This window comes from Phasianus colchicus, chromosome 8 (genome assembly GCF_987193195.1).
Source record: "Phasianus colchicus chromosome 8, bPhaCol1.hap1.1, whole genome shotgun sequence".
Lineage (NCBI taxonomy): Eukaryota > Metazoa > Chordata > Aves > Galliformes > Phasianidae > Phasianus > Phasianus colchicus.
In genome coordinates, this window is record NC_143443.1 from 31401873 (window position 1) to 31509933 (window position 108061).

General features: G+C 43.4%; 1 protein-coding gene and 2 long non-coding RNA genes across 12 annotated transcripts; 1 reads left to right on the plus strand and 2 right to left on the minus strand.

Moving 5' to 3' along the window:
• Positions 1 to 1523: 1523 nt before the first annotated feature.
• FGFR2 (fibroblast growth factor receptor 2) lies at positions 1524 to 76434 on the minus strand. Of its 10 annotated transcripts, none has more exons than XM_031597376.2 (18): positions 76278 to 76434; positions 72315 to 72568; positions 57912 to 58178; positions 57170 to 57244; positions 49808 to 49977; positions 43888 to 44011; positions 29374 to 29564; positions 27121 to 27265; positions 24910 to 25106; positions 17096 to 17247; positions 14344 to 14465; positions 13702 to 13812; positions 12760 to 12950; positions 9299 to 9421; positions 7999 to 8069; positions 6205 to 6342; positions 5259 to 5364; positions 1524 to 1832 (listed from the first exon to the last, which is right to left on the minus strand). In XM_031597376.2, exons 2-18 carry the CDS (start codon positions 72487 to 72489, stop codon positions 1668 to 1670), a joined length of 2523 nt encoding a protein of 840 aa, XP_031453236.1. In that variant the 5' UTR covers positions 72490 to 72568; positions 76278 to 76434; the 3' UTR covers positions 1524 to 1667. The 10 variants fall into 10 exon arrangements, with proteins under 10 accessions (XP_031453236.1, XP_090001712.1, XP_090001721.1 ...); XM_090145586.1 differs by having other exon boundaries at positions 17096 to 17246; positions 24903 to 25106; XM_090145595.1 differs by lacking the exon at positions 27121 to 27265 and adding an exon at positions 28587 to 28734.
• LOC149917117 (uncharacterized) lies at positions 68834 to 72308 on the plus strand. Its single transcript, XR_016468878.1, has 3 exons — positions 68834 to 69825; positions 70419 to 70473; positions 71136 to 72308. It is a non-coding gene; the product is annotated as an uncharacterized LOC149917117 (long non-coding RNA).
• A 3426-nt stretch (positions 76435 to 79860) lies between the features above and the next one.
• Positions 79861 to 98810, minus strand: LOC149917118 (uncharacterized). The gene is made up of 3 exons (XR_016468592.1): positions 98720 to 98810; positions 80151 to 80318; positions 79861 to 79989 (listed from the first exon to the last, which is right to left on the minus strand). It is a non-coding gene; the product is annotated as an uncharacterized LOC149917118 (long non-coding RNA).
• Between the last annotated feature and the right edge of the window lie 9251 nt (positions 98811 to 108061).

Consider the following 108061-nt stretch of genomic DNA (forward strand, 5'->3'; position numbering starts at 1 on the left):
ATGATAAGGGCAGAAGGAAGTGCTTCTGGATGCGTTCCATCACTTGATGTTCAGGAAACCATTTTGTATGACACAAAGGATTAGGAAAAATAAGCTGCATGACATTTATTTTGTAATTTTAACATTAATATCTGTAGAAACATTTTATTGTCAGTACAAAAGTTAACAGATTTTAATACTTCTTTTACCCAATTAAAAAAAACACACACATAGAACAGTGTAATTTGCATTCATATTGCATGGCCGTATCAGTGTGAGGGTTCTGAAAGTACAAACACAAGACTTCCGTACAAAGATACAAACAACAGTGATATTTTAGCAGAGGCCAGTGCTATACCTACTGTTATGGAATGAATCAGAAGGAAATACTGGAGTCAGCATGAATTAATCCTTTAAAAAGATGCTGATATTCCTATGGCAAACTGTCATTATAAACAACCTCTCTCTTTTTAAACTTAAGTTACAATAGAGGGATAGTCTAAAAGGCAAAAGATTCAGGCCAAAAGATCTGGAACCTATTACCCAACCCAGTGAAGAGAAATCTATTTAATCTGTTGCATGTGCAACCCGGGGTAGAAGCTCAGCTCCTTTTAGAGCAGTACGTCCTGCTATGGTTAGAGACAAGTTAATAACTTGCCTTGCATTAGGAACCCATTCTAATTTTTTCTTTCTTTCTTTCTTGGTGGAATGATTGGTTTTTCACCATGGGAAACATTGCCTAAAGAGTTCAGTTGTTAAAGTGACAAGTATTGAGAATAAAAGACATTCTTGTTAAAGGATTTGGTTTCAATAAGAATAATCATCTGACACTGCAGTTTTTAAACACAAATAAATCAAAAGTTTAATTCCCCCAAATTAGTTATATACTGTAAATATTTATTTTTTTTTTAAAAAAAGATCTGAAAACTAGTAAAGTCTGAGCAATATATCTACTAGTTCTCTGTGCTGCCTGCATAGAAATGCCATTTAAATTACAAAAACACAACAACCCTATAAACGATTAATTGTTTTGTACATTACCAATTAGTTAATAAATTAATGATATACCATTTTCCCTGAAAGCAAAGTATTTTCCACCCTTGGATGGTGAAAATTAAGAAATTCTGTGTAAGAACAGCATTTAGCAAATAGCTGTTAAAAAAGAGACTAATTTGCTAGGTGGATTGGGACATCCATTTTTAAAATCAATACAAAAAATAATTCATTGTAAATATATATAATATATATTTATACATATTTTGAATATATTTACATACATCCAGCACCTATATACTGCATTTGTGCTCTGTAAGTGTGTGCCAACATATATTTTCTCCAAATATTACAAAATAAACAAGAAAGGCAGACCCAGAGTTTGCCTCAAGTCCAACTGGTCCATTGTACAAACAAAGTCTGTCGCAGCTGAGGGTAAGCCAGAAAACTGATAGTGATGGGTATCTAGACACAGCTCACAAACATTCTTCTTCGTTGGAACATTTAATAAAAGTTGCACATTATGAGATCTTTAACGTACGATCTGACTGCTTTCCTCCAAGTTTTCTTTTTTTTTTTTTTTTTCCTTTTTTTTTTTCTCTCCCATATTTCATATGTACAAGCAGAATCTTTAGGGTCCTGGAGAAACGATGTTGTTTTGTATGTGGTAGGTAGCCTGATGTTCTTGCTTCTTTTCATGTTTTAACGCTTCCATTCATGTGTTGGTACTTGGGAAGACAAGGTTCATAAGGCATTGGATCAGGAGAAAAAACAGAGTCATCACCTGAAGAACACGAACTCCTGGTGTCAGGGTAGCTAGGTGAATACTGCTCCAGAGGTCCGCTGAGGTCCAGATACTCCTGACAAAAGAAATAAATGGAGTTTGTAACCAGCGAGTAAAGCTGGCAATAGCATGTTCCAACTGCTCTGATTTGGCTCGATCACACAGTGGGTAAAAGAACAGTTTAAAAACAACACTCATTTCCCTAATGCAATTGCATTCTAAACTGCCTGTAGCTCAAATATCTCATAAAACAAGGAGCCTGAATAAAGAAAGGAAAGCCAAGCCAATAACACAGTACTTTTGTGAAGTCCAATAGCATCCACATTAGCCGCGTCAGTGGAAATAAACATGCCAACCACATCAAAAGAGGACTTTTCACTTACAATGATAAAAACGAAATTTCATCCTAAATAGAACCATTTTTCTTCAGCACGTGGTAATGATTTGGAGAGGGAAAGATACTTCCAACTTTGTATTCCTTCGGTCAATTTAAATGTCTGTTTTATATTCTGTGATATTAACTTTGCTTTTAAACATGCAGTGGCAGACATACGTTCAAAAAAAAGAACTGAAAGAAAATTAAATTCACTCGATTGGGTTCTTTATACTGCATTTTCTTCTCTGTGTGTCTGTGCGCATGCCTGCATGCCCCAAAGTAGCCATGACCAAAGCAGTCATTAAAAAAGGAAATAATATCTGCTGAATCCAAGTTTTGGGTTAAGGCTCTTTTGCTAGAAACAACAGTTTTGGCAGGAGAAGAAAGTTATTTTCTCCCTTGAAATGTTCCTTCTCTTTCAACTTCTAAAGGCAGCTGCATTCATTTAAATGCAATCTCTTCATTTGCTAAACCACAAGTTATGATCACACTGACGAGACGAGTCCTCCACCTCAGTCAGTGCTTTATGCTTCTGTGCTTTGGGTTGGGGTAATTTTGTTCTTTGGTTGACTTTTTTTTTTTTTCCCTAAGTCAGAAATCTGATCATTACCACGTTATTGCTTAAAAAATGGTCACCATTTTAAAAAGGAGGAAAATATAAGCTTTTAAATGCTGACAAATGTAATAGGCAGCAAGGGAATGCAGTCTGGATCAATGATTACTTCCTATCTTGCTCCCTAGGTGTTCAGAAGATCCACAAGGACAATCTTGGCATGTATTTATGTATAACCAATACAGCCCTATGTGACCAGAAATGATCGAGCACTTTCTAGACAGATGAGGAAAGTCTTCCAGCATTTGAAGCTTTGTTGTGGAATTGCAGACACAGCTTGTCATATTGAAAGCTTGATATAATTCAGCTATGAGCTCAGAACTGAAGGTGGGATTCTTATCTCCTCTCCAGCCTCTTTGTTCAGCATAAAGGGCCACAGTCATGTAGGGGCATAAAGTCTCCAGCACTGGGATTTCAATGAGGAAAAAAAAAGAGGGAGACTTAGGCAAAATAATCTCTGATACAAATGCAGAACATATTATTGGCTAATCAATTTTGGAGCTGCTGGGCAAGCCAGGTTGACCCTCTATCAACAGTGGCATGTGTGGGAAAGACAAGGTACCATGGTGGAGTGGGTGAGCAAAAGTGTGGTCAGACTGAAGCATGGAGGAGCTGTGCTTCAGCAAAACTGCACAGCTTACTTGAAATCAGGTCTTGAAACCACAAGGAGTGGCAGAAGATGGGACACACTGGAGCTCATAGACAAAAAAAGTAATCTACTTTCTTAAGATACTGCTTTTGCCCTGGATTAAGCTGAAGGCTTAGATATTAGGAAAAGCCTTCAGGAGGTAAAGCTAATGAAAAAGGGCAATGGGCAATGCAGAATGCAGCAGTGGAGAGCTTCAAGGACAAAGTTACACAAACACATCAGGCATGATAAATGTACAGTGGATCCTGCTGCAGGCTGATCAGATGGACTGGATGTGTTCCTGAGGTTTTTCCAGACTTTTTTCCCTACAATTTGAGCCTAAAGTCATTTACATAACCCTAAAGGCCTTTTCAGGTTACCTTTGAGATCCTTCCAGGCCCACGAGTGCTACACAACTGGAAGGCAACATGCTTAAACATACAAGAAGAGGAAGAAATATCCTCTTCCAAGCTTAGAATTACAGCCCAGAGCTTCCATCTTGACTTTGCAAATGCATATGCAATCCAAGCCACCAAGCACTCTGTGATGGCAGCCAGCCCATTGCCAACCACTCTTGTGAAATCGTGTGTAAATGATGCAGGAAAGGATTCAGTTAGTGTTGGATGGAGGGGAAAACTGTAATGGTACACAGAGCTATGCTGCTGGTTTAGTTGGGAGCACATATTCCTGCCCCATTCCCAAACCATTCCTGAAGGTGCCATGTTTTGGAGAAGAATAATCCAGATAAATTTATAGCTGCTACTGAAGCCAAAGAATCTTCTCAAATAGAAATGTAAACCTACTCTACCAGACAAGTGATGTCAATAAAAAAAACAGCATTTGCTTACTCGAGGTCTCCTGCCATCTTTATAGCATATATGCTTTTCTAAAACCTATTAATATCTTCACTAATATCTTCTCTAAGAAAAATAAATCTGAGAATTCTGGAAAATGAGAGAGTAATGGTGACACATATAACATGATCCAAACCTTTTTTTCTACTTCCCTCCCCCCCAATATATAGAAATGTTATAATAATATATACCAAAAAGTGTTGCAGTGTTTTCATCTCCCTCAGCCCCCATCCGTATAACTTACCCAAAATGATAGAAATTTGCAACATGTTTTTGAGGTACCAAACATTTTCTCTCAAAGTTTCCACCAGAAGAATCAATATTTCCATTACTCGTGATCTTCCTCTAAAGTACACGTGATAAGTAAGAGAACTGATTCCTGTGTGGATACACTAATCACTGTGTGTCTTGCCAGAACTAATCATATTTCAATCCTCTGAAAGAATGCTGTTCAAATGAAACCCTTTTGCATTCATATAGCCCAACCTGAAGCAGTGGTAGGCAGGACCTTTGGATAATTGGATGGATGCTCACGTGCTCCCAGTGGGCCCTTCTTCCCTCCACTGAGAGCTGCTTCAGTGAACCTAATTCACTCTCAGACACAATCTGAAATCTACTATTGACAGTTTCTCCTTTTCTGACCTAGATATCATGGCTGGGAATCAAACTGAGCTGATAAATGAAAAACATCATGAACTCTCCTACACTCCTCCACACGAAACTCATGCTGAAATATAAACATTGCTTCTCAGTCTGCCACGTGTATTTTCTCAGTAACACTAGGCTAAAAACATAAAAAATACAGAGAAATTAACAAAAACATTTTAAAGATGTGTTTGCTTTTTTACATAAACCAAGACATAATGAAACCGAGGATTTCATAGGATACATAGTTAAGCTGCTTCTAACTTCAGAGGATGGTGACAAACAGAATGAGAACTTGAACAGGATTTCATAACTGTATAATTTCCATCTGCTTCCTGAACCATTCATCCTGACTGGTAGCTTAAGGAAGGAAACAATCTACCTACCTCATTAGTTGTGAGAATAAGGATCCGATCCAAGTCTTCTACCAACTGTTTAAAAGTTGGTCTTTGTGAAGGCACAGCCTGCCAGCAATCTCTCATCATCATATAGCTGTAAGAAATGCACATTTTCCTGGGTTAATTAAAATCACACATCCTTCTGATAAGCCTTTTCATACGCAGCCAATATTTTTCATCACAAATAAAGCAGTGAGCACTCCAAAGCTTTATACGTGGACTAATGTTGTTGCCCAAACCATACAATGCTGTCACTTCCCTCAAAGGTGCACTTCTATTTCTGTATCTCTGCTTGCCCAGCATCTGAATTTCCTCTTTGTGGACCTGAGTCTGCATTCTTCAGTGGCATTTCAGTTGTATTAAATCACACGTGCTTAAATATCTTATCATGTAAGGGACTGCAGCCTTTGTGAAGAAATTAAAATGGAGGATAAAAGCAAAAACTATCAAGAGCAATACTGAAGCATCAGAAAGGGAAAGCGCTCTTCCACTATCACTGGTAGATAATGCTGTGTTAATGCAAAAGTTCCCAAATACACTTTTTTTGTGTACAAAACCAGCTGGATGTAGCTTATACAGGATAAGAGTCTGTGTGTGGTATGGCTATGTGTGCCATTTATGAATTTTCATGTTTAATGAACCAAAACTGAGAAAATAAGGGTGTAAAAGCACTGACAAAGCCTGGCCTACAGATGATCTCATCCATTTTCAAAGGAATCACAGCAGGGTGTGTAAAATGTCCTCCACCAAACATTTCCTGGAGACCTTTCCATAGCTTTTCTATACGCATCTATATGCACACACAGCTACTATTTTAGAGCCAACATTTCTGAAAATGCTACATTCTGCTGGGGTAGCATTAACCGTGTGATGGGCCTCTTCCAAGTTGGGATATTCTATGATTTCAGTGCAGTTTGCAGCCCTTGGTCCTTACAGTTCATTGGTGCAGTTGGCAGGTTTATCCATTCGGTGCCCTTCTTTAAGCAGCTTAAAAAGTTCCTCCACTGGGATTCCTGGGTAGGGCGATCCTCCTAAGGTGAAGATCTCCCACATTAACACACCAAACGACCATCTGCAAAACAAAGAGAAAACTGCATTAGTAAAATTGCCTTACTGCTGTAAACAGAGATGTTTTTGCAGTGGATGCACACCAGAGCTACTACAAAATAAAACCTGCATTTTCACAGTTCAATTATTTACAGAAAATCCACACCACTGAGCTGGCTTGCAAGTATATGGAGGGATATTTTGGAAGAAAAAAAAAAAAAGGCTGTTCAAAACAAAAATAGTTTGCGTCATTCTGCTCCTTTTAATTTTTATTATTATTATTATTATTATTATTTTATTTTTTTTTGTAAGGAAATGAAGGAGGGAAAACTTCAGCCAGTTTTCCTCCTGCTCCCCACCTCCAGAGCTGCCTTGCCACGTCCTGCTGGCAGCCACAGGCCCACTGCCAGGCTGCTCTGCCAGGTGAGCAACAGCACACAGCCTGCCCTGGCCCCGAGCTGCTCTGCAGTTCTGCTAGCTTTGCAGCAGTGTATTTTAGTAAACTGTTTGCACAAACTTACAATAATATTATCCAAAGGCACCACGGGGCCAAAAAGCCTCCCGGTTCCAAGACTGAAATGCCTGTGCTCCGTGCTTTTTGGGAGCTCACAATGACTTCCAGCTCTAAACCAGCCAAGCCGTTTACTTCGCATTCACTTAAATATTTTGTCAAGATGTTATTTTAAAGCAAAAGTTGGCTCCACCCTTGACCTGTGTATATAATCTCCTTCATAAATAACGTAAAGATGGCAAGAAAGGCCTCAGTAAATGCTTTTCTTAAGGAGAGAACAACTTGAGAAGAGCATCCAAGTTAAAGGAGGAGGAGGCACCTCTTTATTTTCTCCACCCTGCTCCTTTCTATTTTAACTCTGCACTGTCATGCATAAGCTTTTACACCTGTGCTGGGAAGCATCCAGCCTTTTAAGGCTAACATCTTTTCTTGGAGAAATAAAAAACATAAGATCTTCATCTGCACTGAGTAAAGAATACACGTCTACTTTGAGCTCAATGCATGCGAGCACTGAGGATGGGCCCAGGGAACTTTAATAGGAAGCAGAATTATGGGAGCTGTTGCATCAGCCAGCTACACCACGCACATTACAAGATCCTGAAGTGCCAGAGTCCAATGATTTCCTTCTGTATGTGAAGCACTGCTGGGAAGCAACAACAGGGAAAACAACTCTGTTATATCCAGGCTATGTTTTACTGTACATAACCACAGCACAAATTTTGACAAGGCTCTTTTTTTTTTTTTTTTCCTTCTTTTTCTTCTTTCCTTCTTTCTTTTCACTCTTCTTTTTTTTGTTTTTTTTTTTAACCTGAAGGAAGTGCAGAGTATGTGGAAAGCCAAGCAAATTAGATAGACTCTTTGTAGCTGCACATCCGTAAATAAGTTCAAGGGGGGAAACTTCCGCACTGACAGAAGGAGGTTCGCATTTTCCACCTTTCATGTGCTTTGAAGCCAGGCAGATTAGTAACAGAGCGCTGGTTAGCAGTCTACCATAAAATCCTCACTTTCTAAGGGCAAGTCCTGTTCCATCTATTAATACGTGAAACAAAATGAAAACGCTTAAAGGGAAAGGACAGCAGGAAAATACATTTCAAAATATCCCAAAATTTAAGGAACGTGAACCAGTTTTCCCTGCTGCCCCTTCCAGACTACAGGAATAAAGTCACTTACACGTCGCTTTGGTGCGTGTAAACTCTGTCAAACAGAGCTTCTGGAGCCATCCACTTTACTGGAAGCCGTCCCTGTATATTTGGAGGGGAAGGAAAGAGAAATGAAAATGGAAGCCATCGGCTGGATGATTTTAACACTGATTTTTGCTTCAAATAAATCAGTTCTCAGAGATCAGCCCTATAATGCAAACACATAGTTTATTTTGGAAAACTTTCATTAAAAAAATATTAATAAAACGGATGAAAGGAGGAAGGTTATTAAGAAAAAATAGATATGAACACTGAAGATAAAATTTTAAATGTATAGAGCTCCAAAAAAGAAGTTCCCATGCTGCTTGTAAGTACACATAGCAAATCAAAGCAGAAAAAGATCATTTCACTACAGCTTTTTAAAGAGTAGAAATAAGAAAAGATCTCTTAAAATCAGGTCTGCTTGCACAAAGTTCATCACTGAGCCCAAGAGTTTTGTTTTCCTTTTCCCAAAGCTTGCAGCCACAACTGCCTGTAGCTTTGCATAAAAGCTCTGCTTTGCTTCGAGCCAAGGAGTTGTACCAAATTTGATATGAAATGTGTTCAGATCCCCTCCAGTGCCAACAAATCCCCACCTGGCTGCTCTGCCTTTTGGAACTATGCAGACTCTGATAATTACTGTTCAAATGCCATTCATCACTCAGTGCTTTATTTTTGTAAATGAGTCAGGCGATGTGATTAATTAATATTTTGGATTAATCTATTTAGTATTAACAGAGTCTGAAGAACTGAAAGAATTCTGCAAAGTTCCCATCTTGATTTGGGACAGCTTTAACAGCAGAACAACAACAGGTACTGAAAATCCATTTTCTCAAGCTCTAGACCAACTTTTAATACTACAGTTATTTACATCCAAGCAAAGGCAAAATGCATAGTCCTGTATTGTGGCACTGCCACACAAACAGGATTTTTATTATGGTTACTGCTATCGCTGTTTATGCAGTGTTTTTTGAGATCCTAGGACTGGTTCAAAATGAGCTAGAATCAGATTTCCACCTATTTCAAATGATTGGAGTCAAGGACACACAACATGGATAGTTCTATTCTAGCAGTTATAATAAATCATAAAAAATGGAGCCTATTTGTTTATCTTTTTAAACTAAACGTCAGTGTAAGAAGGGGAAAGAATTGCTTATGTCCTTGATGTCTGTTTTCTGTCTGATTAAAAGCAGTCTCCTGGACAAGAAGCCCATTAAGATTATAACCATAGTTTTGAAGTGAAACATTGAAAGAAACACTTGTTTCCAGAGATAAGAAAACCATCCACTTACATTAGTAGTCTTTTTATAATAATCTATATTGTTGATGTCTCTGGCTAAACCGAAGTCTGCTATTTTCATGACATTATTTTCAGTTACCAAAACATTTCTTGCAGCTAGGTCTCGGTGGATACACTGGAGAGAAAGACAAGACAAAAACACCCACTGAAATACACCGTAGCAAAAAAAAAAAAAAAGGAATTATTTCTAGCCACATAAAATCTTTAAAAGAGACTTAATTAACCCAAATCCTTAGATTGTAAAGCCTCCGGTTTACTTTGCCAAGGATGAGATTCTGGGTGGTGAACCCAAACGTTCCAAGATGTTTGTGACCCACTCTTTATTACACAATCCCCAGATACAGGTAATGCAGCATTTTCATTGCAAATGTCTGCTAATGAGAGTGTCACTGTGTGGCTTCTCTTGGATCAACCCAACTAAAACCTGACAGTCCGGATCAGTGTAACCTCCTTTAATTTTAATATAAAAGATCTTCTTAAGAGATGCATCTCTAGTAAATCATTTTTAGCCAGATATCCAGGGTGTGTATGTTTACTTCAACCATGAGACTACAGCAATTTCACTTTGGAAAAAAAAAATAAAGGCAATTTGGGCTCGGCTGTTTGCTTTTCAAACAGCTCTTATACTGAAATTCCAACCAGTATTTCCTCAGATTTTTTCTTTCTTCATGCCAGCATTATCATGAAAAGTTGGAGCTGATATTCCTGACACTGAAAGGAAGTGTGGCAGCTCTGGGTATTACTCCTACCTTTAAGGAACTCTTTTGGGGTTTATACAGAGTGGCAGTAGGGTCATAGTAATCAGTGTTGCATTTAGAGTCCTCTCAGGATATTCTACTACTTTTTAAGTCAAACAGTTGTGTTTCTTCTTCTTTTCCTGCTCAATTTCAGTTTACTTTATGTTTTCCCCCTTATTTCAGCCTCTGCGTGGACATGCTGGACAGAACCACTATAAAACAATTAGTAAGGGCCCACATCTTTTCTTGCATTATAATTTGTCCCAGCGGTTTTCTGCAATCTCTCACCCTGCACGTGTAAAATGAGTCTACAAAGTTTCTGCTCCCTCACTGGGTGAGCCATGGGGAGCTGCCAGGAAAAATTGCACCAGTAGTGCTTTCACACAGATGAGACAAGAGTACACCTTCATAGTCAAATCAGGCTTCTAACTCAGCATCAGCAATGCCACGGTAGAAGAAATAACACAGGCAGCCTTCCCACCCTGTCCTTGTCCTCAAACCCTACAAGAACCTGCTATGAGACAGAAGGAACTCCTCAAGGCAACTTGCCCAAGTACACATAGCTAATGTCCACTGCTAAGGCAAGGTGCCTTGATGAGTATGGCACATGATGTCCCTGAGCAGCTTCTGCCATTCTAGAACAGCAGGCAGCACCTCCAGGTGAATCCAGCAAGTGAATAAAATCCCACTACCTTCTCTCAGGGTATTTCTGCTCTCTCATACCCTGCAATTTTGCCATTTCAAAATGGTACCATGACTCACAGCCATGTCTGCCAGGCTTCACAGCCAGCTCCTGGCCCCAGTGATTTGCTGACTCTTTGCAGTGACTGGGGCTACCCCCTGCAGCTCTTGTGCTATACTGGCATGTCAGAGAGGACAAATCAACAGAATTTTTAAAAGTGTTTATCCAGCTTGGAACCAACGTACAATTGCTTGTAAGGCAAAAACTGGAATTGACACCCGAGTACCTTCTTTACTTATTAAAACCATATTCTATATATATTCTATTAAGTCTCTGTGAGCCATTTATTAGACTGAAATAACAAGAACACTGGCTCTCTCACAGCGCCTGCATGGTGAAAATACCATGAGAAGACTAGATCTCTTATTATTCCAGCTCAGTAAAGGGATCCCAAAGGGGAAAAGAATTAGAGAAATACAAACAGAAATGGGGGGGATGTGTGAAGAATGGGAATGCACAGTTTTACTAGGTGCTGCCTTTGTTTTTCTTCTTCCCTGTGCCTCATGCAATGCTTTGCATTCAGTCAAGCTCAGCACAGCACCGATAAGTGTTTTTGCAAAGGAACTGGACCACAGAAGAAATGATGCTGCTGTGTAGATCTGTGTGAGCACACACTTTCTTGCAGTATCCTGCAGCAGCATATCAGAGCTTTTCAAGATTTGCCAACCAAAAGATTTATTTTTTCCTTTCACAATGGTCCTTTTCTTCTTGGGATGTGGCTCATTGCCAGGCAAATGTTTCATTAATCTTACAAAAGGGATATTCTAAGGTGCTTTACCTAATACAATACTCAACTCGCTCTATAGATTTTGTCCTACTGTCATGCATGTCTCCCTGCCTACTCTACTGAATTAAGAATTACTATTTCCAAACAAAAGAATAAATGCAAAATTAGACTTCGATTCCTGCTCCCTTTCCTATCTCTACAATTGCAGAGAAGCAATAAAATCCCACAACTCTACACAATGGGACTGGAGGTTCAAACTCAGCTCTAAACTTTGGTTAAAACCAGCTCCATAGTTGGGAGTGGTCTGAACTGGAAATTGGTATAAATCCCACTAAGCACTCCATGCTTTCCTGGGGGTACTTAGCATCAGTATCTGGTGCTCTGGTTTAGACACTGGGTCCAAACAGTGCCCAGAATACCCATGATTGCCTTCATTTTAAGGGACAACATGTTTAAGGAGTTCACTATACACGGCTAGTTAAGGTTCCATAACTGTAATTTAACTGAGGTGCGACCTGAGAAAATCTGTCCAAAGCAAAGTTGAAGAAATAAGAGTCTAGAGACATCCCATGATGCGTAACTTATTTCAACAAACTTGTTAGCCTAACAAAGGCCAGTTTCAAGCACAGTACTTAATTTACAGTGACTAGTGCACTCCATTTACCTTTATTTTTAATTATTTTGTTCACAATTTTTGCCCATACACCTTGTGATCTTCTCCACTCTGCATGTTATCATACTGTAAACCCTTTTAGAAACTGAATTCATTTATTTTACATCACTGGCATAAAATCATTAAGGTTGGGAATGACCTCTAAGATCATTTAGTTCAACCATCCACCTACCACCAATACTGTCCACTAAACCATATCCCTAAGTGCATCTGCTCTTTCCTTAAACACCTCCGGGGACAGTGACTCCATCACATCCCTGCACAACCTGTTCCTAACCACTCTTTCCAAGAAGAAATTCTCCCTAATATCCAATATCCGAACCAATCTTGGTAAGACTGACTAGAAACAGAAGGCAAATGATGCCTTGCTGTTTTGTGGATGGAACAATGAGACTTGTATAATCATGTGATCTCCTGTCCTTACGTACTCAAAGTGCACAGGGAAGACTCAAAGTATACAGAAAAGTCATTCTCCCAGCACATTACTGACCATAAATAACACGAGAACAACAACTTAACCTACAACCAAATATGTACCGAGTGCTTCGTGCAGTATTTGCTGAGTTCTACCTACTTTTTGCGAAGCCAAGTATTCCATGCCTCTTGCCAACTGGTACGTGCAGGATACCAAGTCCTTGAATGTCATCTGCTCCTCTGGGACCCTGTTAATATCAAAGGAGTACTCCATCCCAGGAGGCCGGCGCGCTCGCAGGTACTCACGCAGGTTTCCTTTGGAAGCATATTCTACAATCACATACAGTGGACCTATGGGTAAACAGAAGCGTGTCAAAACTGGAGTAAGGTCAAAAGGTAAAACGGTTTTCTGTAGAGAATCTTCTGGTGCTCTATAATAAACAAACTGGATTAATAAATGTTTAATTGTGAATCCAGTAAGCACAACTTGAACAAAAAGGAGGACTGGGCTTTGCTAAGTGGCGGCCAAGGCTGCTTTAGAAGAATAATGGCAAAGCTGCATTAGCAACTGAAAGTACCTAAATCCCATTCCTTCCAGACCATGCCACGTACTGAAACACAGACATTTTCAGACCCAAAACATCACAAGATCTAACAAAATACTTTCGCTGTGTTTGATAGATTTTTCTAATTTCCAGATTTTGTACGTCTTTCTGCATGACTTTTTATATATAATTATCACTTAACAAAAACATCGTGGTCTTTAAAGAATAAAATTACTCATTTCAAATTCAAAGGACAAGAGTTTTACTGAAACAAGACTGACCATACAGGATGACAGATGTGGGTAAAGTCACTATAAAATGTCATTTTTCCCTACAGCAAGGGATTTGAGTTTTCACATGATATAGTACCCTTTCTCATATTAAAGCTGCAAATATAATGAGACACAGGAGTTAAAATATCGCTGCTAAGCTAGGGAAATATCTAAAAATCCCATCACAGCATGACAGTTTCCTTAAAAACTCCTGAAAAATGATGATTGATGAGAGTTCTGAAGACCCGTGTGAAAGTCCTGGCTTAGTTTCTTTTCTCTACTCACCATCCTGGGTACAGGCTCCAAGAAGATTGATGATATTTTTATGTTTCCCAATCATCTTCATCATCTCCATCTCTGACACCAGGTCGGATAGATCCTTTTCTGTAGCATCATCTGCACAAGACACAAGTTCAGTTCCTACTTTCTGTTGTCTCTATGGCTCACCAGCATGTGCTTCAGAATGTAGAACATGGGATTGGTTTTCTGCACACTGTACAAAGCCACGTGTTATGTCCTAATAAAAACTAGCCTCAGCCTCTTTGACAGACTGATTGCTTCTTCAATCACATGTTAAGCAATACAAAACATTAAAATCCTGTCCTTAACTATCAACCTTTAAAAACCACGTCTTTCCTAAAAGCTGGCTTCATAATAAAATTCAAAACGACTAGGCACTAACCAGCTGGGCTAGGATCTGCATGCAGACAGCTGCTGCTATGAACTCGCACAACGCCAATACGTCCAAATACTCGCGGCTGAAGATAAACAGGCTGTCAAGAGCCCAGATTTACACCACAAACCACCGAAGGCTGAGGTCAGCTATGTGCACTCTGACCCCCCCCACAACGACAGAGCTCAGACACTGCAAGGGAAACTTTTCATGGCTGAAAGCAGGCTGAAACCTTGCTTGGCCTGTTTTCTTACCTTTCAGCATCTTCACTGCCACAGTCACTGCTTCTTTGGGCCGGTCTTTGTCAATCCCCACCGCTTCGGCCATCACCACTTGCCCAAAGCAACCTTCCCCCAGGGGTTTACCCAGCGTCAGCCTGGAGGTGTAAACAGGGGATTAACACACAGCATCTGGGGCAGGGGCACAGCCAGCAAAATTCCAGAGCTAAATATAAAAGGCTTTCAACAACTTGCTGCAGCACTAAGCAATTATCATATGGAACTAATGAGATGCACAGCGTGTGTCAGTTTTCACGCACCCCACAGTCTGTTTTCTTAGTGACACTATAGTGAGCATCTAATACCAGCAGATCAGTTGCTAAACACAGCATTTAAGCTGCCCTTCTGCCTCTAACAGAACAGAACTTGCATGGGCAGAACTTGCAGAGCATCCAGGTGCAACCAAAGCTCGGGGTGCAGGAATGGAAGGCACAGCCTGGCTTCTCATGGTGGTTGGTGTGGCACGTTTTCTGCTTCTTCATGCAGACTGTGAGGAGATGGAAGAAAGGTTTCTTTGTGCACATCATCATCTGTTCAACGTCAGGCAGCTGATGGTTTGTGTGGTTAAGGGTGGTATCAAAACTAGGTGGGTGTTTTCAGGATCACTAACCCTGGGATATACCGGCATAGAGAGGGAACAGTCAAACATACTGTCAGCCTAACTTTTGCTCAGAATTCCTATTTTTGCTTTCTGCCTGTGGACGTGGGTCATGAATGTTTGCCTAATGATCTCTTGCACCAAAGGGATCGGCCAGGACAGAGAGCAGCCCAGCAGTGGCTGTGCTTGAGCTCAGCTGTGGGTGGTTATCAGCCCCCGTTATCACCCCAGTCCTCCTCCCTGCAGCTAAGGAAGCAGCCAGACAGACGTCTTCTTGCAGGAAAGGGGCAGGAGGACAAAGATGAGGGGCAGCCAGGGGGATGCTCGTGTGTCTTGAGCCACTGCCAGCTTTGCTCTTGCAGTCCCGCTGCCCCATGCTGCACTCAGAGTGGGAAGCAGAGACTGGGGAAACTGAAGCTCCATTCACATCACAGCAGCAGTGTAAAGAACCTTGTGAGAAGAACCGTCGCTATCTGGATCAGCTGCATATGCCAGTCTATAATGGTTGCTAAACCTGCTCAGCTGTAATAGGCACAGAGGCTTCCATCTCAACTTGAGGAGGATAAAAAAATAAAATACAACAAACTTCAAAGCCTCTGAGCCAAATCTTTTGGGTTCCAGCACAGTGCTCATGAGCCAGATTCTGTCTCCTTCACCCACAGATAATGCTGTTGAACTGCAGAGCGATGCTGCAGATGTCATAAAGGATGTTTGATGAACTTGTAGTAGTTGACATTATCCAACACAGCGGCCAGATTTGGGCAAACATTTCCATAACCAAACTGCTATAGTCATGGCTTTCCATGGCCACAAGCAGGACTCACAGGTATGATGTAGGTAAAGCTGGTTGTGAAAATCATGGACTTATATTTTCCCACACTGGCATGCACCAACAGAAGGCTCTTAGACTGGGGCAAGTGGCTTGCAAACCCTTCTTGCTTATCTGCTCAGGCACAAAGGAGAGGTGAAGGGCAGTTCCTCCCCAGAGCAACTCGTGGACGCTGTGTCAAGTGCAGTCTTAGCCGTGGTGAGAACTCCTCAATCTGTTTTGGATTGGTTTCTAAAGCAAACGCTGGCTTAAAAAGGTGCAAAGACTGAAGGGCAGCAAATGCTATGCTGAGGTCATCCTGCACTTTATCCAGAACTGAATTTGAATTTAGGATCTTGGCAGAGAACAAACATTTGCATTGGAAACTGATTAATTTATGTGCTATTGCCCTGCTAGGACTAATGTAACAAACCCCTCATTGTGTGCCTGCTGCCCCCCAACTTAATAAACTGCCTCTAAATAGCTTCCTTTCATTGGAAATCCGCTCCACCTACATTTGTGCTGAATGCCAGTTTTAAATGTTTAGCACACTAAAATTTTCCACATTTAGTGTATCCCCCAAGGGTATGGGGTATGTATACAGGCCCCCCTGTTGACTAGAATACTGCAGGTGGCAATTACTGTGTTTTCTACTAGTTTTCAGCTACATAATTAAAAGTAATTTCCAGAACAGTTGTCAGAATGTTCAAAATTACAGCTCTACTATCCAAAAGGCACAGCACTGAGCTTTCAAAGAACACTGCTCAGGACAGAAGGTGTCAGTTCCTCAAAGCCTCCTGAAAACTTCTTAAAATTAGTATCAACTTCAGTGTAACATCATGGCCCTTACCTGTGTTAATACCATCTCTTTTACATGTCCATTTCACATTAAGAAATGTGGTTATGCCTCTGCTCATTCAGCAGCTCATTTTGCATGTTTGCCTAACACCATTTTCTAGACTTTTCCATCTCCTATTTTATACCGTATTACATCTTTCATAAACATTGATCAATTATGCACTAAACTACTGGGAAATACGGTTTAGCATACAGAGGTATTGCTTGGGCTTATCTCAACCGCTCTTTTGAAGTGAAAATAAACCCCAACAACAAGCAGAGAAAATTCCATTTCTACTGAAAAATCAAAATAGATTCAATAGATAATTGAATACATCTTGATCTTCAGGGAAGGTTCAAGTAATCGAGATTTTCTTTTAACAAAAGCAGCTGAATGGTAGACATTCAGCAAGAAGCTTCCTCTCATACCATGTCATGTTTTACAGATGCACGCGAGGCGGTGGTAAGGAAAAAAGGCAACTTACTTATCTCTTGGAAACTCCCATTTCGGATCCTCTGGTAGTTCATATTCTGAGACCCCTGCCAGCATTGGAGCATCAGCAGTGGAGGACAGGCGAGTAGTTATCCTCACCAGAGGCGTGTTGGAGTTCATGGAGGAGCTCGAGTCAGCCGACACCTGTTATTGCAATGCAAGGTGCAAAAAACAGAAAGGCAGAGATGTAATCTTGGCCCAATATCTGAAAAGCAGTGACATATAAGAACCAAGCCAGCTTAGAACAGTGGTGCTAGGGAGAAGAGTGGCTGAATCTGAACTCATGTGTAGAGCACTATCCTACATTTACCCTCCCACGTTAGCACAACACTGACTCCAATTGCTGCCCCACATATAGGTCTGTCTCACAGTTTCAAACCCACAGATGTAGAGTTCTAAAAGCATTCACCCAGAAGGGAATTTAAATAAATGTTTCTCCCAATTTACTGGATTAATTCTTGTTTTGTTTTGTTTTTTTTTAATCAAGTGAGTATTTACATTACCAACTTAGATACCTAAGTGGGCAGCCTATACCATGAGCAGAAATTACCAATCAGCATCTTCCATTCACTTCTTGTTTCCCTTGTCACCACTTGTTTTCTGAAATCGGTACACAATTTAGTGTTTCTAAGTGTTGCTATTAAACCAAAATTTTCATTTTTTAATTGACAAATTTTCATTTTTAATTGACAGATTTTCACAAAAGTTCCCCTATTTAATCCACTAGCATCAATGACCAAGGTCACATGCATGTGTAAGAAATGTAAGCTCCTCTCCTATGTTTCCTAAATGTTGAATATTGAAACTATCAAAAAGCTATCACAATAGTAAGGGAGTACTTAAGAATTTAGTTCATTTAAAACTGAAGTAAAGATTCTGCAGGCAAGGCAGAGAAGAATTGGTTAAAAAACAAAATGTTTCACATTCAATGCTTCAAAATACAATTCACTTTGGAATTCATCATTGGCCTCAAAAAAGCCCACATTTTTCTCAGAGCACCACTTAATTGTAAAGTACTCTGAAAATGCTCCATCCACGTTAACAAAAATTGTGTTGGTGAAAATGGCACATCTTCCATAAGGTGCAACTTCCCTTACACCAGCAAACAACCTGCGGTCTTAAAAATGGCAGAAATACATCCAAAATTGCTTGCATGACCACTCTGTCCTCTCCTTGAAACATGAATCCTCCACCTCTCTTCAGGCCAAGCCGAAAGCTGATGGCCATGATGGGACGAAGGCTGTGTTGCAATGCCATCTCTGGGACCCATCCTCACATCAGGTGGTAGAAGACACGTATTGGGCAGCATCATCAGGGCCTCTCCCAAGCTGGAAGCTCAGAGCTATAACCATTACTCTTGGCCTTTCTCCTTATCATCTGGAATCAACTCTAGCACCAGGTTTGCTTATGTAAAATGTCACCAGGCCAGTTTTGTGCCAGAGGTCTTATAGCTAGATAAAAAAAAGCTCTTATAAGCAAACAGATCCTGTCAGCGATACACAGTGATACGAACACAAAATCCTCTTGTTTCTATGACACCTGATAAGTGCTCAATTATATTAAGTCCAACTAACAATCACAGTGTCACAGCCCACTGAATGACTCAAGCTCCTCAGAGCATGGCTGAAAGGCTTCTGCGACCATGACACACTCTTGCACAATGTATTTTGACAAGACAAGGCTAAAGCGCTCAAATTTCTCATGATGACCTTGTTACATCTTTGGTTTAGATGCCTTTTTGCAGGTAGACAACTTCAAGACCATCCCATCAAACAGGTTTGGGTTCTTGACGAGGTTTTTTCCGCAGATCAAAGACTAAGCCTGGAAAAGGGCTTCGTAAGGAAGAATGCATTGAGGGCTGCTTTCAAAAGATTAACTTTGGTAACTGGTTTTGAAGCTGACTGATAGACCTTCCTTGAGATCAGAAACTCCAACTTCTGCTCCTGACATATGCCCAGGAACAAGAAGTACAGCTGCACAAATAAAGCTGCCATTCAGCTAGGGAAGGTGGACCTCCTCCCCCCATCCATCCCACCATCATTAGCCTTAGTATTTACTCTCAGCAAATAAAAGTACCTGGCACATTCCTCTAGAATAATAAATACAGTGACCACTTGGGATCCAAACAGAAAACTGCTATTAATGCGGACTGCGGGGCTGTAAATAAATCAGTAAATGAATACTGAACAGAGCCCTTGGAGAAGGATGCTGCCATGCCCAGCCCACAGCAGGAACACACCTGCTGAAGCTGAACTGCTCATTCAGATCTGCATGGCAAGTCACTAGGAGAACCAGGACCAGAAATAGACTTCTACTCATTTTCATGATTTCACTACAGTTTAAAAGTGATGCTTCATGAAATCAATCAGCTCAGCACTAAGAAATGTGCAAATCTCCATCAACAGCAAGTCTACCCCTGCACTTCAGTTTTCTCCTGTTTCATTCATCTTTTCATCTCTCTCACTGGAAACCTACTACTAAATTCCCTATGACCACTTCCTCCATACTTTCAAAATGCACCCACTGTTCTCCGGCCATTCTACCATTATACTTATTCAAGTCCTGACATTTATATATATCCAATGTCTTTCCATGGGACAACATAAAGGCAAATTTAGATGATGCTCCTTGTGTAACAGAAATTGGCCAAAAACGTTCTGGGGTCATTTTCCTCATAAAAGTGTATTTTTTACTGACACTGTTTAGATCTCTGCAAAAGCTCCATCTTTTCTCTAATTCACTCACAATTCAGCAGCCTTACAGTAGTAAAAACTGGGAAATGTAAACTTGCAATAAACTGAAATACCCTGGTTAGACATTCCGAACACAGACATTAAATAATAACAATAATACTACAGAAAAACAGATAAATGACAGACGATTTCCCATTCAACAAAACTCAACGTGTTTACTTTGCACAATAAATAAAAGATTGACTGGTGATGCTGCAGATAAACAAAGTACACTCACTTGGATAGGAATGATGAGAAATCCAGAGGAACTCTTCAAGTGTTTGGGATAAGAAAAATGGACTGCACTCCCAGGGAACATTCTCCTGATTGACTGGCTGGAGCAGAGCAAGACTTATAGGAGCCAAAGGGCTATAAAGCCTGCTCCAGAAAAGGCTCAGCCAACCTAGGCTTCAGTTAAAAGAGATTTTCTGTTTTAAAACGGCCCTTTCCCTTTCACGCAATAGTAAATAATTAACCTTTGAACACATCTCTTAGCATCTCTTCTCACTGCTTCAGAGCGCGCTATAAAACGATGAGGAAAGTCTTACATACTCGTAGCTCAGTATGCATGGTCAATTTTAGTCTACGTGGGTATGCTTAAGTAAGAGGATGTAGGAAGCCTTTTTCCAGCCTGCTGCTTCCCCCTCTTCACACAGGTTTGAGAAACAGTGGTGATCCTGCCACGATCCCCACACCTCAGGGTGCAGAGCTGCTTTCTCCTTAGTTCCATGTGCTCTTTTTGCTTTCAGTTATGCAACAATTCAAGGCAACAAAAGGGGTAACATAGGCCACGTTGAGTTTTCCCAACAAGCTTGCAATTATATTTGGTTACAGACCCAAAGCCACCTCTGGGTCCACTGGGTGCCACAAAGCAGAAGGCAGACATCCATCCAAAATGCTCAACCTTCTTGGCCAACCACCCAGCCCACCAAGAGGTGCTTCTCTCTTAGCACATTGCTAGTCAGGAGGAAGGAAGCAAGGAGGGGCACTTGATGGAGGTGAATGAGACATCTCCAGTGCCTACTCACCACACTCATAGTGCCTGTTTTACGTGGTTACGTTATCCTGAAGAGTCATTTGGGTGCTTGATTAAAGAGAGGAAGGCAAAAGTCCACTTGACACAAGCAGAACACTGGAAGGACTACTGTGCTATATGTTAATCTCAAGAGGAAGGCAGTCCTCCACTATAACGTGCTTCCTGTGTGCCTTCTGCTTTTAGGAGGCCATAACCAAGCAGAATATCAGCCTCAGACACATCCCAAACCCCATTCCTGCACTTCAGAAGGAGAAAAGCCCACTGTCTCCAAACCTCATGTACTTAGCATCATTATATCCCCATTTTAACTAAGTATTTGTCCCTCAGCCAACGTGCTGCATTTAATCAGCTTTGAGATAAATACTTCACAAGCATTTCTAAGCAGAGCAGCATTTAAAACTTAAAATGAATCTTTAGATGCTATGTGGAAAAATCAGCTGCGGAGCAGTGTGTAATTGTCTGTAATTGATTATGAAGGGTGTTTTCCTCCACTGATGATTTATGCTATATCCTGAAGCTCTGGCACTCACACTGTGAGATTTTAGCAGCCATGTGGAGACTTCCTATAATCGTCAGTCTTTTTTGAAGGCTCTGCTATAGAAGTTAATTTGAAGTCATCTGCATATACATATATAACTGGTAAGCAGTGCAATTAAAAACGGTCCCTCTAAGTGCCTGGATTTAGCAAAATAAGGTAAATTTGCTACAGGAGCCTGAGGATTCCTAAGGTAAGCTCTGGCACAGCACAACTCCTTCAGGAACAGATTTCTTTTCAAAACACACAGCAACAAACTAAGGATACAACTAGGCAATAGTTTCCATATAGAGAAACCAAAGGATAAAGCAAGAAACTAAAGAACGTAAGGCAGTAAATTTCTTGGAACGTGTCTTAGTACAAGTTATGTATCTATCTTTGAATTTCAAAGTCTATTCCGTGAAGTGAATTAAACTTCCACAGCTCGATCCTACATGCAATACTGTGTTAGTTTACTTGATCCAGATTTCTCTTTCTCAGGCTCCAGCTGCCATCATCGTTCTGAACGCAGCCATTTTGCCTGGTGAGCTGCAGCCTTGCTCTAGATCAGCCTTTGCTCATCACAAATGTATGCACTATATCTTTATATAGAATTAGAACAACCAACCCCTGTCCGTGTAAATTAACATTAACGTAATTAAGATACAGTAAAAGAAATCATTCTTCCCTCCTAAGGCGTGCACACACACAAACACACAACTGAGCAGCCCCAAGGCTTTACAGAATAACTGCACCTCCTACCAGTGCCTGCCCTTGGCCCATCAGTTCAGAGAATCTATTGGCTGCAGCCTGTGCTGCAGGTCGGTGTGTGAGCTCTGCAGTGCTTCTTCCCACTGCCTGGGGAGCTGGCACTCCCATGCAGAGCACGGCCAATACCAGTGGAGTGCTGCAGCTCTCTGTAACTGCTTGTTACGTTTCCCTGTAAGCAGTTTCTATCTCGAAAAGCAAGAACCAGAGCTGAGTGAGGGGCAGGGCTGCAGAGGGAGGGAACCGATAATTCCCAACTTCATCGTGATCCTTCCTATGAAGAGAACCGTGTTTTGGCAGGAAAAGAATGCCTGCATGTGAGAAGTGATAAAATCCCGTAGTAGCTCAGACTAACTAGCCAATGTATGAGAGTCCAGGCCTGCAAATCAAACCACATGTTACCAAACAAGACTCCTAAACGAGATGGCATCACAGCCACTTGAACCAGTATTCTTTTCATACCCACATCCTTAGGGAGCCTGACCTCACAGAAGAGAGCTTCCAAGACAATATCATGAATTCCCCAAACCATGGCCTCATTTCCCTGGAATCCCACCAAATCATCCACTGGCCAGGCTCTCTGCTGCGCTCACACCATCTACCTGTCACAAGCACTTCCCCCTGCTCACTCACACTTATCCTCTCAGCTTTTTGGCCATTCCTCTGTCCCTCTCCTGCAGAGCACAGCACACAGGCAAAGGAAAGCCTGCTGCACCCACGTCTAAGGAATCTTCATGGCACACAAGCAAACCAGGGACTGCTACCTCGTCCTGCTCTCTTAACCTGATACAATTAGTGAGCTGATCAGTGAAATCATCAGAACAAAGATGCAGATTTCTTCTCAACAGCTCTTTTCCTCTGTGAAGATGTGCCTGCAGAGAGCCCTTGAATGAGAAACTCCTGTTAATGAGGGAGTAATCCGGAGAATTGAGAGCAGTGGAATTTCTGCAGGAGGTTTGCTTAGGGGTTCTCACTTTCAAACATGTACTGTTTTTCAAATATATACTCCCACTTTTAAAAGCAAAATGCCTTTTTTTTTTTTTTTTTTGCTATGGCTGAGGAAAAGCAAGTGAAACGACAGACTTGACAAGCATGTTTTATGACAAGGATGTTGTCCTCTGTGAGAACAATAGCTTTGGAGAAGTTCCATATTGCATCATTTAATGATAAACAGCAAAGCTGAGGGCAGTGATAGGCACCAGTGTCACACAGAAATAACATTCTCCCATCGAGGAACCATTTGCAACTGACACAACTGAGCTCACACCAAACCTCAAGCAGTTTTTATGCCATCTATTCATCTCTGGGTAATTACGATACTCTTATATTCAAGCAGAAGTCTAATAAATGTTTTTCCTCTAAGCTGAATATTTATCATTCTCTGCCTAGTTAAGTGTACAGATTCTGAAAAGCCCTCATTATCCAGAAAACTACACTGAGTTTTAACTACAGAGACATATAAATTGAGCTGAGGGCTTCTCATCTCTTTTTGGGATATACTCACAGGCCAATGTACCTCTCCTCTCTGGTGATTTTCAAGCAAATGACTAAAACCACAATTTTTTTTATTATTATTTTTTTTTAAGTGGCAAAGCAAGCCAGAGAAAGTAAGAATTATCATTTTTGCTTATAAAACAAACCAAATATTTTTCAGATTGGATAACAGTCACGTCCCTCACACCAAGACTGTTAGACACCACAGCTTAGGGGACAACCTTCAACACAATAATGCAGGGATTTCTCTGCCATATTTCTAGCCAAGCATTTGAAATCCCAAGACCAAGATCCCCCCTGAGTGTGCATCCAAACTTTCAAACACCTACAATGAAGAGGGAAGGGGTATTACTATGATACTGAAAAAAAACCAAAACAGGTTGGCTACAAGAGCCACACGCAGAAATTCAACCCAACCCATGAGGTTGCAGATGGACCTGAACTCATCAGATTCACACTGCCCTGACCAGACCTGGATCCAAAGTCTTTAGGAGGCCATACGTTGTAGAATAGAGGCTGTTCTGGCGGGTGATGGCCTGTGACAAAGCCAAAGGCATATTACCTGCTCAGCTGTGTTGCTGCTCACAGTGTTGCCCTTTCCAGCAATGCTCACTGCCAGCAACAAGCAATTGCAAATTATGCTTTGTGCAATCCTGTTGTGTGCATTTCGCATCTGACTCCCACTTTTGTTTCTCACTCAGAAACATCAGCAGCTTAATCAACTGCCCGAGATCTGATTTAATATTGCCCCTGTTTTTACTTTATTGCAGCTTTTCCATTTTGAGGTGTTCTCCGGGTGCTTGGCCATGAAATTTCCCCCTCTTCCTGAAAAATACCTCTCTGTATCTGATACCTAGTTACTACAATAGAAGTCACCTTAGAAACATCATAAATACACAATAAAACAGGATTCTGTTCCAAAGTCAGCAAAAAAATTTTCCATTGACTTCAACAAGCTGTGGGGTCAGGCCCCAAATTACTTGCAATACATTTTTTTTTTCCATCTGTAGGACTGCTAATACAGAATATATTCCATCTTTCACATTTTTGCTCCAACATCCCTGACTTTCTTGCCTTGAGACTGCTGCAGCAAGATGCACTTTCTTCCCATGCCAGTCTCCTTGGCTTCAGACTAAAGCCAACCCTCATTACAATTTGCTTTCATGCTCCCTTATTCCTCCTTCCAACGTTCCTATCAGAAGGATGTGCTGGCTTTGGGTATTGGTAAAAGTTCTTCAAACTCTTTATCTACTTTCTGTTACCTGTCTGCGCAGAGGGATTCGCTTTGTCAGCTTGTGGACAGCGGGCTGGCTGCTGAAGTCAGGCTTCTTGGTGGTGTTCTTCATGCGGCACAGGATGACCGTCAGCACCATGCAGGCGATCAGGAAGACCCCTATGCAGTAAATTGCTATTTCCAGGTAGTCTGGAGATGTTGGATATTCCTTTTCCTTTTCAGGAGCTGGATTGCAGGATTTCGGGAGGGAATAATCATGCCGCAGAGTTAGCACACAGAACAAGCACAGCTCAGCACAGTGCATGGAACAACATAAAACATCAGCAGTTCTAGCAGTGACTTTGTGACACATCGATCACTGTGGATAGTTAGGCCTGAAATCTGAGAGCTGTTCCTCTCTAAAGATCACCATTTTAACATCTCAGCCATAGTGTGTGTGTTCATGAATAGACCTATATAGGCATACACTTGTGTCTGCCTGCTGAGGAGACACATTCACCAAAATATCAAATAATCCCCTATTATTTTAGGGGAGAAGAAGGAATTGAAGTGCTCAAACTAGGCACATGTTCATTTTATTGCTCAAGTCAACCTTCAGAAGCACTGTTCTTCCTTTTAACCACATAAGGCATATTTAAAGATTAAAAAAAAAAAGAAGAATTTGCTAGTCTAAAAGTATTATATCACAACGTGCAAACAGAAGTTGGGGCTTGAGTCTGCATTGCTTGTTTATCCAAAATTCTCACTGGGCTCTTATAATACAGAAGGATAAATTGGTCCCTCACCATACTTTTAAATTCAATTGAACTGCTAGCAATTTGCCTTTGTGAGTCCTCCTTTGTCAGCCACACTAAAGCTGCATATTTAAGGAATGTGGTTGCTAGTCTACGAGACTGGTTGCAGAGGGAGTGGTTCTACCTAGATGTTACTCTGACAAACAACTTTGAAACCATCTTCAGGATACTTATATGTACAAACACAGTCCCTAATCCCTTATCTGGGGTTCATCCCCCAGATAGGCAGCATTCCACAGCAGTCAGCAGTCACTCCACAAGCAATGCACGTTCAAGCCAAAATTTTCTTGTGCCTTATTCTAGGCCAACAAAATATTTCATTCAAGAAAATTGCTTAAAAAATGCTGTTCAAGCACTTGCAAAATGCAAACACTGCTAGCAGAAGCAAGATTTACACAGGCACTGCCTGCCTGCTTGGTGGCAGACCACGCAGGCTTGGTGTTCATGTAAGAGTGAGATGTAATAACATTGTGCCATTCAGTATATTTTGATAACGGTTAATGTCTGCAGAAAATTTCACTCGTGTACCACGAATCTCAGCATTATGTACATGCGGATTTTGTACCTCTTACTCAGGATTAACAATTAATAAATGGTAAGCACAAGATGACCCAGCAAACCTCAGGTGGTTCACATTTTTTCAAAGGAACTCCTAAGGCAGCTGCCAACAGCTATAAACAAGAACATTTGACTAACGTCAAAACCAACTATGGTTACATCTTCTAACAGCTGATAACAATTTTCAGGCAATAAAGCACGTTGATGTTTGTTTCTTTTCAGGACAGAAACATCATCAACCCCAGAACAGCAAGACATGCTTTGCAGTAAAAGCAAATGACTACTTGTTTTCTTAGAGCATGCGATGTTCAAAGATGCACGGAGCTGATTCCCAAGAGATGAAGGGCACTGCTTCTGTACACAATCCATGGGCATCAAAATTAGAATCTTCATAAAAGGTTTGGATGATAAGTAACAGTGAATTAAGCATCCTGAATAGCTTGTGTATTCAGATGAACCGTTACATGATTATGGCCAAATCAGTCCCCAAGTTTCTTGGGATAACTTTGAATTTCTTCCTTTTGAAGTTTACAATGATTTATGTGCTGATTTTCAGTTATCTCACTGAAGTGAGAAGGAAATGCAGTTCCTCAACATTTCTGATGAACGTTTAACAGATGTAAACATAATTTAAGTGCAACAGAAGTTGTCAATTTTGGCTTGTTTTGTTTTTTTTTTAAGGGGATTTGGACTTGTAGACTAGAATGTGTCACAAGACAATCCACTGGCTTGCGACAAGTGTGACTGTACATATAATTATTATACAATCATCATAAAAATGTTGAGGAAGCCCAAAGTCATTTTCTGAGACAGAAGCTGTGCTAATTTTGCAGCACTCAACAAGGGGAAAAAAAGAGGAAAAACCACTGAAAGAAAGCAGTGTATACCTGGCAGAACTGTCAACCATGCAGTGTGAAAGGATATCCCAATAGAATTACCCGCCAAGCATGTATACTCCCCAGCATCCTCAAAAGTTACATTCCGTATATAGAGAACCTCAATTTCTTTGTCCGTAGTGTTAACACCGGCAGCCTAGAAAAAAAAAAAGAGGGAAGCAAGAGAAAAAGCTAGACACTGAGAGAACTCTTGTGGATAGGGAGATGGAGCCACAGGGCTTTGCGCTTCAGAAAGGCAGAGGTGGAGAGATGCAAAGCTCCTTCCCCATCCACAATCCCTCTTCCAAAAGGCGTTTACCAACAGGTCCCAGCTCACCTCAGAAAGTAATCAACACCCTTCACCAGACCAAAACTCACCACCTAGACATGCATGCAATCATACGACATGGAAAAATTAACCCACAAATCTTTTTTTTTTTTTTTTTCTTTCCCTTCTCCCTTGTTTTCAATAAAAGAGTGGTGGAAGAAAAACAAAGAGAAAACAGACACAGAATGTGGTATCCTTTATATGTAGTTACCTGCATCAGAAGAATTAATTTACAAATATATATATATATATTTATTGGGTAAAGGCAAAAGAGGGCAAATTCTGCTCCAAATGACAGCACTTGGCAGAAGTCTCAAGCAGCCGATGGTCCCTGCATCATCTGCTGCACTGAAGTTAAATCAAGAAGCACTGTTAGGTCATTATGCACCAAACCTATCATGGATTCAGTGCTTCTCCAATCTTTTACAAATAGACAGAATCCAAAACCCAGAGACTCTTAGACATGGAAGTCTCTAGATGTCCCAGAATGAGTACAACAAGAATCCATGCCAATGCTTCTGTTCTGGAGATTTAGAGAAATTATTTTAAATAGAGACAGTTGTTGTTTGTTATCTTTATTCCATCCAAAAACATTACTTTGAAGTATGTGATGATAGAATAAAAATATTTTCACAAGACCATTTCTGAGTAAATTTAGTTGTGAGTTGCAGTCACACTGTTGCCAATCTTTATTGCTCATGATGGGTTGTTACCCCACCAGGAATGGATGAATGGAGGCCAGAAGTGCTTCAATGGGCACTTATGTGAACATTTCACATATACATATACATCACATACATATGCATGTGATACACTAATTAGACTGTAATCGCATTATTCATCAAGTACCGTAGATGAGAACTGCAAAGTATGCAGGATTAACAACAAAACTGAACACAAACGAACACACAGACACCAGACACAAGAAAGAATAAAGACCAACATCAGAAACCATTGAGTATAGCACACAGAATATTGTGGGAATTTTTCCATGGCTGCTGGTGTAATACCAGTTGCAACACCAAAGGAGGATTACAAATATACCACAAGGCCAAGGAGTTATCCTACAAGCTGCCTGCAGTCTCCCAAAGCACCATTTTTTTTTTTTTTCCAGCTTCTACATCCAGCTTTCTTTAAAAAACATTGTTACCTTGTAAACTCGGCAGAACAGAGAGCCAGGCAGACTGGTTGGCCTCCCCTATATAATTGGAGACCTTACAAATATATTCTCCAGCGTCCGCCTCTGTCACATTGTACAGTGTCAGCACTTCAGCATTGGAACTATTTATCCCCGAATGCTAGAATAGACCAATAACACAGGAGAACAATGTAACTGCTGTCCAAATAGGACACAAATCTGTCTAAGGTCCCACCACCAACACCTCATATGAATATGACTTCCACTTCATGCAAGCATCAGGGGCAAAACATTTAGGGTCTGAGTTTTGTTCGCTTGTTTTTTTTAATCCGAAGCATCGCCAACCAGCTTGGAAAACTCCACGGTGCAGAACAACCTGGTGCCACATCACACTGGGGACAAATGGACATCCTCACAGGCTCAGCATCCAGAAAACCCAACCCTCCGACAAACTTTTGGCAACAGGTGTCATGTGTCTAAACAGTCTTTGAAACAAACAGGGTGAGGGAACATCAGTGAAGTTATTTAAGAGGGTTTTCGTTCTTTTCTGAACGAGCCATGCCTGAAATGTTCAGAGATAAAGGACTTCAAGGAAGTTTAAAAAAAAAAAAAATCAAAAGCATCTATAAGCTGCATAATTAGCATTCAGGCTACCGAATGTTTATCTAACTTTTCATTTGTAACAAACACTTCCAATTTCAAAAGAAGTTCCGATCTCAAAATCCTTGGATTTACATCAAATAAATGTAACTCTTTAAAGAAGCTGTCACCAGCAGTAGCAGCATCTGCAACGCCTCACCTTTAAAACCTGAAGGTAAGGCAGTCCATCTGGTCCGTATCTACTGCCATTCTTCTCTACGTGTTTTATCCACTGAATGTGGGGTTGAGCATCACTGTAGACTTTGCAGACAAACTCGACATCACCTCCGACTACAGCTGAGGCATTTGCTGGAAGGCCAGCTTGGAGGATGGGCCGGTGCGGTGATCGCTCTGTTCCAGTGGGGAGGGTGAGGAGCAAGAGAAAGAGAGAGAAATAAAGATGCATAAATAAGCAGAGCTGCCAAGAAAACTGTAAGTGAACTCGAGCCAAAAAGCCCTGTAAGTCTGTTGGCTGACTCCTCCGAAATAACACTGCAGCCAAAACGTATAACGAAAACTACAGTTCAAAGGAGATGACTCGAGCACTACACTTGTAATGTAAAGAATAGTTATTTGGGGGGAGGGGAGAAACCTTGACTAAAAGCTTTGTGCGTTTTTTGCAGCGCAGACAAGTAAAATATCTTCTTTTTCAAGAGTTACTCTAAGGAAGTACGTCTGAGTTTTGAAACGCTGTAACTGGACTAAACCTCCACCAATGAGGGGCAAACAATCAGTTGTTTTGTTTTTTGTTGTTGTTGTTGTTTGTTTGTTTTTTTTTAACTGAACCAATAAGGTGTTACAGAAAACCAAAAGATATTTCTCAAATGCAGCAGCAAAGCTCTCAGCAGCAGGATGCAGCATACACGGCACATCCCAGACAGCTCCGCTTTTTAGAACACTCTGATCAATACTACAGCAACACTCAGACACAGCAGCACAAATACCAATTTGTTATCCTGAGCAGGACTCAAACCAATACTGAGCTATTTAGAATAAGTAAACAAACAAACAAACAAACAAATAAAAACAGTATATTTAATGTGAGCTCTAATGGAGTTTATTATTTATTTGCTATCCTAAGCATTTCATAAATGCTGTTCATTGAGCTGGCATCACCGAATACATTCTTCATCCGGGTATCCAGAGAGGCATCGCAGCCAGCATTCCAAGCCTGGTTTTGTGGATGTTTCTTAGCAAAGCATCGATTGGAGCCTTCTCCTCAGTTATGAGGTGAGGCAATTTCCCACCACTGTCACCAAGCCCAACCTGAATGCTACTCAAATCTCCCTGGTGATGAGCTGGGCACGAGCCTGGACACAGCAACCCTTCAGACAACCTCCGCTCTCATCCTTCTGTAAGTGGGAACTCATTTCCTCTTCGCAGAATCATAAAACCACCAAGGTTGGAAAAAACCTATAAGATCATCCAGTCCAACCATCTGTTCATCACCAATAGTTCTCACTAAACCATGTCCCTCTACACAACATCTAACCATTCCTTGAACACCTCCAGGGTTGGTGACTCCACCGCCTCCCTGGACAGCCATACGAAAGCTTAACTCAATGCATATCTTTTCATGGGAATATAAAGTTAATACTGACCCATACACAGGTTCAGTCTATGAATCAGAAGAGAAGAGCCCATTACTTGTCACTGCCTGAGGTTCAGTACTCCAGGAATTTTTTTTGAAGATCAGGAAAATAGAAGCAAATCTAAATATTTATTTTTAGAGGCTGTGCGCTGCGAAAGCTTTCGCCTTAAGAGCCAAATCAACTGAATTTCAAATCAAGTGCTCCTTCTTAAGCACACTAGTTTCCAATAAACTGTTTCACAAGCAAACATTGCGAGTGTAACAGCAAATAATGATGCCCATGGAACAATGGGATCTTTCATACCGTCCAATATATTTGGCATGCGGCAAACATCTACTGGGAATTTATTCACTGAGGCTATGCTGGCAGCACACTACAAAGCAGCAGTCTTATTTGACTTGTGGCAAAAGTGCATTTGTATTGCAGTTATTAAATTATTCCATGGCCATGTACGTCGTTTTCAGAAGACCTAGGAACGGTTTAACTTTGTGTTTTTACTTGTAAATTACAGTAGATTGTACAAATTACTATTCTACCCGTTCTAGAGAAAACTTTTGAAGTTTCTCACCTTATCCCAAATAAGCTCTAATTCCATCTCCCTCGCCCCTTCATTTGGGTACAAAAACAGCAAGCAAGATCTCTCTTTAATAGAAACCTTACACCATCTTCCAAAACTTATTACAGCTGCCTTCGGTATAAAATGAAACCTTAGAGAATGTTATTTAAAATGTTTTTTAGAAGTCAGTAGGCCTCATGTTTCATTTCTCCACATCAGGGTTTGATTTCCTTTGTGACCTTACTCGCTGCCCTTAAACAAACCAGAGAACGAGGCCTGAAACATCTTGGAAAAGTTCCCACTATGGCAGCACCAACACACGAAATGTGTTTAGTTTATCCCGATAGCCATCAACGATTTAATCTTTTATCGATGACTGTCAAACGTCTCCTCTACCAAAATAGAAAAGGCCAAGCAAAGAAGCAAAAGTTCTTACATTCTCATCCCAAATTCCTTAAAAAATTAAAGAGGGAATGCATATGCATAGGTAAAACGTTTGTGAAATTTCTGCTCTGAGGGTATGTGTGCTAAAAAAACAAACTTCAGTTGCCCTCCAACATGCAGAGCCATGTCTAGTATTCATTCAGCTCCCCTGCCTCAGTAGAAGGGAGTGCTCCTGTCTGCGCACAAGAAACACAGAGGACCATAAATATCACGATGCTCATTCAGAGGGCTTTCATGTCAATCCTGGAATCCATGGGCCACACGAAATGATATGCGTGTTGGGGAAAGTAACAAAATGCAGACAGAAATTCCACTAATGACTAAATTCTGTACAGTATCACTGCTTGGAAACTGTCACTCCAGGATGTTATCCAGTCTTTGCTATTTCTCAGCAAACTACACACATTTAGGGATTTAGCTTAGGTACTGTCACAAACCGGATTCATAAATCTCACATCACTTTTTCACATTTAAAATACAAGCCTTACATTTGTAAGCAGTTATCACCACTCAAACAACTGGCTATGCTAGTATTATATGGAATATCATATTTTCTTTTTTATTAAATACTAGTATAAGAGTTAAAGATGCTTTCTCAAATATCTTACAAGCTGCTGAAACTGATGTTACATAATGTACTAATTACAGTTAGGACCATCACTAAGCTATAGTGACTCTGTATATCCCTAGTTATTTCACTCAAACAACATTTTCATATTGAATAAGCTGGCAATCAAGCTTGCAACTCTGATACCCTACTGGTCTCAATACGGCCCTTCGTTCATTGTTGTTGAATTGAACCTCATGGAATAAATCTTTGCCATCTGGCTACTTAAAATTTAGTGCTCCATTCTCACCGCTATCACAACCTTTCAAAAACAAGTCAACAGTTTATGCTATAGTACAGAAGATTGCCCCCAAATATTAGCTGTCTTCAAGTATACTAAACACTACATTATGAAGACCATAAGAAGTAGTAGATACAATTTTGGCTACCATAAATATTAGTTACTTAGTCAACTACATATAGATCTACAAGTTTTTTCATAGATTTGCCCTGCTTGCTTGAGTAGACTTTTCTGGTTATACTAAAACACGATGGATGTTTAAAAATGAAGAATATTTTTTGTATGTTGATCTGAAAGCAAGCCAAACTAAATTACTGTGTATAAATCTCTGTAGGTTATCCGTCATATACTCATAGAATGCCTTGGGCTGGAAGGGACCTAGAGAGAAAGATTGCTTAATTCTGGATCCCACCTTAAAAAGACGACACCAGTTTGTTTTCCCCAATTTGCAGTTTATCTTCAAAACAAGAATGACTCCATTTGGGGAGACAGTTATCTACAGACAGCAGTGAAACTGGCTGATCGTGTAAGGAATGTCAAATTCAAGGCTGCAAGCATCTAACTGAAGTCTACACCACCATAAAAGCATCCATGGCTTAAACATTTCTGCTCAAAATTGCTTGAACAGTTCTGATAGCTTATCAATCAGCAAACAGAGTTGCTATCGGAAAAGACAACGGACAAAGAGAGCTGCCCAATGGCTCAGAAGAAACTCTCATTTAGTCTGTTAATGTTAAAACTTTAGAATGCCTTTCTCCAAGACAGGAAACTGAAAGGAATGCAAGGCAGCTGGAAAATTCCAAGTTTCCTAAAAATGGGCACAAATGGACACCTGGAGATGGGTGGCAAGGAGCAAATCCTGCCACCAGCAGTGCAGGGAAGCCAGCCTGGAAGTGACTACTGGAGCCTGCACACTTCCCACAGAGCTCCTGAGAACTGGCCTTTGGGCAGGTGGTTCCTACAGAAGGTTACCTTTCTGCAGTGTTTGGCTTCATCTCCTCCAGTATTTTTGCTGACCCACAGCAACTAACAGAGAGGGAAATCTGAGAGGTGAGAGGCAGGAATATCATGATGCAAGGACATGAGATGAAGATGCCAAGAGATGGAGGCGGTCGACAGGGGCCAGAAGACAAATTTTACAGCCAACAGTGACCAGAAGATCTGATCTCACCACTGGTCTTGGCATCTTGGAGGTGCAGGAATGAAAAAACACAGAAGAGAGGCTGCTTGCTGAGCACGCCAGCTGAAGAAAGATGTAGGACAGGGCTTGTTGCTGCCAGAGGCCAGAGAGAGCCTATTGTGACTGAAAAAGTGCCACTGCCGCTCCTGGAGTGTGCTGGCAGGGAAAGGAGACAATAACCCCGGAAGCAATGAGCTCCAGGTCCCATCTAAAGGCCAAGTCTCCTTAGCAACCTGGCTGTATCGAGGGCTGAGAAGAGCTCTGGCAATTGTCTATCCAAGCCTCCCTGCCATCCCAGGACAGACAGTTCAGGACCTTTCATGGGAGCTAAAAGCCAGAACCAAAGCCCATTGAAGTCAGGGGAAGAGCTCACATGGAATTCAATGGGCTTTGGATAAGGCATTTGATTCATTTCAGAAAAAAAAAAAAAAAGGAAAAATGGAAACTATTTATTTTTTCCTTTTGAATGTGCTTGTTTCCTCTCCTTGCAAGCGTGTGATTTAAGTGCAAGCTAAGAAAATAAAAGCTGAATAGCAAATGCAAGAGTTCTGGGGACAATGGAGAGATCCTCAATTAAAAGGGGAAAATAAAACTAGAAGTAAGCTTTTCATTAGACAAACACATTTACCAAAGCCTTTATCATCAATCTTGAAATGCTACCAACTCCTAAGGAATCATCTTGACAGTTGATGCTGTGAAGCAACAGAGAGCTCCAAGGATGCCTCTAAGCGTGGCATCAGTAACCATTCTGGATCCAGACTTAGAGATTCTGTATACTCAATCACTGTGCAACATCTGTTGCTTTGAAAAGTGTTCATGATCTGCGAATTACAGATCTCTAAAAGCATCCTAAAGTCTTTTAGGCCAGGCATGGCTTTCACTTAGCACCTCAAACTTGCAGGACTGACTCTTTAGCCTTTAAAAAGCAAAAAACACAAGCACAGCTTTTTCCATCACATACTTGGACTGAAATATTTCAGTGTGTAAGGACATTTACTGGGCTGACCACAGTCTGCAATCACTACCAGTTTGGGCTAAATGTCAACCATTGAGAGATGAACGCCTAATCCCTCACATTAAATGAGGAAAGCTCTACCAGTAGAACAGCCTACTCTGGCTGACAGTCAATGAACTGGTTTGGAAGGAGAGACACAACAGTCAGTGTCCTTCATGAAAGATCCCACCTACACAAACTGCTAATCTGGCCCCAGTCCACAAGCACTCAGAGGCTGGATTAATTATTGCTCTCTGAATTAGAGAGTCCCATTGAGGAGAGTTCCAGAGGCAGCCAAGGCATGAGGAACTGCTACTCAGGTTTCCCTATAAATACGGTCTTAACCAAGTTCATACAAAGGATCTGCCTTGAAATTACACTTGCTTTCCATACCCCTAGGTGGAGTGGCATAGGAGGGGTCTAACCAGACAGATGTCAGAGTCCCCAGAGGAATTTTCTCCTTCAAGGTAGCTTTCTACACATTGGCCAAGCCAAACCTTCACTTCCCTTCTTCAGAAATAAGCAATTGCTTATGGGGGCTGTACTCTGTGAAAGACTTGAGGGCAAACACTGCTAAGCCCACTATTTGTTCAGCAGTGTGTAGGAGTAAGGCTGGGTGCTGGCTGCTCTTGCAGAAGATCAGAAGCAACTGAGCAGGTGCAGGCAAAATGCCTTTGCTAATTAATGTTATACACAGTATATACGTGAGCCAGGAGCTGAGCAGCTTCTACCAGCTGCATGTCACTTTGGTTTCCCTTCTGCCTAATATGAAGCACTGCGTGTTGTTTATAGCCAATTCAGAAGTGCTGCTGAACTGTCATGTTCCATTTACACGTACATACATACACACCCCTCAAACCACCACCTCTGAGGCAATTTATGCACACCAAGGTATCATCCACAGCACGTCAGGGACAACGCTCCCTCCTCAAGCTCTCTGCAAAACCATGAGAAGCTTTAAGGTTATAAGGAGTAACAGATCACTGTCATTAAATGTTGAGAGATAACGACCATCCCTGGCAAGAGTGCTTGATAAAGAGCAGGAGCCTTCAGACCGACAAGCAGATCAGACAGCATTACCAGTGCTGATGAAATCATGCCGTGCAAATTTTGGCACTTTTTACCAATAGGTACAAGCCAAGAAGTTCTCGTGCTGTCCAACACTCCTGTGCAGCATGAGTCTCCATATATCAGCATTTTCTATGCTCCGGAGAGGTGGTCTCGGTGGCCAGGAGCCCTGAGGGGTGTCAGGGCTCCCAGCCATCACGTTGGAACCTGCAAGGCCTAGAGCAGCTCTGGGCCACAGGGAGGGCAGTGAGGTGGCTGACATCCACAACTACATTCTAATCTCTCCTCTAATTCAGGAGTCTTTCATATAAATGTGAGGTATTTCTTTCTGCAGACATTTTGTCACAAGCATCAAAAGCAGGCAGCCTCCTACTCAAAGCATTTACCACTCTGTCCAACCTCCCCGTACCATCAAAACCCTCCTGCTAACCGAGATCAGTGGAGTACAAGGCAGTGCCTTTTTAAATCTTTGCAGAAATGAATCATATGTATTCAAACTCTTTGCCCTTGGCTTCATCACCTTCACCTCCAATTGGAAGTAATGGCACTGTTATTACAGCAGGCAAAGTTCCCACTTATGTTCTCCCATCTGTCTCTTTGGACTGCTCTACAGTAGAGCGTTAGCTTGTGGTCTTAAACACATCCTAGCTAAAATTCATCTTTGCCTAACACCTTTATAGCATCAGTTCATCTGCACACCTCCTCTCACATGGCAGCAAGCCGAGGAAGAAAAAGCTGCAACAAGATTGAATGAGTTGCTCAACACAAAGCCTGTTCTTGTCAATGAGAACAGCTGAAAAATCACAATGAGAACAATAGCTAAAACTATTCACTAAGCCAACTTGTATAAATGCTGTAAAACACAAAACCACCAAGAGGGCTTTAGGACCAGTTTGTCCTTAAAGCAAAACTATCACGATCACATCACATGTGTTTCACTGGCATCATGGAGCAAAAGCAGCCATAACAGAGTTGTTCAGCTCTAACCCTGAAGCTTGCAATACCTCTGACACAGCACATGCATAAGCAAAATCTTCATGCGTGTCTAAACAAAGAGAAAAGAGGTCTTACTTTGGTGTGAGAAAAACATGAACAGAACAAAGAAGAGCTGAAATTTTCATTGAAATCCTTTCCACTGTGCCCTAAAAAAGAGGCTACAAGAGATAAGGAAAACCAACTTGCAGCTCCTCATCTTATTGCTCTGTCCGTTTCCAGAGACTGCATTAATTTTTACATGCAGAGACATCATTCTTTCTACTGTCCACAGCTCCCAGCACTCAGCTGCTTCACCAAACCACAGAGATAACACTGGGGTCCAGCACAACTAGGCTTCCCACCAAGCTCTACCCGAGGTTTGCCATCCAAATACCATCTCTCTCACATAAGACCTTGATTATATGTGCGCCATTATATTCCTAGTAATTCAGGTTAATGCAGGTAAAGTTTTCCAGACACGTGCAACAGCTTTAACGAGAAACACTTTGTCTGGCCATGCATGGACACAAAGATTGTGCTCCAAAACCAGAAAGCTTTTATCTCTCATTTTCTACAGTTATTAGTCACACTTCTATGACTGTTTTTCTGATTGGGATTATATATACCCTAATGGAGAGCTTCCTTCAAACCTAAAATCAGCACAGCTATTTCCTCCCACTTGACCATCTATCAGATTTTTACAGTGAACAAATAGACACGCATTAACTTGTTAATACAGAATACATGAACAAATTACAACCAATTGCTTTGATCACCTACTTTGCAGTGGTGATTTTAAACTAAAAAAAAAATACACATTTTAAACTTTCATAAGCATCTTGTAAAAATGGTAAAAACTGGACAACGTTGAGTTTGTTATTCCAACTCTGACAGTATCTATGTTTTTCCTTCCACGAACACAGTCAAATTTCAACATATTCATGAAACCTTTTAAATAGTAATATGAAATAATAATCATAACCTTTTACATTTATAGAGCAGTTCAACATCCAAAAGTGCTTAACAAACTACTATTTTTAATGTGGCTTTTACATCATAATTAAATTATACATCACTTTGTTTTTATATTTAAATGGAGCAACTGCTGCTGAAGCTGCACCATGGGAACGGGAGTAATCCAACAATGACCAAATTAATTTAAATCCAGAAAACTCATAAAATACAGCCATCTCTGGATTCCAAGTTACACAGCGGTTGGCACAGCAGTTAGAAGACACCCACATCAAAGCTGTCAGGATAACCTTTCCTCTAATAGCCACAGAATGCCACATCTCACTGATTTTATCAGTACTCCTAGATGTCTCACCCTCTTACCTGTCCCTCAAGGTTTTTATTTTCCTGCACTGTAAGCCTCTCAAAAGACCCCACACCTTTACAGTGCAACATCTTCCCAGCCCTACTGCCCTCAACCTCACCTTGCTACAGCCACAAACAAACCCTGACATCTAACCACTCCAACCTGCTGTTCAGCTCCATCCCTGTTCACTTCCACCAACTCTACATCTCTTTTAATCCTACTCTGACCCCCAAAACCTATGATGCTTGTGTCCCTGAAAAACACTCACTCCCAAAGGTGAGCATCCCAGCTAAAATCTGCGGCTGTGGGATTACCTGCAGGCTCAGACATGGCTCTCAACACGTGCCAACTGCAGGCTGAACAACACAACAGTTTGCTTAGCATCTTCGGGCAACTCCTGCAAATTCCTGCTTGTATTTCCACAAGTGTGATACTGCATGAATTAGGAGGCATGATTAAAAATGATAATAAAAGGGCTGAAACAATATCCTGTTCATCATTCATCTAAAGGAAGAGAAATGCCTGCCTTGGGGCTGTAATAAGACAGAAAGTGGGACAGGGAGGCCAGTCCTCCCCCAGCAGGCTCTGCAGGAAGCACTCCAAACATGACAAATGCAGCGTTCACCCAGCAGATGAAGTAATGACACCAGTATTTGTTCATAAAATGTAATTTAGCCAGACTACCCCAATGAAATCAGAAGCTTTAGTGCTATAAAACTAGGGTTTGGGAATATCTTTGCCTTATTAAGAAAGAAGAGAGGGACCCCTAAGCCTTCCTTTTCCTTCAGCTAAACCATCACACTGCGGCCTTTGTTTTTGGGAGTGAACTGCACAGCCTCCAGCACTGAACAATCTGTGTAATTTCTTCTCAGGTGTGCACACCTTGCCAAAAGCCAAGTGCCAGGTGTAAAGTCCACGCTCAGCCTTATCAGTACATGAAATAAAGTCTTCTTCCCTCTCGGTCTAACCAAACACCTGAGGGCAGGCATCAGCAGGGATACCTGCATGCTTGCAGCCCGTCTCATCATGCCACAGGCCGCAGGCACCTGGGTGAGGACGTCAAGCCAAAGCTTGTCCCCACGAGGAGCATCAACAACTACAAATCCAGCTGCCAGAAGCACAAGTTTGGGCTTGGTTGCAATACCTACATTTAACTCCTGCCAGGCAAGAGTGATGCAAGGCACGAGGCACGCGTTCAGTTCAGCTGCTGTCAGTTCTTTTCGTATGTAACCTGGCTGCTAAAAATAATTCTTAGGAAATTAAGGAACATTTTGTTGTTATGTCAGACTAATCCTGAATTTCGTTTTGACAAAACAAGCCTTGGTGAAAACAAATAACAATGCATGTGTTTTTACGAATTCAGGAATGGCAAAGTGGAAACATGTCGCTAAAAAAAACACATCCATTCCATGCTCACAGCCAGAGACAGTAACAGCACAGGAAAACCCAAAAATAAAGCTGACTAGAAACAAAAGCGGAGTGTTTTTTTATTTTTCTTGTGCCTAAACAAAAGGAAATATAAACAATGAACAAGCATCAAGAGCAAAAAGAAGATTCCATTTTAATGAGATTTTGTTTGTTTAATAACACGCTGTAAAAAGCATGAGTAAAATTCACCCCAACGCCCTCTAAACCTCCAAGGGTTCAGAATACAAGCGCTTTTCTGCACAGCCATCAGTAACAGCACTCATATGCAGAATTTCTGGGGCACGAGGTTTAAGCTGAGAACCATCTGAAATGCCTCTAGACCTCATTCCTTAATGATGTGAGCTAAAGGCGTGGCTTGCATGCAACCTAGAAGTTCAAGGTAAAGTTAAACTTGTTGCAAAAGGACTTTTAAATATATATATGCACATTTGTGACAAGTTACGTTCACTTTTATAGTAAACAGCAGGGTCTTCTTACTCCACATTCTTGGGAGATGCGTCGTGCCATGGCAGCTGCTTGTAAGACCCCGTAAATGAGGTAATGTGCAGAACTTCATCTGAAACCAAAACGAGGTTTGTTTCCCTGGATGATGACATTAAATAGGACAGAAATGGCTACCTACACTATGCACGGTACAGACTAAGCCTTTTTTTGCTGTTAAAATATAAATTCAATTAGTTACTTCCACGCTTAAGCAGAACTGCCGCTGCTGAAATTGTACTCCAACGATAATTGCAATCCAACAGTGATCTAATTATGTACAAGTCTCAGTGGCTGCATTCCCACGTTGCTTTCTACAACCCGGATTCACTACAATACAACTCGTAAGTGCAAACCACAGTTTTCAAGCGCTCTCCCTTAAGACCGTATGACTTTATATATGTTTAATGAGAACGGAGTCAGTCTATTAGCAAGCTTACTATAAAACTGTGAGTTTCTACCTGCTATTAAACACAAAAGAATAGAAAGGCACTCGAGTTTCATGTAGAAAGCGGCTGATGGGCTGAACTGTGTAAGGGAAAGTACATTCTTTTAATTAAGGTGTTGGAGGAGGATTCGAGTACCAGCCTTCATTTTTTGTTCTGCCACCAGCTTCCTGTGTGACCCAGGGCAAGAAATTTCATTGCTCCACAGCTGGTTTTCACATCTATAAAACAGACAGTGACATTCCCTTCTCCCAGTCTCTGCGTTTAGGTTGTAAGCAATTACTACATGCTGGCACGCTGCTTTGGGCAACAAATAGCTGATATTAATTGAAGCCTCTGGGTTGCACTCCAATAAATAGCTGGAGAATGCTCCTCTTCCTTTCCAACAGCATTTTGCACGGTCACCATTAGCCACTGATGCCATCAGCACAGCTGCAGCCCTGAGACCCTGCCTGGAGACAGGAAGGGCGAGGAGCAGGGGCCCTTGAGGGCGTCCCAAACACTTCAAGAATGACCTCGTTCAACACAGAACATTCTGCCCAGCTTCACTGCATGGTTTCCCCCTAACGTTGTCAATGTGGACGAGTATTTGGTGTTGCACAGAGAGGCTGCTGACAATTCGCTGCTTTCTTTGTCAGTATTTTCTAACTCGCATTGTAAAAAATCCAGTACAAGTGCTTTGCCAAGTTTGTAAATTTGAACAAGACCATCTGAGCAGAGTTGACTGTTTTAAAAGGGTTCTTGCAAGTAATTACAAGGTAAAAACGAGAATAATTCACACCTACATCTGCACTGAAAAACTTCTCAGCCCTGCTGGCTCCAGGCTTTTAATTGTCGAAAGAGTTCAAGGTTTGGAAAATTATTGGCATCAAGTCATACTGGATATTCCTAACTAGCATTGTGTCATTACTTGGCAGGATTTTTGCTGGGATACTTCCCAAATCTGTGACATAATCAGAGGGTTCTCCACATTACTCCATATAGTCAGACTCTTGTGTTCATATAATACAATACCATGTTTAATACCATTTGCTATTACTTACACTTAATCAACTCTGGAATCAGTTATACCACGTAGGAAAAGCAATTTCAGAGGCTTTCAACTGACAGTTTTCCACACACAACCTGGCCTAAAATTATGACCTGAAGCTTGTAAGATGTTGTCTACATGTGCAATAGCCTCTAAACAAACACCCATAACTCTCCACAGCTCTATGGGAATGGAAAACTCATATAAAGGAAAAAAAGAGAGAAAAAAAAGGAAAAATAATAATAATAATCCAGAAAATTAACTTCTGTGTAACTATCTTAACTAGAAAACTGTCAAAGTTTCCCCTTCTGGCCTGTTGTAATTTACTGCTTCAATGGTTTCTTGCCCAACCTCCACAATTATCACAAGCTTTCAGCAACACAGAAATGGCTGAGCTCTCCAGCATCAATGCCCCTTTCTACTTAAAGCCTCAGTGCAGAATCTCTTGAGAGACTCTCAGTAAACTCAACACACAATATTAGTTATCTTAGGGTATACAATCCTATAAGCATGCTTTCAAATTAAACTAACAACGATACCCTTTCACACAGCAAAACAAATGCAAAAAGGGACTGAAAAGATGAAGTGTGCTGAGTTCCACAACGCTGACAGTGACCTGCAGAAGTGGCTTTGGCTTTCCCATCTCCTAGGGCCCAAATATCACAAAAAGGTAAATTTAACCCCAGGGAAAATCAAGTGTCCTTTGGGTGCCATGAGCTGCGTACCCAGCACCCCAGGTCAGCAGTCACTTTTGAAGAACTTGACCTCACTATTTACCTTTCTGCCTCTCTATAGCAAAGGAATAGACATTTCACTAAGTGACATCACCTTTATTGCCATTCCACTCATTCATACAAGTCACTGTAATTTATTGCCAGGAAAAATAAACGTCTGCACAATATTCCTCAATATAAGCCATTCAAAAAGCTCAAAGGGAGAGAGGAGGTGAAAGGACTTCTGACAAATATTTGCTCAAGTGACCGCATCATCCATGAACACATTTGCTAGAAAGAAATGGGTGAAGAAATCTATAGTCACCTTGAAGCATGCCAGGCTGGGACTGGGGCAGCAACGAGGAAAAGGAACAGGGGAAAGAAGGGGAATTTTTGATCAGTTTCTCCTGAGCAAAGAAAAATTCCACTATTGCAAAAGAACAATATTTCCTCTTATGCAGCTTTAAGCAAAAACAAAGTTGAACCAATTTAGATTCCCCAAACGATTAAGAAAATAGCTAAATAATTTCTACAGAACTTCCAAAAGTCCCCAGGTGCTCATCCCACCCCCTGTAAGGCCAGGCAGGATAAGCAGCAAGCAGGGCACCATGCACTGCCTGCACCAGCAGCCACCACTGCTGCACCCTCAGCAAATGCTGTCTAAACAAACATTCAGGCAAAAATGGCTTTGTCAGCCACTTGGTTCACTGTACAGAGGTTGTGCTGTGGCTTCAGACTGACAGAATCCTCATCACAAAATTCCCTTCTTCCTCGCCTACTGCATGAAGGCTAAACCTTCAAATTTGGGGGTTTCTGCAGATTTAAGTGGTCCTAAACAATGCAAGGGATGCACTTCTATTCATAATCAACAGACAGGGAAATGAAAACTTTGCCCTGCTCTGACCAAATACACTGAAACTTACATTAAGATTCACTCTAGAAAACAAGTTGGGCTGCCAGTCCCCAGCCCAAAATGGCTTACAATAATAATGCTCATTTTTAATTTCAGTCTGTACTGAAATTAGTTTATTCCCAGAGCTTACAACACTCAGATGGCCCCACGAGCTGAGGAGAGCAAAGCCCACTCAGACATATTTCAGAAACAGCAGTTCAGACCTCAAAAGGTACCACTACCAAGTCCTGTTATAACAGCCAAACTGATTATTTTGAATAGCAACCTCTGCAGATTTAATACAACTATTCCACACCCATCCAAGGCTGATCACCAAGGGTATATCGGGACAAAATGTGTGCCAATATTAGTTGTACCAGCAAAAATTAAGTTGTAACACTAATACTTAAAACTGCATTAGTATTTATTATTTGATCTTTGTGTATTGCAGCAACATGCAATTACAAAGAGCTTCCTTGCACAGACACTACAGCTTGGCCAAGATACAGGTAGATTAGTTTTGTAGACACAGTAAGATAATATATTAAGTTATGCAGGAGCTGTTTATGCAGTGAATTCTTTTCTTCCAAATACCATGAAATTATCGTCAAAATTAAGAAAAATCTATCGGCTTAGTTGTAAATGTTTTTATAAAGAAACCTGGCCATTAATTAACAGCATCCTCACGTGTTTGACAGAGCATGACTTACCGACAACATCGAGATGGTAAGTGTGGTTGATGGAGCCATACTGGTTTTCCACGATGCACGTGTAATTTCCTTTGTCAGAAGGAACTACACTCTCCATGATGAGACTCCAGTGCTGGTTGCGGACCTGGAGGGTTATAAACAGAAACTGAGAACTTTCCCAGCACAGCATCCTCCTTTCCCCCTCCAAAACAGCTGTTACACAATCTTTTGTAGTCCATGTTCACAATTAGTCTCCCCTGTGTTCATCAGGACTTTGAAATACTTCACGCCTGATCAGGTACAGCATGGCTGCAGCAGTGGAAGCTTTCATGCACTCAGTTATGAATGTACCCTCAGCCCTAATTTGAGCACTTCAACCTTCAGTGCACATCCAGTTCTATCAGGCTTAAAACAGCAGCACCAATTAGCAGCAGTTGTCTTACCAGGCTTACCTCTCAATCTACTCCAACGTGAATTCACACCCTCCAGATATTACCCATCTGTCTCCAAACAATCATCTGATAATATTCACTACGCACGAGCAACATGGGATGGATATGATCCCATAACATCCAGGTCTGTGTTGTGCTCTGATAGCTCAATTACACAGCCCACCTTCTGGAGAAACAAAGTGCAGAAGGGCAGTGCCTGGGCTGCCCCCCAGGGACACAAGGAATCACATCTAATGCTATGGGATACCACAGCTGGAAGAAATGGTGGCACCTGCCCAAAAAAATGCCTGAAAAGAGAACCCTGGCTGAAACAGAATGTAAGGATAAGCACTTATTCCACATATTCCTTGGGCGTGATGCATTAAAGTTGCTGGTCCTGCTCCTATTTGAATTCTAAAGAAGTGTTGGCAGTGGTCTCACAGAAAATAGGATCCAATACCGGAAGGATAAAGAGCCATCTTGTACGTATATACATTCTCTGCATCATAAATGAGGGCCCCAAATGACCTCTTGCTGGCTATCCAATACTCCTTTGTTTCAGAATTACCCTTTTGACAAAGTGCTCACAAACCTTAACATCACATAACTGTAAGGTACAGCTTCTAAACCACAAAGTACACGTTTTAGCAAATAGAATAAAACACGGTCTGGTACAGTGATTTTAATCATCCGAATTGAAAGCAGTAATTCAGTGCAGTACACCAGAAAAATTTATTGACCATCAGCAGCACTTCCAGTAACTATACGTTCTTGAAAGACCATTACAACTGCAGGTCTGAAATCCTGCTCCTTGCTCTGCTGTTCTGTAGGTCCTTATCCAGCAAGAAAAGGCTGCTCAGGGCTGCTGCCAACAGCGTAAGCAAAAATGCCTTCAGTCCAAAGCTTAGGAGTCCTGACTGGCTATGTGGGCTTGGAATAGGAAATAAAATGCAGGTGATCCCCCAGCAGCTGGTGGAGGGTATGGATGCTAACCATAGCATTGCCAGGTGATAACAAGACCCCAAGACCTCCAGCCCCAAATCACAGCCCATCTCCTCAGCTCCCCCTTTTGGTGCTATGCATCAAAACAATATATTGGTGTTTGTTTTTTGTGTTTTTTTCCACAGCATCAGGAGCTTAGAAATAAGTTTAACAAGATAGAATCAGTTCATTGATTGAATAGGGAGATAATAGAATACTAAGTCAGCATTAGCTCAGAAAGAATTACTTCAGAACAGTGGTAAATCAATATTTTACTAATTTATGAGTTGTTTGGGGTAAGACTTGATCGAAGTTAACTGATTTTTTTTTTTTTTTTGCCATTACAAATTTATAAATTCAGAATTATAACAAGAGTTTTTAACTTATTTGGTCACAAAACAGAAAGGACAGAACAGAGTTCCAGAAAAGTTAAAACAAAAAAGGTAACAAGTAAGTAATTAACTGATAGGAGAACACAAGAAGGTGAGTAGCATTCAATAAGAAAGTATCTTACTTTTAATAAGTGCATATATTACATGGAAATATTAGAATCTATTTGTGTAATTTCCCTTCTTGCAATGCCAGTAAGTAGTAATTCAGTGAATCCAATGAGTTGCAAGTGATGTTTTTATATAAAAAACTAAAGTCTCTTTAGTTTAAGCTAAACAACTGCTATGACAGCACGAAGCATTTATGACAGATTATCATACTACTGGATTTATGTTGTGAATCTGGATTCAGCAAGATTCATCTCTGGCCGATTGCTTTCTGTTTACAAGTACAGCACTGCAAAGCACAGCTGAATGCATCTGCCAGGGATGAGGGCAGCTTCTCCCAAAAAAGACTCCCAAACTGAAGCCCTCATTCTGAGTCATGACTTGTGTTGGAAGATACACTAAAGCCCATCCTGTTCCAATCCTGTGTCATAGGGGCAGCTCAAGCTGGCCAGTGCCCCATCCATGGCCTTGGGCACCTCCAGGGATGGGGCACCCACACCTCTCTGCACAGCCTGATCACTACCAGGCTGTAAAATGCCTAGCTCATGTTTATAAACTCCCTTTAAGTACTAAAAGACCACCACCATTCAGTACTGAATACCTGAAAATCAGGTATTGATGCTTCTAGCAAATCACTGAGATGCTTTTTTGGACAATCTTCTCCATGACAACTTAAACCAATCCTTTCAGATAGTCTCTCCAAATAACCTAACTTTTAAACTAAATCACCAATGTGAAAATATACACAGCTATCTCTGAAAGATAACTTGGCAGTGAGCAAACCTAACTGGAATCAGAATGCAGTGGGTAAGGAGATTGTCATAGAAATACTTTGCCTTTTGCATATGCAATAATTGCAGACAATTGTTTAATTTTAGTAATAAAATAATCTCAGTAACTAGATACGTGATTAAATTTGCAGATTTTCATCTAGCAAAAAAACAAAAATAGTACAAATGGGTCAACATTAAATGAATTTCAAAGAAAAAAGGTCAGAAACCAAAAGACATTTCCCCACACAGTCTGCACAGTTCACTCAAACATGTATTGCTCAGGGAATGAGATGAAGTACAGAATATCCACAGAAAAGCCACAGGTTTCTGTAGTTCCTAAGGAGCCAGCATTCTTTCCTTTACTCCATATGTATGTGGCTGAATTTAAATGCGGAAAAGACCACCGTAGAGATGAAGCTTATCAAAAGACATATGTGAAAACACACACCTGTTAATACTTAAACAGCGTCCACTGATAGAAGTACATTTACTTTCCGGGTGGTGTATAGAAAAGCGAAGGCTGCTGTATTCTCACAAGGAGGGTTTAGAGCATTCACTCTAAAAACAACTCATAAAATACCTTAAAACACACGAGCAAGAATCGCTACTTGAGGAGGCATTAAAAAAAGGTGCTTAAAAATTCAATAACCAATCCTCCTTACTGCAGGTATGCTCTGAAAAACAGAATTTTGAATTTCACCACCCAGAATTAGTCACGATGGAGGAATTTCGCACTGGGAGCTATTCTTGGCCAGTGCATACACCCTTCTGCTAGCCTGCCTGAATGTAAATTGACTCAAGACATTCCCCAGTCGGAGGGACAAAGTGCTACAGGCTGCTATCTGATTGCGATACAGAGCACACAAAGCAGAGATATCGTGGCTCAAAGCAGCAGGGGAGAGGTGGCTGGAGGATTACTGGAGAACTTCACTTCTTCCTTCCCTTTCTTTGTTCTTAAAGCCCCTTCCAAAAGGAAGCATTAAGTCTGGTCATGACAGATATGGCCAAACTTGGTTCATGCTATTCTATTTGCTCGGAGTATTTTGTGTATGAAGATCTATGGCAGAAGCACTTTATATGTTGCAATGCCTAGGCTTAAGACAAGCTGGTGTACAAGTAATACTGTGAGCTGCTGTTAATGCTGGCTGCACGTGGGCCAGTACAGGAAGGCTGACTCTTCTCTGAGTTTTCCTTTGCAGAAAATGCAGCATAAAGCTGCTGAGAAGATACAATTCTCCTTATTCCCCAGTCATTTTGAACAAGCCTGCGGTGACCTCAGCCTCTCCAACAAATAAAGGACACAGCGTCCAGCAGCTCTGGAGACCCCATTCTTGAGGAGTCACCCATTGATAATGCTCCCACCTTAAAAGCACAGTTACTCAAAACACCAAAAGAATCTGGAATATACTTGGACTTGGTAAGCAGAATGACAATGATAAGTAAATGCTTCCAGATCATTTTAAAGCTGATGTATTTATGAGCAAGAAGAAAGCCTAAAACCCACAGCTGCATGCCCTCCTTTTTTCCTTTTATACTGGAGATGTAAGAAGTTTTTATGATTTAGAATTATAGGTACATACTTCACTTATCCAGCTGGCTTTAGAAATAGGCATCTGTAGTTTCTTTCCAAAGCACATAAGTACCTAGGAAATTGTACACATTTAATATACATGACCAAAAATTTAATTTGTGCTGCTTAATGTGTGTCTACTGTAGAGCAAGAATGAGCTCACCCAGGTCTCTCACCCAGGCCAACAGCAGCAGCAGGAATTCAGCCCTTTACAGACCACTCTCCCAAAGCAGACAGGTATCTGACAAGACACCAACTTTCCTTCGTGGTTTTCAAGTGTGATATCTGCATTTCCCCTTCATGAGATGCAGAGTGTACAAACAACACCTCAGTCTGTACTGAAGTGGTTACTATTATTTTCCAAGACAGGATTAAGGGGTTTTTTTTTTTAATTGATTTTTTTTTTTTTTTAAATAAGCACAGTGAGAAAGGTGAAAACCACTGAATTGTAGCCAATTCGTTAACACTCCATAGTATTATGAAAGGCAGAAGGTGCTGCCAGGTGTACACTCATAAGCAACAGCAATTTATGGTGTAAGCAAATAGATGGAAAAGTCTACTTGGATAATTAGCGTTCGCGCAGTGAGATTTACTGGGCTTCGCTCTCTGCTAAAACAAACGTTGGAAAAACTGACACTTTCTACAGTAAATCTAGTTAGAGAGGAAAGGAGGCTACAGCTTGTCCTCCTTTGCACTGGAAAACATTTTTTGTAATGAGCAGGATCTGAGTCAACAGCACACAAAGCAACATCCACGCTCACTCCATCCACGCGCTGCACAGCTCGGCACCTGGACCATGAAGCGATGGCTGCAGATTGCTCTGGGCTCCTCAGCAGTACATTGACGCTTACAGCCAACTTGACAAAGCGAGTCAAACTCAGAAACTTCTCACCTCGTACCTCATACCAGGGACAAAGTCAGAAAACCCATAACAGAGATTAGGGTGGCTCAGAAATCTGGCGTAGGACGGCACAGCGCATGCATGAACTCAACCTGGCATCCAAGCCTTGAGCTCCCATTTCCTGGGATAAGATGACCCCATTCTGACTTCTGACCTGACCTAGGCGGATACCTAGAGGTTAAAGGTCCATGCACTAAGCCAGAGAACAAGCTGGCCTTCCCAAACCGCTCTCATAATAAGTAACCACCAGCTTCGAATGAGACATCTGATCTGAACCTATTTAAAATTCAAACAAACCCTTCTAAGTAATTGTTGCTTTCCCTCAAATTCTGCTTCCTATTTCAGTTTCACAGACCATAAACTCTATAGAAAATAATAACTTTTGACTTCTGACCCTTCTGTTATTAAACTGCCTATAATCACCACTGCGGATGGTCATGGCTTTAACAATGCAGCTGAAAATGAATGAAGGAAAATCTTCAGATCTCACTTTATTTTGCAGAGTCAGTCTTTAGTTTTCCAAATAAGTCTTTATAAACAAACTTTAGTTGCACTAGTATTGAATGTTAGGAAAAAAAAATCAGAATCAAAGCTCAGTAACAGCCAAAGAAACCACCCTCCTTTCCTCAGAAGAAAACAATTATTATTTTTTTGCTTCTAAATTTGATCCAAGCCCATTTAAAGACTTTCTGCTGACTTCAGCAAGTTGTTGTTGTGGGTTTTTGGGTTGTTTTTTTTTCAGCATTGATCAAGATCAGAAATTGCAAAATAACTTAATGAGACCTTACCTTATAGCCGCCAATACGATGTTCTTGTTTAAACTCTTTCCCATTTTTCAGCCATCTCATGGTTGGTGTTGGGTTTCCCATGGCTGGGCAACGAAACTTGACAGTGTTTGCTGCTGGCACTGCGTGTAACCTTTTCTCCATTTTGTCTGTGTGTGTCCAATAAGGCGCCCCTGTTGCAAGGAGAAACATCCAGAAACGTCACTGCTTGGCACCCAACCTCCCTTTCCAGCGCCTTCCATGGATGGAAGCTGCATTTGTTTTAGTGGGGACAGTGTGTTCTAGGAAGGGTAGAGGACTGGAAATCATCTGCTGCAAGCGTTGATCAGAGTCTTGCAAACAGCTCAGTCTGCAGCCTTGAATACATGATTTATGAGAGAATTCCAGTAATTAACCACAGATATTCCTCGCTTTGTGGATGTTGAGTAAGACAGAGGGACCAAGCTTTCAGCAGATTCCACTGATCAGGATCCCCATTTGAGTTACTGCAAGTACTCAGCAAACCCCAGTTGTGAAGCTGGACAAAGGCAGAACCGTTCAAAGTCTCAGCCTTAATCTTCTCCCCATCTGAAGAGGGATAAGCACAACTATCTGCCTAAAGCTTGCTAACGCTCGCAGAGCAACACTGCAAAGCTGATTGTGCTATTGAGATGCCATTAAAATCGATCTGCAAATAGAATATATTGCAAAAAACTTAACCAAAGAGGAGAGAGGATCAGCAAAACCCAGCAAGAGTTTGTCGTTTAGTGCCCACCAGCACAGAGAAGCATGGAAAATGCCTCTTTTGTCTGAAACATCAATCCTCTGCCATGTACTAGAATGACAAACACAGCACAACAGAACATGTCTACCCATCTTCCTTTACCCAATACATTTTTCTCAAAACATATGCCACTTTGGCTACATTGCACAGTGCTTTCCTGACATCACTTTGATGATATCCCCATTACAACTGAAAAAAAAGTTAAGTATTCAAGATCTGCTTAACACTAGGAAACGTTAATTTATTTTACAATGGCATTTTCCCGAAGCAAATCAGATTACTGTGGAATTTTGAGGACTAGAGGGGTCCAGAAAAAGAACTCTATTTCTCTCAGCCCTGTTTCATTTCCTTCATTAGCAGCCTTACACTGCACTATAAATAAACTCTTCCGTTCCTCAAATATTTATAGCAGCTCTTACAATCAGTGTAAACTCAGAAATCCTGCTGCCCCCCCCTCCCTAAATAAAAATACAGCTGGATAGAAAATACAGGAATAAATTCTTTAACAACGTCTCTCTCTGTATAAAGAAAACATTCCAAAAGCAAGTCTTAAAATGATGCTAAGAACGATAAGTGAATTTTTTTTTTTTTTTGCCTGAAGTGGCAATTAGAGTTAAAACTAATGAAGTAGAAAAGCAAAGCAAATCTGTGCATGTAATCAAAACAGAAAATCAGGTAACTATTGGAAATTTAACTAGCACACTAAGAAATTGTTACACAGACTAAAGTGAATTAGAAATGCAAGGAAAATTACTGCTAATGTTATTTGCTAAAACCAGGATCACATTAAGCCAACAGAAGAGTTTAAACAAAGCCAACCAAAGGAATTACAAACTACACTCAAAGACCAAATTACATTAGGTCTGTATGCGGCAAGGGCAGAATTACAGGCTGGTGGTGATATGTTACAAGGATATTTTCCCTGGATACATCTCACAGGGCAACGTAAGGTGACCAATATCAGGTTATAATGTCCACATAGTCAACTGTAACAGGTCAGATCTTCAACAACCCTAACTGGTTGTATTGCCATCTCAGAGCCCAAAAAAAGACATGGAGCTGTTGGAAAGGGTCCAGAGGAGGCCATGAGGCTGACCAGAGGGCTGGAGCACCTCTCCTCAAAGGCTGAGGGAGCTAGGCTTGTTCAGCCTGGAGAAGGTGCAGCGTGACATCATTGTGGCTTTCCAGCACCTAAAGGGGCCTACAGGAAAAATGGGGAGGGACTCTTCAGCAGCATGTGTAGTGACAGCACATGGGGTAATGATTTAAACTAAAGGAGCGTAGATTGAGGGAAGCAGTGGATAGGGTTTTGGACAGCTTGGTGGGAGGTGTCCCTGTCCTGCAGGTGGTCTTTAAAGCCCCTCCAACCCAAACCATTAATTGATCCTATGCCCCAAATAGGCACCTGACTGAGAGCTGACTCAGAAGCTCTGCAGCAATCATTGCTCCTGCTCATCACATCCATCTCACACATTTGCATGTGGCCAAAGCACTGATGGCTCAGGAAGCACCAATGGGCAAGCAGGAGCTCTAAGCTCAGGTTCCACAACACCCCCCCCCGAGGCAGCAATGCTCTGCAGCCTGCACCCAGCTCAGTGGGAAGCTCTCCATGGGACACAACTGAGGATCAAGGCATGCAAGTAGTTCAGTATTCAAATGCCTCATGCAGCCAAGTTTCTCTATAAAAGTATTCCATACAAATATCAGCTTGTATAGCATTACAGTGCAGCTCATCCTATGGTTGTCTTGCATATTATTCCCTTGTTCCCCCATCCTTGAAAAGTCTCCTGTAAAGAAGTGCCCAGATAATTCTCACAGACAAGAAATACACGGCGAAGAAACAATTTACTCCACTGAAAAGGTGGGAGCAGAGAACAGGCTGGGAGAATGCTGGCAGGAATAAAGAAAAACAGCCACAGGGGGAAGGAAGGAGGGAAACTCCAGGCTAGGAGCAAGGGCTGTGTTTGAAAAGCTTTCCCTCACACAAGCCTCACATCAGCATAACCTCTAGAGCTCCTGAATTACAGGGGAACTCTGAGAAAAACATGCAGACATCACATGCTGAAACCACTGTCTGAGATCACGTAGGATACCCTGCCATTTTTCACTAGGTACCAGCACAGTGCATATTGGCAGCTCACCAGCACATTTAAGGAAAACAAGAAAGGCAGCAATATCCACAAATTGTACCACTCACACTCCTTTTGTGGCTTCTTACAGAGATGCGTGGTCTTTCTTTTCATAGAGAAACTTAACAAAACCTAAAAGCACATTTCTGCTTTTGCTTTGAGAGCCAAATCCATCTTAAAACGAAGAATAAACGTAGTGTACCAGCACATACCAGCACAGGCTGACCCCTTGCAGACTATCTCTGTGACATGCCACCCTCCTTATAGGATGAAGGACACATCTCTGGGAGAAGCTCCCACTAACAACCAGTGCCAGCCCCATAAGCAGCAGCATCGAGCAGCAGGGGAAGGAGTGGGAATTCCTGATCGCTTTTAGAGCTCTCATTAGCGAAGAAAATATCCTGCTGACCCTCACTGCACTCTGCTGCAAATACATTACATCTAATCAGGCAAATCTCCTGCATGTGAAATTGAAATTAGGCGGCCCAGGGGACCACTTCAGAATTTCTTGATTATTTTTTTTCTCTGAACACACCTAATACAAAGAAATAAAGGAGTAGACCGTTCCAAGCTCACCCGAGGAGCACCTTGAGCCACTCAGTGCACCTGGACTGACCACACCAAGTCACCCCGAGCTTTTCAGTGCAATTGTATTTGACCTTTAATTAAAAAACACTTCTAGGCAGCATCCAATTTTTGCTGCTCCCTTGAGCGGGTTTCCACTCTGCAGGATCTGATGAATTTGAACCTTGTTTTATCCTTTCCGAAACTCTTCAAGGCATGAAAAGCACAGCATGTGGATTACATTTAGATACTTTTTGTTCTTAGTGCCAATTTACCATTGCTTGGCCCAGAAGAATTTGTTTAAAGAATGATAAGGAGAAAAAAAAAAAAAAAGCTATAAACTTCCCATCACCGGATCAGAGTTGAAGGCAGAACAGAAGCATCCTCAGGGCTACTCTGTTACCCAGCAAACTACTGCTGGCAGGCTTTGGTGCAACCCCAATGTCAGTGCAGCCTTGTCAGGACTATAGGAATTCTTGAAGTTTGGATTCTCTCTCAAAATCCCAGTGATGGCAAGGCAACAAGCAGCAACAAAGAGTCACTACCAGTAAGAACTGACAGAGGACAGCCCTTAGCTTTGTGATAGGAAGTCTAGGCCTACGCCTCGAGATGGTCCTCCAGCACCAGGCTGAGGCACCTCACTAGGAGCAGAACTGAGCATCCAACACAGTCATTCTATGGACAGAGAGGACTGGTTTTGCAGTGGAACCAGCCCTGCACCTTCCCTGTGAGCGCTAATCACTTCAACAAAAGCTGGAAGTAATAAAAAGCTATTCAGGATGCAGTCTGGAACAAATCTACCGCATTGGTTTTTTTTTTTTTCAGACAGTTAAGATATCTGTCAGGCTAGGAGGACACCAAACGCAGTGTGAAATCTGCTATGCATGCTTTTTACTTAAAAATACACACAGGCCAAATGGCTGAATGAATGCACACGTGTGCAACACGAGTGCCCTGGTCTCCTGAGAGCAGGCTGCTGCTCAGGCTCCTGAGCACCCACACCTCAGTCCTCCAGGAGCAGTTGTGTTCTCAGGGCAGCCTTAGAGCACAGGCCGGATTTCCTCTTCAATCCCTTCGCCTGCATTTGAAAACCTTGGCCTCAGTAAATACATTTGTAACAGAGGCAAAGAAAAATCCTTAAAAAGCTTAAGAGAGTACTTGAACTAGTAAATAAAACAGTTCTGAAAGCTTTGCTTTGGGTTTAAATATGCAGGAATGAGGATGCCAAGGTTCAGCTTCCCGTGGAAGGCACTGCAGCCATTTCCTGCCTCATCACATTATAATTAACATGCCAAGACAGCTGGACTTTATCAGAATTGTTTCATCAAAAAGCAACAACCTTTGAAGACCATGGCCTTTTGTTTCCATCACTAAAGGCATAACCAGGCCAATTTCCATTGCTTATCCTTAATGATCACAGCTGTAATTTGCATGTAAATTATCAGTTAAATAGTTTTAGATCTGCAATGCTCAAACCCTGATTCAGGAAACACTTAAAGAGCTCCTCTCTTCGACTGGTGGGATCCCGACTTCCCCAGGCTCTGCCCAACTGCAGGAAGGTGGAAAGGAGTTGATCATTGCACGGCACTGCCTCCCCCATGGCACTCTCAGCATGGACTTAAACTACTCTTCAACTCCACATTCACTTTTCAATCAGTCTTGCAACTCCATTTCTTAAATTAGATGTGGCCTTTCGGGTGCAACACAAAATCTATAAGAGTAGCGTAAGAGTAATGGCCAAGAATGCTGATGGGAAAGCTCACAAGGTATCAGATAGGCAAGCTTCAGTGGTTTTCAAAAGGATCAAATTGAGTCCCACCCCTAACTTTCAGGCAGTTCCGATCATGCCAAATCACAACCATCTTTCAGCAAAGTTGTATTAAACCAACCGAGTTACTATGATGCAACTTTTCATTGAAAACAGACTGTTTGCAGGAATGCTGTGCCACAATCCTTTTTCAGGCTCCCACGCTTCCTGTGGAGTGCTCATACAGCAGAAGAAAGGCTGGTCTGCAACCTGCACCCACCTGCAGCTCACAAGGGAAGCCAGCAGTCTGTGGGCACCTTGTGAAAGGCACTCTTATGAGCACTTATCTGGGAAATGCTCTGCTTGGGTGCCATCTACCCAGCTGGTGGTGCCTCAGTTCCACTCTGCAGAAGTTTGCATGCTCCCCACCACCTGAGAAGCCTGAAGAGTCACGCTTCACAGGCAGCTTTCATTCTGAGTGGGGAAAGCGTGACTGACCCCTGTTAAAGCACTCAGCCCATCCCCAGAAAGCAGAAGCTGTCAGCTCCTGAATAAAGACGCATTCACAGTGGCTCAAAATGATGCTGGTACTACCACAGTATCAGCAGCGTTACAGGAGATACCACAGGGTAGCTATTCCCATTCAATGAAAGGCAAGGAATGGCTACCACATCACCCAGCTGCCTTGAAATCAAGTCCTTGCCTTTCTCTTTCTACACGTGCTTCCAAAATCCATTTGTTCCCAGTTCATCTCCAAAGCTCCTAAGCACAACTGCGTTCTGAAAATCTTGCAAGCCCTTTTCTGACAGGCACCAATAAAACCCTGAAGTGATAACAGATACAGGGATGTTTCCTAAAAGGAATTCCTCCCCACAAGCCCTTTTCAGGGGAATACTAACACTGCCCGGGCTTGGAGGTTTTGCCCATACAATTGCTTTTAAAAGCAATGTCTCCTATCCAAACTCACCAATTATCTCTACCACTGCATTCCTTTGTCTGAACAGCCTACATCTGCTTAACTCCAGCCACTTCCAGCTGCACCTGTGCATCAGGCTGGGGTAATGCACTAACAGATGGCAGGGGCCACGCCGGCAGCTAACTGCTTATATCACTTTAAATAGCATCTAATGTTTCACAGCTTCAGAACAGGGCAGTCGTACACAGTAGTAACTAACTAGGGTAGCTGAAATAAGGCACGTGCTCCTTCATCCCAACAAGTGCTTCAAGTATTTAGTATCACTGCCAATTGCTAACACGTCCACGGAGCAAACGCACTGCTGGCTACTGCTTCTGCAACCAGCTGACATCTCTGATGGAGGACTTCTGTGTTTGTTGTGTTATCGACTTTCTAAAGCACGAGCAGTAGCACACTACCAGCCATCCAATGGGATTTTGCAATGGTGCAGGGGAGCATAAGGAACCAATATGAATTTTACTTTCTTTTTTTTTTTTTTTTTTTCCTTAGTGGCTGTTCTATTTCGAGCCTATTAATAGCTTTCCAAATTCCCCAAAGGGATTGAACATCCAGCTAGGTTTAAGACTCTTTTAGCCTTATTTTCATCATGCGTAAGTAACACAAAATGTGGTTTTGGTGAGAGATTGCCTTATTTGTGACAAACCTCGAGGTCCTTTGCAGACAAAAAAATAAAAATGGCAACAACAAAACCATTGCATCCAAATCCATTCTTTCCATGAGATTTCTGCCCAGGTTAAGGACTGAGGGATTTGCCTCAGAAAAACCTAAATTTCATTTTTAAGGCTTCCAATCCATCACCTTTTAACAGTATGAGTTGGATCTTTGCTTCTTCTAGATTTCAGCTCAGGTACAGAGAAAGTTAAGATTCTCAATAATTAACCAGAACAGATAAAGACCAAATTTCAATTTAAGAAGACAGGAAACTTCAGAAATGCAAGCAGGAAGGGAGACAGAAAGTACAGACCAGGAAAGCATGTTTAAAAGAATATTAGTTTATTTTTTCTTTTTGCTCCAAATTACGAACCAGGAGAAACAGAAAATGGAAGAGGACAACAGATACCACTATTTGATAGCACATGCAGTTAACAGTCGAGGAGCTCTGAAGGCAGGAGTGCAAGAAACTGGATGCTATTTTCCATGTGAAGCTTATCTTGCCAGGCACCTCCGGCAGCGTGCTGTTACTTACTCATCTGGTTGCTGTCATTCACAAAGTCCTCAGACCCATCATTGTCATCTTCATCATCCCCAGAAGACAGAGCATCTGCACATTAAAAATAACCAAGACTTTAAAGGAGAGCATTTTATAGACAAATAAACCAATATGCTACATCTTATATTACGTACCAAGAAGAGAAGTTAAGTTAGTTGTGCAGAAGCTATAGAAAATGCACGAATGTGTGTTCTTACAAAATTCTAACAAAACTAGCTAATAAACCTTAAACACTACAGAAGCTTCCAAAGAGAGCTCGTTAACTCCAAAAATCTTTGGACTGAAAAAGCTTTGCTTCTCTTTGAGACATTCAGCTGACCAGAACTGAGTGCCTGGAGAGCAATTTGTCTCTAAACAAAGCCACGTAAAAGGATGTAGGACAGCCTTTTTTGTCTTTGGACTGGGGGGAAAAAAACCTCATATTCATTTTACTGGTTTTATCATCATCATAACAGCAACTCTGTACAATTTAAACCTGTCATGGAGGCATAAAGCAGAGGGCTATTCGGCAGCTATTAGTACAGACCCCACGAAGCAGAAGTTGTATACACAAACCAATGCCATTTTAGGACAAAGGGGAAAATACCCAAAATACCTCAACTGCAGAACTCAGCTAAACTTTCTGTGCCCAACTGGACTGTTTCAAGTTATATTATTATATATCTTTACATGACATTTTACAGCTTCTACATGCAAAACCTACGTTTAGCTCACTCACCTGTAACATTTACAATGAAGTACAGAGTATCACTGTCTAGGGTCCTAATAGCAGTGCAAGCATAGAGGCCCGAATCTCTGGGTGAAGCATCTTTAATTTGTAAGTACTCCCCAATAATCACTGTCCTATTGTCGGGCCCCAAAGGGACCCCATCCTTAGTCCAACTGATCATGACGGCGTCTTTCAATTGACAGCGCAACTCAAGTGGTTCTCCTGGAAGTGCTGAGTGTACATCTGGCTGAGAGATTTGGTATTTGGTTGGCGGCTCTGCGAAGGTTGAAGGAAAGGAGGGAAAAGAAGAAAGAAGGAAAGGAGAGAATTTCCAACACAAGTCAGTGAAGGCCCTTTTTATCCATAGAAATCACGTTCAATAAAAAGTTTCATCCAGATTAGCCCAGCAACCTGCCTTGTAAAACTGAATCACATGAAGATACGGATAAGCTGTGTTTTCAAAAAAAAAAAAACCACACAGAAAGCTCATTCCCCTTCGATAGGTCCCTTGTCATGTCCTTATCTCAGCTGCCACAGAGTCAGAATCCACCCCACAGCCACACCATGCCAACCCCAGCGAGATGAGAACTGAACCTAAGGGCACAAAGGGAGCTTGGAGAAGGCAGGAAGAGAAACAAAAACTTCAGTTTCATATCACAGCTTTTGTGTCTGTAATTCAACATTTATCTGTTCTTGTCTGATTTTAGATTTAAGGTTCTTTTTAATCCTGAAAAAAGCTGTTTTGGAGAAAAATAGCCAAGAAAAGCTAGTAAACATGAAGTTCTGTACACAGCCTATACGGTGCCCTTTAGTTTTCACCTTTTCTAAAGCTTCAACATTTGCTCTCTACACTGCCAACTCTGCTCCAAGCAACAGTAACTTTTTCTTTTTTATTTTTTCCTCTTCATTCCCTACTTTACAACCTCCCCGAGCAGAGCACAGCAGACACCTAGAAACACAAAACTTCTGAAGGCGTGTTTTTCCCAGCCATTCAGAGCAGAACTGCTCATCCATCAGTTCCCTCTTGTAACTCAACATTGAGCGCATCACACCAGTCTTTAAAAATAAAAACCAAAAAAAATCCTTGGAAAAATGATATCTGCCTGTAGTTACTACAGCTGCATCATCCCCATAGGGCAGTGGTATGGGGTGGAGGGACCTCTCCAAGCCACCCCTATGAAGCACCCAGACAGTGCCATGCATTAGGAACTGCTTTTGTCATTGGTTTCACCTGAGAGCCACAGCATCCCTCTCCCACCACCCCCTTCCCTCATCAAGACAAAAAAGTAAATATGGGAGAAAGACATGAACACATTTTCTGCTTGCTCCTGACGGTCACGTCTCCCAGCTGGCTGCTGCTCTCATCCTGACACATATCCTACACAGACACCAACTGTGCTCTCATGGGTGTGCAAATAAACACAACACACGCTGCTTTCTGTTTGTTGGGAGTCACCCCTTTTAATATTCCCTCAGTGTCCACCCTTGCTTCTAAGAATACCATGCCCTGAAAACCACATTCCTCCCATGTGCTCATTTCTCACATTGTGCCTTCAACAGAGAAGGCTGAAACAAGTGCCAGGTCCAAGCCAGCCATCAGGTGGGTGCTTGGTCATGTTGAAGCTCTGTCAGAACCCAAATGGGACACTTGGGCATTTCGATCTTTTGTTCTACTTGAAAGCAGTGAGCTCAGTTTCTCCTCCTGCTTATTTGAAACCACACAATTTCAGGGAGCTGAATGGTAGTTTGCCTGATGCAAAAAGAGACCAGATCCAGGGATGAGCCCCTGCAAAGCCAGCAAAGCTCCTCCCATCTCTTCTTGCCCCCTCTTCTCTCTCTTGCCCCCTAAGGCAAGCGTGTTTTTCAGGCAGCAGAAGTGGCACAGAACAGGACAGTCACAGCAGGGCAGTGGCTGGGAGAACCATTTCAGCAAAACCTGAGCGAGAGCGTTTACGGGCACTACAACATTTCTCAGATTTAGATTTTATAACTGGGTCTCCGCGTTTCCCAGAGTGCAAAATTCCATCTCAAAGCCTACAACAAGCTACGATACAGCTTCACATTTTACAAACTCATTCAGCCTTGCTGATGCAGCCAGGAATCCACGGATCTGCAGTGCAGGTGTTTTACTGAGCACTGCACTATGCTGCTCAAAATCTCATTTCCAGAAGAAGCATGGGCTGTTGCTGCACATATATCTGTAATAAATACATTTCAGTATACTGAAGAATATTTGTAATACAGAATCCAGTGTCAAAATAAACTTTAAAAAAAAAAAAAAAGCTGACACTGGCTTGCTAATTTACTTTGACGTTTACAAGACGTCCTTGTAAGCACTCCACCTGCAAAGTACGTTGCACTTACAGAGTTTGCACTGTGCTGAAAACGTACCGAGAGCCTTTTAAAAGGTCTTTGTTAAAGCCACCACGGGTGAAGACAGCTCAGCCCTCCCACAGGTGCCTGTGAGGCTGTGCTGAGCAGCACCAGGACATCTGCAGGATGCTCACACAGGTTGCAAGAAAAACCATTTTCTACTACTCATCCTTGATTTCTAAAATGACTATCCCCAATGTAATTCAACTCTTCCAACACAAATCCAAATTCAAATACAGTTTTAAAAGGAAAACTAGCAGCAAAACAAAAATAAATTTAAAAAAAATGAGTAGGTATTAAGGAGTTTAGTAAATGCTATCCTGCTGCACGTCTCTCTCATCAGAGTATCAGAGAAGATCCATCACCGAGCGTTGTCATGAAGTAAATGAAGTCATGTTTGGAAATAGTGAGCCCTTTCAGGTGAGCCTTTGTGTTGCCAAACTAGAATGTAGCAGCACTTAAGACTGTCACTTTTTATAATGTTTGCCTATAAACTTTTCCAGTGTGGGTTTGAAATGGTGCCCAAATGCAAACAGAGAACAGGTGGGATTCAGAGGCATTATTAGCCTGTCCAATAGCTTCACAATGAAAATTGACAGGTTCAAACTGTTAACAAATTCCCAGCAGTGCATAAACAGCCGTACCCTGCAAAGTCAACTCCCCCAGGACGCTGCACCCCTTCACAAGCCATTTGTACACTGCTCTAAGATTTAGGGACACATTTGCACACTGTATAACAATCACAGCAATGCCACCCCTGAGGATTACACGAGGATCATTTCCCCACTTGCACATCTTTGCAGAGTACCAGAGAAATGAGCCATGCTCAGAATTCACTCGCACCCATCCTCTGGTGTTTGGGGGCAGCGTCCTCTGCAGTTCTCCCAAACCAAAAGATCCTAAGCAAAAAGAACCAGGTACGTCTCAGGCAGGAGGAGGGAGGAGATGGCCCAGCAGAGCACAAGCTGCCAAGCAAGGCTTGATGACCTGGCATCACATCTGATGACTCGATAACACGTTTATGCTCCTCCTGCCTAAAACTGTATCCCTGAGCCATCCCCATAAACTGCTAGTCATCACCCGACACTTCATTTGGTGAGAACTGCACAGCCCAGGACTCCTCTCTTAGGGACTTCACCTGCAAATCCTATAATTGCGGCATCAGTTCCCACTGCAAAGGTGCTTCAACACACCCTTAAAAAACAAACAAACAAAAGGCATGTGTAACATTTCTGTTGACATTCTAAGGCACTGGAGGACAAGGCAAGGAACATTGCTTCTGCTATTGTTTACTCCCAGCTACATCCTTATTTGAAATAGTGCTGCAATCAACGTAAGCATATTGAAACTTTATAGGTGGAGCCATTGAACAGCACCCCATGGAAAACTAAGTCCCTGATAAATAAACACATGATGGGAACTTCTTGTCCACCTGCTCACACGTGGTCACAGCATGGTTCACGCCATCCAGCCATCAAATGGAGTAAATACTGTTTGTATGAAAGCCACGACCACAATGGAGGACTGAGAGCATTCTGAAAGCCCCATTAAATATTATTATGAGGTGCAGAATTATATTTCAAGTCACATTTCTATTCAAGACTGGTCACTGAAACGAGAGATTTATACTTCCTTAGATTTTAAATAATTATTAATTGTCTCCATTTATTAAAATGTTAACAAAGAGCTGCTTATCTTAAAGCTCAAGGCATTTAGTTACTTAGTTACAGAGCCAAATAATTAAACAATCAGCTAATAGCTAACCCCAGCAAAGATTCTCACACAACTCTCCATAACACAAAAGCCTCAGATCCCATCAAGCCACTTTCACTTCAAAAGGCTTTAGTAAATAACTAAACACTCACTACAGCATGCCCAGAAGGGTCAACAGACCTGACCTGTCACGAATCCAAGAGGTTCATTGCAAGATTGAATGTCCCCATGGGAGATGCCAGGCTGGCAAACACTCCTCCCACTGCTTCTCCTGCCCTGCTGTTTTTCTGAGAATTGCAGAAGATCCAAAACCACTCTGGGTGAGCTACATACACTGCACTATGCCTGAAGCAGAATAGCCACAGACCCCAGTGACTGAGACAAACACCAAAACTTCCTGCTCTCTGCAGGAGATGGGCTTTCATTAGCTCCAGAGCCTAAGTACCAACCAGGTTTGCACCTTTCTCATCTTCCTGGTACAACCCTATGGTACAAGGTGCCAGGCTAACGTTAAGTGCAGCTCCATGTCTTCTTCTCACAGGATGATGGATAGCAAACTCAAAGCAATGGCCACTGGTTCAAAAATGCAGAGTGGCTCCTGGCGGCTGTGACTGACTGCTGTTAGCCAACAGGGAACCAAAGTCACAAAGGCTAAGCACGTCTCCTTACACAAAGGGGGACAACACAGTGTTTGCAATTCATCCATCTGTTTCTCCGAAGTCACTGGATTCCCTGCTGTCCTATTTGTGCCGTGTTTATGCCAGCTAGCTGCCAGCTATGCCCAGCTCTGCCTTGGCCAGGAAGTCAGGAAGTCTCTGTGCTCTGATAAAATACTTTCCTTTCAAAGCTACTCATCTTCCTTTCATAACTTTAAAACATAAAAACATCTCTTGTCATTATGAACAGCGCTCCAAAGAGCACAAATCATTTTTTTCTCCCCTTCACTGCTTAAAAATACTAATTGTTCAAAACTGATAGAAATCATACAGGCCTTACAGAAACCTTCACCAAACGCACAACACCAACAAGCAGGGGATACACGTGACAGCTACAAACGTAAAAAAGTGGCAGAGCCTAAGTCTTCCCTCCTTGCTTTGAAACAAGCTCCTGGGATGTTCTATTTGAAAACACAGCAACTTCCAAAAACATCATGCAGCAGACTCCAAAATAAACTGAGGTGTTTCTCCTGGCATCTTCTTTAACCCTATTATCCCTGCTCTATAAGGATCGAGTCATCTGATGGCTGCATGGGAGATAAAATCAGGCAAAAGGTGGGTTGAGGTGAAGATGTCAAGTACAGAAAGAATCCTTTTGCTCTGGAAGTCAAGACTTGCAAAATGAAGCAAGCATTGCCACGTTATACATGCAGGGCACCCCAGCAAGTGTAGAGCTTCCAGCCACCGACCTGCTCTGAGCCCACAGCACCGTGCCAACATCCTACTGAGGGTTATATATACCAAGATCATTGAGAAAAATGAAATAAAAGAATTGGCTCCAATTGAAATACTTGCCAATGTCGTCACTGCTAAGGGAAAATATTACATGGCCCTAACTTGTTTTCTTAAACTTTGAAGACTTAGAAAAACAAATAATACTGGCGATCAGCAGAGTTCCATCACTTGCAGATTCCCGGGCCAAGAGCAAAGATGCACCAAAAAGTTATCAACAGATGAATACATCTATCTGCTACGCATCACGTTCTGTAGCATGCCAGCAGTTTCAGAACTGCAGCACCCCAGGGGAGATCGAACTCCAAGAGCCTGTGTCAGGCCTGATGAGCTGCAGGGCCAAACTGGACCTCAGCCCCATTCTCCTGTGGTGCCCACGGTTCTTGAGTTGTTACAGCCCAGCTGTAACGGCTGCAAAGCAGTCATGCTGATATTTCACACCCCATATCTGTGTTTAAAGCAAGCAGACTACTCCTCAGAAGCAGAAAAAAAAAAAAAACCTGTACGTGTCCAGGCTTTGTACAGAGATTAAGATTCCTACAACTCGTAGCCTGCTTGCTCCTACCTGTCTTTATGGCTGCGATCGTTGAGTTACGGCTGCACAACCACATAACACACATCAAAAATGCCAACTATCACATGCTCATGGGCTTGGCTGTGTGCTTCATGTTTCTGGAAGGCAAGCCAGGGAAGACATGGAGCATGCCAAGTTCAAAGTAAACAGCAGAGAGACCAGCGAGGCCACCTCCTGCTGCTGGGAACGGCCCTGTGATTTCTTCCTGTTTGTCCCAGTTCTTCACGGTCTGCTCCTTACAGGATGAAGACTTCTTTATACAATAGCCAGTGTAAGACATGGTTCCAGACGAGGGACAAAATAAGCAGTAAAACATCAGCATCAGTAGGTCTTCTGCACGAAGGCTTGGTAACAAGGGAGAGAGAAATCACCCCCAAGCTTGAATCGCCACACCAAAAACCCTAAAATGATTACACTGCCTTTAAATACGTCACTGATATGATGAGAAGCTACAGGTCAGCTTCAGGATTTGAACCTTTGGTTCCATGCATCAAATTCCAAAAATTTCACTTCAAGACAAAAACCCCATTAGATGCACAAAGAAACAGAGTTCTGGTCCCTAAGCTAACTGAGAGTACTGGGAACTACAATATGAACGTAGCATATCTGTAACATAATCTCAAAAATAATTAACTACTGAAGAGTCATTACAGAAGAATCTTCTCATGTAATCTATTATACAATACAAAGGGGAAGGAAACGTATCACTTTTTTCCAGAATCTCAAATGAAGAACAGAAAAAAAAAAAAGAAACATATATCATTAAGGTAACATTCAGGAAGAGGCTGGGATCATTTGCTCGGTGTTTTTACTTTCAGCAACAGCATAATATGAAATTTTCCTGACCATATTCTACATACAACCAAGTAGCAAAGCAATTTATCCAACTTCATTGTCCAGCCTAGTGCTAGAGTTCACTTGGGAAAGGCTCTGTTTATTACAGACAGCCTAAGCAAATGGTATGAGCATATATATATTTAGTTGAGTAGGGTTTTACTGTTTTCCATATTTTCTTGCATCCATTCCCATCTACAGCTTTTCTCCAAGTCCCTTATTTGCATTTCAAGAGCAGCATAAAAACAAAACAGAACACAGCATAAATCCAGACAATAAAAACACAACCCTACTTCTTCTCCAGGTTTGCCAAAGGCTGTGCTTGGGACTATTACTATTCAACATGTAAAAGTAGTAAATTACAACTGAGAAGTTAAAAATTGCACAATTTCACCTTGGAGCACTAGTTCTGGAGGCTGAGAACATCTATTCAGATTCCCTATAAGCAAGTCGGCAGTTGTTTCTTTTGTACACGGTCCCATTTTTACTTGACTATACAAATCCTCTTTAATTTCAGCAGCTCGTCTGGAAGTCTCATCTCGCTTATTCCCCGCTCTGCCTCTGAAATTCATCTTCCCCCATTTCCTAAGGTGGGATTTGGGAGGAAAAAAAAAAAGACTTTCAACTGATTGTAGTATTTAATCAGCAGGCAGTGGAGCTCTGCACAGTGAGGACCGCATACCTGCTAGCAAGGAGGAGCACAGAATTAAAGCCAGGCTGGAGGGCTGCCCTTCCAGGTGCCCCACAAAGGGTTATTCTGAACTTGCAGACGCCAGGGTCACTCGTTATTGTAGCAGCCACTCCTGGGCGCTGTGCCATACTAATGGAAGATGGTTCGAATGTTTCTGAATTGTTAGTAGAAGGGCTATTAGCGAGCAGCCACGCACCGCAGATTTATTACAATGCCTCCGTGCTAATCCCGCGCGGCTGAAATACCTGTGCTCCCCGGCTGAGTAAACAACATCAGCTGAATCTGGGTACTTCAACACCATAGGATCTAAGCACAGCTATTTTTTTTTGTGATTAAACAATGCCTAACACAACCAAGCTCAGGAACTCCTCAACATTTAAACTTTTTTTTTTTTTTTTTTTTTCTCCTTGAAATAATTATTAAAAACAGCCGGGTGGCCTAAAGCAGCCTTCACAATTATAAATGTTGCTTTTCTTGAAACAAATTAAACATTGCAACACAGACACTGAGCAGGGCGCTTTGCAAACTGGCAGAGCTGGTTGGATGCCCGGCTGTCCCGTCCTGCCAGCTGCTCACCTCAGCCCAGCTCATTCCTCCAGGCCATCCTAAAGAATATAGCAAACCTTATGTAGTTGTTGTTTTCTTTATATACCACATCATTTTATTGCGTGCAAGAACTGAGCCGGAGCACGGTGTTCTGATCCGCTCCTCTTCCACCCAACCGTGATTTAACCTCCTACAGACACATCCTGCAGAGCACAGACTGCTACACCACGCCTGGCCGCAGCATCCAGCCCCAAATCCCATTTAAACTTGGCCACAAGTTGGACAAGCCTCTTGGGAAAAAGTCCGAAGTGATAACTCCGATGTCACAGAACCCTGTTCCAAACAAAACTCACGAAAACTAAGAGGGAGAGAAAACAGTAGGGAAAAAAAAAAAAAAAACACCACAATTTTCTCCTCCTCAACCAATGTCTCATCCTCTCCCTTTCCTCCTCACCAGTCCCCCAGCACATGGCACTGCCTACCCCATTAAACTTGCCAAAACGAAGGCTGTTTTCCCCTTGTACAAACTAACTTTCCTTTCCTCTCAGCTTGCAAGGCAGCTCAAAATCAGTCAATGTCCCAAACTGATGAGCCAGTTCTTTTGTGGGGGAGGAAAAGCAATAATTACACAGAACTTGCAATGGCATGTGAGGAAGGGAATTAAAGTAGGTCACATCTCTGGGCTCTTCGGCTTCTCTGAGGTTCACCAAATGCTTTCACTACAGTAATTTTAAAAATACAATTAAAATAAAAATAGCATGGCAGCCAAAGGAAGCTGCACAGTAGAATTCTGCTAGCACTGAGCTTGCCCTTCTGTCCCTCTCCTTGATATGGATAATGTCACTTGTGAGGTGGCACGCAGGGCGAGGACCTGAGCCAGCGCAAACTAAAATCCACGGGGCACATCAGTGTGCTAGGTGCTGGATGCTCTGATGCTCTCAAGCAGGAAACCAGCGCTCAGTGTTCCCACAAAACAGGGGTTCACCTTCCAAAGATACCAGAGATAGTTAAGAGATGAGACAGAACACACCGAAGATGAACACTACTCACTAAGTTTACCCCACAGGCTCTGTGCTGAGCACTGCCCTGCTCCCCACAGCTGTCCCAAGCACAAGTTACCACGCTCCAACCAAAAATGCTCTTATCTGACCAGGTCTGGGCAAAAACCAGGGAATAAGGTCACACTGCTGCAATACGTCTCACCTTTTTAGACTTGCTTGGGGTTTCTGGCAAATTTTCAGCACAGATTTTGCATTTAACTGCACTGAAATAAGCTCTCTCTTTTAGTCTAAAGCCAGGTGTGCTACTGCAAGCAGACAAGATGCAACTTGCCTAAGTGAACGATGGTTCTTTTGAAAAAATATGGATTTGTATCGCTAAAGAGTGCTGCTTCCAAAAGGGAAAGTCTCTGCTTTCAACTGTAAAGCTTCGACCATAAGGACCCACAAAATGCTTCACAGATTAAAATCTGACAGTTAAGGGTTGCTATGTATTTTTCTCGCATTTCCATCTCTACCTAAATTTGATATTCACACCAAGAAAAAAAAAAAGTCTTTGAACTTATTTCCTAAAAGGCAAGCAATCATTCGAGCTAAAGCTGGATATAGACATGCACTCATTAAGGGCTATGCGACAGTTGTTATTGCAACACCACAATAGTCCATCATCTCATGCATACACAACCTTGCATAACCAGGGCTGTCAGCATTTCCATTGTAAAGGCTGCTCTCAAAGGCTTGCAACTTGCCTGTAAAAAGTTACGATAGCCTGAAATTCACTGCACATCCTCTGCCAAGGAACAACTATTTCAAAATTAAAAACTGTGTTGCCATTGGAGTCGGTCAAAGGAAAAAAAAAAAAAGCAAAAAAAAAAAAGCTCAGCATGTTTGAAAACCTTCTGGCTCCAAAAAAACACTGAAGGAATCAAATTCCAGAAAATTAGCCCTCCCCCCTACAAAAGCACGCACAAAAAAATATGATTTTTTAAATTGGCAGTTAAGTTTGAAATATCCAATTATTTGTGCTGCTTTGCAAAACAGTTGCCATGCTGACCCATTAGCAGTTTGCAATGCCTACCAACACCAAACAAATAGCAGCAATGCCTGCAGCCCAACTGCCTGTAGCTCCAGGCTGCAGTGCTGCTGATGGACAGTGGATTTTCAGAGCAGAATGTATGCGTTAAAACCAATTAAATCTGATTACCTGTCCAATTCCCCAGAATCTCAGCTAGCAATTCCTGCACTGGGCCAAATAACTTATGGAATTGGATCTCTAAAAGGGCATCCAGCCCACACCTGAATCTGTGAGGATGGCACATTCCTCTGTAGCGGCCAGTAGTAATTGCCCTCAGATTTAACTAATCAGTTTGAAGTGTTAATCACAACTTGCAGGCGCTGATCTTCTGAAAATTGCAACATTGCAAGGGAATTCTGGTTGGATGCTTTTGCTTTATTTTCCCTACCTGACCCAGAGGTGCATCCATGCCTTACAGTCCACAACATAGAGAGGGTCAGCTGCACCGAGCGTGCACACTGCTCTGGGTGACAGCAGGCATCCCACTGCCACTCAGCCTTCCTTCCATCCGCTGCATGGTCATGGAATCATCACAGAATGGTTCCTGAGAGACACCCTGCAGGACCCTGTGACCTCATCAGGTGGGGCACAACACTTAACGAAGCAGCTCACCACGCTGTGACCACCTGCAACGTTCAACCCTTCGAGCCTGCAGATAAAGCAGTGTGCTTACAAAAAGCTCCATACTCCTCTGGGTACCACGCTGAATGTGTTTGTATGTTGTTCAGTGTCCATGAACTGAGATAGAGCTCAGGTGACAAATCTTTGGTCGCTCCGGAGTCCACAGAAGGCCTCGCTCACCACAGCTCCTAGCAGATTCCCAAACAAGCATTCAGGGCCATTTTAAACTATGATGTTTTTGTTTTGGTTTGTTTTTTTTTTCCACAAGACACAGAATTAGGCTGTCCCTTGTGGAAATCTTAAATTAGTCCTTTGAAATTTGACCTAAATTAAAAGAACTGAAACACGTTGTTATTGCACCAGGCGAGGGCTCCGAGCGGGCACTCAAGGCCAGCATCACTGCATGGGGAAGAGGCTAAATTAGCTGCCCAGCAGAACGATAACACACAGCCTGGGCAAGGAAAGGTCAAGGGAGAGCTTGCTATTTATCAAATTTACGTCTAAACTAATTATTCAGTTCACAAAGTAACCCTTCAAGCCATGTGTGCGGTCAAAGCCCTTTTGTAACGTTGGCTGTCAAAGGCCTTCACGGGCTGGGTACACAGAAAGAGAATGGCTCCTTTATGCACGCTGGGACAGACTCATTTCTAAATATTTAGAAGCAGAAAGTCTTTGTGCTCCCCGGGATAAAAAAAAAACATATCTGTAAACACTTGATACAGGGCAGAAATCGATTGCTGACAGTCTCCAAACCAGCTCCTACAGGTCCTGCTTCAGCTTACACCACCTCAGCCTTGATCTTGCCATCACAGAGTAAGAAAGAAAGCACTGCAACCAACGATAAAGAGACCTAGGACCCAGCCCTCAGTGGGCATCCACGATACCAATATTGACACTATAGTTTACTATGGCTCAAGATACCCTCTTCAGCATGAGCATCTTTATGTGTCCCAGAATAACAGTGAATGGGCACGGCTCAGATCCAGAGCCCAACGCTGTGTGAAAGCAGCTCAGAGAAGGGTGCTACCAAAGGGATCAGATATACTGCAGGTAACAAAGCAAAGCACCTCAGTGCACGTGTACACACAGCTATGCAGCTGAATCCCCCAAGAGATGAATACTGCTTGTGCTAAAGCCCTATTTAACTACAGATCCTGAAGAAAGTGGTTGCAATGTCCCTAAATTTGTGTTTAGCTAAGAGATGATTGTATTTCAATAATCAGGGGTTATTTATTACAGCCAAAAGAACAAAAGCCACAGCCTCAATTCCTGTTAACATTGCATGCAGCTTCTTGAATATTCTGAGTCACTAAGACAATAAAGAACAACAATACAAGCACTTAGCACCAAAAAAAAGACAGAATCCAGGGCATGTCCACGAAGGAAGACTAAGGAACAGATCAAAGTATGTCACAAAAGGTCACAGCTCTGGCGACCTTCTCAGCTGGTCCAAAATGTCACTGCTCTGATGACTGCTCAGTCAGCAACCCAACCAAAAGCATACGTTTTTGGAGCACCTGACTGCCTCAAATTAGCTGTGACCAAAATGTTTGGCATTCACTAAATTAAAAAAAATAATAACAATAAAAGTCAGCTTTGTCTTTGAAGAGATTTTTTAAAAGAGCGTTTTGTTCTCCTTTCAGCACGCAGAGCATGTGGGTGGCAGTGATGGAACCAATGAAGGTGATTCAGTAAAGAGTGGGTATTTTTTGTTTTTTTTTAGAGAAGGGTTTAACAAAGTACATAAAAGAGGTTTTATTTCCCAAATCTCAGATATAAATCCCACACAATTGCCTGTATTCTACAGCATAAAGGCTCTTATTATACCATTAATATTATAACATTAACTGAGAAGCTCTTTTTCCCCCTTTCTGGTAATGATTCAAGTTCTTACGTCTAAGATTATCTCATGAAAGTTAACATTCCTGCCCAGGGAAGAAGTTTTCAGTAGCTTTTAGCAGTTTACACTTTGATTCTCACCCACTGGGTATTCCTCATGGAAGGAGCATATTTTTAAAAAGAAAACTGTTAGGGCATAAGTCAAAAATTTTAACCCTTCTCCCTGCATGATTCATGCAATCGTATTCTTCCCCATTTACCCCTAAAACTAGCGGACTTCCCTATAAACAGCTCATCCGAAACCAGAATTATCCCTATTTTGTCTCTCCTCTGAAAAGCCAAAAAGGCACCAGATGTGCAATTAACAAATCATACAGTAAGTGGTGATGAGAGTTGAGCTTTCTCAAATTCTCATGTTACCTTGAAAAGGGGAGGGGATGAACCAAAGAGGCTTTGCTATCAACAGTCTCTGTCCGTGCCAGACGACAATATTGCTACACTGCATTAATTTTTTTTTTCAGGAATGCTTGCTAGGGAGGAGGGCTCATCGTCTCTAAATAATTTTTCCCCTGCCATCAATAAAAATGTACTTGGAAGAGATTCTAGAAATGCGTTAGCTGGTGACGTCTATTTTTAGAGGCAGTGGATAGAAACAAATACGTTTTGTGTGAAAGCGAATTAAATAAAAACAAGGCTGTATCCCTGAACATGGGTAGCAGGACACGTATAGACCAAATTCCCCCCAGAAAGCTTGCCTGATGAAATATGGTTTATTTATTGTTTTGACAGTTAAAAGAAATGCAATCAGCCCTTCAAATGACAAACAAAACTATAAGATGGAAGCCTTGCTTTTCCCCAGAGCGTTCAGCGGGCAGAAAGGATCCTAAGCTCTCCATAAAAATCACAATACAAGTGGCTCAGGACAAGAAGAAAAGCAGCCTTTCCTTAGCTCTATAAAGAAAAACACTTTGGGAAGTTTGAGGGTAGGATAACCTACAAGAACATACCAACAGGTGCAGGCTCAAAGTAGGAGATTTTATCGGAACGTCTCTTTCAATGCAAAGGTTTCAATTAGTTTTTGCTTTCACAGCAATAATCTCTCCTTGCTATTCAGATCTCCTCATGTGCACTTCCAGACCCTGCGATCCAGACAGCGTACTGATTGTTCCTGGACATTAACAACAATAGGGAAATTTATAGCAACCAGCCACAAACACCAATAGGGCTGTGACACCTGCCTTTGCAGAGTGCCCTGCAAAGCTAAACAATCAGGGCGCGTGATTAAAAACAACTGGCGTCTCTTTTTCCTCCCAGCTTTCCAGGTAGTTCAAATCAGAGTGACGTACAGCTACCCAGCAGTGTCCTTTCTTGAGCAATACATAACAGGTACATAAGCGCAGCAGGTTTCTTTAAAGACCCATTCCTGAAAGCTTTCAGCTGCACACTGTGATTATACAACGCGATGACAGTCCCAAGTGAAATCATTGACACCACTGCTTGCACAAGATTAAATAAACGCATGCTTGCATGAACACAGTCCGCGTGTGAATAGGGAAAGTTGGAAAACATAACTCTTGAGGGCAAATCTGTTACTTGCCTTCTATTTACCAATGCACATAAAGCTGTTGACTTCAATTTCAGATGTTGACGTATTTAAAATTAACGCCTTTTGCAGAATTAAGCACTCTAGAATGATTTACCTTCGGGTTCCAAAGTGGCATCTTCAACAACTAAGTTAAATGACGGTCGAGCCAGGGAAAGTCCAGCCATGGTGACCACCACCAGGCAGATAAGGCAACCCAAATCCCAGCTGACCATCTTTTTAGAGTAAGTTCCTGGTCCGTTTCCATATCTCCATGTGGACTTTAATCCCATCTGAGCACCTCTACAGGAGCATGGACAGAACGCAGTGCCTTCGGCCAGGGCAATCCCTCCTCACCGGGAACGGCGGCGGCTGCAGGGAGAGAGATTAAATGCTGTCAGCAAAACCATCCTACATGCAAACTGAAAAACCCCACAAAGCCCCAAACAGAGCTGAGGAGAAGAGGGGAGGAGGAGGAGGAGGATGGGAAAAATACTTTTCCAGCTTCAAGTATATGTGAAAAGTGAGTGACTTTTCATTTTCTGTTAGCAGTTTCCATCATCACCCGAGGTGTAACCAAGTCCTCCTTGTTTTCACAAAATCACTTCTCAGCACGTATTTAGAGAGCTATTTTACTGACAGGAAAAATATACAGTTTAAAAAAAATAATAAAGGCGCACACATGTACAGACACATAACCTGTAATGCTGCAAAATTACCACAATTATACAAATTATATTCTTGTTATTGTTTGAAGGTTTATGTAAGTTTTTTCATTCCCTCACCGAGGCAGCTCTGCAGGCAGCTGAAGTTTCAATAATTCAGTAGTTTTCCACTATAATAACAGTTGAAAAACACTCCGTAGGCTCAGACAGCCCATAAAACCTCACTTTGCCTCAACAATTCCAGCTCTCCTATAGGTGCACCCTCTTCCACCTCAGCCTTTCAACATCTGAGCGCCCCATGCAGGTAACAGGGACCCATCTTCACAGAGGTACTGGTTAACTACACTGCGTTCCAGCAATTAAAAGCCACATAAACCTGGGCAGGAATTGCACACAAGAGCTCCCCAGTATCACTTCTACATGCTCAACTGTGCAGCACACACATGCATGAACACAACCTCTTTTCAAAGGTCCTTATTAATACATGTTTCAGATAGAAGTTCATTTCGTTCACCATGAAATTAATTTCAATAGATGGAGCTGAGTGTTTTGTTAGCACTGCCATGGGCTGATGGAAGAGAGATGAGAAGCAGAAGAAACTTTAGGGGACCTCACAAGCACCACAAGATCATCCTCACAGGGTGACCCAACAGCTCACCCTGACAACTACACTGTATTCTCCCCCCAAAAAGCACAAGGTGGCACACCACTGCCAATGGATAAATCAAGCAAGCTGTTCAAACCAGCCAATAATTCATCTTAGAAGTAATGAGACGCAACTGAAGCTTAGAGAGCACTGGTCCTGGGGAAAGAATAGCATAAAACCTCTTTTGTCCCCTCCTGCCCCCATCCTTAAATAGAGGAGGAAAAAAGAAGCCTGACCTGCAGTACCACAGTTTGCAGAACTCAGCAAAACAAACAAACCTTCTCCCTTTATGAAGTCCACCATTAAGGAGTGTATTCAGACTTCTTCAACCTCTCGCTCAGGGCTGGAACCCAACCCCAGCTCCCAGCATTAAGGACAGGCATTCTGCAGGGCACCCCTTGAACTCCCAAGGTCAGCAGAAGCAGATTTTAGAAGAGATCAAGTTGGGGAAACGGTTCATACGCAGCATTTCAGGTGAACCTCTGACGCTCTGGGGCAATCTTTTCCCATCCCAGCTCAATGCTCCGCTGCTCCTTCAGAGATTGAAGCAGAGCACGAGACCACAAGAGCACAACCGTTCCACCTCCAGCAGAACCACTTCACAGACACTGGAGAAGAGCCCACAAAGCACCACCCTATGAGAGGGCAATGCAGGTGTGGAACCAAAGTTCTGTCCCCAGGACGAATCTCAGCCTCTGACTCACAGCCCACGGCCCCAGCTCTGCAGCTCAGTTTATCCAGCTGTAAAGCGGGTATAAATCCTAATTAACAGGCTGGAGGTAAAGCTAATTTAATTTCCATAAATCATCCTGTAAAGCCTGATTAAAGGCTATGTATATAAATGCAAAGCTTAACCATATTTTTTGCAAAAAGAAAACATACCAGAATGCTAGCATATATCCCAGACTCTTTTCTAAACAGCGTTAATCCCACCTACAGTTCTGCAGCACAGGACTTTCAGGCTGCATTCAATGCCATTTAGAGAGTGTGCCTGGTCCTGCCCCAGCTCCCATCCCGGACGGCAGCCCAAGGCCACCTGACAGCACTGCTCACCTGGAGGCAGCTGAAAGCTCCTGCACTGAGCATCCAACTGCAGCACGGAGGGACTCTTCCTCCGCAGGGCGACACTGAATTTCAAAGCAGAGGCTCAAAAAGGTGCAGCAAAGTGCCAGTCGGAGCCCTGGGTCCATCCACAGAACCCAACTCTACAATCACAGTTCAAGTGCTGCCCGTTCCCAAACCGAGCGGAGTCCAACGAAGACAAAACGAACCCAAATTCTTTTCATAGTTTGATAGCCACAGTCACCAGGGGACGGCTCCCTGGAAGGACCTCCTGCGCTGGGTAATTATGTACCTCTATCTCAATGTTTGGAACACAGCCCCAGCATGCTTTTTGGCCTCCACAATTCTGGCTTCCTGACTACAATACCATAATCCCTCCCGGAGTCTCAGACTCAGTGAAAGCCACACGTAGTGTTTATTTTTCCCCTTGAAAGGGAACTCTGTCTCTCCTCTCAGCCTACACTTCGGGGAGGAGTTGTCAGCCCCCAATGATTGATGGCTCTCCTTGCCACTCGCTCATCAAGTCAATTTTCACCTCGTCACATACCTGCCCAAATTTCTATGCCAAACTGACGAGCATGGGAACGCAGACTGGTTTGGGAGCCCAACCAAATTCCTCCGAGCTCTCCTCCACTTCGAGCACACTCGCGCACAAACAAGTAGTTCTTGTTCAGCAGTGGCATTAATTAAATTCAACGCTCAGCGTTCTTTTTAATCTACTCCCATTGTTGTTTATAAGATGTTTATCACTCCCCAGGGAGAGTCCAATTTGTAGAGCATGTTAACCAAATCAATACGCTGCTCATCGGGCAGCTCTTAGCAGCGCTCTCTATTAGGTGGGGAATAGCGAAATAATCTGAATGAAATACGGACCTTCCCCCAGTGCCAGCACCCAGCAGCCTTCCCCACAACCATCCAGGCACACCGAGCTCCCCGACCAGCGCCGATGCGTTTAAATACCGACACCTATTTATACAGAGATGCAGCCATACGTACGCACGCGTCTCCATCCCTGAGCAAATCTGAGCATCGCAGCTATTAAACATTAATTCTGGACGACTAATGGGAACCGGCTGGCAGCCTCCGTACTTTCGCATTGTTTGAACTTCTTTCATTCGCTTTCCAAGACTATCCTGTTTTTCTCAAGTCTTTTACCACTAAGAGATGAGGAGGGGGAAAGAAAAAAAAAAAAAAATCTGCATTTTAATTGACATTCCAGAGAGAGAGAGAGAAGTCCAGAGGCTGCTGATTGCTGTCTATTCAGCCCAAACAGGCTTTTCAGATGAAAATGAGTAAAGGCTAGTGGAAGATTTACAGGGATTTGGTACAAAGGAGACAATGAAGTTTTAAATGTTGATAGCGTTTCACACCGACCGCATAATGGCTCACTGTTTGAACGCGCCGTTTTGCATTTAAACCTATATATCACCGAGGATCTCTTTTTTTTTTTTTCTTTCCCGGTGCGGGACGGGGGCGGTTCCGTGCCGCCGAGCATCGCTCCGTGGGGAGCTCCCGAGAGGGCCGCTGCCCTCAGCCCCGCTGTCACCGTCTCCTAAAGGTTTCGCCGCGCCGGACGGGACCGCAGTCCGAGCCGCCGGGGGAGCGCAGCATCCCGAGCCTCCCCGTCCCGTCGGGAGCTCCGCGAGCCCTCGCCTCCCCGCCTTCACCCCCATTTCCCTCTCCTCCCCATCCCCGGCCGTGCCATTACCTGCAGCCGAAGGGCTCCGCGGGAAGGCTCCGCCGAAGCGAGGCGCCGAGCGGCGGCTCCGCGGAACGGAGTTGGGGGGAGACGAAGCGCTCCGCGGCCGCGCTCACTCGGCGGGCAGCCCCGGCGGGGCGGGCTGGGGGCCCCGCAGGGCAGCGCGGCGCATCCCCCGCGGGGCGCGGGGCTGGCGGCGGCGGGGCGGCGAGGCAGGAGCCCGCCCGGCGTCCCGTCCCCTCGCTGCGCTGCGGCGCTACCGCCTCACAGGGGCGAGCCCGCCGTGCCCGGCGCCAGCAGCCTCCTCCCCCGCGCGGGCATCGCCGCGGGTCCCGCTCCGCTCCATCCAGCCGCCCTCCCCGTGCCGCCGCAGCTTTGTCAAGTCGACAACCCCCCTCCTTTTTTTTTTTTTTTTCCTTCCCCCTCTTTTTCCTCCTCCCTCTCTCTCTCTCTCACTCCACACGCTCCTCCGACTCCTTCCTCCCTCCTCCCCTGGTCACTCCCCCCGCTGCAACCCGAGCCGTTTCCTGGACGGCGCTGCTCCGCTCTGCCAATCGCTGCGGCCGCGGTACGGAGCCCCTGCCCCCGCCGCCCAACCCGGCCCGCAGCGCTGCGCCCTCGGTCCCGGCTCCTGTCCCGCTCCGGTCGTGGGCATTGCTCGGCCCGGCGGGGAGGGCGAGGCGCCCGCACGCAGCCCTCACGCCCTGCCGGCACCCGCACTCACTTACGGTACCACCGCCGCCACCTGACTGCGAGGGTGGTACCCGGCAAGGTTTGGGGGTCCTGAGGGGTTATTGGTGACATCCAGCAAACACCGCCCGTATGCGCAGCGTGGGGTCAGCTGTGCGTGTGGGTGATGTTTGAGAGCAGCGGCGGTGCCCGAAGAAGGACGGCTGTCGGGTAGTTTTGCACACACTCATTTAAGGCAATGCATAATATCGGTATCTAAAATTGAGCATGACTTAATAAAGCTTTTACTTTAGATACCATTAACTAAAAGGTTGCTAGCGCAGTCCGTGCAATGCTTGCTTTGTAGAATCAGCCTGACAACTGAATCGATAAGCGGTGCTCGCCTCAAATTAAATCAGTGCTGATCAATGCAACGTTACTTTATGTGAGCACAGCTCTGCTGTGCATTGGATCTGTTCTGTGCAGTATTGATTGGAGGCTCTCAAGGACTGCGGCCGCACAGCAGTGGTGCTCCGTATTTACACACTTTCAAGCACCGAAAGCTGAAAACAAGTTTTGTGTGCACCGTGTGCCTACCTCCCAAATAGTGCTTTCCCACTGCCACCAGCAGCAGTGAGGGGCAGCAGATGAATTTGTAGCCGATTAGAAGCGCAGCTTTCATTCTTATTTTGTTGCTGCTGTTCCTAAAGCAAGAGACATTTCAATGTTCTAATTGAGGAGCTGCGATGTCACAGTCCACATCTCTTTTTTTGTTTTTTTTTTTTCCCAGCTCCAGGCATGTCCACTGCCCTTTGAAAACACCCTTTAATGCATTCTCACATAAATTATTGCCCGACACAGGAAGCTGCAATACCTTTCCCCATTCATCGGTATCTTTGCACGCTCTGAAAGAAAAGGAAGCATTCCACTAAAAATGACAAATCAGAACACCTATCCCCGATGTCTGGAAGCACTTGTCAGAATTTATTCTTTTTCGGGATGAAAAGATAGCAGTCTATCAATGGCACTCTATTCTCTCCAAGGAGCCTCATTCTCCTAAAGTGGCCCACAGCGGCCCGAGTCCTCTATCTGAGAAAAGCAGAAGCATGTTTGGAATTAAAAGGGGAGGAGGGGGGGGGGTGGGTGGGAGCAGGGGGGATCAATTCTGTCATCATATTTAGGCTTCAAGAGATCTCAGTGGGCCCAGGGAGCCTTTCACAGCAGCGAGGCCGCTGAATGAGGGCATAATCTCTTTACAGTTTTTTCCTCCTCCTCTCAAAGTGGCTGGGATCCTTTTTGTGAGCCCTCCTGCACGTGAATGGTGTGGCTAATAAGCCTATTAATGAGGTTCCACAGAGGAGTGTGAATAGGTAAATAAGCCCCAATCTGTTGAGGTTCAGGAGCAAGGGCAGTAAAGCCATCACGAACTAAAGGTGACAGTTTGAACTGGAATAGGAACAACAGCTCCAGGTTTCAGGCGAAAGAAAGGACAGACAAGGCGCGCATTCAGGCTCCTTCTACCCCCTACCGAGTTCTATTTTCTTTCCCATTCTTCCTCCTTTATAAAATGTCTTGAGTAGTCACCCCTTTTTTCAAAAGCTCTTGAGACGTCCTTTTTCATCCTGGCAATGATACATCAATAGGGAGGAAGGAAAATGAGGACACCAATGCTCCTTTGCGCCGCTACTTTCAAAAGCGCCAGCGGTGCCGTCCCCGCGCACACGGAGGCGGAGGGGGGGAGGAGGGGGGAGGAGAAAGCAAGTTAAATTGAATCTTTCAGCGCTACCAGCCCTTTGTCACCGCTGTCAGCTGGGCCGCGGGTCCCATCCGAAGGCAGCGGCGATGCGGGGCAGCGCGGTGCTCCCAGCTGCGGGGCACGGCCGGGCCCGGAGAGCCGGGGATGCTCCCACACGTTGCGGCCCCGCATTGGGAACGTGCCGGACTCCGGTGCTGCCGGAGCCCAACTTCAGAAGGGAACCGAAACAGAATACAAAGAACTTGTGTCTGTTGAGAGGTGAGGTGAGGCAGGCGGCTAATTCCGTGGAGCAACATGGGAAAAGCCACCTTAGAAAGAACCGCAAGGCAAAGCTGCTGAGAGCTCCTCTGCTCGGCTCTCCGCAGCCTCTCTGAGAGGTGAAGTCAGGAGATGTGCTCCTCCACGGAGCTGCAGTGAAGCGCAAGGCACGGCTCCGCGCAGCGCAGGCAGCGCTCCTCCAATACCAGCCCGCCCTCCAGGCTTGTTAACGTGCCACGTCTCTATCGGATGGAAATAGAAATAGAACAGAGAACAAAGAAAAAGGGAACCCAACCAAGAAAAAAATAAAAAGAAGGAAGGAAGAAGGAATAAAGAAGTAAAAAAAAAAAAAAAAAGAAAGAAGAAAAGGCCACACATTAAAGCTCTAGAAGACTACAGGGAAAAACCACCTGCATCCTAATCGAGCCATGCACATGACCGAGGGCTCAGCTACTCCACAGAGGACAATGGGAAAGCAAAATTTCTTCCCTGTTATTTTGGTCCACTCTAAAATTTGTTCTTGACCCTGCTGGATACAAGTAAATATTTGTCCAAGATATATTTTCTTTGAAGTTCTTCTACAACTAAGTACCCAAACCCAAACTTTGGCAGCTAAAATATTTACCTGGTTTGCAAAGTATTTCACAGACTCACAGAATGGTTTGGGTTGGAACCCAGAGGATCACCAAGTTTCAAACCCCTGCCACAGGCAGAGCCACCAACCTCCATATCTAACACTAGACCAGGCTGTCCAAGGCCCCATCCAATCTGGCCTTGAACACCTCCAGGGTTGGGACATCCACAGCCTCTCTGGGCCCTTCCCTGGTAGCAGCAGTTTTTTAGGATGCCAAAACAAACCACTTCTGAAAATCTGGGCTCAGTAGCTCACATTCTTTTCAAAGGTAGGCGAAGTTGCTCCACATGTTTGTCAGAGACTTGGGGGAAAATAATTCCATGCTGATATAAAAATGAGTCCATTCTAACGTTCAGAACTGCCACTTCCATCACCAATCCTCACTGTGTTACTTCAAGATGCTGCTAAAATGAAAAAACAAAAAATTTCTTTAAAGTAAGTAGATCCAGTAATTACCCATGAAAGTGTGAACCATTGGCTACCAAGTTCCTTTGCAGCAAAACGTGTATGGGAACAGAGTTTTCATAATGAAACTGTTTTACTGCTTTACAACAACCAAACTCACTTTGGTTTGATTTCCCCCTCCATTGTGCACAACAGAATCTAAGAGATCAACGCCAGGCAGATGGAGAAAAGGGATCTTCACCAACGTGCACTTGAGTACTAGCACTCCCTTCAGACTGTTATGCCTTGTAGCCATATAACCTCTTCAGTACTCCTCATTTTTTATGTCCTAAGGTAGAAAGTAAAAAAAATAATAGTTGTCATTATTCAATGCTGTGAGATATATTGAAACAGGAAACGTGGCATGTTTCAGTCAGGGTATTACACTGGGTAGTGGGCATTTGGTGCTTTCTGCCTTTCTACATCAGCTTTCCTATACAGCCCCTAGGAAAGTCACTTAATTTGCTTATGTCCAAACTTTCCAGCTATGAAATGAGGATAATGGCTATTTCCTGTCTCCCACCCTTTATTCATCTCATCTATTTAGATGGTAAGCTCCTCATCTCAGACAATGCTTTTATGCATGGCTTAGAACAATAAGACACTGAGCTCAGCTGGAACCTCCAGGCACTTCCATAATGCAGATATTGAACACTAAATTATCAAAATAAAAGAAAATCCTCAATTTATTATGTATTCCCTCATAAAGAATTTGTTACACAGTGTCCTACAGAGCACCTCTGGCTGCTGGGGAACAGCATCTCTTCTAAAACAGAGGAAAACAGCACCCATTGGTGAATGTCTTTGAGCAGCGAATCCTCCAAGCAGAAACAAAATGAATTAAAATCTCAGTGCTGAGCAAGACAGCAAGACAGAGGCAGACTTATGAAAACAAGAAGACAAAGGCTGCCAAGACCATTTGTCATTCCATTGCAGCTCTTGAATCTTTGCTGGCCAGCACACTTTTCATTTCTGTTGCCAGTTGATCAATAGGTGCTGGTTTGTTTCACTAAAGCTCTGCAGTCCAACCAGACCGACTGGTGGTTGTGGGCTTGGGGATCTCAGAGGTCTTTTTTTAATGATTCTATCTCCAGCTTCGCAGTGGAGGCCCATCTGCAGACATCAGCCAGGCTTAGTGGCTGAAACAGTTACAAAAGTGAGATAAAGGCATTTTTAAATGTTCTTTAACCCTGGAGAATACGTTGGTAATAAAGTATTAAATATCTACAAATAACATCCTTTCTCATTCTTCTCAGCCCTCCGACTTCTGCAAGCCAGAAGTCCCTTCACACCACATGTGCTCCCCACCTTTTGCAATCTCTGTCTCCTAGTAGAGTTCTCACAGGACTTTGCTTTATGTCTCCCCCAGTGAAAGCCATGCCCTTACCCCCACCAGTCCCCAGGTGCAAGGGGAAGACCTTCTTGCCCACTCTGCCAGGTGACTGAGGTGCCCACAGCTGCATTTGAGAAGCTGTACTGCCCTGGAGTGAAGCCAGCATTCTGCCTCCATATAAACAGGGGTGCCTTGAGGTTTAACAGCCCATGTTGGTTGACTCTGTATTGCAAGCTGCCATCCATAACTGGGACTAAAAGGTAATTGTCCAGCAGACAAAGGCCAAGCACAAACAGAATTGTTTGCTACATATACATGAAGTTCCTTAAGCAAAGGCCATAGGTTTTATCACGGAAAATTTTCCCATGCCACTACAAGCCCACCCCACCCTCACACAGACCCAGACGTGCACCTTTTCTCTTCACGTTCCCGTATTTTAAAGGGAGGGTTGCAGGACAGCTCAGTTTGCACAAAATCCAGAATTGGATTGTTGAATATTCATGCCCAAAGCAACAGGCATGCATATATGCATGAACATTTCAGGGCTTCTGAGAAGGCCTGCTTTTGATTTAGATGGCCAAGGTGAGGTACTAAAGATCCTTTCCATCCCTTACCAGGTAGGGCAGTTTGCATCAGTGCTTGCTGGCTGAGGAAACCCAAAAACAATAAACATGGCTCTTCTGGGGCCAGCTGAGCAGAGAAACAGGCAGAGAGGGAGACTTTCTGGGCTGCTGAATGCAATTGATCAGGAAATGTTTTACATTGTGGATAGAAGCGAGGAGGACAGAAACTTGATTACAGGGGAGACTCAGTTAAATATTCACTGGGATTCATTATGTGAAAACCACTAGAAAGGAACGTGTTTCTACAGGAAGGGTTGGGCTGTTTTATCCCAGCTTCTGTTGTAAAATGCTGCTGAAAGCTGCATAGAAGAGCTGCCGTCCTCTAGTGGAAGGAATATGGCAGGTCTGGTAGATGTGCAGAAACTCTTCTGCTAGCTCTTCTTGTTTGTTAGGGTTAATTTGTCAAATGGAGCCTTGCAGAGCCAAAGGGGCTTGATTATCTGATGACCCTGCGTTTGACAAGCAGGCAGCACCAGCATCTGAGGCAAAAGGAATGCCAGAGACAAGGTGCCTAAAGTCTTAGGTCTGTTGCTCACTCAATCTGAAATAATCAATGAGAGCGAGCTGCACAAAAGCTCTGAAACTGAGAAAGTCACACAGCCATCCCCCCAGCCCAGCCATGGCAAGGTGGTGGCTGGGTCACAGCTCATTTGGCTCCTGCTTCTCCCACCTTGCAGCACACGCTTTCCCCTTGGCTGGGAGGTGTTGAGTGAAGAGTGAGCACCAAGGGACCTCACTGCGTGCTGCCTTCCAGCTGGCCCTGTGAGGCAGAAGCAGTGCTTCGTGACCCTGTGCTGCTTGGGAAGAGCAGGACCTGAGAGCACAGACAGACAGAGGCAAAGCATCTGCCTGATCCCCCACTTGCAGAGCTGGACAGTTGCTGCACGCTCCATTTCAGAAAGCATCAGTGCTAACAACAGCTTTCTGTGGCATGCAAAGGGTGGAATGCTGTGCTGGCCAACGAGGTGTCTATACAGTAAAAACACACAAGGCAATTGCTCTCCTTTAAATGTTATTCCCTGAAGCTTTAGGTTCAGCAATCTATTTTCTGAGGGGGAGAAAAAAAAAAAAAAAAAAAAGACTCTTAGTCTTACCCTGCTCAGCATGTAGCAACAGGCTCCCAATTAAAGTCTGGAAAACAGAGAGGCTGAAATGTTTTAAATAGAAACTACTGTGATCTGCACAGTACAACGGAGAGGGAGTGGGGAGGGGGAAAGCAAACAGTGAAAAATTAAACCAAAAGCAAAGGAGCTGCATTTGGAATTGTGCTCAACAGGGAAAACTTTACTTACAGATAAGGAATAATGTACTGTTTAACCCTGCCTCCTCAAAGAGACACCAGTAACTACAAGCAATAGTCAGCATTAGATTCATGTGAACTTAAAGTTATGTGCATGGAAACAGCGTGGTGTAGCAATGCCAGTAACTGCCTAGGCAGGTTAATGTCCAGAAGGGTTTTAATTCCACGCAGGGTAGAAGTGCAGGTTTGGATCTTGTTTAAGAAGGAAAACAGAGCTTGTGAGAGTTGCAAGTGATGGGTTCCTATAGCAGTCAAAAGGACGGTGACAAAAAGTTCACCAGGAATGAGAATGTGTCCTTCAGCTCTTCTAAAGCAGAGAATGCTCTGTCATCCCTGTGGTTAACCCCATCCGCTGCAGGCAATGGCTTGCAAAAGATCCCAGAGGAAAATCATGCTGTGATTCCATCACATGAGAGAGATCCAAATGATAGAATCACTAAGGTTGGAAAAGTCCATGAAGATCATCAAATCCAGCCATCAACTCATTCTCACCTTGCCCATTAACCATGAGCCACAGTGCCACATCTCTGTGGTTCTTCAACACCTCCAGGGATGGTAACTCCACCACTCCCTGGGCAGCAGTGCCAGTGCATTGCCAGTCTTCCTCAGATTAATATCCAACCTGAATGGCTGCTTTGTCCTCTAGGAAAATCTGCCCACTCCTCAGATATCACATCCAGGTTTCAGTGTTGAAATACTGAGCCGGTCCAAATAGACCCAGGAGAAAGCTTGCATGGCTTGCACAAGACCTGACAAAGCTGTTAGCCATTTGAAGTTCTCCCATTAATGGTGAGAGAAGGAAATTAAAGTCAACATAGAAAAAAAGAATCTTCCAAAAGCTTGTTCTTGCTTGCTGCACAGAACTCCAGCAATGGGAAATGTTCGTTGCCAGAAGCATTTCTGGACCGTCAGAGGCGGGTAGGACAATTGTTGCTTTTTAAATATGTCACTTGAGCAGCAAATGGACACTGCAGAAAAGGCTTTGGGACATGTGGTGCAAGTCAGATTTGTCCGTCTGTTTACACCCAGGAAGGTGCTGGCTGGCAAGCCAAAGAAGTGTTTGGAGATACTTAGCAGAAAGTGCATGGTTGGCAGAACATCCTTCTGCTTCATGCAGCAGAGATGCCTAACAGTGTGCTTCTTGCTTGAGGAGAGGCAGCACAGATTGCTGCGGCCTCCCAGGGAGGGGGCTGTGCCCGCTGGGTGCCAGGGGTGGTCTGCTGGGGCTGAAGGCAGAGCTGTGGGGAGAAGCAGCTGTTTGCACGATGCATATCTTGTGGATAAATAAACACCACTGTCAGTGCTGCCATTCTCTAAATACAGATAGAGACACACATTCACTCAAATCATTCAGAAAATATGCAGGAGTGCTGCTCAGCTGAGCCCCCCTCCAGCCCAAGACCAGCACAGTAAAGCTGTCACCTTTCAGGAAGGTCTTATCAGCCCCCTTCAAATTTCTATTCTCAAGGAGGGCTCTGTCTCCATTTGTTAATGCATAGACCTCAGACATTCAGGGGATTCAAAAAAACAACGTGCATTCTCCTACACATACAGGGAGAGCGGAGGGAAAGAATAGTTAAATGCAGCAGGATTGAGAATTAGCTTAAAATGTCACAGGCTGTAATTCAGATGGATTACAAGATAACCTCAGTAGTTTCAAGAATGTAACGAGAACAGCCCTAAACCTCCATAAACAGACCTGCTTGGCCATCTCCATCTAAAGATTGATGTCTGATGCATTTTTTTTCTGCTGAGCTGTGGGAGTGAACCATCCATCGCTTTTTGGGAGGGATCTGTGGACTCCAGGACAGGGAACCCATAGCCGTGTGGGCACAAAGCATCTGCAGCTCACTTCCCCTCCCTGCCCTGCGTAAGGCAGCACGTGGTGCCTCAGCCTGCGGGACACCGTGATGCTCCCCACACTGTAGCTCTTCTCATGCAGCACCCTCAGCAAAGCGACAGCCTCAGGATGCAGCCCTTCTTCATTCTGGGATGGATCCTGGGGATTTCTTGATACTCAGAAAAAAAAAAAAAAAAACAAAACCCAGGCACCTGTGGCCTCTGGGTAGATTGCTGCTTTGCGGCCGCATGCAAGCTGCCTGGGAGACACACCTTGTCTCACTGGAGTACAGATAAGCTCCCGAGGACTTCAAAGGGATTGCTGAGCCAGATTGCAGTAGATTTCTGTAGAAACATAATGCGCAGCATATGTCTGAGGGGCTGGAGAAGAGCCGGGGTGGTTTAGATTAGATAGTGCTGTTTGGCTTTTGAGGGGCTCGAGGAAGTGAAGGACACGTAATTGTCTTTTAAAGTGTAATATTTGACTTCGGCTCAGCCACACTGCAGAGGGGCTCACAGATAAGCAATGGAAATTATTTCCGTGTGAGGGCAGGGTGTCTGATCTCCCTGAGATCAGTTTTCCATTCAAAATATCACACGCAGGAAGGAGGGCTCGGTTATGTGCATTTGTTTTGGCCTCTTCCTACAGAGTGGGCCCTGCTGCTGTGGAGCTCCTCGGAACCATGACTACAGCATCAGTGCAAGGCAGAGTATTTAGCACCAGCATCAATGCATGGAGAGGTTATATGTATAAGACAAGCTCTTCATCACAAAGAGCTCATATCCCAAGAGGGTCACACCTGATGGATGTTCCAGTTGATGACCCTCCTGTTTTGCCACATCTGGCAAAAACAACCAACATGACTTTGAGTCTAATGCCAGAGCCAGTGCTCTCTACAGTGCCATATCTGGACTGGGGATGTTAAAGACTGCTTTGAGATGAGGCTATCTCTAATAGTGTTGGTATGTATCCAGCAGCCAGGCCCTCTACATCTTACAAAAACACCAAAAGAAGCCATCGGTCGGCAGCCATTTGGCAATACATCTACTGTGCCCTTGCTGAGGGTTTCTTGCCATTGCACGCACCTTATCTACTGGAAGTTAAATGATTGCCTTGATTGTTAAAAACAGAAGTTATAGAAATATACGGATATTTGTCAGGTCTACTGTGTGTTCTTCTCCTTGTCAAGAGTATTTTCGTTTTGTTTAAAAAAGTCTTTTAAGACTCAAGCACAAGGATAAGTTTCTTAACCTGAAAGAATGTACATAAAAATCCCCATTCCTTATTCAGTTTCTCTTTAGGTGAATATTCCCCTTTTGATACAGAGGGGAAAAAATATATATTTTCCTTGAAGAAATATATTAGACCATGACAAAAATGTGAAACATTACTGAGAACTTGTCAGCAGAAAGATTTGCTCTGGAGTAAAGCCTGAAGAACAGAGAGCCAAAGTCAAGGCTGGGAAAATAAAGATCAACTGTTTGTTTGTTCCATTAAATAATTACTGACCAAGCAGCAGAGTCTGTCTCAGGCCAATTTGGAAACAGCAAAGATGGTCTATGTGAAGTTCTCAATGCAATGTTTTGAACTCCATGGTGTAAAATCAATGCCTTGCACATCCTTAGGGTTTTCTCCCAAATTAGCATGTGCCTCCAGGTGAGCTACAACCTTTAAAAGCCATCCTGCTGCTCTCTGTTGATGAAAGACACAGAGACAAAACATAAGGATGTTCCCAGCTGCCAGCCTGGAGCTCCAGCCAGGGATCCCAACCAGCAGAGCTCCCAGGTCTGTACTTCTGTTACCTTCAATGAATGTTGGACAATAAGCTCTAAAACCCCATATGAATTTGTGAAGTTGCATTATACATAATGAAGAATAATTTAGTATAGGCAAAATGATGGCTCCTGACTTTCACTTTAATAAAAGAAAAAATCAAAGAATAATTTTCCAGTGTCTAAACCCTTGAGCATTACCTGCTTTTCATAAGACATCACCTGAAGTAAACAGCTAACTCACTTCTCTAATTCTGAACTGTTTATAGTAAAAGAATTTTAAAATAATCCACATTAATTAAAATTGTTTCCTAAAGTACAACAGCAGCTGCAGTGACACGATTTGAGTGCTAGTCAAGCCAGCCGACAGAATAAATTTAAAATGTAAAATCATGGGACATATTCAAATAACTGCATAGATTTCACCTGATTTACGTACTAATTGTAGAGTGTTAACAAAAGACTCCTCAATTTACATACAAGACAATCGAGTTTTGCAGTCCCCAGCTCCTGCATGCGCTCATTCACCGCTATCATTCGTGACAGAGAAGAGTCAAATAAACCATGCAAATGTGCCTATCTTCTCCTTTTTCTTCAGGGTTCTCATGAGGGAACAGCTAAAATAATCATAGACATCCCGAGTTGGAAGGCACCCACAAGGAGCACTGAGCCCAACCATACAGCACCACTCAAACCCAGTGTCTGAGACAGCATCCCAACACTCCTTGAGCTTTGGCACAGAGCAGGGCAGGACAACCCCTTCCCTCCCCCCAGTGGCAGTGCTGGGCATGGTGTACCCCAAGGTATGGTTGGCTGCCAGGGCATACTGCCAGCTCAGATTCAACTTGCTGTCTGTCAACCAGAACCCCCAGATCCCATTCTACTGGGCTGTTTTCCAGCCTCTTGTCCCCCAGTCTGTACATCTAGCCAGGGGTTGCCCCACCCCAAGTGCAGAACCCAGCACTAGCTCCTGTGAAACTTACTGCAGTTGGCAATTACCCACCCCTCCAGTCTGTCAGGACCCCCCTGCGAGGCCCCTCTATCTATAGGAGTGTCAGCAGCTCCTCTGAGTTTAGTATTATCAGTAATAGCACAAGGGTTCATCTAGATCATCGTTAGCAAATTAATTTAGCAGATCTGTACAGTGCCAAGGGTATGCAGAGTACCCACGGGTTGCAGGTGATGCCCCTATGGGGCTATAACAAACAAAGACCATGTTCTCTCCCTTCTCTTCCTTCTTTCTCATCAAAAACCCAATGCTAACCATTCTGCACACTGTGGTACAGACACTGCTCACTCCTGACCCCACCCCAAGGCATTACCAGTAGTCCACTATCATCTCTAGTTGCATCCATACTGATCCTGGCTAAGCTGCAGTCAATCATGGATACAAGGAACTGTTGGGGCAGAGGTCTGAACACAGCTCTGTGGGGAGCTGGGAGGAGAAAGCACAGCAAAGCTGGCCCAAGGAGAAGCACTGGGGCCAGGGAGTTCTGAGCCACACCAGACACAAGGGCTTTTATGAAGCTCCCTTCTGTGCAGCGGTACGCTAAGGGAAGAGTAGAAAAATATACTTCTTAATGGCTCAAAGTCATTACCATTACTTTATTTTGCATTCCTGAAATACTTAAACACATGGATTGTTTTTGCAGGAAAATGAGTAGAAAGAAGGCTGCTGTACTGTGCAGTTCATTGCTTGGCCTGGGGTATTTCCTGGTAAATTATCCCTTTGCTCTGGTATTCTACCAGGTAGGCAATATCCCATTCCCAGGACAAGGAAAGAAGTCTGAAAGCTGTTACAAAAGTGATCCAATGATTTTTAGATCAAACACATTAAATGTCAATGCACAGTTATTGGAGGAATAGGCAAAGAAGAAGTAAAAATGCATCCCACCTGAGAATTCAGACAATGTCATTTCTTCTCTTTCCCTTCCCCTATTTCCACCCCCCCCTTCTTAAAGAAGAGGTCGAGTTAGCTAAGATACAAAACACTAAGGTAAGCAATGCTTTAATATACTGTTCTTATGCTGTATTTCACCCAAGTGGAGGCTTGTAGGGTCTAGTCTGAACTCTTACATTGCCTGGGTCAGATACTTGCTCCCAGTAGCTCCGGCACCACGATGATAACTTCTGGTTGAACCAGATTGTTTAGAAAAAAATAACTCCATCTTAATTTAAGTTTTCAAAGAGAGAATTCATCATGTCCCTAGGCAAATTTTTTCAGATATTAAATTCTCCAGTGGCCAAGAATGCACACCTTATTACTGGCCTGAATTCTTCAGCTTCAGCTTTCAGCCACAGAACCTCATTATAAGATTGGTTCATTAAACAGCCTTTTCCCCACACAGGCAGCCTCGAACAAATGGTGTGTCCACACAGAGAAAGCTGGGGTAACACTCAAGCTGACATAGAAGGTTTGCACAGAATAAGACACAGTGTAAGTTTACTACAGAGTGATTTCCCAAGTAACCAAAATGACGGTCAGTTCTTTTCTCTAGACCAAGTTGACATTTGGAAGAAACTAACCCAAGGTTAGTGGGTAAGCATGTTCCCAAGCATATGACAGCTATTCCACCTGACCAACAGCAGGTACAACACAGCCCCAAATCTGCTAGTGGCTCCAGGCTCGCACTCCCAGGTGGGAGCAGCACTGCAGCCCCTCACCCCACACAGAGCATTGCTGATGGGACTTGTTCCCACCACTGAGCCCTTGTTCTCAGAGGTTACCTCCATACACTGTAACCCTCTCTGTTTCCCCCAACAAAGCCTACAGTCCACAACCTAACCATGCTACCCTTAATCTAACAACCCTCTGCTAACTCACATCCATGAGCACCACATCCAAACGGTTTTTAAACACATCCAGGGATGGTGACTCAACCACCTCCCTGTGCAGCCCATTGCAGTGCTTAACAGCATCTTCCTGATATCCAACCTAAACTTACCCTGGTGCGACTTGAGGCCATTTCCCCTCATCCTGTCACCTGTCACTGAACCAGCATAGCATTACTGCAGCAATTTTCCTTTTTAATTAAACAGCCTAGTGGGTTTAGGAGGGAGGAGATTTGCAGCAAATGATTACAGAAGCAGACACAAAGCAGTACCAACAGCACGCAGGGGGAAGTTGTGTTCCAGCAGCTCCCTGCACCAGCACTACGCTAGGACTATCAGCAACAGCCCCCCATCCCACCTTCCAACAGGCTACATCACACCAAACAAGATGAAGGCGATGCTGAAGCCCCACAGCACAGCACACAGGTACAGAACTGCTGTCTTCACCATCGGCCCAAAGCGCACAAAGATGGAGCCAAGCGTAGTCACAGACCAGCAGGAAAACACACTGCGAGCAGGCTGATTCTGTGACCACCTCTGCTTCACAGCACGGGGAATGCTTATTGTGCTTGGCACAGAAAATCTGAAAATAAACAATGCAGTACCCGATCGTTATTTTCCATTCAATATCTGAGCACTAAGGCAATGAGAGGTGAAAGGGGAGGCGAAGAGGTGTGCCTGGGTGCCTCCTGCGTGTTGCAGCTCGACGTTGGGTAGCAGCCATGCAGAGTGGCTGCCTTGCAACACTGAGTGAAAGCACAACGCAAAGTTAACTCCCCGCTGCCCCGTGACAAGCTGTGCAGGGTGAAACAGCGACAGGTACAACAACACCAGTGCACTCTCATTCCTTCTTCATGTTGTAACGCTCAAAGACGCTGCAGCGGCCTGTGATTCATCACCACTTGAGAGCCACGTGCTGGTAACAAGCAGCTGTGTGGTGAGATACTGAATCTGGACCATCACAGACAGCAAGCTTGTGCTTTAGTTAGCTGAAGGTATCTGAGGTACTGGCGAGATCCTGGTGATTATGATGCCTTTAGGTATAATTCTTATAATCCCAACATTTTTGTGAAAGATGCAATTTATTTTCCGCACTCAGCTCATGATTATTAAGGCTGACAACAAGCAAATGTGCTTGGCTCTCAGACAGCTGTGGATCCAAGAGTTCTGCATTTTCTAATCATTTTCATATTAAGAAGATGTACTTCTTGGCGTTGCACTACAGAGACTGCCTCTCACGTGTCAAAGAGTGAAAGAGGATTGCAACATATTTCAGCCACCTCCAGGCACTATAAAACACTGGCCTTACTGGTTGGGTATGAGCTGTTGCCTTACCTAAGTCATGCCCCCACTCTCCCCCTTCAGCCAGTTCCTGACCATTCTCAGTTATTTTTAGGTAGAGAAGACTTGCTTATTTTTCTCATTTCTACAGCAAGAGAGTACCAGAGTACCTTACTCTGGAAATTGGGAGTTTTCAGTGCTTCTTTACATTCTTTCAGTACTGCATAGAATAAATGAATCGCAGTAACTCAGAACTTGCCTGCACTAAATCCAGTGACCAACCCTCACTGCCTCTCTGTCGGCTGTCAGTAATTGGGGGTAGAAGAACGCAGTGCTTGAACAAACCAGGACTTGCACCCCCAGGCACAGGTGACTTCACCATCTTTTAGACAGAAGAACAGGCAGAGTCCAGCAGAGAGGCACAGGTGAGTTGAGATAGCACCTGAGCCTGGAAACAAGCTGTCAGCATGGAGTCAAAAAGGAGAGCCCCCAGAAACTTTGCTCTTCAGTTCCCACCCCAGCTGCAGAGCCAGATCTACGTGCCGAGGGCTGCAGCAGGCAGCTGGGAGAGCTGGTGGGTTCAGCAGGAACTTTGAACTGCAGCCACTCATATCTGCTGCATGCATCAGTCACCATCAAACAGGTTTATTTAACAGGAGAACCCACTCTCTCCACCACCATTTCATTATAGGTTTTTTTTTTTTTTTAAAGGATTGCCACTGTAGTCAAGCTGAACAATGTACTTCTATATATACACGCCGTTATTTGCAAAATATTTTTACAGCCCTGTTCAAAGCAGAGCTTGCTCCAGACTGCAACATCTGTCCTAGCAGCTACGACCTTCCTCATCCTCAGCAGCTGCCTGAACAGACTTTCCTCCTCCAACAAGTCATAATGTATACGAAACACTCTCATAGCAAACACACCACATACTTCAGAAGGAAAAGGCAAGGTACACCAGGGCACAAGCTTCTGAAGTTTCTGCAGTGGGGTAGATGAAAGGAGAAGCCATCTGTAACAAGATGGTGTGGCAGGCACCGAGCAAACCAAGGGAGGGACAGTAAGAGTGAAGCTGGGGTGAGAGTAAAACCAGGAATGCACTTTGGGATGCTCTCACTCCTAAGCAAGTTCTTACTACACAGGAAGGCTCCACCGCTCCTCTAAGCATTAAGATGTTTCCAGCAAAACCTGGGTTAGAAATAGAGATATTTGCAATGCTTTTATTACCATTATAGTTCATCCAAGATGATGTGTCTGGTTTGAAAGTCACAAAAAAAAAAAAAACAACCATATTCTTGTTAAAAATGCTGCCAAAAATCTAAATGAAAACAGCCCGCTGCTGAATCCTGTGTTTGCAGCGTTACCAGTGGGTTTTTTCAAGGGTGTTTATATAGACTGAGTTTCATTTAACAAGGCAAAAGCCGGAGCTCTCACATACTCCATTATTTCTCTGCAGGTCCTTCTCACCAGGGTTAAGTCTTTACACCACTTCCAAGCAAAGCAGCCAAGAAAAAGAAGAAACAAATGCTACTACTACCGAGCACAGAGGCCTCCTTTGCAAGAAATGTGATTTATGGAATGAAGTTCCTGGCATGTCTGCCGCGGGCTGTCACAACGTGTGCCTAAAATCTGAAGCTGAAATACGATCCCCGTTCCTTCCAAGGCACATCGTGGCTTCTAGCATGTTCTTCTGAAGGCACAAGCAACCCTTTGCTCAGGAGCCAGGCTCTTCTCTGCCTGCTGCTCGCTCTTGATAACTGGGCTTTGCCTATGAGAGCTGCTTGGAGCAGGGTTCCTACAAAGCTGGTGCTGGCAAGCACTGCTTTATTCAAGTTTCTGAAAACTGGAAGAAAAAAAGGTTTCATGTAGTTTGTGGAATTGGGTGCTCAGAGAGACACAGTGCAAAGTATGCCTCAGTACCTAAGGTTGGGCTCTACGTTCATATGATCTTCAGCTCCCACTGCCCACACTGGTAGGTTAGACACCCGATTACCATCAACTGAAGCACTGGGATTCAGAAATGCCAGAAGAACTGGGCATTCTTTCTATACGTTGCCAAAATGGTAAGCAGACAATAGCAGCCTGAGGGCCTGGTGTCGGCTGACCCTAAGCTGTCAATGTAAGAGACATTTTCAGCCCCTTCCTGCAGCCCATTAGGAGTTCCTTGTCTCCTACATAAAGCAACTTCACCAGTGTTAAGCATTTCCTCAGCTACATCTGAAACCTAGAAAATTTGTTAATGATAATTCCTCTCTGCTGGCCCTAAAGCCAGTGAGATGGCAGCATCCACATACCACCGCAGCCCATCTCACAGTGATGAAGAGCCTGCCATTGCAAGAGCCCTTTGTGCCAGCTGTTCCTACACTGCGAGGTGACCCAGCCCTGGCCACAGATGTCACCCCATGTGCTGGACATCAACAAGAATCTCCAAGTTGGGCATACCAGAGAGCAGGGATCACAAGGCTGGCTTTTAGGGACTTCATCAGCATGGACTGCAAATGCACATATATCCTCTGTGCTACAATTTTGTATGAGAGCCAGCGTATCTGTTACATAAAGCGTAAGAATGGAGAAGTGCTGGTGAGGCATTATCCACCTGATGAACAGGTATTTTCCAGCAGTAGCAGCTGACAAACCTTTCCAGACAAAGGCAGACAGAAGCAAGTCAGACAAAGTCAGCCTGACCGTTGCCTCTGTGTTTGCTTCAGCAGGTTTTGGCGCTGCTCCCACTCGAGCCACAAAGTTTTGAAATTCATGCATTTCTTCATTCTCATCTTTCAGTTTTACAGTAGACTTTTTTTTTTTCCCACCAATGTCTCCGAGGCCGTGTGGGATGTGGTCCAGCTCCCATTACGGTCAGTGGGAGTTGTGCCATTGGCTTCCCTGTGGGTCTCGGCCCTCTCCCATTGTATTACATTTCCATTACATTGCAATTGAAGACAGCTTATTTCAATTTTTTCCTCTCGTGGTGCCCACAATGGGCAATGTATTTTGCAAACAGAAAAGAAAGTCCCACTCAGTGTCCCTAATTCTATTGGGATACTGGAAAAAACATAATTAAATGCATTTGGCACATGAGATCACAACTGTTCTTTAATAAGGAGTTGGTGGTTTGGTTTTTGTTGCCTCTTTTTTCCCCCCCCTCCAAGTTTCTCTCCTATGTAGCATTGTCCTACAGTCAAATAGCAGAGATTAAATCTTGATCCTGCTTAACTTTTTGGGAGCTTTTCCAATTTGCTTCATTGGGGCCATATTATCTTTCTCCATCCCCACCTTTAATGCTGCTGGCCCGCTGCTGAATATTCCCTGGTAGAACCAGATGATAGAGTTAAGGGTCCATTTGTCACTGCCAGTTACACATTTGCTGACAAATAATCAAAACGCATCAAAAGAAGATCTGTAGAGGGAATGGAAGTGTGTGAAAGCTGCACCTGTCTTCAGACAAACTGCAGTATCATGCAGAACTAAGCAGAGATAAGGAGCAACGCATGCAGCCTGGCAACAGCAATGGCAGGGCTGCTCCCTGCTCACATACAGCGAGTGGAAACATCACATCAAAACCTATCAGAAATCCCACACTGATGGAATGAGAGGGCTGAGAATTGCTTGAAAGTGGAGACATTGAACACAGTTTTGCTTACAGAAGTCTCTGACCTCACATTAATGCTTGCTTGGATGACCTGTTAATCTCCTAAAAATAAAATGTTAGTTACTGTGTCTGATGTGAAGCTCTCAAAGTTGCTACTAGCAGCTATTAACCTTGAAGCTGTCCATAAGAAAAAGACACTTGAAGACACCACAAACATCCCTAAGTGGTGGTTTCGTGAAGGAAATACAAATTTACAGTGACGACAAGGAATTTCTGTGCATAAAGTTTGCAATCTCTTTTTCCATAGCAAATTGATTAAGGAGAAAAATATATTTGGGACAGAATGTGGTTAGTCAGGAAAATCCGAGTGGTGGCTGCCAGCCATTAGAAAAACAACTGAGTGACTGAGAAGCCCCACTCTGCTGTGTGCTACAGGGATCTGCAACACCAGGCTCTCATTCCTGAAGTGAAACCAGCTCTGCTACATGCTGTATTCACAATCCAGGCAAGAGACCCTTTATAGATCATGGAATCATTAAGGAACAGGAAAGGAGAAAGACCTCTAAGATCATCTGGTCCAATCATCCACCCATCACCAATATTGCTCACTAAACCATGCCCCTAAGTACTGCAACTACCCTTTCCTTAAAGTTCCTAGCCAGGCTGCTTTTTCCAGAATTAGGAGATCAGGCATGGATTCATTGTTACTGAGCACACACGGATGAATTGCATCACCTAACAGCATGGTTTAACCACTGGCATACTGCACTCCATCTGCCCTTTTCATTCATTTCCCCTATTACTTGGCATATGAGACTTAGCATTTGGCAACCTGGCAGGACTCTGTGCCCATCCCAGCCTGCCCCTCCATGGAAGATCCTGTTTGATGTGCTGCTCTATCCAATGGCATCGATACTGCCTCGTTTGCTTCTGAAACCCAAGGACCAGACTGTGGTTGCCAGTAGCTCCCTGGCTTCCAGCCTCCCAAAGTCATGAACTCTGTGCTAGCATCAAGCTTACACATACCCTCACACTGTGTTTACTGAGGTAAAGTAAGCTGCACGCATTCTTTATTTACCAGAAAAATATCCCTGTTTCAGTGGCACGAACCCAAACTCAGAGCTCTGAAACCACTTCCTGCTGCTGCTGGAAAGAGGCAGAGCCAGGATGTCTTTGGCCACATTGGTCTTGGCTGAACTTGTTGCTGCTGTGTGTGACTTTGAGCATCCTATGCACCATGGTGAGTGGGGAATGAAGGAACAAAGAGTGCCAATGTCCCAGAAGATTGCTGCTCATGTTCCCCTGCCCTAGCAGTGATCTGCCAGGCCCTCCTAGCTGAGTCACAGCAGCATCAAGAAGCTGGGAGAATCTGCCCTGCTTTCTATGGTCTGTCGTTTTTCACAGCTGTGGGAAGAGATGCCTCCTTGATTAATTTGCTGGAGCATTAGCAAGAGAGAGAGTTTACATTCTTAGCCTATGTGACATTGGTCTGCCATCATTTCAGGCAGACCCCATAAGCTTGGTGGCTTCTCAGCAATACCACTGAAATGCTGCTTCATACCAGAGTCTGCACTGAGACCAGGAGATATCTTCTCACCAAGGATGGGCTATCTTAACTCAGGGAGATGGCAGATGAGCATCACACTTCCATGTGATGCACCGAGAAGCACTGGCATCTCCAATAGGCATCTCCATGGAACCCAAGAGTAATAACCCAACTTTGGCTATTTCTCTCCCATTTTCAAGCACGGATAATACTGCTTTGAAGACAGGGTAGTTTTATTTGTACCTATCAGGATAAGCTGGACAAATACAATTACCCATAATTTAGAAACCTCAGCTGGAGCCCCAGTTCAACCAAACGCTTATTATATGTTGTCACTGAACACGTGTAAGCTCTACTGAAGCCAATAAAACATAAATAGACACCTACATTATTTGTTCAATGGGGATCAGCTCAGTGTTGTACTTAGAGAACTTTCAGGATTCAAGGAACTGAGTTCAATTCCCAGTTCCTGCTCCCTGTCCTATTCTCGCTTCTTCTGTACCCATCAGCAAAGTTCTCTGTATTTTCTCCCATCATCTGTTGAAGTAATGGCTCTCTACAGCAACAGCTGTAGGCAAGATTCCTCTCCCACTAGAGGGTACATAATGCTTACTTATCTTGGGAAATATAAACAAAATCATTTGTATAAGACAAGTATGGATTTTGCTAGTATTATTCCCATATCTAAGAAAACCTGCACTTTTTCAAATAACCAAAAAGTGGAAAAATTGAGCACGTGTGACAAAAAATGATTATATTCTTAAGTTTATTAAAAGTGAATATTGCTGCTTGTGAACATCCTGAATGAATTTTTCTGGTTTCCATAGAGGAGCTTGGGTTGGCATTGCTTTAGACAATGCCAAGCCCTTATTCCCCTGGCTGCAGTTAAAAATCAGACAAACTGGACATCTAATAACAAGCTTTGTTCACTTGATAATGGCAGCTATGGAAATGTGCCTGATTTTATATATTATTATTTGCACAATCCAAAAAAAGACATTAAAAAATAAAAACCACAGGCACTGCTTTTTTTTTTTTTCCCCCTCCCCTTTTTAAACTGAGCATTTATAAACTGTCTATCTGGCCAACAAAACAAATTAAAAAAAAATAAAAAGTAAGATTTTCAGTTAAAATGTCTTCATAATTCAGCTTTCCCTCTTTAAATTATCATACATATAAGTAAGGCTTCTCTTACTAATAGAAGCTGGAGATATATATGGGAATCAGTGTTACTAAAACTTGCAATCAGAGCTACCTGTTTTGGGCTAATTTGTGAAGGCAGTACAACACGCTCTCTATGCAGTGCCAAAATAAAGAAGAAATGCAGTTTATAGTTTGCTTCATATATTAGTATTTCATTAATATTTAAACATCTGAGTGCCTTTGTGCATCTTCAGAACACCTTTTAAACACAGTTACAAGAACACATTTTATTTTTTTTTCCATTAAGTTTCATTTACTGTTTAAGAAGAAAAAAAAAAAAAACACATTGTGGGGATGGTTCATTAATTCCCCTTCTCTTTTGGTACCTGAGAGTTGGGTACTTTACACAGAGAAGCTGGGAGAAAGGCACAGTGCTCCAGGCTGAGATCCTTTGCTCCTTCAGAAATCAGCTTAAGGCATTCCTGGCACAGCTGGGGATGGCTCCAGAACCAGACCCTCAAAATGAGCAATCCAGTGCCCTGAATAACCCTGTGCATTAGTCTATTTGTATTCCCAAATTCCTAACTTCTAAATATTTACCCTAGCAAACATCACCCAGCCTATGGAGCCCAGCTGCAAACGGCATCATGCTTCCCTCTGAGTGGATGGGCTGAAAGCTTTATCAAAGGGTGTCCAAAGCACTAAGACCTGCTTTCCTCCAAAACAGCTTCTTATCATAGGAACTCTCACTCAGCAAAGGGAATACATGTGCAAACAAAGCTATTAGCAGTTTGCAAAATAAACTCCAGCGCTCAGCCGCCAGGACTGCAGCATGCCACATATGCACTGCACAGCAATGCTTGCTGACATGTCAGCTGAGCAGCTGTGCTGAGCTGTGAGCCAAGCGAGCACTCTCAATCTGACCACAGAAATACTACCTTAATTACTTATTTTGATATTGTAAGCTTAACGGCATTAAAGATAAGCACAAGATCAAGAGAAGGATTTTCATGTGCCAGCCCACTTCTTTGCTGTTTTCTCCAATTAATGCTCATTCCAAACTAGCATCACCTAGAGCATCACCTGGAGCAAGGCTCTCCTAGAGGAACATATTTGTGAGAGGATGTGCACAGAAATCACGAGAGGACCATCTGTGCCACAAACATGTCAGCAGCCAGAAAGAAGATGCTGGCAGTAAAAGCAAACATTCTGATTCAAGGGCAAGAACATGTGAGTCAGCTCTAATAAAGTTTTCTCCAGTCACTGGCTTCTTCACCAAGCTCCCAATCACCCCGTGAGGCCCAAACCTGCAAAAACAGACCCTTCCAAAGGCAGGATTGTTCTGCTCAAAACCTCCCAGCCACACTATATGGTTATAGCCGAGGTGTATCAGTATGCCGTCCTGACTAAAGCTCTCTCTGAATCTCTTACCTTCACATCACGCAGCCCATGGAGCAGAAAGCACAACTCCTTGCTGGGAAAGCTCCTGATGCATTCTGGCAGTATCAGAAATAGGTAAAGAGCAACCTGAAAGCAAGCACTTGAAACACCGAAGAGGGAATTCAGTAATTTATGGTGATAGGTACCAAAGGGGCAAGCAAACACGTGGGGGCTGCAGGTTGTATTTACCTGATAGGTTAAGCATCTGATGAGACTAATTAGCCTCGAAAAGTAATTTCCACGTGCCACCGCCTTCATTTACTCACAAAGGAGAAGCAGAGTATCTGGCAGTTGCCACAGGGCCAGCAGATAATCCTGTTTTATTGCCCTCATTAGCCAGATCGGTGGAGCATCCCCAAGCTGCTCCTCTCCCTGCTCTGCAGCCTCCACAGCTGCACGTAGCAGACTGCTCTTCGCAGCCCACACAGGTGACCATCCCCAGGTTCACCCACCCTCCATCAGAGGCAGCTGGTAACGCTGTGATCCTGAAGCACCTCCTGGGGCTGCCCCACAGCTGGGCTTAGTTCTGAGGGCACATCCCCTCTCCTGGAGCTGAATGTGACCATTTCTCCCCAGAAGCAGTTCCTTCTGGCACCAGATTTTTACCTGCCCCGTGCTCAGAGGAGCTGTGGTCAAAAATAACCTTTGAAAGATGTAAAATGTAAGCAAAATACAGACAACGTTGCAGGCTCAGGGCCCACGGAGAGCTGTAACGCCAGGGAGGTGACAATGTGCAAAGATCCATGCCAGGAAGCAGAGCTGGGGAGAGTAAATCCACCAACATTCAAAGTTCAGCTTATTTCAGGGAGAAGTGAGAGAATAAATGAAAGCCATTGTCAGAGCCCTGTGTGGAACTGCTGGCAGATTTTATTTATTTAACTTCAGCATGTCCTTGGGCTTCTTTTTTTCCACACGACGTGTGCTTTTTCATTAAAAAATAAAGGCGGCAAAGCACAGCTTTAAAGAATATTCCCCAACACTCAAGCTATTTTACCTGCGTGGCAGGAGCAGACAGGCTTTTTTCCAGCCCTCAGAAGGAAACAAAGAACAGCCTCACACCTGTGTCCCACGCCAAAGTAAGTAAATAAACGTCCTGTGAGTTATGGGATGTTCATTCTCTCAGCTGCATTTGCTTGTTTGCTTGCCTAACTCTTTTTCTTTGTGGCAATGAGCCATTTTAAAAAATCTTTTATCTGCTACTATTTACTTCAAGATTTCTGTTTTACAAAGTATGTCACCGAGGGAACAAACCAACCTCTCCAAGCCCAGCTGCCCAGCTCTGGGTTCCTTACTGCATGCTTGCTTTCTCCTCCCTGGAAGCATTCAAGGCCAGGCTGGATGGGGCTGTGAGCAACCTGGTCTAGAGAGAGGTGTCCCTGCCTATAGCAGGGGTTGGAGCTACACAATCTTAAAGATCCCTTCCATCCAAACCATTCTATGATTCTATCCCAAGCAGAGTGACCCAGTTTCTCAGGGTCTTGGCACTACCTTTCCTCCACTGTGAATGTCCCAGGCCAGCCACCCACTTTCTGGTGCTTTCAAGGGCAGCCCAACCTGCTTGAAGCAACCAGAGAATTTCTGGCTGTATCGATCACCACAGTGATGCTGGAGCGGTGGCACCAAGAATTGTCATGTTGTTGCCTGATAGCTGAGAATAACAAGATGAAAGGAGATGAGGAGCGAGTCATGGAACAGGGAATGTGGCAGAAAATATGAGAAAATAACCCCACCAACATCCTACACTGACTTAGCTGACTGAAAGCGCTTTCTGTCTGCATTCTTCATCCAGCATCAAATGACAGGACCAATAGCATTATCGTGTGCCAGCCTGCACAAGCCAAGCCTTGCTCATCTGTCCTCATTCATTCATTCCTCATTCATTCTTTTTGCTTCAGTCTGCCACCCCAAGAAGCTGAATTGCCCCGTTGTTACTGCGGGTGCTGCTGATAGCCCTGGTACAAACCCATCCCTTCCTTAGAGCCCCATTGTCCCCACGGTTGTTTACTGGGGGCCTTTTGCTCTCTGTAGCACCAGGACATCTGGTGACTTGTGGCACTGAGCATTGCAGAGATGCTGCCCTCCCCAGCAATGCGCTGAAACAAACAGCCCTTCAGTACTTCTTTTTATACAGGCATCTCCAATGAAAACAGACAAGATGCATGCATTTTATGCAGCAGTGACCTCTCTCCTTTCCCTTTCTTCACAGTATCATAATATTTGATAAGAAATGTTGCGGTCTCAGAGTAAAAACTTCAGCTGACTGCAGCAACACTATCCAAATCACGACGTGCTCAGTGCTGCTAAAGTGCCCTGTAAGCAACTAATGGCCACTGCACAGCTTAGTGTTCTGTTTGCAATATACGTTCTCATGCCACGTTGTGTAACTCAGTGATCCCTGGCCAAAACCCTAATTCAAAACAACTAGTGGGTGGGAGATTTTCAAAGCAAGTCTCGTGGAAAGAGTTTCCAGGCACTCAGCACTGGCCTCACTTCTTTGTGAACCAGGGCTCCACCAGCAGCTGCTGTGCCTGCAGATCACGCCAGCACCAAGCTCCTTACAAAGGCCAGAGCAATGCTTGGCAGAAAGACTTGGCACAGCAGTACTGTCCCCTGGTTAGAGGGGATGAAGGAGCAAGGAGAGCCATCGTTTGTGGGGATATCAAGGGATGGAAGAATGTAAGAGCAAATGAACAAAGCTACTGCGCTTTTATTTTTGGTTGGATGAGAGAACTTTGCAGAAACAAAAGCAGTCATATCCCTGATGAGCATGCAAACAAAACATATGACAGCAGAGTAGGAGAAATACAATACTAGGCAGAAAGGGAGGAAAGTGGACGATGAAGAACTGAAAGAACTGAGTTGTTCCATCCATATGGCAAAGCTTTACCTTGAATTACCTGCAAGAGTGTGCAATTATGTTTCGTAATTGCTTTAGTCCTAACGAGTAGCACAACTGGAATGTAGACAGGAGAGGCTCTGAGCCACTGTTTCCTGCAGGACCAGCCATGGATGCCCAGGGCAGGCGGCTTCCTAGTGCTCCTCAGCAGCTGCTTTCACCTGAGTCATCACGCTTATGGCAAGTGATGAATCCAGCCTCCATTCATTTGTTCGGTGCCTTTTTAAAATCTATTTCTGTCCTTCTCAATATCCTGTGGCAATGAGTCCCACAGTTAATTTTGTGTGGGGCAAGAGCACATATTCTTGCCTTACCTGCTCTTTGATCTTGTTACTACCTAGGCCCAGTTTGTTTTATTCTAAGAAGCAGTCAATAACAATGCTCTCGTCGTATCTGGCATGCAGACTGGATCAGGTTTCCCTCCAGATCAGTGGGAGAATTGTTCATCTGGCAGCTTTGTTTCCTCTGAGAGCAGGAGGCAAGGAAGAAGGCGAAAAAGAGACATTAGGCCTAATGTAATGGAAAGAGCAAGGCTGTGTGAACTGAAAAGGTGCGAGGCACTGCTTGGGGTTGAGTGATTGATGTGAGGTCTCAGCAAAGACCAGAATGTGATGAGATTCATTTTCATTGAAAACACTGCCGTCATTATGTGGTGGCCAGGAGGCTGCACAGCACTAAATATTGTCAAAGTTTAAGAGCTTCTTTTTAAGAGCTCACATCTTAAAATATCACGTATGGGCACCAGCGAGCAGTTATTTGTGGTAAGTGGTTACCAGTGGACAGAGAGCTCGGCTGCCATAAACATCACAACTTTATTTTCCTTCTTTGTACTGCCATTCCCAAAATGTGCCAAATAAAACACGTTCTTCCAAACAGACCTGCTATTATTTTATGGCCTCACCACGCTGCGTTAGAAATTGCAGTGTCATGAAAACATCCCTTAAATAAATAATAAAACCTGATATTCCTAGGACGAGGTCTTTCATCTGGAAGGAGCCTGCACAGCCTCACAACCTCTCTCTGCCCCCTACTCTCTCGCACACCACTGCCATTGGGACAGCTAATGGCATTCAGCAATGCTGCTCCATCTTTAAGCCAGTAACAGTGGAGTCAATACTGCATAGCACTTAACAAAGCAGTGGAAATGTGAGCAGAAACAAATATATCCAATCATCCTTACTGGGAAGTTGGCCAAGAAGCTGAGGTAGAAACTTCAGAGGACTGCATGGGATCAGAGTCTTGTTGCAACATGGCTTTGAGGCGATGTTACCTCTACCACTTCAGGGCTCCCAGAGAATTGATGATTGTTGGCTTTCATGTTTGAAGTGCCCAAATCCCGGGGGATTTGTGAGTAGCCACAAGGCCTACGTGATATCTGACATTACCTGATGGTTGGTGCTCCATATGAGTTGAACATTACAAGGAGCACAAAGTAATTAAATTATGGGAACGAAGTTACAAATTCCTCTTGATTTCCATGCTGCCTGTCCATCTGCAAGAAGATCTTTTCCAGAGAACACGCTGGCAGCCCATGAAAATACACACTACAGATCCTGCATTATTATTTGCATAGGACGGTAGGTGTGTTTTGCACACAAAAGTAAAATTACATGTTCCTGCCCCACAGATATTACTGTCTAAATTTCAACAAAGCGAAGTAAAGAATGCAAATGAAGGGTGGAAAAAAGAATATGAATCTCAAGTCTGAAGGAAAAGTATCTACTTATGACAAACATGCATGTGCTGCAAGTTCCAGAGTGAAAGGCAGGAGGGAGAGGAAAAACAGAAGCTTTCCAAAAAGAAAGCATGATCAGAGATTCACAAAGCTTTTCCAGGGGAGGAGAAGGGCTTTGCTGGACACAAGTTCAGATGAGTCAGGAAGACGATAAAGCAAATTCAGTGCCCATTGCAGACTAGACACAGCATTAGACATGAGAAGACTCTGGAGCAGTCTGCAGCTCCGTCCATGTGTAGGGTGGCTGGGCACTGTGCTCCCAGCCAGTGGCATTCATCCAGATGGAAATCAGTGCACTGAGATCATGGTCCTGCAGGACTTTTAGTTTCTCTTAAAAATGGATGCAACATAGATGAGGTTCACCTCCCCCATGGTAAATCCAGTTGTTCTGGGTGTTGTTGGATTTCGTTTGTTGTACAAATTGAATTTCACCATTCTGTGAATGAAGTTAGATAGCCATGGCATCACCCAGAACAAAAAGCCATGCACTTAAATAAAGAGAAGCTAGAAGAAAGGATTAGCAGGATCTGTGGGGACAGAATGAGGAGAAATGGTTTCAGACTAAAAGAGGGGACATTTAGGTTGGATATAAGGAAAAAGTCCTTACCGTGTGGCACTGGAACAAGCTGCCCAGAGATGTGGTGTAAGCCCCATCCCTGGAGACATCCAAGCTCAGATTGGACCAGGCTTTGAGCACCTGACGGAGCTGAGAGAGTCCTTGTTCATTAGAAGGATGTTGGACTTGATGACCTTTAAAGGTCCCTTCCAACTCTAAGGATTCTATGAAATTTCAGTGCTGGGCTGTGTGGAACAGCATCCCCTGGCAGTAGTGCTGAGGTGCTGCCTGCAGGCACGGCCCCAAGCCTCGGCTGTAGCATCTGCCACATGTGAACCATTTCTGAAGTTTGGATTTGGAAAAGGAAAGAAAGTTTATGTATTTCAAAGAACTCCCCTCTAAATTAAGTCCCATTTTAGGAAGTGTGTGGGTTTGGGTTGCTGATTGTTAAACAAACAATTCTGTTTGGAGCAGCATGTCAGAGGGCTCCTTTAGGAAAGCAGCCTGGAATAAAGTGGGAAAGCTGTAGGGAGCACTCGTCTATACGGAGCAAGTGACCTGGAGATACAGGGTATAAGACTGTGCTTACCTAGTGCATGTGCAGAGGAGCCAAAGCCTTTTAATTCCCTGGTCATAATTAGTGGTGGGAAAAAGTAAAGACGCTGAGACATTTAATTATCTAACTGTTCTTTCGGATTAAGAAGGCAGTAGGCAAGGTGATGTCCTTAATTCTCCAACAGATGGGATCTGCAAATCCACGCTCACATCTTATTACGGGTTCAAATCTGTGGGTGCAAAATTAAAGGCTGAATTCCAACCAATTTTTAAAGGCTGCCTTTCATGTGGTGAAACGAGAGCCGCCACCCATTCCCCAGCTGCCTGTGATTTATCTGGGCTGTGAGCTTGCCCAGCATCATTGGCAAGTAGAGAGGCACTCCAGCCTGGTATTTGGGACTAGAGAGAGTTAAGGGTACTTTTCCATGTAAAATCCGTTTGGGAAAGGAATGCCTTGAATTTTGACGATATTGGCCTGGGTCTCAGCTACACGGTGGTGAGGCAAAGCAGTGCTACTGCATTCCACTCACAATGCTGAGGAGCAAGTACGAGCCACAAGTGAGCAGTAAAGGCAAGCGATTAAACAGCAGGGCTGCATTCCTCACCCCTCCAGCAGCACGATGGAGGGTGATGCAGCAAATAGAGGAGGCTTGCAACAGTCCTAGGCAGAAGTTGAAGCATTTAAAAATCTCTTTCTGCTCTTCTTTGGCAGACCCACACGAAAAGCTGTTTCTATCACACCGGGTGACCTCTGCAGGATCAGCGCCATAGCGGATATTTTCAGTGGTGTTCTCCTATTTTCCAAAGCTGGACCATGACAGTACCTAACAGATCACTCAACTTTTGAGCCACACATCCTGCTCCTAATTTTGAGCTCTGTGCAATTAGGAGCAGAAAGTCAGATGGCTTTTGCACAGCGTTCTGGGAAAGCTGGGCAGAGTGGAGAGCTGGCACAGGAGATACAGCTTTGGGCAGAAAGCTGCAAGGAGCCGCGCTCCGTGGTGTGCAGAGCTCAGACTTTCCATTCACAGATCCAGGCCTGAACACAAGTCTCAAATCCTCTCTTGCCATGCGCAGAGCCACATGTTTGTTGTTCTAGAGGGGGGGAAATAACAAAAGAGGTACTGGGATAACAAAAGTACCTCCAGCTCAGCAGAACAGTCACTGTCTCATCCATATAGGTGGAGCGGGAGGAACGTAGAAGCTCTATAATCAACCTCCAGGCTGCATTTCAAGTTTTAAAATGTGGGGAAGACCCAGCTCCACATAATTTCCTCATGAGTTTCAGCAGCTCTGCTGCTCCACTGCCATTTCTCCCTGCTGACACTCCCCCCAGACAAATGCTGTCAGCTCACCTGCCCCCCTCACGCCTGGCACATCGGAGAGACAACGCCAGAAAGCAAAACAGATAGGATTATTCATGATGCCTAAAGGAGAGAGATGTCTCATTTCTCTTCCAGCATCCATCCACTCCATTCCAGATGACTTCTCCCACTGGCAATCTTCTGATGAAGGCCCTGCTGTGGTGGCTGTACGCAGTGCTGCAGCAAGTCCTGCTACATCCCTGCAGGCTGGCCCCACTCCATGTGAACCTGGCTCCTGCCCTGCTCACTGCTTTGAGGAGAAGATCATGGAATCATAAAGGTTGGAAAGACCGCTGAGATCATCGAGACCAACCTTAAGCACATAATGATGAGCACATGGCAGCCGTGTCAGGCTCTGTTTTTTGGAAAGTCTACTCTGTTTGGTAAGATTCACTCCTTTCCTGAGGACTGGCAGCTGTTTGAGACAGTTCTGAGAATCCCCAGGTAGCATTTGGCTGTGCAAATTGGAGACAGGACAGCAAAAACAAACGCACCACAACCAGCACAGACATTATGATTGTGGAGCAAAGAAGGGCTGGGCCACTCACTGCCTTTGTGGAAAGATTTTTCTGTTTGTCCTATAAAGTGCTCTTCAATCCTCTGTCACCACTAAAGAATCTCCTCAACCCATTCATTCTAGAATCAAACCGTAATCTGAAATTGGTGCAATACCACTTCAGGAAGAGTGAATGGTCTTCTAAGAGGAAGCTCCTTTAGAAGTTTTATCCTGTTTTTCAGTCATCAGTAGCTTTGGACAGTCCTTGGAATTCCTCACCCTCATATCCTGTGTTTTGATAACATTTCTCTCTTACACCAATTCTCCTTTGGCATTTTGGGTAGACACCTCTTGGGTGGGGATGCATCAACAGGGCTGCAGTACAGAAGGAGATAACAGAGGCTGCAGTGACAGGACCAAGTCTGGGCAAGGGAAGAATGAGGAAGAGGAGCTGTCCCTCTAAATCATCACTTCCATGATTTATTCCAAGACTGATTTATCCCAGAACCACGCATCCAAAGATGCCTGCCAGCTCTTTGCTACATCCTGCTTGGCTCTGCACCATTCCACCCGCTCTCACCACCAAAAGCAAGTGTGTCTCCTGGTGTCCCCATCTGAGTGACACTGAGCTGGGCTTGTGAGCGTGGCTGCTGAGCCCACTGCCCATTGCCTTGATAGGAGTTGCAGCTCTGGAGGCGTGGCGAATTACAAATACTCATTTTAAGCCCAATGGATGGTTCTCTCCTCTCCTTTTTTTTTCTGATTACTTGACATGAAGCAAAGAGCCAAGCTTCAAAATTAATCCCAGTTTCCAAATTAGCTTTCATGTTTGCTGTTCTTACCATCAGTATTTTCTGTTATTCCCATAGATACAGTACCAGACAAACATACACAGTTCTTGCCCCGAAGAAATTATGGTACAGATCTGAGCTGTGACAACAAACAAGTGCTAACAGAGCAGGGATCGGAAGGAATGAGGTAATGAGCGGGTGGCTGCTCATGTCAGACACATGCACTGCTCAATGGGCTTCTACTGAGAGATTAAATAACTTCTGTTTATTTAATTATTTAACTCAGAAGAATTTCTAGCAACTCTCATGGGACCTGGGACCACAGGTTTGGTTCAGGTCTATTTCTAGCATCTAAATTAAAAACAAAAACCAGATGGTGAGTTATTCTGTGGCTGCAACAGAAGCTGACAGCCCGTCCTATCCCTACACACCATGATCTGCAGGAAGGGAATGTTGCAATATGCAGTCTTCATTTCTAGCTGTGTTCTGCAGGTGTTGAGCCAGTGTCTCTGCACGTAAATGAAGCAGCCAGACACATCCTCCAGCCAGGGCTCTTCATCAGCTGCTTTGCTTTTGAAGGTTACTCACAAAGGAAGAGGAAGAAGATTAAAGGGTACTGTTAATGTACATCCCTATGCTTCACCGATGTTAAAAAACCCATATTAAAGGCAAAAGCAGAACCTGTGTTGCCTGTAGAAAATGCAGGTTGAGTCTTTAGCATTTAAGAAACCAGTATATTATCAAATCCTGCTTTGCTGTAACTGTTATCAGTAGAACCAATGAAATGCCAGTGAGAAAAGGTCTGACTGCAGAAATAAGTGTTTTATGTAGCAAGAAATAAATCAGGTTAACTCACAGGGAGCAGGATTGGTCAGAGCTCTAGAGAGGAAATGGATACAACATAGTGCATAAGGAATAAGGGAAGTCTGGTCTATGGGGT

What these genes read in the sequence shown, in the direction of transcription:
- FGFR2 (XM_090145586.1), bottom strand. Translation starts at nt 72,489, where the DNA reads ATGGGATTAAAGTCCACATGGAGATATGGAAACGGACCAGGAACTTAC. An exon ending in TTACCATCTCGATGTTGTCG is followed by an intron (nt 29,565 to 43,887) that starts GTAAGTCATGCT and finishes CCACTGGAACAG; the next exon opens with AGCGATCACCGCACCGGCCC. An exon ending in AATACTTGGCTTCGCAAAAA is followed by an intron (nt 9,422 to 12,759) that starts GTAGGTAGAACT and finishes CTTTCTCTCCAG; the next exon opens with TGTATCCACCGAGACCTAGC.